Source organism: Nyctibius grandis, chromosome 8 (assembly GCF_013368605.1).
Source record: "Nyctibius grandis isolate bNycGra1 chromosome 8, bNycGra1.pri, whole genome shotgun sequence".
Taxonomy (NCBI): Eukaryota; Metazoa; Chordata; class Aves; order Nyctibiiformes; family Nyctibiidae; genus Nyctibius; species Nyctibius grandis.
Genome location: NC_090665.1, coordinates 23,516,674 through 23,625,195, shown reverse-complemented (window position 1 = coordinate 23,625,195; position 108,522 = coordinate 23,516,674). Strand labels below are relative to the sequence as shown.

The 108,522-nt window shown below is 46.4% G+C and overlaps 2 protein-coding genes and 1 long non-coding RNA gene across 4 annotated transcripts; all 3 read left to right on the top strand.

Moving 5' to 3' along the window:
* The first annotated feature begins 11,024 nt into the window (after positions 1 to 11,024).
* LOC137666110 (maltase-glucoamylase-like) lies at positions 11,025 to 73,744 on the top strand. 2 transcript variants are annotated; one of them, XM_068405749.1, is made up of 47 exons: positions 11,025 to 11,142; positions 12,124 to 12,197; positions 14,415 to 14,535; positions 15,604 to 15,713; positions 16,942 to 17,093; positions 18,107 to 18,278; positions 19,924 to 20,023; positions 21,300 to 21,412; positions 22,781 to 22,906; positions 24,251 to 24,382; positions 25,441 to 25,560; positions 26,258 to 26,371; positions 27,268 to 27,352; positions 28,495 to 28,612; positions 30,214 to 30,385; positions 31,517 to 31,633; positions 32,751 to 32,905; positions 34,050 to 34,134; positions 35,551 to 35,607; positions 36,156 to 36,280; positions 37,537 to 37,625; positions 40,277 to 40,326; positions 41,228 to 41,398; positions 42,507 to 42,656; positions 45,334 to 45,546; positions 46,831 to 46,985; positions 49,209 to 49,377; positions 51,613 to 51,709; positions 51,826 to 51,938; positions 52,086 to 52,211; positions 53,606 to 53,734; positions 53,856 to 53,963; positions 54,207 to 54,269; positions 55,033 to 55,167; positions 56,617 to 56,701; positions 58,796 to 58,934; positions 61,451 to 61,584; positions 62,498 to 62,532; positions 62,622 to 62,738; positions 64,888 to 65,036; positions 67,053 to 67,137; positions 67,288 to 67,344; positions 67,944 to 68,068; positions 69,311 to 69,399; positions 71,026 to 71,075; positions 72,296 to 72,466; positions 73,682 to 73,744. In XM_068405749.1, exons 1-47 carry the CDS (start codon positions 11,025 to 11,027, stop codon positions 73,742 to 73,744), a joined length of 5,433 nt encoding a protein of 1,810 aa, XP_068261850.1. The 2 variants fall into 2 exon arrangements, with proteins under 2 accessions (XP_068261850.1, XP_068261849.1); XM_068405748.1 differs by having other exon boundaries at positions 11,025 to 11,152; positions 12,122 to 12,197.
* A 9,773-nt stretch (positions 73,745 to 83,517) lies between these two features.
* On the top strand, positions 83,518 to 91,346 carry LOC137666646 (uncharacterized). Its single transcript, XR_011048675.1, has 3 exons — positions 83,518 to 83,593; positions 88,316 to 89,759; positions 90,767 to 91,346. It is a non-coding gene; the product is annotated as an uncharacterized lncRNA (long non-coding RNA).
* A 3,144-nt stretch (positions 91,347 to 94,490) lies between these two features.
* Positions 94,491 to 100,757, top strand: LOC137666645 (alpha-1B-glycoprotein-like). The gene is made up of 6 exons (XM_068406777.1): positions 94,491 to 94,597; positions 98,009 to 98,086; positions 98,256 to 98,552; positions 99,166 to 99,462; positions 100,104 to 100,235; positions 100,466 to 100,757. Exons 1-6 carry the CDS (start codon positions 94,567 to 94,569, stop codon positions 100,477 to 100,479), a joined length of 849 nt encoding a protein of 282 aa, XP_068262878.1. The 5' UTR covers positions 94,491 to 94,566; the 3' UTR covers positions 100,480 to 100,757.
* The last annotated feature ends 7,765 nt before the right edge of the window (positions 100,758 to 108,522 follow it).

Here is a 108,522-nt window from a genome sequence, read left to right as displayed (position 1 = left end):
TCCCCCCAGTACCCCTGTAGTGCTCCCAGTGCCCCCAGTGCTCCCACTCCCCCAGACCCCCCCAGTGCCCCCAGTGCCCCCAGAGCTCCCCTCCCCGTGCTCCCAGTGCTCCCAGTCCCCCCCAGTCCCCCCCGACCCCCCCTCCCAGTGCCCCCAGTGCTCCCAGTCCCTCCCGAGCCCCTCCCAGTGCCCCCAGTCCCCCCCGAGCCCCCCTCCCAGTGTCCCCAGTGCCCCCAGTCCCCCCTGAGCCCCCCCTCCCAGTGCCCCCAGTCCCCCCCGAGCCCCTCCCAGTGCTCCCAGTGCCCCTCCACCCCCCACCCGGGGGCGGGGCCGCCCCGGCCCATAAAGGGTCCCCGCGGGTCGCCCCTGGCCCAGACCCGCCCGCCCCGGCCCGGCCCGGCCCGGCCCCACCATGAGCAGCGCCGCCGACCCCCACAGCGACAGGAAGGTAACGGGGGGGGGGGGGGGGCCTTGGCCCGCTTCGGACCCCTTACGGCCCGGCTCAGCCCGCTCGGGGCTTGGCCCGGCTCAGCCCGGTTTGGACCAGTTCAGCCCAACTGGGCTCCTTCAGCCCAGTTTGGGTTTGGCCCGGTTCAGCCCGGTTGGGACTTTAACTGGTTTGGATCCCTTTGGCCTGGTTCAGCCTGGGTTTGGCTTGGCCCGGCTCAGCCCAATTGGGCCCAGTTTGGCCCGGTTCAGACTGCTTCAGCCCGGCTCAGCCCGGTTTGGGTTTGGACCAGTTCAGCCCAGTTGGGACTTGAACTGGTTTGGACCCATTTGGCCCGTTTCAGCCTGGTTTGGGCTTGGCCAGGCTCAGACCAATTTGGCCCAGTACAGCCCAGTATGGACTTTAACTGCTTCGGACCCATTTGGTCCGGCTCAGCCCAATTTGGCCCAGCTCAGCCCGGTTGGAATTTTAACTGTTTTGGACCCGTTTGGCCCTGCTCAGCCCAGTCTGGGCTTGGCCCGGTTCAGCCCGGTTGAGACTTTAACTGATTTGAATCCATTTGGCCTCATTCAGCCTGGTTTAGGCTTGGCCTGGCTCAGCCCAGTTTCGCCCAGTTCAGCCCAGTTTGGGCTTGGCCCTGTTCAGACCCCTTTGGCCCACTTTATCCCAGTTTGGACTTTAATTGCTTTGGACCCATTTGGCCCGGTTCAGCCCAGTTTAGGTTTGTCCTGGCTCAGCCCAATTCACTCCGGTTCAGCCCAGCAGGGGCTTGGCCCGGTTTGGACCCCTTTGTCCCCCTTCAGCCTGGTCTGGGTTTTGCCTGGTTTAGCTCTGTTTACACTTGGCCCCATTCAGTCCAGTTTAGGCTTGGCTCAATTCGGAACCCTTTCTCTCGGTTCATCCTGGTCTGGGTTTGGCCCAGTTCAGCCCAATTTGTCCCAGTTCAACCCCGTTTGGTCTTGGCCCAGTTCAGACTCCTTTGTCCCAGTTCAACCTGTGACCCATTTGGCCCAGTTCATCCTGGTTAGGGTTTGGCCCCATTCAGCCCAGTTGGGACTTTAACTGGTTTGGACCCATTTGGCCCATTTCAGCCCAGTCTGGGATTGGCCCGGCTCAGCCCAATTTGGCCCGGTTCAGCCCGGTTTGGTCTTGGCCCTGTTCAGGCCCCTTTGCCCCAGTTCAGCCCAGATTGGACTTTAACTGGTTTAAACCCATTTGGCCCGTTTCAGCTCGGTTTGGGCTTGGCCTAGTTCAGTCCAATTTGGGCTTGGGCCAGTTTGGCCACTTTTGGCCCAGTTTGGGCTTGGCCCAGTTCAGCCCAAGTAGGGTTTGTCCCAGTTCACTCCAGATTGGACTTGGTCTGATTTGGCCCAATTACGACTTTAACTGGTTTGGCCCCACTTAGCCCAGTTCAGCCCAGTTAGGGTTTAGCCTAGTTCAGCCTGGTTTGGGACTTGGTCCTGTCTGATCCCATTTGGCCCAGTTTGGCCTTGGCCCCGTTCAGCTCCGTTCGGTCCAGTTTGGGCTTTGCCTGGTTCAGCCCCGATTGATCTTGGCCTAGTTCAGCTCCATTTAGCCCAGTTCAGCCCAGTTGGGTTTAGCCCAGTTCAGCACCGTTCCAACCAGTTCGGCTTTGGCCCATTTCGGCTTTGATTGGGCTTGGCCCAGTTCAGGCCAGCTCCCAGTAAGGACTTGGCCCAGTTCAACCCAGTTCGGGCTTTGCTCGCTTCAGCCATGGATGGGCTTGACGGGGTTGAGCCTGGTTTGGTCTTGGCCCAGTTTGGCCCAGTTTGGCCCAGTTTGGCCCAGTTTGACCAAGTTTGACCTGGTTCAGCTCAGATCGGCATGTTTCGACCCAGTTTGGCCCAGTTCAACCCGGTTTGGCTCAGTTTGGCCCAGTTTGGCCCTGTTTGACCCAGTCTGACCTGGTTTGGCTCAGATTGGCCCAGTCCAACCTGGTTTGGCCCAGTTTGGCCCAGTTTGATCCAGTGCAGCTCAGATTGGCCTGGTTCAACCCAGTTTGGCCCAGTTTGGCCCAATTCAACCTGGTTTGGCCCTGATCAGCCCAGTTCACCCCAGTTTGGCCCAGTTTATCTGCACCTCGTTCTAACCTGCCTGAGTTTGATCTGGTCCTGCTGACCCAGGCCTAGACCAGTATGGCCCAGTTCAGACTGGTCCAGTTTGGTTTGGCCCAGTTCAGTTCAACCCTACCCAGCTTGGTTGGATCCAGTTGGACCTGGCCTAGTTCAGCCCCACCCTGACCTGGTTTGGCCCAGTTAAGCCCCATCCCAACCCAGTTTAGCCCCAAACCCATTTGATCCCAGCCCAGTTTGGTCCGGTTTGGCCCCAACCTGACCAGTTTGGCCTGGTTTGGCCCAGTTTGGCCCTGTACTCGCCCAGTTTGGCCCACATTTAACCACAACCTGGTTTGGTTCAGCCCTGACCCAGTTTGACCCAGTTTATTCCCAGTTCGACCCATCCCATCCCAGTTTGGCCCCATTATGACCTGGCCCAGTTTGGCCACAGCCCAGTTTGGTCCAGCCTTGGCCCGGTTTGGCCCAGTTTGGGCCCCGTTTCGGCCCTAACCCCACCCAGTTTAGTTCCAGTCCAACCTGTCCCAACCCAGTTTAGCCCCAAACCCATTTGATCCCAGCCCAGTTTGGCCTCGTTTGGCCCAGTTTGCCCCCATATTCCCCCAGTTTGGCCCCAGCCCAGTCTGATTCAACCCCAACCCAGTTTGGTTCAGCTCTGGCCCAGTTTGGCCCAGTTTAAGCCCAACTCAACCCATCTCATCCCAGTTTAGCCCCAACCCATCCTGGCCTGGCCTGGTTTGACCCCAACTCAACCCAGTTTAACCCCATTATGACCTGGCCCAGTTTGGTTCAGCCTTGGCCCAGTTTGGCCCAGTTTGAGCCTTAACCCAACCCAGTTCAGTCCCAGTCCAACCCATCCCGTCCCAGTTTGGCCCCATCCCAGCACAACCTGGTTTAGCTCCAGCCTTATGGTTTGCTCCCAGTCCCAAATCCCGGCCCAGTCTGGCCCAGTCTGGCCCAGTTTGGCCCAGTCTGGCCCAGTCTGGCCCAGTTCGGCCCGGGTGGGGCTCACTCTGCCCCTCCCCCGCCCCGGGCAGCTCCTGAAGCCGCTCCTGGAGAAGCGTCGCCGCGAGCGCCTGAACCGGAGCCTCGAGCGGCTGCGGCTGCTGCTGCTGGCGGCCACCCGCGACCAGGTGAGGCCCCGGCGCCACTATCGCGACTATGTCACGACTATTGCGACTATCGCTGCTCTATCGCGGCTCTGTCGCGGCTCTGTCACAACTATTGCGGCTCTATCACGACTCTATCATGGCTCTTGTGGCTGATCACAACTATGTCACGACTATCGCAGCTCTGTCGCGGCTCTATCACAGCTATCATGGCTCTGTCACGACTATCACGGCTCTATCATGGCTCTATCATGGCTCTATCACAGCTCTGTCACGGCTATCACGGCTCTGTCACGACTCTATCATGGCTATCGTGGCTCTATCGTGACTCTGTCGTGGCTCTGTCACGACTATCATGGCTCTGTCACAACTCTCACTGCTCTATCGCGACTCTGTCGCAGCTATCATGGCTCTATCATGGCTATCACAGCTCTATCGTGACTCTATCATGGCTATCGCGACACTATCGCTGCTCTATCATGGCTATCTTGGCTCTATCACAGCTCTGTCACGACTATCGCGGCTCTAGTGCAGCTCTGTCATGGCTATCGCGGCTCTATCACGGTTCTATCGCAGCTCTATCACAGCTCTATCATGACTATCATGACTCTATCGTGGCTCTATCACGACTACTGTGGCTCTATCACGGCTCTATTGTGGCTCTATCGCGACTATCAGCTCTGTCGTGGCTCTATCGCGATGCTATCACGACTATCACGGCTCTGTCGTGGCTCTATCATGACTATTGCAGCTCTGTCACAGCCCTACAATGACCTTCGGGCCTCTGTCAAGGCTCTCTCGTGGCGCTATCACGATTATTGCAACTATCACGACAGTTGTGGCTCTGTCGCTGCAGCTACGGTGGCTTTGTGTCGGTGCCTTCTCCCACCAGGGGGCGCTGTCGGGGCTCTGTCGGGACATTACGGGGACACTCTTGGGGCATTATCTGGATTCTGTCAGGACACTATTGGGGAGCTCTATCAGGACACTATCGCGACATTATTGGGTCACTATCGCGACATTATTGGGTCACTCGGGGTGCTATCGGGACACTATCACGACATTATTGGGTCAAAGTGGGGGGCTCTATTGGGGGATGCTATTGGGGCTCTATCGGGACACTGTTTGGGCTCTATCGCGACACTGGGCTCTATCGGGACACTGTTTGGGCTCTATCACGACACTGTTTGGGTTCTATCGCGACACTGTTTGGGCTCTATCGGGACACTCTTGGGGCTCTATCGGGACATTCTTGGGGCTCTACCGCGACACTATTTGGGCTCTATCGGGACACTCTTTGGGCTCTATTGGGACACTCTTGGGGGTCTATCGCGACACTATTTGGGCTCTATCGCGACACTATTTGGGCTCTATCGGGACACTGTCGGGGGCCTCTATTGGGCGATGCTCTTGGGGCACTATCGGGGCTCTATCATGACACTATTGTGGCACTATCGTGACTCTATCATGACACTATCGTGACTCTATCAGGTCACTATCGTGTGTCCCCCCCCGGGCCTCGCTCACAGCTCTCTGGGGGCGCTGTTGGGGCCCAACGGTGGTTTGGTCACGACACTGTGGCCACCCCCCGCCCCCCAAATCGCGGTTCGTGTGACATGTGTCCCCCCCCCTCCTCCACCCTGTCTCTCTCCCCTCCCCCCCCCCCACCCCCCAGCGCCTCCGGAACCCCAAGGTGGAGAAGGCCGAGATCCTGCAGAAGACGGTGCAGTTCCTGCGGGCCCAGCCCCGCTCAGGTCCGTGCCTCAGTTTCCCCCCACCCCTGGCACCCCCCCACCCCTCCCCCACCGCCCCCTGAGGGGTGGCCACGTGTGGGGGAGGTGAGGCGGGGGGGTGGTCACCCCGGTTCTCTCCGGCACAGAGCCCGCGGCCATGGAGGAGCTGTTCCTGCGGCGCTACCGCAGCGGCTACCGGGAGTGCCTGGCCCGTGCCGCTCGCTTCCTGCAGGCCATCCCGGCTGAACCGCCCCGGCCTGGCCCGGGCCCCGCGTCCGGCTGTCCCCCGCCGCTCACCGCCGCGCCTGACGACACTTCTGGGCCCCCCGGCCGCCACGGACTGCCCGCGCCGCGGGTGGCACCCGGTTACCATGGTTATGGGCCTGGTTACCACAACTTTAGGCCTACTCCGGGGCCTAGTCTGGGGCCTACTCAAAGGCCTCACTGCGGCCTTGGTTACCGCTCCAGTTGCCCCGGTGATGGCTCCGGTTGCCCCGGTGATGGCCCCAGTTGCCCCAGTGATGGCCCCAGTTGCCCTGGCAACAGGCCTAGGTGTCCTGGTTACCATGGTTATGGGCCTGGTCTGGGGCCTACTCACAGGCCTGACTGCGGCCTTGGTTACCGCCCTGGTGATGGCCCTGGTGGCCCTGGCGATAGCCCCAGTTGCCCTGATGATGGCCCTGGTTGCCGTGATAATGGCTCTGGTTGCCCTAGCGACAGGTCTAGGTGTCCTGGTTACCACAGTTACAGGTCTGGTCTGGGGCCTACTGACAGGCCTGACTGCGGCCTAGGTTACCACCCCAGTGAAGGCCCTGCTTGCCCTGGTGATAGCCCCAGTTGCCCCGGTGATGGCCCCAGTTGCCCTGGCGACGGCCCTGGTTGCCCTGGCGACAGGCCTAGGTGTCCTGGTTACCACGGTTACGGGCCTGGTCTGGGGCCTACTTTCGGGCCTACTTTCGGGCCTACTTTCGGGCCTAGATGGGGGCCCAGCCTGGGCCCCCAGCATGGCCCCGGTCCCAGCAGCCACGAGGACTCACGGGGGCGCTGTGCCAAGGGGGAGGCGCCGGGGCAGGGCGGGGGCCATGTCTGGAGACCTTGGCCTTGAGCCGCGGACCCTTGGCCACGGGGCACCCCGGGGCCAAGGTAGGGGGGCAGCTGCGTCCCCCACTTGCTTACTGGGAGGATAGGGAGGGACTGGGGGGGCTGGGAGGATGGGGGGGACTGGTATACTGGGAGGAAGGCCGGCTTTTTAGCTGCTATACTGGGAGGAAGGCCCTTTTAATACTGGGAGGACAGGAGTAAACTGGTGTGCTGGGAGGACGGCGGTTTTCACTGGTGTACTGGGAGCACGGTGGTTTTCACCGGTATACTGGGAGGAAGGTGGGTTTTTAACTGGTATACGGCAAGGATAGTGGTTAGTGACTTGTATACTGGGAAAATGTTATTTTTTTAAACTGGTATACTGGGAGGAAGACTGCTTTTTCACTGGTGTACTGGGAGAATGGGTTTTTTTAACTGGTGTACTGGGAGGAAGGCTCCTTTTCACTGGTATACTGGGAGAATGGTTTTTCTTAACTGGTATACTGGGAAGAGGACTGCTTTTTCACTGGTGTACTGGGAGAATAGGTTTTTTTAACTGGTGTGCTGGGACGAAGGCTCCTTTTCACTGGTGTGCTGGGAGGACTGAGCTTTATTACTGGTATACTGGGAGGATGTGAGAGTGTTAACTGGTATACTGGAAGGAAGGTATGTTTTCCCTGGTATACTGGGAGGGCAAGGCTCTTACTGGGGGACAATGCAGGGGTTTCTTTTTCACCAGTATACCAGAAATATGGGTTTTAACTGGTTTACTGGGGGGATAGGTGGTTTTAACTGGTATACTGGGAAGAAGGGGACTTTTCCTTAGTTTACTGGGAGGATGGTGGCTATTCACTGCTATACTGGGAGGATGGCAGTCTTTAACTGGTATACTGGGAGGAAGGTGAGGTTTACTGGTATACTGGGAGGATGGGGAGGTTTACTGGTATACTGGGAGGAAGGTGAGGTTTTCAGTGGTATACTGGGAGGATGGCAAGGTCTACTGATATACTGGGAGGATGGCAAGGTTTACTGATATACTGGGAGGAAGGTGAGGTTTACTGGTATACCGGGAGGAAGGTGAGGTTTTCAGTGGTATACTGGGAGGATGGGGAGGTTTACTGGTATACTGGGAGGAAGGTGAAATTTTCAGTGGTATACTGGGAGGATGGCAGTCTTTAACTGGTATGCTGGGAGGAAGGTGAGGTTTTCAGTGGTATACTGGGGGGATGGCAGTCTTTAACTGGTATACTGGGAGGAAGGTGAGGTTTTCGGTGGTATACTGGGAGGATGGGGAGGTTTACTGGTATACTGGGAGGATGGGGAGGTGTTCAGTGGTATACTGGGAGGATGGGGAGGTTTACTGGTATACTGGGAGGAAGGTGAGGTTTTCAGTGGTATACTGGGAGGATGGCAGTCTTTAACTGGTATGCTGGGAGGAAGGTGAAGTTTTCAGTGGTATACTGGGAGGATGGCAGTCTTTAACTGGTATGCTGGGAGGAAGGTGAGGTTTTCAGTGGTATACTGGGAGGATGGGGAGGTTTACTGGTATACTGGGAGGAAGGTGAGGTTTTCGGTGGTATACTGGGAGGATGGCAGTCTTTAACTGGTATGCTGGGAGGAAGGTGAGGTTTTCAGTGGTATACTGGGAGGATAGGGAGGTTTACTGGTATACTGGGAGGAAGGTGAGGTTTTCAGTGGTATACGGGGAGGTTTACTGGTATATTGGGAGGAAGGTGAGGTTCTCAGTGGTATACTGGGAGGATGGGGAGGTTTTCAGTGGTATACTGGGAGGATGGGGGGGTTTACTGGTATACTGGGAGGATGGGGAGGTTTACTGGTATACCGGGAGGAAGGTGAGGTTTTCAGTGGTATACTGGGAGGATGAGGGACTTGCCCAGTTAAATGTAATCCAGTTTTCCTCAAATTGACGGTTTCTGCCCCAAAACGCAGCCCCAGCCCCTGGAGGCTGATGATGGGGCGAGGGAGGGGGAACTCTTCCTCCATCCTTCCTGGAGGGCATCCCAGTCTTGACTGGAAACTGGGAGGACTGGGAATGGCTTTGAGTGGTGTCGTACGAGGAGCTCGAGCCTCCTGGGGCTGATTTTGGGGTGAAAGGTGGAGTTTTGGGGTCTGTTAACACTTTCTTCCCAGTCCAGGTGGAGCCATGGCTTCCCAGTCAGTCCCAGTTCCCAAACTGGGGAGGGAAAAGGGGTGGGGAGAAACGGGGTGGGGGGAAAAGACCTTTTTTTTGCCCCTTCCTGCCCTCCGTCTGTGCCCCCTCCCCCCTTTTTGTCCTGTATTTTGGGGTGAAAAAACAAAAATCCTTCAAATATTTGGGGTTTGTGGCTTCTTCTGGTGTGGGTGGGGGGACATGGGTGCAGCCCCCCACCCATGGCCCTATTGGATGGGGGGGACCCTATAGGGTGGGAGGGGTCCCTATGGGCCTGGGGGGTGTGGGACAGGTGGATGGGGGCGTCCCTAGAGGGTCTACAGGGATGGGGGTAGGTGGAGGACCCTATGGGGAGGGGTCTTGGGGGTCGCTGTGGGGTGGGTGTGTCTGGGGACCCTCTGGGGAAGGGTCTTGGGGGTCCCCATGGAGGGGTTGTTGTGGGGTGGGGGTGTCTGAGGACCCTCTGGGGAAGGGTCTTCGGGGTCGCTGTGGGGTGGGGGTGTCTGGGATCTCCCTCCCCCCTCCTCTTCCTCTCCATCGTCCTCTTCTGGGGTGTGAGGGACCCCTGTGTCTGGTTGGCTCCGTGCCCCAGGAGGTGAAGGACACTGGTGAAGGACAATGGTGAAGGACACTGGTGTCCATCTTGGGAAGGTCGTGGCAACTGGGAGAGGGTCCTGAGGACTGGGAGAGAGCGAACGTCGCTCCAGTCCTCAAACAGGGCAAGGAGGAGGAGCCAAGGAACTACAAGCTGGTCAGCCTGACCTCCACCCTGGGAAGGTGGTGGAGAAAATCCTCCTGGAGAGCATTTCCAAAGCCATGAAGGACAAGGAGGTGGTGGGGGGTGGTCAGCATGGATCGATGAGGGGCAAATCACGCTCAATCAACCCACCAGCCTTCTCCAACGAGGTGATGGGCTTGGTGGATGAGGAGAGAGCAGGTGGCCTTGTTCACCGTGACTTCACTGGTTGAATGGCCAGACCCGGAGGGATCGATGTCCAGCTGGAGACCAGTCCTTAGTGGTGTACCCCCGGAGTCAACACTGGAGTCAATCCTGTTCGACATCTTCATTAAAGGAGTTGGACTTGATGATCTTCAAAGGTCTCTTCCAACCCACAGAATCCCAGAATCACTGAGGTTTGAAGAACCCTCTGGGCTCATTGAGTCCAACCATTGCCCTGACACCACCATGGCAACTAGACCAGGGCACTAAGTGCCATGTCCAGGCTTTTCTTAAACCCCTCCAGAGATGGTGACTCCACCACCTCCCTGGGCAGCCACTTCCAATGGCTAATGACCCTTGCTGAGAAGAAATGCTTCCTAATGTCCAACCTGACCCTCCCCTGGCCAACCTTGACCCTACACCCTCCCTTCAGGTAGCTGTAGAGTGCACTAAGGTCACCTCTGAGCCTCCTCTTCTCCAGGCTAAACACCCCCAGCTCCCTCAGCCGTTCCTCGCAGCTCAGACCCTCCAGACCCTTCCCCACCTTGGTCGCCCTCCTCTGCACTCGCTCCAACACCTCAACATCTCTCTTGAAGTGCGGGGCCCAGAACTGGACACAGGGTTCGAGGTGTCCCCTCACCAGTACAGAGGGACGGTCCCTTCCCAGACCAACTGCCCACACTGTTCTCAGGACGGGGACTCTGCGCAATCAGCAAAACGAAGCTCTAAATCCTGAAATAATTAAAAACAAATCGTTAACGACGGCTGCACCCGGCTGATAACGGAGGGAATAAAACCTGGATTTACAACCGAGCGCAACTGCTGAGTAAGGAAGGCGGAAGAGCTGGGAGGTGAGTAGCTTCGTTTACCAAATCCTCGTTTTTCCGAGGAATTTTTGCTTATATAAAATAATAATAATAGTAATAATAATAATAAATAATAATAATTATTCAGTTTCATAATTTATTATTTGTTATTATTAATAATTATCATTATTATCACTATTATTTCAGTTTTATAGCTTTATTAATTATTTAACGCTATATATTATTATTTAATAATAATATATATTATATATTTAATGCTATATTATATATTTAACGCTATAGTTATTATTTGTTATTATTAATAATTATCATTATTATCACTATTATTTCACTTTTTTCCCCCCAAATCAATGTTAGTTCTTAGGGCTCTCGGCCAATACTCATTATGAAGGGGAATTACGACAAGGCAGAGCCCCTGGATTTTTTTGGGGGGTGAAAATGAACTTTTTTGTGGTGAAAATGAATTTTTTTTGTGGTGAAAATGAATTTTTTGGGGTGAAAATGAATTTTTTGGGGTGAAAATGATTTTTTTTGTGGTGAAAATGAATTTTTCGTTGTGAAAATGAACTTTTTTGGGGTGAAAATGAACTTTTTTCGATTTTTTGGGCTGCTCAGGCACAGGAGATGGAAAAGAAGAAATTCAGCAAATTGGAAATTATCTTAATTATCCTGTTCAGTGTGGTGGCGGCCGTGGGCTGCGTCCTCATCGGGGTGTTGGCGACGAGGGACCCCAAGAGCGCCCGTGAGTGCCGATCGCTGCGGAGGAATCGGGAAAAAAATAGTCCCTGGTGTGAATTTTTGGGATCTGTTTGATGAAGTGGAATTATAGATATGAAAAAGACATCATATATTAAAATATATTTATATATAGTGTATGAATGTAGAATAAATACTATAAAAATACAGATATAATATATAGTTTAGAACTTATTAGATATTAATTTATTATAAATTAATATAATAATATAGTTTATAATTTATTTATATATAAGTATATAATATAGTTCATAATTTATTTATATATAAATATATACTTTTTATATATAAAATTATATAAAAATATAGATAAAAATATAATTTTTAATATAAATATAATAGTTATAAATAAAAATTAAAGTAATTATTTTACAATAGATATAAATAAAAATTAAAGTAATTATTTTATAGATTTTATAGATATATAAAATTATATAAAAATATAGATAAAAATATAATTTTTAATATAAATGTAATAGATAAAAATAAAACCGAAAGTAATTATTTTATAAGAGATATAAATAAAAATGAATTATTTTATAGATATATAAAATTATATTAAAATATAGATAAAAAATGATTTTTAACATAAATATAATAGATATAAATAAAAATTAAAGTAATTATTTTATAATAGATATAAAGAAAAATGAAAGTAATTATTTTCTAATAGATATAAATAAAAATTAAAGTAATTGAATTCAATTAATGTATAATAGGAATGATAATTATTATTTTACTTTAAATTAATTAATTAATTTAAAATAATTAATATGAAAATAATAAAAAATAAAAATATAAAAATTAATATAAAAATAATATAAAAATTAATAATATAAAAATTAATTTAAATTAAAATAATAATTATTATTACTATTGCTGCTACTATTAATTTACTTTTAATTTTAATTTAAATTATTTTAATTCAATTAATTTCAATTAACCCCTCCGTTCTTCTGCCTCACAGAATTCTCCCCGACCTGCCCGAGTGTGGGAGCAGCCGAACGCATCGACTGCATCCCGGACCAGATCGCCACCAAGGTCTGAAAACGTGAGAAAACGAAGGGAAAAAAAAAAAGTTTTTTTTTTAAATTTAATTTTTTTTTTAATTTTAAAAATTTCAAATTAATTTTTTAGTATTTTAAATATTAACTTAGGATTTACTATTAGTATTAAAGTTATAATAATTAAATTTTAAATTTAAAATTTTGAAAATTTTAATTTTTTACATTTTAAAAATCTTAGATTAAATTTTTATTTTTTTAAATTTAAAAAATTAACAATTAAATTTTCAATATTTTAAATATTAACTTTTGATTTACTATTAGTATTAAAGTTATAATTTGAGCATTAAACATTGCTGAATTTGAGAATAAAAGCTGAGAAGCGACGCAGCCGTCGCAAGTTGCGAGAAATCTCGCTGCTGTTGCGCCGCAAATTCTATTTATTTAATTATCTCTTCATTTAAGTCCTACTTTTTACAGAATTTTCACAGAATTATTTGATTTATTTCATTAATAATAATAATAATGATAATAATAATGAGTAATAAAGGTGATTCACCACTGCCTTGTTTACCATTAAGTGGATTTCAAGCTGTGCAAATTACAATTAATTTAAATTACATGTAAGCTCGTTTAGCTGAGAGCCTTGCTGTCCTCATTCATGCAAATTTATTTAAAGAGGCAGCAAATGAGCATGTATAAGGAGAATTACCATAATTTACATATTTATTAACCATGCGTAGGATGGAGGAGGGTTGGGATTCGTTAACCAGGACACGCGCTCATGGGGATTTGCTGTTTAATTGGTTTGGTAAATTTATCAGAAATTGATAAATTTAATTGATAAATTTCTGATAAATTGATAAATTTCTGATTAATTAACAAATTCCTGGGGGTTTATATAAATTATGGGGCGGTTACGTGCGCGGCGTTGCCTTCGCCCCCGGGGCAGAGTCCAGGCGTTATCGCTCTAAACCTCCACCTTATCCCGAGATAAGCCTGGGTTTAGTCCCGGCCCGGTTTATGGCCCAGGGGGTTGGGCCAGCACTAAGGTTTGTTTACACAAGGTGATGGCAAATGATTTTCGGGTGGACTCTGCTCCTTGGTGCTGGGCATGAAAGTTACAGACTATAAAATAAATACACTATAAAAGTCTTTAAAAAAAAAAAATTATCTATATATAAAAAGTATATCTATTCATATATAAAAAATATATATATAAAAAAGTACATCTATTTATATATAAAAAAGTATATACAAATAAATATACTGTACTACATATAATAAATAAATATCAAATATATAATACAAGATAAAAATAAAATAATATATTATAATGTATTATGGTATAATATGATAAAATACAATATGATATAATATGTATTATATATGGAAGCATTTTGATATATTTTAAAAAAAATCTATAATTTTTCATGTGGACTCTGCTCCTTTCTCGGTGCTGGATATGAAAGATACAGACTATAAAATAAATATACTATAAAAAGTCTTTAAAAAAAATATATATTTATATATAAAGAAGTATATATAAATATAAAAATATATATATATAAAAAAATAGTATGTCTGTATATAAATATATGTCTATGAAAACATTATATCTATTTATATATAAAAAATATATACAAATAAATATACTATACTACATATAATAACTATAACAAATATATAATACATAATATAAGATAACATAATATAATGTATTATGGCATAATATGATAAAATACAATATGATATAATACATATTATATATAGAAACATCTTGATATATTTTAAAAAATCTATAAATAAATAATTTTTTCGGGTGGGCTCTGCTCCTTTCTCGGTGCTGGACATGAAAGATAAAGACTATAAAATAAATATACTGCAAAAGTCTTTTTTTAAAAAAAATCTATATATAAAATATATATACAAATAAACATACTATACTGCATATAATATAATAATATAACAACTATATAATACATAACATAAAATAACATAATACAATACAATATACTTTATTTTGTTTTACTTTATTTTTATTTTATTTTGCTTTATTTTATTTTATTTCCTTTAATTTTATTTTAATTTACTTTATTTCTATTTTATATTTATTTTATTTTTTCTTTCATTTTATTTATTTCATTTTATTTCATTTTATTTCTTTTACTTAATTTTATTTTAATTCACTTTAATTCTATTTTCCTTTTATCACGGGATTTCCTTTGTCCCAAACTCCCCTTTTCTGCCCCAGCGCCTCTGCGCGCTCCGCGGCTGCTGCTGGAGCCCCCAGAGCGACGCCAACGTGCCCTGGTGCTTCTTCTCGTCCAGCCACGGGTACCGGGTGACTGGGGAGCTGCAGCCCACGCGGGATGGTGAGTGGCGCCGGGGTGCCAGAGCGGGGGGCACGCGGGGCCCGTTGTGGTGGGATTTGGTTTATTATATTTTATTTTATTTTATTTTATTTTATTTTATTTTATTTTATTTTGGTTTATTTTTATTCTGTTCTACTCTATTCTATTTTACTTTCTTTTCTTTTCTTTTTATTTTTTCCTTTATTTTTATTTTATTTTGGTTTATTTTACTTTTATTTTACTTTATTTTACTTTATTATATTTCATTATTTTAATTTTATTTTAATTTACTTTATTTCTATTTTGCTTTATTTTATTTTTTATTTCATTTTGCCTTATTGTAATTTATTTTTTATTTTGTATTTTCTTTTATTTTGTATTTTACTTTATTTTATTTTTTATTTTATTTTATTATTTTATTTTATTCTATCCTAGTCTAGTCTATTCTCGTCTATTCTATTTTACTTTATTTTATTTTCATTTTGTTTTACTTTATTTTATTTTGGTTTATTTTACTTTTATTTTATTTTATTTTACTTTATTTTATTTCATTAATTTATTTTTAATTTATTTTATTTCTATTTTATTTTGTATTTTATTTTGTTTTATTTTATTTTATTTTATTTTATGTTGTATTTTATTCTATTCTATTCTATTCTATTCTACTCTATTCTATTTTACTTCATTTTATTTTTATTTTGTTTTACTTTATTTTTATTTTATTTTTTATTTCATTTTGCCTTATTTTGCTGTATTTTATTTTATTTTGTTTCACTTCTTTTAATTTCATTTCATTCCTTTTTTAAAAATTTAATTCAATTTAATTCAATTTAATTCAATTTAATTCAATTTAATTCAATTTCATTCCTTTTTTAAAAAGTTTGTTTAATTCAATTTAATTCGATTTAATTCGATTTAGTTCGATTTAGTTCGATTTAGTTCGATTTAATTCGATTTAATTCGATTTAATTCAATTTCATTCCTTTTTAAAAAAAATTGTTTAATTCGATTTAATTCGATTTAATTCGATTTAATTCAATTTAATTCAATTTAATTCCATCCCATCCCATCCCACCTCACCCCCCCCAGGGTTCCTGGCCGCGCTCACGCGCCTCCCCGCGCCCTCGCTCTTCGGGCGGGACGTGACAACCGCGCAGCTCCGCGCCCAGCACCAGACCCCGACCCGCCTCCGCCTCACGGTGAGATCCGCCCCTTGTTTGCTTTTTTTCCTTTTTTTTTTTCTTATTTTAATTTTTTCTTTTTCCTTATTTCTTTTTCCTTCCTTTTTCCTTCCTTTTTCCTTCCTTTTTCCTTCCTTTTTCCTTCCTTTTTCGTTCCTTTTGCTTCCTTTTTGCTTCCTTTTTCCTTCCTTTTACCCTTTTTTCTTTTTTATTTTTTCTCTTTTTCTTTTTTTTCTCTTTTTTTTTTTTTCTTTTTTTTTCTTTTTCCTTTTTCCTTTTTTCCCTTTTTCCCTTTTTCCCTTTTTCCTCTTCCTTTTTCCTCTTCCTTGTTTCTTTCTTTCTCTCTCTCTTTTCCCCCTTTCCCCCCCCTTTCCCCCCCTTTCCCCTCCCTTTTCCCCTCCCTTTCCCCCTCCCTTTCCCCCCCTTTCCCCCCCCCTTTCTCCCCCTTCCCCCCCTTTCCCCCCCTTTCCCCCCCCTTTCCCCCCCCTTTTCCCCCCTTTCCCCCCCTTTCCCCCCCTTTTCCCCCCCTTTCCCCCCTTTTCCCCCCTTTCCCCCCTTTCCCCCCCCTTCCCCCCCCTTCCCCCCCCTTATTCCCCCCCTTTCCCCCCTTTCCCCCCCTTTCCCCCCCCTTCCCCCCCTTCCCCCCCCTTTCCCCCTCCCTTTCCCCTCCCTTTCCCCCCCCTTCCCCCCCTTTCCCCCCCTTTCCCCCCCTTCCCCCCCCTTTCCCCCTCCCTTTCCCCTCCCTTTTCCCCTCCCTTTCCCCTCCTTTCCCTCCCTTTCCCCTCCCTTTCCCCTCCCTTTCCCCCCCTTTCCCCCCCTTTCCCCCCCTTTTCCCCCCCTTTTCCCACCCTTTTCCCCCCCTTTCCCCCCCTTTTCCCCCCTTTTCCCCCCTTCCCCCCCCTTCCCCCCCCTTCCCCCCCTTCCCCCCCTTTCCCCCCCTTTCTTCCCCCCCCTTTCCCCCCCCTTTCCCCCCCTTTCCCCCCCTTCCCCCCCTTTTCCTCCCTGTCCCCCCCCCCCCCCCCCTTTTATTTTTACCCATATAAAGGGTCTGGGTAGGTTCGTACAGTCTTAATTTTGCCACTTACTGACGTTGACCACTTCTTGCCATGACGCTGGTTGACGGTGGGCGGGTTTTTTCACCAAGCCACATCTGGGTGGTCGCGCTGGGAAGTGTTAAGACAAGGCGTGAATTTCCAAATCACTTATTTTATTCTTTAAATTTATTTTATTCTTTAAATTTATGTAGATCACCGATCCTAACACGCAACGATTTGAAGTCCCCCATGAGCACGTGGGACCTTTCAGTGGCCCGGCAGCCTCCGATTTAAAATATAAAGTCGACATCCAGCCAAATCCCTTTGGCATCAAGGTGACCAGAGCGAGCAACGGAAGAGTTTTGTGAGTAAAAAAGTTGCATTTTATATTTTTAATGAAAAAAATTACACAATTAATAAATTATTATTAAAAACACACGATGTTTTTACTGCAATACGCAACGTGACTGATTTTGGCCAAATTACGAGACGGACGTGACAAAATTACTGGCGGCACGTGATGGGAAAGCGTTCTCGAAGAACGGGTTGGGTTTTTTTGGGGGGGTTTAGCGATACTCAGGGATCCAACCGTCAGCATCAAAATTTTTAGGCAACATTGGGGCGATCCCGAGCACAAACACAGGCTGGGTGGAGAATGGATGGAGAGCAGCCCTGAGGAGAAGGGCTTGGGGGTGATGGGTGATGAGAAGCTCACCATGAGCTGGCAACGTGCGCTGGCAGCCCAAAGCCAACCGTGTCCTGGGCTGCATCCCCAGCAGCGTGGCCAGCAGGGCGAGGGAGGGGATTCTGCCCCTCTGCTCCGCTCTCGGGAGACGCCCCCTGCAGTGCTGCGTCCAGCTCTGGGCCCCCAACAGAAGAAGGACACAGAGCTGTTGGAGCGAGTCCAGAGGAGGCCACGGAGATGCTCCGAGGGCTGGAGCCCCTCTGCTCTGGAGACAGGCTGAGAGAGCTGGGGCTGTTCAGCCTGGAGAAGAGAAGGCTCCGGGGAGACCTTCTAGCACCTTCCAGTACCTGAAGGGGCTACAGGAGAGTGGGAGAGGGGCTTTTTACAAGGGCAAGTACTGACAGGACGAGGGGGAACGGTTTTAAACTGAAAGAGGGGAGATTGAGATGAGATCTGAGGAAGAAATTGTTTCCTGTGAGGGTGGTGAGAGCCTGGCCCAGGTTGCCCAGAGAAGCTGTGGCTGCCCCCTCCCTGGCAGTGTTCAAGACCAGGTTGGATGGGGCTTGGAGCAACCTGGTCTAGTGGAAGGTGTCCCTGCCCGTGGCAGGGGGGTGGGACTGGATGGGCTTTAAGGTCCCTTCCAACCCAAACCCTTCTACGATTCTGATTCTCTGGTTCCACCATGTTGCCAGGTTCGACACGACCATCGGCCCGCTGGTCTACGCAGAGCAGTTTCTACAGCTCTCCATCAAACTCCCCAGCAGCAACATCTACGGGGTGGGCGAGCACGTGCATAAGCAATACCGACATGACGTCAACTGGAAAACGTGGCCTATGTTCAGCAGGGACACGGCCCCTTCCGGAGTAAGCGCTTATTTTGTTACATTTTCTTTCTTTTCAGAATTTCACATTCATGTTTTCATTTTCAAAGACCTGGTCACAGAATCCCAGAATCAATGAGGTTGGAAGAGCCCTCTGGGCTCATCGAATCCAACCATTGCCCTGACACCACCATGGCAACAAGACCATGGCACTAAGTGCCATGTCCAGTCTTGTCTTAAACCCCTCCAGAGATGGTGACTCCACCACCTCCCTGGGCAGCCCCTTCCAATGGCTAATGACCCTTGCTGAGAAGAAATGCTTCCTAATGTCCAACCTGAACCTCCCGTGGCGAAGCTTGAGGCTGTGTCCTCTTGTGTGGAACGTCTTCCTTCAGAGGAGAGGCTGAGGGAGCTGGGTCTCTTTAGCTTGGAGAAGAGGAGACTGAGGGGTGACCTTATTAATGTTTATAAATATGTAAAGGGCAAGTGTCATGAGGATGGAGCCAGGCTCTTCTCAGTGACATCCCTTGACAGGACAAGGGGCAACGGGTGCAAGCTGGAACACAGGGGATTCCACATAAATATGAGGAGGAACTTCTTTACAGTGAGGGTGACTGAACACTGGCACAGGCTGCCCAGAGAGGTGGTGGAGTCTCCTTCTCTGGAGACATTCAAAACCCGCCTGGACGCGTTCCTGGGTGACATGATCCAGGTGATCCTGCTCCAGGGAGTTGGACTAGATGATTTTTTGAGGTCCCTTCCAATCCCTGACATGATTCTGTGAAATAGCTCAATGTTGTTGCTGTGCTTATGCATCAATTTTGGGTACGATGAGGAAAAAGGAAATATTTGGTAGAGTTTGTAAGTGCTTAACAAGGTGATGCTGAAAAAAAATAGAAAACATTAAATTTCTGGTGTATAACCAATGCCAGGGAGCAGGAAAAGTAATGTAGAGCATGAAAGAAGGATTAATTAAGAATATTTTGATTTTATTTCACTAAATAAGCAAACTAAATTTGCGCTTGATTTTATTTGTATTTATTTGTAACTACAGCGTCTCAACCTCCATTCAACATCATTTTTCGTTATTTGAGATAATAATGAGGTTAAATGAGTGTTAAACTGAGACTATTCAACGCAACGTCAACCCTTAGGCTGGATTTGAAGTCCTGAAGTCCTTTGCTGAAGCAGGAGTGATGTGAACAGGGTTTGGGGAGCAGCTTGTTTGTGGTTATTTAATGTTTTAGAAGAAAAAAGAGAAAAAAAATCAAAGTTTTGAGACACTGTGGTGGGCTGATAAATCCATTTTTGAGCTGAAAGTTGGGATTTGCCTCACTCTCAACAAAACTTCTCGTAGAAAAGGTCGTTATTTTCTTCCCATCCCCACTAGAGAAGCAATTTACAACCTTCATCTTTTAAATAATGGGTACGTGGAGGTTCTTACCCAAACGGCTCCACTGAAGGGCGGTTTCCCCAAATTTGTTCTTTCACCAGATTTTAAGCGACTTAAAGATATTCCCATAAAAGAGAGAAATAAATTAATGAGCTTCATGTCGGTGATTTTATTTTTGCTGTTTGTTTCCTTTTGACCCGTTTAACCTCACATGTATATTTTTGAGACACCACAGGGCGCGTGTTGTTACTGTTTTGTTTTTTTTTTTAAACCACCTTTTCTGTTTTTCTTCAAGAACATGGAGAACTTATACGGCGTTCAGACCTTCTTCTTGTGTTTGGAAGACACCAGCGGAGCCTCTCTTGGTGTTTTCCTGATGAATAGCAATGCCATGGGTAAGGATGTCTTCTGTAGAAGTGTCACAAAAACATTATCTACATTTATTTCACAGAATCAATGAGGTTGGAAGAGCCCTCTGGGATCACCGAGTCCAACCATTGCCCTGACACCACCATGGCAACTAGACCAGGGCACTAAGTGCCATGTCCAGTCTTGTCTTAAAGCCCTCCAGAGATGGTGACTCCACCACCTCCCTGGGCAGCCCCTTCCAATGGCTAATGACCCTTGCTGAGAAGAAATGCTCCCTGATGGCCAACCTGACCCTCCCCTGGCAAAGCTTGAGGCTGTGTCCTCTTGTCCTATCGCTGGTTGCCTGGGAGAAGAGGCCAACTCCCACCCCGCTACACCCTCCCTTCAGGTAGTTGTAGCCTGCACTAAGGTCACCTCAGAGCCTCCTCTTCTCCAGGCTAAACACCCCCAGCTCCCTCAGCCGTTCCTCGCAGCTCAGACCCTCCAGACCCTTCCCCAGCTTGGTTGCCCTCCTCTGCACTCGCTCCAACACCTCAACACCTTTCTTGAAGTGCGGGGCCCAGAACTGGACTGTATTTAAAATACAATTAAATACAATTATTAAATACAATTATTTAATCAATCTGCAACGCCGTGGGTAAGAATGCTTCCTCCGTAGCTCTAAGTATTGCAAAATATATATATATATATATTTTTAAATGATCTGCAGAGCGATCCTGCTGACTTGATGTAGATTTTTTCAAAAATATGTCAAATTTTGAAGAAAGTTGTCTTAAAATCTGTGACTGCGGCCATTTTTTTTCACGCATTTACTCATGTTTCCTATACAAGCAGCATTAAGGTTGTGTTGCAAGACCAGTGATGCATTTTTGTTCACGTTCAGGGATGTTTTAGGACAAGATATTAAAATCTGAGCCTAAATTTATCCTCAGCAGCACTTGTATTTATGCCCTTAATTTCCCGTAGATAAGTGTGTCCATGTTTGCATGCTTAACAAACATTCAAGCATCTCGAGACTGAAAATTTAAGGAAAAAAGTTGTGCTGTTGGGTTTCTCTTCTCTTTCTGGACTGTAAAAGAATGTAAATATGGACTTTTCTAGGGAAAAAAAGAGTGCTGGAAACTTTCCACCCACGTTGCAAGTTCTAGTAATGGTTTTGGGTTTCCTTGAATGTTTTTGTTTGTTATTTTCACCTAATTTTTATATCTTTCTCCTAATTTTTATATCTTTCACATCGGCATCAGAATTGTTTGAGATTTAGGTAATATTGCAAATGGATTTTTGCACATTTTTTGCTCACAGAGTTCGCCCTGCAGCCGGCGCCGGCCGTCACTTACAGAACAATCGGTGGAATCCTTGATTTTTACGTTTTCTTGGGAGACACCCCCGAAGAAGTGGTGCGGGAGTACGTGAAGGTATGTTGGTCAAACCCAACCCAAAGGTGGTGGATCTTCCATCCTTGGAGATACTCAAAGCATGATCAAGGACAGCCCTGGGCAAATGGCTCTTGCTCATTCTGCTTTGACCAAGGGTGATCTTTGAGTAGGTGAACTCCAACCTCCATCGCCCTGAGTCTTACCTTGAGAACTTCTGCATTGAACATTAAAAGTTTTCTTTTCTCCCCCTCTATTTCTGTGTCTCTTCACCATTTTATTAATCCAAAATTATAACTCAAGGTTTGCCCCTAACTTGTGATGATTTTATGTAACATGATTTTATGGTAGCGAAGTATCTACACCTCTACGTATCTATAGAGGTCTCTATTGCAACTAATTCCTGTATGTATTTTTGGGGGACAAATACATGTTTCGACGACTTCTTAAAGAAAGGAGATGTAAGTTTCTAAACAGCGTTAAATTTAGTTCTTTAGTAACTTAAATCTTTAAATTTAGACTAAAAACTTTCTCCTCTTCTCCTCTCCTCTTCTCCTCTCCTCTTCTCCTCTCCTCTTCTCCTCTCCTCTTTTCCTCCTCTTTTCCTCCTCTTTTCCTCCTCTTTTCCTCCTCTTTTCCTCCTCTTTTCCTTCTCTCCTCCTTCTCTCCTCCTTCTCTCCTCCTTCTCTCCTCCTCCCCTTCTCCTCCTCCCCTTCTCCTCCTCCCCTTCTCCTCCTCCCCTTCTCCTCCTCCCCTTCTCCTCCTCCTCTCCTCCTCCTCTCCTCCCCTCCCCTTCCCCTTATTTCTGTGCAGTTTCCCCTTACATTACCACAATTTTTTTTCCGGTTCATTCTTCACCTTTCCTTACCCTCCTTTCTCCTTGGTAACTCTGCTCCTCAGAACAAGCATGTTGATGTCGTGATATTCCCTCAAGTCATCATTCAAGTAGAACAGCTGCTGTAGAAATACACGAGTAGAAAATATTATTAAAATGAAGCGCTTACGCCTTTTTTTGGCAGCAAATAAATGGGTGTAATGCCGTAAAACAGTGAGGTGGAAATTTTATAGAATATAAATATAATATGATGTAAATATAATATAATATAATGTAAATATAATACAATGTAAATGTAATAGTAATATAATAAACATAATATAATATAATATAATATAATGTAAATATAATATAATCTGTATGGGTAGCAATGGATACATCATTCTTTGCATCATTTACATTTAGTTTTTTTGGGGAAAAAGAGCATAGAAAAATAAACCAGCTGCTGGCAATCACGTAAAACGCACTTTGTCGTCCTTGGGTTAAATCTCGGAGAGAGAATTGGGTAATTTAGGGAATTAGGCTCAAAGAGAGGAGGCTGCCGACACTCATTAGTTTTTAATTTTAATTTCCAGTTCATAGGGTTGCCGGCGTTGCCCTCCTACTGGGCACTGGGATTTCAGCTCAGCCGCTACGATTACGGGTCTCTTGACGAGGTGAAGGCTGTTGTGAAGCGGAACAGAGCGATCGGGCTCCCCTACGTGAGTCAAAATGCGATTTTATTTCCTCTTTACAGTCACTATTGGTGTTCCCCAGGGCTCAGTTCTGGGGCCGGTGCTCTTCAATATCTTTATAGATGATCTCGACGTAGGGATCGAGTGCACCCTCAGTAAATGTGCAGATGACCCCAAGCTGGGTGGGAGTGTCGACCTGCTGGAGGGTAGGAAGGCCCTACAGAGGGGTCTGGACAGGTTGGGTTGATGGGCCGAGACCAACGGCGTGAGGTTCAACAAGAACAAGGGCCGGGTCTTACGCTTGGGCCACACCAGCCCCCTGCAACGCTACAGGCTGGGGGAAGAGTGGTTAGAAAGAGCCCTGGGGGTGCTGATTGACAGCAGCTGAACATGAACCAGCAGTGTGCCCAGGTGGCCAAGAAGGCCAAGGGCATCCTGGCCTCTATTAGGAATAGTGTGGCCAGCCGGTCTAGGGAAGCGATCGTCCCTCTGTACTCGGCACTGGTGAGGCCGCACCTTGAATCCTGTGTCCAGTTCTGGGCCCCGCACTTCAAGAGAGATGTTGAGGTGTTGGAGCGAGTGCAGAGGAGGGCGACCAAGGTGGGGAAGGGTCTGGAGGGTCTGACCTATGAGGAACGGCTGAGGGAGCTGGGAGTGTTTAGCGTGGAGAAGAGGAGGCTCAGAGGTGACCTTAGTGCAGTCTACAACTACCTGAAGGGAGGGTGTAGCGGGGTGGGAGTTGGCCTCTTCTCCAAGGCAACCAGCGACAGGACAAGAGGACACAGCCTGAAGCTTTGCCAGGGGAGGGTCAGGTTGGACATTAGGAAGCATTTCTTCTCAGCAAGGGTCATTAGGCATTGGAAGGGGCTGCCCAGGGAGGTGGTGGAGTCCCCATCTCTGGAGGTGTTTAAGAAAAGCCTGAACATGGCACTTAGTGCCCTGGTCTAGTTGCCATGGTGGTGTCAGGGCAATGGTTGGACTCGATGAGCCCAGAGTGCTCTTCCAACCTCATTGATTCTGTGGTTCTGTGATTTTCATTGGCCACACTATATAAAATGAATGATTTTAAATGCAATTTGTTCCTTTTTTTGTGGAAGCAATTTTTCCATTTAAAGCTTCCAGCTCAATATATTTATCTCCACATTATGCCCATTTCTCTGCCTTAACCTGTGGACCAACGAGACCAAACCCAATAAGCAAATTCACTTTATGCTCTCAGAAGCCCTGGAAAATTAAAAAGCATCAGAAGCTGATTTTTTTTTTCCCAATTTAGGGAATTTCTGGGAATTTTTAGTTAAAATACAGCACAGTGAGAAGACGTGGTGGGTCGGGACCTTCCGGTGTTGCGTGTAACGTCCCCTTTTCTCCCAGGATGTTCAGCACACGGATATCGACTACATGGAAGGAAGGAAGGATTTTACTTATGACAAAGTGAAGTTCAAAGACCTCCCCAGTTTTCAAAATTACATGCACGACTATGGGCAAAAATACATCATCATACTGGTATTGGCTATTTATTTTCCATTTTAAATAGATAATTTTATTATCAGTATATATGTCACATATATATGTATTTTTAATATATATGTCGTTATGTGGGCCTTCTTTCTGTGTAGCTGCGGGGCTCTATATTGTTGGTGTAGAGAAGAAATAATTGGTGGAGAGAATGGTTATATAGAGAATATATTTAATATATTATATATATTTGTAGAGAAGAAATAATTGGTGGAGAGAATGGTTATATCGATAATATATTTAATATATTATATATAGTTGTAGAGAAGAAATAATTGGTGGAGAGAATGGTTGTATAGATAATATATTTAATATATTTATTATATATACTTTATATATTTTCTATATATATTATAGATTTTATTATTATTATTCTAATTATTAATTTTTATATATATGTTGTCACATGAGACAACTTTCCATGTAGTTGCTGGGCTTTACATAATTGGTGGAGAGAACAGTTCTATATAAAATATATTTAATATACATAAAATATGTAATATACATTATATATACATTTTATATTTTATTAGTATTATATATATTTTATATATGTGTGTATATATTTTTATATATGTTGTATTATATATATTTTATATATGCGTGTGTGTATATTTTTATATATGTGTGTGTATATATTTTTATATATGTTGTTACACGAGACGTCTTTCCATGTAGTTGCTGGGCTCTACATAATTGGTGGAGAGAACCAATAACTGATGGAGAGAACCATTATATATATGTATATTTTTATATATATATAATGGTTTTTTATATATATATATAAAATTTATATACATATATATGTGTATATAAAAATTTAGAAATATTATATATGTATATAAAATTTATATACATGTATATGTATATAGAAATTAAAACATATTATATATGTTTTTACATGAGACATCTTTGCGTGTAGTTGTTGGGCTCTGCATAATTGGTGGAGAAAAACAATAAAACCCAATAATTGGTGGAGAAAACCAATAAAAGCCAGTAATTGTTGGGAGAACCGGTTTCTTTTGTGTGGTTTTCCCCTTTTTTAGGATGCTGCGATCAGCACTGAGGCTCTCGCTGACGGTTCTCCCTACCAAGCCTACGAGAGGGGCCAAAGCAAGAAAATCTGGATTAACAAGTCGGACGGAGTCACACCGTTAGTTGGGAAGGTACTAAAACCCGTACGGAGTCAGAGCCCAAATCCTGTTTAGTTTGGGCCCGGGTAATCTTATATTTTTCTACTATCCTCAATATTTCATCATATTTCCTGTTTTTTTTATATTTTTTTTTATATATTTTGATTTTTCTGAAGGAAAATCGAGCGGTTTTGAAGGGTTGGGCGAAGTGGGCAGCCAACATCTCTTTATTTTCAATATTTATCAGAGAGCAATTATATTAATATTAATAAATATTAATCAGAGTATTTTCAATATTAATCAGAGAGCAATTATATTAATATTAATAAATATTAATCAGAGACCTTTACTGCTTTGAAAATTTCTTTATAATAAAAAATAACCCAAATGCGGCTGCTTATTGCAAAACTTGCATAACTTAAAAATAATTTTGACTTTAAAAGCCACTTTCGAGTCGAGAACTCAGACGTTAACGAAGTCACTGAGTGTAAATTTAATAATAATATATTAATATGAAATAATAATGATAATTCACTCGTGCAATTTACAACTCAAAACCCTTCTCCTGGTCACTGTATCAACGCTGTCTTGCAAAATAATCCCAAGGTTTTATACCCAAATGTTTCTCCGAGAGAACACTTCACATAAATCTGGAGGAAATCTGAGGATTTTAATCTTTCTGCAAAATCATCAACAGTTTAATTTAATTATTTCCCCTTTTTTAATGTAGGTGTGGCCGGGAAGCACCGTCTTCCCCGACTTCACCAACCCTGACTGCACCAGCTGGTGGGTGGAGGAATGCAAAATATTTTACGACCAAGTGCCCTACGACGGGATCTGGATTGTGAGTAAATCCTGAAATTGTCGCCTTTTGCCAAAATAGGCTAATGGCGAGTCAGGTTTTAGTCCGCGTTGAGTTTGAAGGAAGATTTTCTGAGAACAACCCAAAATCCGTGTGGGATTTGTATATTTTCCGTAGCATCCAATGTGCTTGGGTGAAATCCTTGTTTTTTTCTGGTATTGGAGGAGTTTTGTTAGAAATCACATTTATCCAACGCGTTGGACGCGGGATCCTTTCGGTAGAGGTGTAATAATCCCAAGGTTTTATCATCAATAAATTATAATTGATAATAAAAATTGTTTAGTATCAATTTTTATCATCAATAAATTATAATTGATAATAAAATTGATTATTATCAATTTTTATCAATGTAATTCGATTTATCCAAGAACTGACTGTGACCACGATCATAATTACTGGGTTAGCTTTTATTTTTAATAAATGGTACCTTTTAGGAGAAGTTCTTTTCAATCCAGAGAAAAGATGAACACCCTTTGTAGGATTTTGGGGTTTAACTCAGTAATTTTTCTCAGGACAGAAAAAAATAACCTTTTTTTTTATAACACAGGATTTGGGAAGAATTATAGCACATAATTCCTCCAGTTTGGGTGGAGTGCCACCATTGCCACTTCAAGTCAGCTTTTAGACATTCAGAAAGATATTAATATTTTTTTCCTTTGATTACTTATATTATCAATGTTTTTCTATGATTACTAATATTATCAATGTCCTGGTTGCTGGACAAAGCAGCTTATGAATATTATTCCTCATAGGCTTCTTATGCCTTCAAGTCAAGTGGGTTTGTAACGGGATATCTGACTGAAAGCCCAAGAAATATCGCTGTTATGAAAAAATGTTATAATTAAAGCCATTTAAATTTTGAATCTGTGATTTTTCAGGATATGAATGAAGTAGCCAGCTTTGTTCAAGGCTCAAGTAATGGCTGCGAGCAGAATGACTTAAACTATCCTCCTTTCACGCCCCGTAAGTCCGTCATCTTTAGGTGTGGAGCCAAAAAAAAAAAAAAAGATTGTTACGACCTGGTTGCAAGTAGTTCATAAATCCCTTGGAGTAAATTAAGGTGAAACGACACCAAAGAACTGGTATTGATACCAGACGGTTCAGTTCAGCAATGGTTTAGCAAGAGTAGGCCTCAGGTTTAGCAACAGTTTAGCAAGAGTAGGCCTCAGAGCAGGCTCTAAAAGGCCTGCTCTGTGTTACCTTTACACAGAATCAACTTTCCTGTCAATAATTTTCCTTTTAGCTAGAATAAGAGAGAATAACAACAGGTTCTGAAGTATCTACATGTTTTGTAGTTAGAGTCTGTTTATGGGACTGATAACAAGGCTCTAGTAGACAATGATTCATGCTGTTTACGCTTAGTCTTAGAAAAACAAAGGTCTCTGCTAATTATAAAAGGGCCAAAAGACAAAACAAAACTGTAAAGAACAACTTTGTGATGTCTAAATTAACTTGATTCATAAACTCTTGTGTTGGAGGAGAGATAAGTCCAAAACGATATCTTCTTCTTGAGAACACATGTACTGGTAAACAAGAAGGCCTCGACCACGCTTGCGCAGAAGCACGATTAAAGGGAACCATTGCCCTGACACCACCATGTCAACTAGACCAGGGCACTAAGTGCCATGTCCAGTCTTGTCTTAAACCCCTCCAGAGATGGTGACTCCACCACCTCCCTGGGCAGCCGCTTCCAATGTCTAATGACCTTTAAGATCATCACAGAATCAGTGAGGTTGGAAGAGCCCTCTGGGCTCATCGAGTCCAACCATTGCCCTGACACCACCATGGCAACTAGACCAGGGCACTAAGTGCCATGTCCAGTCTTTTCTTAAACCCCTCCAGAGATGGTGACTCCACCACCTCCCTGGGCAGCCCCTTCCAGTGTCTAATGACCCTTGTTGAGAAGAAATGCTCCCTAATGTCCAACCTCCAGTACTGAGGTTAATGCAAACGCCAAACTGAGCAAAGGGCCAAATTCTCATGAATGTGGATGAAGGAAAAGAATAGAAATCCTGTTTTTTCCCCTTAATTAAACGGATTAAATTTCATTTTTCAAAGAATAATTTAACTAAATTTAAATGCAGTTCTGCATGTTTTTCCTGCAGATGTTGTTGACAGACTCTTGTACTCCAAGACGGTCTGTATGGATGCGGTGCAGAAGTGGGGGCGACAATATGATGTTCACAGCCTTTATGGATACTCCATGATCCTCTCGACACAACGGTGAGGAATCCTTCTTAAAAAGGGCAGAGTAGAGCACATGGCCTCTTATTTAGAGAAACTGAGCAATTTCATTCCCCAGGGAACGTGATCTGGGGGATCAATATCAGTCTTCCCACAATGGGCTGAACCTGGGCGTTCAAAATTGCATTTTTAAAAATTCAATTGAATTCTGAATCCAAATTCGAGGTCCTAGTGTTGGATTTGAGTGCTGGTCGCACTCAAAGAGTTACGGTCAACGGCTCGATATCCCAGTGGACACCAGTGACGAGTGGCGTTCCTCAGGGGTCGGGATTGGGACTGGTGCTGTTTAACGTCTTTGTCAGCGACATGGACAGTGGGATTGAGTGTGCCCTCAGCAAGTTTGGGGACGACCCCAAGCTGTGTGGTGTGGTCGACACGCTGGAGGGAAGGGATGGCATCCAGAGGGACCTTGACAGGCTTGAGAGCTGGGCCTGTGAGAACCACAAGGAGTTCAACCAGGCCAAGTGCAAGGTCCTGCATGTGGGTTGGGGCAATCCCAAGCACAAACACAGGCTGGGTGGAGAATGGATTGAGAGCAGCCCTGAGGAGAAGGGCTTGGGGGTGATGGTTGAGAAGGACTTGGAGGTGATGGGTGACGAGAAGCTCACCATGAACTGGCAACGTGGGCTTGCAGCCCAGAAAGCCAACGGCTTCCTGGGCTGCATCCCCAGCAGCGTGGCCAGCAGGGCGAGGGAGGGGATTCTGCCCCTCTGCTCCGCTCTCCTGAGACTCCCACTGCAGTTCTGCATCCAGCTCTGGGGCCCCCAACAGAAGGAGGACACGGAGCTGTTGGAGCGAGTCCAGAGGAGGCCACGGAGATGCTCAGAGGGCTGGAGCCCCTCTGCTCTGGAGACAGGCTGAGAGAGCTGGGGCTGTTCAGCCTGGAGAAGAGAAGGCTCCGGGGAGACCTTCTAGCACCTTCCAGTGCCTGAAGGGGCTACAGGAAAGCGGGAGAGGGTCTTTTTACAAGGGCATGGAGTGACAGGACAAGGGGGAACGGTTTTAAACTGCAAGAGGGGAGATTGAGATGAGATCTGAGGAAGAAATTGTTTCCTGTGAGGGTGGTGAGAGCCTGGCCCAGGTTGCCCAGAGAAGCTGTGGCTGCCCCCTCCCTGGCAGTGTTCAAGACCAGGTTGGATGGGGCTTGGAGCAACCTGGTCTGGTGGAAGGTGTCCCTGTCTATGGCAGGGGGTTGGAACTAGATGGGCTTTGAGGTCCCTTCCAACCCAAACCCTTCTACGATCCTATTCTATTTCAGCGACGCTGCTATGAGTAGGGGAAGCTGAAAGGTGACCTGAGTTTTATTACTTGGAGTTCAAATATGGCGAAGGTTGGCAGGCAAATACTTACAGAAAGATTCGTTAAGGTGAAAATACGTGTATGTATAATTAATTTAGTTAATAGACACCTGGTTAAACTTCAGGGAGTCTGTGTCCTTAGCTAATTACTCATAGTGAATGAATAAATTAAAATTAATAGAAACTTTCCTTATTACAAATCTACTCCACAACGTGTTTAAAAATTTAAAAAATTTAAAAATTTTTTTCATCTAATTCCAACTTTTTTTTTTTTACTTTCAGAGCCATCGAAACTTTGTTTCCTGGAAAACGAAGCTTCCTCCTTTCGAGGTCGACTTTTGCGGGGTCAGGAAAGTACAGCGGGCACTGGCTAGGGGATAACACAGCGTCGTGGGACCACCTGAAATGGGCGATACCCGGAATGCTGGAGTTTGGCCTCTTTGGGATCCCTTATGTATGAAAACATTTATGGTACCATTCAAAATAAACGTGTATCCATGATACCTGATCAAGCCTGATAGGTATAAGCCCATTTGAATAATTAAAACCCAAAATATAGAAATAAATACATATATGTAAATAATTCCATATAAAACCATATGAAAATATTAATAAATAAATGTAGGAATAAATTATAAAAATTAATATAAATGAAAATATAATATAATAAATTAATCATATAATGTAATAAATTAATCATATAATATAATAAATTAATCCCCCTATAAATTAATCCGTTTAATTTAAAAAAAACCCATTTTTTTCCCCCATGAATAATTAATCTTCGCTTTAGGCCATTTCCCTCTGTTGCTTATTGAATATGTGGGTATAAACTATCAAATATTTTATATTTCCAGATATAAATCTACTATTTGTCATTCATTAGTGGTTGACGTGAAGCTCTTTAAATAGGAACACCCACTTATTAGTGAAATGCCCACTTTCCTTTTCAGGATTTGAATTTCTGTGACTTTTGGACTACTTTGCTAATGTATGCAGATTAGCACCAAACAGAAAGATAAATCTCTGGGAGAAAGAGACCAGTGAGATGTATTAAAATATTTATTAAATTATTTATTAAAATAGTTATTTATTTTTAATAAAATATTTATTAAAATATTTATTTATCTTTATTAAAATATTTTATTAAATATTTATTATTTAAACACTACAAGCAGTGCTAGCTTGTAGTCAGTTTAATTTTCTGTACTACCTATATTTAGAAAATATATAATATTTTCAATTATTCTGATTCTCTGTGTGTAGATGGTGGGCTGTAAAATTAATTGCATGCAGAAAAAAAATACAGAAAAATAGAGAAAATTCTGTATTTACCTGGTTACTTCTGCCACACACACACACAAAAAGAAACTTCAGAAATTCTGGGGTTCAACGAGCAAATTTAGGTTCAGATGAGAGATTTGGAAGACTCTGTGTAGAAATGTATTTAATGACTCTATCACCCTCGTTAGCAATTAGGGGGGAATTGAAAAAAAATCTTTGCAGCTCAGTGCTTGGAGGTGTTTTGGTGGAGATTTGGGGCTCAATGCACCGTACAAACACCACGTTCTGTTTTAATTTGTAGATCGGGGCGGATATTTGTGGTTTCTTTGAGAACGTCACGGAAGAACTTTGCAGGCGATGGATGCAAGTGGGAGCGTTTTACCCGTTCTCCAGGAATCACAACACTGAAAAATGCATAGTAAGTGGTACATCCCCCTACGGAAACTTGTGTTGCACTGCACCGTCACGTTTCTGTTCTGATAATGACATGAAATTAAATTCTGATAATTAAATTTCTGTCACTGATCATTAAATAGTTGACTGGTTCACAACTGGTGGTTAGAAAGAGTGGTTAGAGAGCGGCCCGGCGGAAAGACACCTGGGGATGCTGATGGACAGGCGGCTAAACATGAGCCAGCAGTGTGCCCAGGTGGCCAAGGTGGCCAATGGCATCCTGGCCTCTATTAGGACTAGTGTGGCCAGCCGGTCTGGGGAAGTGATCGTCCCTCTGTACTCGGCACTGGTGAGGCTGCACCTTGAATCCTGTGTCCAGTTCTGGGCCCCGCACATCAAGATGGATGTTGAGGTGTTGGAGCGAGTGCAGAGGAGGGCGACCAAGGTGGGGAAGGGTCTGGAGGGTCTGAGCTGCGAGGAACGGCTGAGGGAGCTGGGAGTGTTTAGCGTGGAGAAGAGGAGGCTCAGAGGTGACCTTATTGCAGTCTACAACTACCTGAAGGGAGGTTGTAGCAGGGTGGGAGTCGGCCTCTTCTCCCAGGCAACCAGCGATAGGACAAGAGGACACAGCCTGAAGCTTGGCCAGGGGAGGGTCAGGTTGGACATTAGGAAACATTTCTTCTCAGCAAGGGTCATTAGACACTGGAAGGGACTGCCCAGGGAGGTGGTGGAGTCCCCACCTCTGGAGGAGTTTAAGACAAGACTGGACATGGCACTTAGTGCCCTGGTCTAGTTGCCATGGTGGTGTCAGGGCAACGGCTGGACTAGATGAGCCCAGAGGTCTCTTCCAACCTGGTTGATTCTGTGATTCTGTGGTGCAACCTCACGCTTTGGGAAATCCTCGCTCTAAAAGGTTTCGCTTTGTCGGGGTTAATTGTAGGCACCGAAGAATGCGTTTGGCATAATTTCATTTTCTGAAATCATCATCCAGCATCAAATCTGGTCCCTGTCGTGGTGTCTACAATGAGGAGCAAGCGCTTGCTGCTCTCCAACCTACCTTCCTGATTTTTGGCTGCACCCCCCAGTCGTATCCTGAATGCTCTGTGCAACAAGAACAATAATAATATATGATTTATTTTCAGCCCCAGGATCCAGCCGCCTTTGGAGCTGATTCAGTTTTGGTGAATTCCTCAAAGCACTACTTGAATATCCGCTACACGTTGCTGCCGTACCTGTATACGCTCTTCTACAAAGCTCATACCCAGGGAGACACGGTGACACGGCCGGTTCTTCACGAGTAAGTTGACCTTCACAATACTTGAATGAAATAATTCGGGCAGGTTGAACTCCGTTGGGGATTTGCTATGTCCACCCATAGTTTGTGAAGGACGCTGCCCATCGTCACACGTACAGACGTCTACACGCGTGAAGCACCAGTTTGGAATAATGGGGAGAGTCGTCAAACCCCATCTGTAATTTCTGCTCACACTGGTGTTATTGTCAGTTACGAAACGTCGTGGGCAGCTGATGAAATTGTGGGAGATATATTTTAAAGTTTTTATTTGCTCAGCTTTGTCTTCTTTATTTTCTTGAAACTCTTGAATATTAAGACCAGACGCCCCCAGACACATGTGTGCTTATGCATAATTAATACATATGGGCCCCACACTTCAAGGAAGATGTTGAGGTGTTGGAGCAAGTCCAGAGGAGGGCAACCAAGCTGGTGAAGGGTCTGGAGGGTCTGACCTATGAGGAACGGCTGAGGGAGCTGGGGGTGTTTAACCTGGAGAAGAGGAGGCTCAGAGATGACCTTAGAGCAGTCTACAACTACCTGAAGGGAGGGTGTAGCGGGGTGGGAGTCGGCCTCTTCTCCCAGGCAACCAGCGATAGGACAAGAGGACACAGCCTCAAGCTTGGCCAGGGGAGGGTCAGGTTGGACATTAGGAAACATTTCTTTTCAGCAAGGGTCATTAGCCCTTGGAAGGGGCTGCCCAGGGAGGTGGTGGAGTCCCCATCTCTGGAGGGGTTTAAGACAAGACTGGACATGGCACTTAGTGCCCTGGTCTAGTTGCCATGGTGGTGTCAGGGCAATGGCTGGACTCGATGAGCCCAGAGGTCTCTTCCAACCTGGTTGATTCTGGGATTCTGTGGTTCTGTGATTCTGTGATATTAAGACCAGATGCCCCCAGACACGTGTGTGCATATGCATAATTAATACATACGAAATTAAAAAGCTGTGAATTAAATTAAATACGAAATTAAAAAAGCTGATCTTCCCCTCAGGTCGCCTCCACCAAAAGTAGTCTTTGGGTGTCACCATGGGATGCTTTTCAATAGGGATACTAGACAACCGAGACCTTGAAACACTAAGATTGCTCATGCTAATATTAATATGCTATTAATTAAGTGCAATTAATGCCGCTGCTTTCCTCTTTGTTTAGGTTTTATTCTGATGAAGCAACGTGGAATGTGGACAAGCAGTTTTTGTGGGGTCCTGGGCTCCTCATTACCCCCGTGCTTGATCCAGTAGGTCTCACCTTCTTGATGCCTTATAACGAACTAATGGGGACACCTTGAGTCACCACCTGCAGTAAAAGACCCGACAAGTTCAATTTCTTGACCCTTTATTCCCCTCATTCTTTTATTCCCTCGATTTGAAACCACCTTTGAATTTTTTATCTTATTCAGTCTTGGGAAGAGATGGTTATTCAGCTTAAAATTCAGAGTTGCCCTATGTGGGGTGTATGTCTTTCCCCTGAAATTATGCTCATTCTCCATTTTTTTAAGCTAAAAAAAATCAAACAAAAATAGGATTTTCCATTTCCCCGATGAACCTGGTAAATTTACTCTGGTCCTATTTTAGCCTGAATTGTCTTGGTGAAACTGGAAGGACTATTCCCAAAGAGGCCCCGTGTCCATCACCTTTAATATAACTCCAACGGAAACGTGTCTTAATATAAACTTTGATTATATCATTCTTTCATGCATACTAAATGCTATTTTCTCAAATTTAATTTTCTTCGTAAATTCAATTTTCTCTTTAAATTTACACTTTTAGCATATTAATTACATGCTTGTCTCCGAACTCATAAACCTTGGGGGTTTTTGTTTTGTTTTTGTTATGTACTGCTCTCAGTGAGAGCCCACAACATACTTTTATCACTGTGTAAATAGAAAGTCTTGCCCCTTTGTGCCATTTTTAAAATATTTATATTATACCTCAGTTTTCCTGCCCTTTAGGGAATCTGATTCTTCCATTGCAAAATTCTGCTCCGCCTCCTCCTTGCGTCATCTCTGCATTTCATTCAGAGTCATCTTCTTATTTGTCAACTTATTGTCACTTTTCCTGTGATTTGATGACAAAAAATACCCATCACTGCTTTTCCTGTCGCAAAATTTTGTGCATAATGCTCGTGACTTCTTGTCTTGGGTGTGATATTTGGCAGAACAAAATGTTTGTTCAATGTAGCAAATATCTGAAATGAGCCGATGTGGAAAAAGTAAAATTCAGAAGGTTTAACAGGGCTTGTGAACACCCTCCGAGTGGGTCCGTTTGCAGCGTTGTAATTTTGGGTTACAGTGAGTTTCCGTTTTATGGCTTTGATGAAATTATATCTGGGTTATTATCTTCCGTTTTGGGCGTTGTCGTAGAAAACGGTGAAGGAAAACAAAAAAACTGAGGAGAAATATTGATATATTTCTTAATATAGAAATAATTAATTTTATTTTTAAATATTTATATCTCTCCTTGTCAACTTTATTATGATTTTTGGAAATTTTGACTTATTTTTTGATGTATTCCCCACCCCCCGCTCTTGCCCAGTTGAGGAAGGGGAGTGATAGAGCAGCTGGTTGAGCACCTGGCAGCCACCCAAGGTCAACCCACCCCATCGGCTTAACGTGGGGTTGAATGTGAAAGTAATTTCTGTGTTCCCCTTCCAGGGGGTGGACGTCATCCAGGCGTATATCCCTGATGCCGTCTGGTACGATTATGATTCGGTAAGTCGGATAATTAGGTGGGGATTTATAATTGTCCAAGTGAGAAGGTCACGTAGCTGTAGGTTGAGTTCAGGATTTAGGAAGACAAAGCTAAATGAAACCTTAAGCAAAGGGCATGTGTGTGTGTGTATATATATATGTATATATGCAAAATATAATATTACTAATAATGCACAAAGGATTTTGCCATTAACTCTTGCTAATTGCGTTTCTGGAAATAAATTTCCCACTGCTATGGTGGTGGTTTTAGTTGGTGGAAAAGGGACACGGTTCGCTTCAGGCGTCCCAGCAGGACTTGGTCTTGCTGGGTTGATTATTAAATAAATAATCTGATGTAATAAGCTGAAATAATGAGCTGAAATTAAATAATGAGAGTTGCTGGTTTAATTTTTGTGACTGTTGACAGCAATATGGACATCCACAGAGCTGAAATCTTTGACTAAAAGGAAGAATTAAGGAAAAATTAAGAAGAATTAAGATAAAACTCAGGGTTTAAGGCAGTAGTGACTAATGCAGCCTCCTCTGCCTTTTTAATCCCTGTTAATTAGGGTGCCAAAATCTGGTTGAGAAAACAGTGGACGGACTTGTACCTTCCCGCGGACAAAATGGGGCTGCACCTGAGAGGAGGCTACGTGTTCCCTATCCAGCAGCCGGCCACCACAACGGTGGCGAGGTAAAGCTCCAGACTGAACATTTTCTTCACTAAATTGTTATAAAATGTGATTTCAAGAACGGACTCAAGGCCACACCAACCCCCTGCAGCGCTACAGGCTGGGGGAAGAGTGGTTAGAAAGAGCCCTGGGGGTGCTGATTAACAGCCAGCTGAACATGAACCAGCAGTGTGCCCAGGTGGCCAAGAAGGCCAATGGCATCCTGGCCTCTATTAGGACTAGTGTGGCCAGCCGGTCTAGGGAAGTGATCGTCCCTCTGTACTGGGCACTGGTGAGGCCGCACCTTGAATCCTGTGTCCAGTTCTGGGCCCCGCACTTCAAGAAAGATGTTGAGGTGTTGGAGCGAGTGCAGAGGAGGGCGATCAAGGTGGGGAAGGGTCTGGAGGGTCTGAGCTGCGAGGAACGGCTGAGGGAGCTGGGGGTGTTTAGCGTGGAGAAGAGGAGGCTCAGAGGTGACCTTAGTGCAGTCTACAACTACCTGAAGGGAGGTTGTAGTGGGGTGGGAGTCAGCCTCTTCTCCTGGGCAACCAGCGCTAGGACAAGAGGACACAGCCTGAAGCTTGGCCAGGGGAGGGTCAGGTTGGACATGAGGAAGCATTTCTTCTCAGCAAGGGTCATTAGGCATTGGAAGGGGCTGCCCAGGGAGGTGGTGGAGTCCCCATCTCTGGAGGTGTTTAAGACAAGACTGGACGTGGCACTTAGTGCCCTGGTCTAGTTGCCATGGTGGTGTCAGGGCAATGGTTGGACTCGATGAGCCCAGAGGTCTCTTCCAACCTCATTGATTCTGTGATTCTGTGACTCGAGGCCACGTGGCTGCAAGAAAAAAAGTAGAATTATTATTATTATTATTATCACCGTTATTATAATGATTAGATTTTATTAGTAGTAATATTAGTACTATTACATTATCAGATCACAATATTACATCATTAGTAGTAGTACTTGTAGTAGTATTTCTATTTAGTAATATTTAGCATTTGCACTTTGAAATTTGGGAATAACTGTCAGTCACCGCCTCAGCCAATGACAAAACATGTTTAATGATTAATAGAGGGGTTTCCTTTTTGTGGAGTATTTTAATCTCACCATGGATTTTATTCTGTTGCACGAATATCATCAAACACCAAAACCTTGGACAGGCAGGGACTAGTGCAAGACAATTCTCAAAGTTTATGAATAAAATATGAACGCTAAAGTCTGCCCAGATGTTTATTATACATCTAAAATTGTGGTTTTTTGTTTTTTTTTTTTTCCCCAGCCGTAAGAATCCCATGGGACTCATCATTGCACTGGATGACAATAACGAAGCAGCTGGGGAGTTATTCTGGGATGATGGAGAATCGACTGGTGAGCCTTTATGGATTTGAGTTGTTGAACCGATTTCATGGAAGGAGAATAAAATTTAAAAAAATCTAAAGTTAAAAATACTTTTTAAAATTTTGAATTTAAATATTTTTAATTTAAAATAAATCTTAAAAATTTAAATATGCAACAAACTATTACTCCTTTTTCACCATCAAGTGGAAAAATGCAATCTTAATTTTTTTTGGTTTTTTTTTTTTTTGCTTGTTCAGATTTCACAATAGTCTTATTTATGTGAAGATTTTTGCCAACCATTAAACCATCCTGTCACAATCGATTCATTTTCTGTTATGCACCCAAACGAGTTTCAATGGGTACAAGAACACACATAATCCGTGTTTCACAAGAAGACTCAGCTGAAGATGAAAAACTCGGACAGTTACTGCACGGTTTGAAATTAGTTATGCCCAGGTGGCCAAGAAGGCCAATGGCATCCTGGCCTCTGTTAGGACTAGTGTAGCCAGTTGGTCTAGGGAAGTGATCATCCCTCTGTACTCTGCACTGGTGAGGCCGCACCTTGAATCCTGTGTCCAGTTCTGGGCCCCGCACTTCAAGAGAGATGTTGAGGTGTTGGAGCGAGTGCAGAGGAGGGCGACCAAGGTGGGGAAGGGTCTGGAGGGTCTGAGCTGCGAGGAACGGCTGAGGGAGCTGGGAGTGTTTAGCGTGGAGAAGAGCAGGCTCAGAGGTGACCTTATTGCAGTCTACAACTACCTGAAGGAAGGTTGTAGTGGAGTGGGAGTCGGCCTCTTCTCCCAGGCAACCAGTGATAGGACAAGAGGACACAGTCTCAAGCTTTGCCAGGGGAGGGTCAGGTTGGACATTAAGAAGCATTTCTTCTCAGCAAGGGTCATTAGGCATTGGAAGGGGCTGCCCAGGGAGGTGGTGGAGTCCCCATCTCTGGAGGGGTTTAAGACAAGACTGGACATGGCACTTAGTGCCCTGGTCTAGTTGCCATGGTGGTGTCAGGGCAATGGTTGGACTCGATGATCCCAGAGGGCTCTTCCAACCTGGTTGATTGATTGATTGATAGTTAAACTCCTTGGGAAATCAGCAGGAACTTTGTTAGCTCAAAAGGTGTGCTACTGAACCCAAAATTGTTAAGGCGTTTGGTTCCCGCAGCATATCCATGAACTTGAGTAAGTGAAACAAGCTGCACGTGTGACATTTCCAACTCACTTTTTGTTAAGAGCTGCCTGAAAACTTATTTTTCAGATGTAATAATCAGGCCGCAACCTCTTGCGATGAACTGGGATAGATACTACTCAGCTCCAAGTGTTTTTCTATCAAACAATTTACATCCTTTTAAGAAAAAGCTGAGTGTAACACTAAGGTCGTAAGTTAATTCAACCCAAGTAAAAAACTTGAATTTTAAGATAAATTCGTTTTTCTTATTGTGGAAGTGAAATGCCTTCAGAATACCGGTGCGTCTAAGGAAAGCAGAGGTGATTCCAGATCCTTACCACCAAAAATACTATGATTTCTTATTTTAATCTTGAGGTGAAGGTATTTTTTGAAAATGAATAACGTTGAATTCCCTAAGGTGCTTCTCAGTCTTCAGTTAAGCACTAAGTTTTCATTAGATTAAAAGAACTTTGGATACTTGAGTCATTCAGGTGGTTTTGAAGCCTTTGTCCTTCGATAGATATTTTCCAGAAGAGACAAAAAGCAAATTTAACATTTATTCTGAAATTATTTTTGGAAGACATTTTATAAAACAGTCAAGCTTGTATTAAAGGTGGATTATTTTTTATTATTATTACTATATTATCACTACATCGTTACTATATTATTACATGATGATGATGATTATTACTTTTATTTGACAGATTTTCTTGCTTTATTTGCAACCAACTGTAATATTAAGAGCAAAGGGCTTTGTTTTGTGGCCTGTTGATGGAATTTCAGGTGGACCTGATCTTCTCCAATCCATATCCCATTATTTCCGCAGACTGGTTTGACTGGGAAACTTACTGGGGTTTTCCAAAAAATGGGAAAAATATTTTAGCTCTACTGAAATAAAATGTAGGTTAGAAACTAGAAGTTCCTTAACCTTAGAGAGCAGATCGAGTCGAATTAAAATTGACTAAAATAAATTAAAATTACTAAAATTACTAAAAATTACTAAAATACACCAAAAGTATATACTAAAAGTTGGCGTTAATATATATTGATTTAATTGGAGTTTATAGTCCGTCATTTTAGAGAAAAATAATTGGAAAAAATAGTGAATTACGACAGGCAGTGAGGAAAGGCTGTCGAAAGACACAAGAAACACTTCTCTAAGGCCAGGAATAATATAAAAAAATAAATTTACATAATGAAAGGGGCAAAAATGGGCCGGTTTGGTGGCTTTCTGGCGCTCCCGGCAGCATAGAACATCACTACTCAATAGGTAACTCCCAAACTTGAAGAAGACTATGAAAAAAATCAGGTTTTTGGGAAAATGTAGAAATATTGACACCCTGGGTCAATTTGACAAAGGATTTGAATTGGCAGAATTAAATATCAACACTCATTTTTCCCTCTTCAGAAAATAATGAGGATTTCATAAATTTTTGCAGCTTGTCCTACAGCTGCTCAGTAGCTTTTGAAGGTAACTGTAATGATAATAATAATTAGCATTTTTTTTATTTTAGGTACCATTAACAGCAAATCCTACATTTCCTACGACTTTAAAGTTTCCAATGTAAGTATATATTTTAAAGGAACGAATTTTTCATTTCCATTTTAATTTAAAAAAATTAAATTAAATTTAAAGAAATTAAATTTTAACCAACAATACTTTCTATGGATATTCCTTTTTTCCCCTCCTTATTTTCCTAAAAACATTCACTAAAAAATGAAGCATTTGACAAAGTCTAAGAGGTGCCATTGTCACTTGACCGAGATGGAAATCCGGTATTTGTCTTTTCTTCCGCTAATTATTTTTAATATCTGAAGATTTCCCATTTCCTGCTACTTTATAGACCAACAACAACAAAAATTTATGAAGTTTATAAGAGTTCATAGAGCAGAAAAACTGTAACGCATCAGTGTCAGGATGAGAAAGGAGATGAATGGATTGTTTGCAAGTCTCAAAAATTTGAAAAATTGACAAATATCCTGGTATATTGGGAAAAAAAAATAGTTGAATGTCTACAATGACTGAGAGGAAGAGTGAGGCCAGAAAATGTTGTAATCCAGAGCATCTACACCACAATTTCAATGGTAGTAAGACAGTTTTTTGTTGGTGCATGTGATAGCCATGGCGTGGTTCGAGAGGTTGGACCCATCTAATATTATTAAATCATTATTTATAATATTTATTATTTATAATTATTATGTATATTTATTATTTATATTTATTATTTATATTTATTATTTATAATTATTATTTATAATTATTATTAAACAGAGCCTGGCTTTTCGATGTCAAGAAAAGTGAGTGCATTATATGCATACATATATTATGCATATAATAGATAAACATATATAATATACATAATGTTACATATGTATAACAGAAAAAAAATTGTTGCTTGTCAATTTAGATCAGTTTTGATCAATCAGTTTTGGCGATTCAATGCAATTATTTCATTATTTCTCAGAACGTTCTACAAATGAATGTCACCACCAACAACTACGTCGATCCCAACAATCTGTTTTTTGAAGAAATCAAAATATTGGGATTGCTCCAGGAACCAGTATCGGTGACCGTGATGCAGAATGACGATGTACAAAGTTCTTCGCATAATATCACCTACAATCCTGTGGATAAGGTAAATAATAGTAGGGAAACTGGGATGAAAAATCTTTGGAGTTGTAAAGTTTGTGTTTATGTATTGAAAAGGAGAGTTTGGTACTATGGGAAATGCCGCAGTGCGTGCAGTATATTTTACTAAAAAGTGCGATTGTGTTAATTTCCGTAATAATAACATTAGTAAGTTAATAATAATGTTAATTACTAAATATTTTAACATTACAGAATCACAAAATCCCAGAATCAATCAGGTTGGAAGAGACCTCTGGGATTATCGAGTCCAACCATTGCCCTGACACCACCATGGCAACTAGACCAGGGCACTAAGTGCCATGTCCAGTCTTGTCTTAAACCCCTCCAGAGATGGGGACTCCACCACCTCCCTGGGCAGCCCCTTCCAATGGCTAACGACCCTTGCTGAGAAGAAATGCTTCCTCATGTCCAACCTGACCCTCCCCTGGCAAAGCTTGAGGCTGTGTCCTCTTGTCCTATCACTGGTTGCCTGGGAGAAGAGGCCGACTATCCACTACACCCTCCCTTCAGGTAGTTGTAGAGTGCACTAAGGTCACCTCTGAGCCTCCTCTTCTCCACGCTAAACACCCCCAGCTCCCTCAGCCGTTCCTCGCAGGTCAGACCCTCCAGACCCTTCACCACCTTGGTTGCCCTCCTCTGGACTCGCTCCAACACCTCAACATTCTTGAAGTGCGGGGCCCAGAACTGGACATCAATAATGTTAAAATGGAGCGGAACTCCGTTTGCCCTCAGACACGTGACACAAATTTTGGTTTTGAATTTATTTTTACATTGAATTTGTAAGGGGAGGAACAGCTTTAGGATTTTCATTGATGTTGTAGGAGGGTAAAGAATACTTACATTTTTTAACCTCTTAAATTTTAATTTCAAAAGGCTAAAGAGACGTGGACTTATCTTCACCCCCAGCAGGCTCCCACGGGACTTGCGGGATCAGATCTTTTTCTGATCTTCTGTGCAGGAATTTCAAATGTGTGAATTTGTAAAACTAAGTTTTGTGTGAGTTGCTGCGTGGGGCAGTTTCTTGTTTTTAAGGATCTGAAAAAACATCGACGGGAGGTAGAATTTAATAACGGTTTATTGTTTCATATTTCTAGGTTGCTCTCATACGCGGACTCCGGCTGGAACTGGGAAAATCGTACTCGTTAAGCTGGACTCTAGGAACCAGCGTCAATGAAAAATATGATTGTCATCCTGGTCCGAATGCGTCCAAGGAGAAATGTGAACAGCTCGGCTGCGTCTGGACCGTAAGCAAAATTTGTGAAAACCAAATAGTGAAAAAGCACATTAAGAACCATAACTTTATTTTTGTATTATTTTTACACCAAAAAAACCCCAGTCTTATTTGTCCTTCTGCCTGAAGACATAAAAAAATAAGTGGTTTATTGAAACTAGCATCATTTTCAACAAATTCTAGTCAAAGAATGTGAAAAACAGAGGAAAAACTTGTATTTTTTGAAAGATGGTAACAAATAGGGTTATAAAAAGTAGAATAGACTTGAGATCACCATCTTCATCTGCCACTGCAGTTGGGACCTGCAAGGCGGCTTTTTTTTTTTTGAGGGGAGTAGGGTTTGCTTTATCTTTTTTTGCTTTATCTTACACTTGTATGCATTGAAAAATAACCACGTTTATGTAAATAATGAATGAATGAATGAATGAATAAATAAAATCAATCTAATTCCTCTGGAATCAAGAATAAGACGAAATCCTTGAACCTCAGGGAAGCTTTCGTCCTTCAGTGAACTTTGGTTGTGTCCCTGTCTATCAGATAATCCCAAATCATAATTCTCGATATTGAAGATTTTTTATTTGATAGTTTTTATATTTAGATATCACATGTCTGTAAATATATGCCAGCATTTTACCCTGATGGGAACGCTCTTTTCATTCCTCCTTCAAATGACATTAATCCATCGTCCCCAAAAATCTTCATTTTAAAACTTGGACATGTCTTCTCAGGATGAAGCCCTGGTGGTCGCTCCTGAAGCAACCACAGGCTGAAACAGTGAACAAACTTCCCTGAATTTATGTGATTAGATATATTTTTATAATTTAAGATATTTGATATGAAGTGGCTCTTCATGTGGAAGCACATTGTGGTCAGGTCATGAGCTGGATGTATTTTAAAGCCTTTCTTAAGTCAAAAGAGGCTTTGAATTTGGTGACAGAAGATGAAAAAGTCTTCACTAGGAATAAAGAGGTGAGCAGGCGTAGTTTCATTTTTACTAATAGGAAAAATCATAATTATTCAGCTGTGGAAAGTTAATGCATTAGGTAACACCAGCATATCTAACTTCAGAATAATTTGGGTGTTTATATGCAATTACAGAAGAAACGGAAAGTTACCTTGACCTTGCCAGCAGGAGATATTTGGTAGATAAGACAATTCCCAATGAGTATTTTAAAGATAATTTGTATGAGTAAAGAAATGTAAAAGCTGATGGAGAGCTCTCATCTGACATCGCTAATGAATTTTTGAGCATGTCCTCTTGAAGGTATCCAGAATGGCCAGAGACCATAGAGACTTAAAGGTTTTTTGTTTTTTTTTTTTTTTTGTGGAATTGAGGTGAAGGTCACATATAGAGTATTAAATCATCATCACTTTGTAATGATACAGCCAGGACTGAACAGCCTTGAGCTAATTAATTATATGGTGGATTGTGAACTGGCTGAAGGAAAGAAGCCAGAGAGTGGTGGTCAATGGGACAGAGTCCAGTTGCAGGCCTGTGTCTAGCGGAGTCCCTCAAGGGTCGGTACTGGGACCAGTTCTATTCAATATATTCATTAATGACTTGGATGAGGGAATAGAGTGCACTGTCAGCAAGTTCGCTGATGACACCAAACTGGGAGGAGTGGCTGACACACCAGAAGGCTGCGCAGCCATTCAGAGAGACCTGGACAGGCTGGAGAGTTGGGCAGGGAGAAATTTAATGAAATATAACAAGGGCAAGTGTAGAGTCCTGCATCTGGGCAAGAACAACCCCATATATGAGTACAAGTTGGGGACAGACCTGTTGGAGAGCAGCGTAGGGGAAAGGGACCTGGGGGTCCTAGTGGACAGCAGGATGACCATGAGCCAGCAGTGTGCCCTTGTGGCCAAGAAGGCCAATGGCATCCTGGGGTGTATTAGAAGGGGTGGGGTTAGGAGGTCAAGAGAGGTTCTCCTCCCCCTCTACTCTGCCCTGGTGAGGCCGCATCTGGAATATTGTGTCCAGTTCTGGGCCCCTCAGTTCAAGAAGGACAGGGAACTGCTAGAGAGAGTCCAGCGCAGAGCCACGAAGATGATTAAGGGGGTGGAACATCTCCCTTCTGAGGAGAGGCTGAGGGAGCTGGGTCTCTTTAGCTTGGAGGAGACTGAGGGGTGACCTCATTAATGTTTATAAATATGTAAAGGGCAAGTGTCATGAGGATGGAGCCAGGCTCTTCTCAGTGACATCCATTGACAGGACAAGGGGCAACGGGTGCAAGCTGGAACACAGGAGGTTCCACTTAAATATGAGAAAAAACTTCTTTACGGTGAGGGTGACTGAACACTGGCACAGGCTGCCCAGAGAGGTTGTGGAGTCTCCTTCTCTGGAGACATTCAAAACCCGCCTGGACGCATTCCTGTGTGATATGGTCTAGGTAATCCTGTTCCAGGGGATTGGACGAGATGACCTTTCGAGGTCCCTTCCAATCCCTGACATTCTGTGATTCTGTGATTCTGTGAAAATCGTGTAGAGATCAGTGGGTTCAGCACCGCTTCTTTGTTGTTTAACAACAGCGTGAAGTTTTGGACAAAATTCTACACTAACCAGTATTTTACTATCTAGTAAATATTTTACTATCTGGTAAAAGCAAGAGTTTTGCAATTCTTGCTACTAAATAAATTAAAAAAAAGTCAGCAATCAAATAATTCCTTCATCATGTTTCCACCTGCAGGAAGATACCTCCAGTTCCAGTGTTCCCTTCTGCTATTACAGCAGCGTTGACAATGCTTATTCCGTCGCTGACATAAAATACACGTCGTCAGGCATGGTGGCCAACCTCACCTTCAACAAGAGCAACCTCAAAGCCTACGAGAAATCAACGGTGCCCATCAGCACCCTTCGCCTGGAAGTGAAATATCACACCAACCACATGCTGCAATTTAAGGTGATGGGGAATTTGTCTGAGTTTGTATTTTTCCACTGGTCAAACCAGGGTTATTTCTGGCGATAACGTTTCTAGTCGGTTTTGTGTTATATGGATGATGCTTTGTCATCCAAATAAGTTTCTCCTTTTAACCAAACAGCTCTTATTGCTCTTAGTCTTGAATGAACTACTGATGAGCAGTGTGCCCAGGTGGCCAAGAAGGCCAAGGGCATCCTGGCCTCTCTTAGGAATAGTGTAGCCAGCCGGTCTGGGGAAGTGATCGTCCCTCTGTACTGGGCACTGGTGAGGCCGCACCTTGAATCCTATGTCCAGTTCTGGACCCCGCACTTCAAGATGGATGTTGAGGTGTTGGAGTGAGTGCAGAGGAGGGCAACCAAGATGGTGAAGGGTCTGGAGGGTCTGACCTACGAGGAACGTCTGAGGGAGCTGGGGGTGTTTAGCCTGGAGAAGAGGAGGCTCAGAGGTGACCTTAGTGCAGTCTAAAACTACCTGAAGGAAGGTTGTAGCACGGTGGGAGTCGGCCTCTTCTCCCAGGCAACTAGTGATAGGACAAGAGGACACAGCCTGAAGCTTTGCCAGGGGAGGTTCAGGTTGGACATCGGGAAGCATTTCTTCTCATCAAGGGTCATTAGGCATTGGAAGGGGCTGCCCAGGAAGGTGGTGGAGTCCCCATCTCTGGAGGGGTTTAAGAAAAGACTGGACATGGCACTTAGTGCCCTGGTCTAGTTGCCATGGTGGTGTCAGGGCAATGGTTGGACTCGATGATCCCAGAGGGCTCTTCCAACCTGGTTGATTCTGGCATTCTGTGACTCTGTGACTTCTATGATACAGAAAAATCTGAAGAAAAATCTCTCAAAGCTGGTTAAAATTTCACCTAAAAAGGTGAAATTCATTTACCATACGTGAGAATACACTTAAATAAATACATTTACATAATTAAAGGAGTCATTCCTGGACCAGAATAAAACCTGAGCGTTTGTAAATTCCCAAACCAAATATTTTGAAGGGATTTGAAACAGAAAACATATTGCAAGGAAGTGCTTATGTCAGCAAATTTACTGAAGCATTTTAAGTAATTCAGATTTCTCATCGTTGCTGGTAAGAAACAACTGAGCAATTCTCTGTCCCTGACTCAGAGTCTTCCACTCTGCAGATTAATTTCTATCAGCCAATAGGAAAACAAAAAAGTGCTTTCACTATTTTTACCTGGAATTGTTGAAAATGTAACTTGCTAATTTATGCATATACCACGTACGCTGAAATGAATTAATTCTCCGTGCGTAGATTTATGATTATGCAAATGAACGATACGAGGTGCCAGTACCGCTAAATCTCCCCGAGTCCCCAGAGAGCACAGTCGAGAACCGACTTTATGATGTGACTGTTCAGAGCAAACCATTTGGCATCCAGGTTCGACGCAGAAGCACAGGGACAGTGATGTAAGCCAGGCTCGTTTAATTTCATTTTCTCATTTCATTTTCAGAATTAAATGTTCTCATTTACTATTCTCATTTACTATTCTCATTTTTTACTATTCTCATTTGCTATTTTCATTTAAAATTTTCTCCTTTAATTTTCTCCTTTAATTTTTAGATTTCATTTTGCTAAATTATTTCATTTCATTTTGTTAATTTCATTTTTTTCTATTTATAAATTTAATTTAATTTCATTATTTCTTCACCTCCCCTTCTCTTTCTTCTCTTCACCTGTTTCCTCTTCCTTTTTTTTCCTGCCAAAACATTTTATTGCCCAGCCTGTTCTAAATGCCATGAGACAAGTTTTTGTGTCCATCCCATAAAACGACCCCATCTTGTCAAATACTAAACTCTGCTCCAGTGACAGTCACTTGACCTTTGTGTAAGTGTGAAAATACAAACCCAGAGGAAAGTTGGAAAACGTGACCTGAACAAGACCATATTTTTTCCCCAAATTGGCTGAGGTGTTCCCCTGCCACCTCATACTTGATACTGTCTGAAAGTCCTCTGCATCATCTGCAGCATCCTCCTAGACAAACTGGCTGCCCAGGGCTTGGCTGGGGGGACTCTTCGATGGGTTAAAAACTGGCCCAGAGAGTGGTGGGGAACGGGTCAAAGGCCAACTGGCAGCCGGTCACTAGTGGTGTCCCCCAGGGCTCAGTTCTGGGGCTGGTGCTGTTCAATATCTTTATAGATGATCTAGACGTAGGGATTGAGTGCACCCTCAGTAAATGTGCAGATGACCCCAAGCTGGGTGGGAGTGTCGACGTGCTGGAGGGTAGGAAGGCCCTACAGAGGGATCTGGACAGGTTGGATCGATGGGCCGAGACCAACGGCGTGAGGTTCAACAAGAACAAGGGCCGGGTCTTACACTTGGGCCACACCAACCCCCTGCAGCGCTACGGGCTGGGGGAAGAGTGGTTAGAAAGAGCCCTGGGGGTGCTGATCGACAGCTGGCTGAACGTGAGCCAGCAGTGTGCCCAGGTAGCCAAGAAGGCCAAGGGCATCCTGGCCTCTATGAGGACTAGTGTAGCCAGCCGGTCTGGGGAAGTGATCGTCCCTCTGTACTGGGCACTGGTGAGGCCGCACCTTGAATCCTGTGTCCAGTTCTGGGCCCCGCACTTCAAGAAAGATGTTGAGGTGTTGGAGTGAGTGCAGAGGAGGGCGACCAAGGTGGTGAAGGGTCTGGAGGGTCTGACCTGCGAGGAACGGCTGAGGGAGCTGGGGGTGTTTAGCCTGGAGAAGAGGAGGCTCAGAGGTGACCTTATTGCTGTCTGCAACTACCTGAAGGGAGGTTATAGCGTAGTGGGAGATGGCCTCTTCTCCCGGGCAACTAGTGATAGGACAAGAGGACACAACCTCAAGCTTCGCCAGGGGAGGTTCAGGTTGGACATCAGGAAGAATTTCTTTTCAGAAAGGGTCATTAGGCATTGGAAGGGGCTGCCCAGGGAGGTGGTGGAGTCACCATGTCTGGAGGAGTTTAAGACAAGACTGGACATGGCACTTAGTGCCATGGTCTAGTTGCCATGGTGGTGTCAGGGCCATGGTTGGACTTGATGATCCCAGAGGTCTCTTCCAACCTCATTGATTCTGTGACCTTCAAGTACCAAGCTCGACATTTCCAAACACCAGCTTTTGTGCAACTCCCAAGTATCTTGGAGGCAACAACAATTTTCTACACTTTCTAATACTCCCCTTAGCATTGTTTTGTGCGGCTGTTTGTTTTTTCCCTCACTCTTTTTTGATTTAATTTTTTTTGCCATTCTTTAACCAAAATTTAATTGCAAGTTGAGTTCCTTTTTACCAATCGGAGTAAATTACTCATTCCATAATTCAGCCTCCCATGTCTCCAGCAGTCATTGCAAGAACGCTAACAGATTTCAACTCATTTTCTAACAGAAAAAAAGCTCATTTACATCTAAGGTTTCAACATAACCTGCACAAAAAAAATCCAATAAACTCTAAAAAAACCCCCACATTAAACTCTAAAAAAAAAAATACATTAAGCTCTAAAAAAAAGTCCTAATGTTGTTTAAGTTTTCTTGATAACCATAATGGCTGTATTTCTACTTTAGTGAATAATGAGATTTTTAGAGAGGAAGAGTTGGCCTTCAAAGGGTGACCACCAGCTGTGCCTGGTGCTGAAATTGTTCTATTGTCATTTTGTTCCATTTTCCTCTGTTCCAGCTGGGATTCTCAGCTACCAACTTTCACCTTCAGTGACATGTTCATTCAAATTTCTACCCGTTTGGCATCCCAATATTTGTACGGATTTGGCGAAACCGAACACACGATGTTTCGACGTGACCTGAACTGGCACACCTGGGGGATGTTCTCCAGGGACCAGCCTCCTGGAGTAAGTTGGGGGGGGGGGGGCGGGAATCCCCATTTTTGCTTTCTTTTCTGGAATTTCTGCTTTTTTGCTTTGTATCAACTGGTGTTGGAGCGAGTCCAGAGGAGGGCGACCAAGGTGGTGAAGGTCTGGAGGGTCTGACCTGCGAGGAACGGCTGAGGGAGCTGGGGGTGTTGAGCCTGGAGAAGAGGAGGCTCAGAGGTGACCTTAGTGCAGTCTACAACTACCTGAAGGGAGGTTGTAGCGGGGTGGGAGTCAGCCTCTTCTCCCAGGCAACCAGCGCTAGGACAAGAGGACACAGCCTGAAGCTTGGCCAGGGGAGGGTCAGGTTGGACATTAGGAAACATTTCTTCTCAGCAAGGGTCATTAGACACTGGAAGCGGCTGCCCAGGGAGATGGCGGAGTCACCATCTCTGGAGGTGTTTAAGAAAAGACTGGACATGGCACTTAGTGCCCTGGTCTAGTTGCCATGGTGGTGTCAGGGCAATGGTTGGACTTGAGGATCCCAGAGGGCTCTTCCAACCTGGTTGATTCTGTGATTCTGTGATCCTGTGGTGTGGATTAGTTACGCAGAGAGCCAATCCTGCACCTGGGCTGGGGCAACCCCTGGTATCAATAGAGGCTGGGGGATGACGGGATTGAGAGCAGCCCTGCGGAGAAGGACTTGAGGGTACTGGTGGATGAAAGGCTGGACGTGAGCCGGCAATGTGCGCTGGCAGCCCAGAAAGCCAACCGTGTCCTGGGCTGCATCCCCAGCAGTGTGGCCAGCAGGTCAGGGAGGGGATTCTGCCCCTCCACTCGGTGAGGACCCCACCTGGAGTAAAGCTTCCAGTTCTGGAGTACTTGGCACAGGAAAGACATGGACCTGTTGGAGCGGGTCCAGAGGAGGCCACAAAAATGCTCCAAGGGCTGGAACAGCTCTGCTGAGAGGAAAGGCTGAAAGAGTTGGGGTAGCTCAGCCTGGAGAAGGGAAGGCTCCAGGGAGACCTTCTTGGAGCCTTTCAATACTTCCAAGGGGGCTTATAAGAAAGATGGAGACAGAGTTTTAATAGGACAAGAGGTGATGGTTTTAAACTAAAAGAGGAGAGATTTAGACTAGATGTAAGGAAGAAATTTTTTGTAATGAGGGTGGAGAAACACTGGCCCAGGTTGCTCAGAGAGGCGGTAGATGCCCCATCCCTGGTAAAATCCCAGGTGAGGTTGGATGGGGCTCTGAGCAACCTGATCTAGTTGAAGATATCCTTGCTCATTGCAGGGGGTTTGGAGTAGATGGCCTTCAAAGGTCCTTTCCAAGTTCAAACCATTCTGTGAGCCTACGATTGGAAGTGTTCAAGGTCAAGTTGGGTGGAGCTTGGAGCAACCTGATCTGGTTGAAGATGTCCCTGCTGATGGCAGGGGCGTTGGACCTCTGATGGACCTTTAAAGGTCCCTTCCAACCCAAAGTAGTCTATGATTGGAAGGGGTCAAGGTCAAGTTGGGTGGGGCTTGGAGCAACCTGATCTGGTTGAAGACATCCCTGCTCATTGCAGGGGGGTTGGACTAGGTGACCTTTAAAGGTCCCTTCCAACCCAGACTCTTCTGTGATTCTTTGACCTGTCCTCCTGGGTCAGACTTTGGCAAAGTCCTACAACTTTGGGACTGAATTAGTGCCCTGGTCTAGTTGACACGGTGGTGTCAGGGCAATGGTTGGACTCGATGAGCCCAGAGGGCTCTTCCAACTTCGTTGATTCTGGGATTCTGTGATTAGGGCTTACAGGGTCAAATGAAAAAAAAATTAATGTTTAATAACAGAAAAGACTGGCAATTTGCATGGGATTAATCATGGAACAGTGGTGCCTTATAGCTGTAATTTGAAAATTCGAAACATTTTGAGTAAATGAAAAGTAAGAGAAAGTCACCAGCTTGTCTTGATGACAAAGGCCACCTGGAAAGCACAGGAAGTTTTCTCCTAGGGAAGTGATTTCCTATTAGCACTTTTAAAACTTACAAATACATTTTCTTCCCTCCCTACCTCAAATTTTGAAGCTGAAGATGGTTGCTTCTGGTCAACATCTCCTGTTGCGTGTTCAACACGCAAGAGTCTTCGCGTCGTGCTCAACCATTGAGCTTCGTGCTTAGCCAATGAACCATTGATCATTTATTAACCTTGTTATTTATAATGGATAATTTATTGGTAGATGCAATTAACTGAATGCTAACAATGTCTTTCCAATAGAAAATACTTTATTTCTTTTGCAGTACAAGTTGAACTCGTATGGTGTCCAGCCGTTCTACATGGGTCTTGAAGAAGACGGCAACGCCCATGGAGTTCTCCTGCTTAACAGCAATGCAATGGGTAAAATAAAATAAAATTAAATTAAATTTAAAAAATTACATTTTTCTCAACGTGTTTTACTTCCGTTCTTGCCTTACCCAGGCATTTGTTGCCTTCTTGCCCTGCCTGTTTTTCAGATGTGACCTTCCAGCCCACACCTGCTCTGACGTATCGCACGACTGGGGGAATTCTGGACTTTTACATGGTTTTGGGCCCAACGCCAGAACTCGTCGTGCAGGAATACACCGCGGTAGGATCCTCCTGTTGCAAATTCAAAGTGTTTTGGGGTTTTATTTTGTTTGTTTGCTTTTTTATTGTTTTTTTCTTAATTTTTTTGTTTTGTTTTGTTCTGTTTTCACCTCTTTGCAATAAGTATTCTTCTGGTTTTCATTTTTAGCTGGTGGGGCGACCAGTCATGCCACCGTACTGGGCACTGGGCTTCCAGTTATGCCGCTATGGATATGCAAATGACACCGAGATCGCCAAGCTGGTGGAAGACATGAAAGCCGCCAGGATACCCTATGTACGTCGGGTGTCGTTAAAGCTTGCGGTGGCGCTTGAACTTGTGGCTTCCAGGTGTTGTCTAATTAAAAACAGTAGAAGAAATGCTGTGATTAATGCCATAGTTCAAGTTTTCCATGCAGTTTACAGGGAAATAAAATAATGCACTTTCATTTGCATTATACGTCTCCCTGTGCTAAGAAAACTACTTACTGGCGTGCATTGTTTTCGGAACAGTTGATTTAGATTTAGATTTTTAAATTTTTAATTTAGATTTAGATTTTTTTTTAATCTAAACTTTTAAAAGTTTAGATTTAGCTTTAAATCTAACAAAATTATGCCTAAATTAAGCATGACTTTCGTTTTACAGGTAATTAACATCAAGTTATTTCAGTACGGAGCAACCGTTTCCCTTGTTTCTGGACAGTGTGTAGTAACATTTATGCAGGCAGTGTGTACGTTGACATTTATTTCACAGAATCCCAGAATCAATGAGGTTGGAAGAGCCCTCTGGGATCATCGAGTCCAGCCATCGCCCTGACACCACCATGGCAACTAGACAAGGGCACTAAGTGCCATGTCCAGTCTTGTCTTAAACCCCTCCAGAGATGGTGACTCCACCACCTCCCTGGGCAGCCCCTTCCAATGTCTAATGACCCTTGCTGAGAAGAAATGCTTGGAAAGGAGCTTTTGGTTGGAAAGGACCTTTAAGACCATCAAGTCCAACCGTTAACCCAGCACTGCCAAGGCCACCACTAACCCATGTCCCTCAGCACCACATCTACACAGCTTTTAAATCCCTCCAGAGATGGTGACTCCACCACCTCCCTGGGCAGCCCCTTCCAATGGCTAATGACCCTTGCTGAGAAGAAATGCTTCCTCATGTCCAACCTGAACCTCCCCTGGCGAAGCTTGAGGCTGTGTCCTCTTGTCCTGTGGCTGGTTGCCTGGGAGAAGAGGCCGACTCCCACTCCACTACAACCTCCCTTCAGGTAGTTGTAGAGTGCACTAAGGTCACCTCTGAGCCTCCTCTTCTCCAGGCTCAACACCCCCAGCTCCCTTAGCTGTTCCTCATAGGTCAGACCCTCCAGACCCTTCCCCACCTTGGTCGCCCTCCTCTGGACTCACTGATTTATACATACGCACAAATCCAGGGGTGTTTTTTTGCTTGCATGCATGAATCTCTAGTTTCACGATAAATACAGTGGTGAAAGCTGAATTTCAGGCTGTGGAGGTGTGTTCATCTGATAACCTGAGCTTTAAGCCGCAGTAGACTCCAATTTTACTTTAACAAAAAAGTCAGTAATTTGCCTAATTTTGCAAATGGATGATGAACTTGCTGAGGGATGATGTCATTCAGGAAATGACCCAAAAACCCCCTTTATTTTAATGTTTTTTTTTTTGTGTGGACTGCAGGATGTCCAGTACGCGGATGTTGACTATATGGAACGGCAGATGGACTTCACCCTCAGCCCACGCTTTGCTGGATTACCGGCTCTAGTTGAAAAAATAAAAGAAGAAGGAATGAGGTTTATCCTAATCCTGGTGAGTGTTGAATTCTGGGTTTAAATTACCCTGCGTTGTTGCAGAAGACAGAATGTTTTAACAGTGTTTCTGTGTTTGTCCTTCAAGCATAGAAGTAAAATTGTATTAACTTTAATTTTAGGATCCAGCCATATCTGGTAATGAAACCAATTACCTTGCCTTCACAAGAGGTTTGGAGAAGGATGTCTTCATAAAATGGCCCAATACCAATGACATCATCTATGGAAAGGTACTCCTATTAAAAAGCTGATTATTTTATTCAAATAAGCATCATTCCAGGTTAGATGTGGGGGAGAAGACTTCTAACATCACGTACATTCCCAAATTTAGTTGATGCGTGGAGTGCTAAAATGGAAATGTCTTCAGTTTGTGTCACCATTGGACTATGTAGCGGTGAAGCTTTGTTGCTCTAGGTACTAATTTTTTTATCCAGTATAATTTGGTTATTTTACCATTGCCTTCCTCCTGCTAGGTCTGGCCAGATCTTCCCAACGTAGAAGTTAACAGCAGTCTGGACTGGGAAATCCAAGTGGAGGTAAATGTTGAAAGTTTTGGCGACTGACACAAGTAGAGAGGGAGCAGCAAATTCACAGAATCCCAGAATCAACCAGGTTGGAAGAGCCCTCTGGGCTCATCGAGTCCAACCATTGCCCTGACACCACCATGGCAACTAGACCAGGGCACTAAGTGCCATGTCCAGTCTTTTCTTAAACCCCTCCAGAGATGGTGACTCCACCACCTCCCTGGGCAGCCCCTTCCAATGGCTAATGACCCTTGCTGAGAAGAAATGCTTCCTAATGTCCAACCTGACCCTCCCCTGGCCAAGCTTGAGGCTGTGTCCTCTTATCCTCTCGCTGGTTGCCTGGGAGAAGAGGCCGACTGTCCGCTACAACCTCCCTTCAGGTAGTTGTAGACTGCACTAAGGTCACCTCTGAGCCTCCTCTTCTCCAGGCTAAACACCCCCAGCTCCCTCAGCCATTCCTCGTAGGTCAGACCCTCCAGACCCTTCACCACCTTGGTCGCCCTCCTAATTCTTTACGGTTTATAGCAGTGAGCTGGGTGATAAAATTTAATCTAAGAAGTCAGATGCAGAAAGTGACCAGTTTCTTCTACCAGAACATCAAAAAACCTAAATGACATCAGAGCAAGTTGCAGAAACTGTCCAGCCTTTCTGCCAGAACATCTAAAAACTGTAGCAAAACCATGAATTTTTTAAGACCAAATTCCAACATTTTAGTAGTGGGTTGCTTCCAGTCCTGTGTCTAGGGTTTATTTTTTTATTTCTACTCCTTTTACAGCTCTACCGAGCGTACGCAGCTTTTCCAGATTTCTTTCGCAATTCCACAATCGAGTGGTGGACGAGAGAAATCTCTGAAGTCTACAACAACCCCCAGAATGCGTCGAAAAGCTTGAAGTTTGACGGCATATGGATCGTAAGTGTAAAAAATTATTCTATTCCTGAGATTTTTCTGCATCTTTTTATCCTAAGATTGGTTCTCAACACCTCAAAACCCAGCCATGTTCTGAGGCCTCCAAGGAAGGATACAGATGTTTAATGCTAAATATCATGAATGGTCGACTAAAGTTTAAAAAAATCACAGAATCCCAGAATCACCCAGGTTGGAAGAGCCCTCTGGGATCATCGAGTCCAACCATTGCCCTGAAACCACCATGTCAACTAGACCAGGGCACTAAGAGCCATGTCCAGTCTTTTCTTAAACCCCTCCGGAGATGGTGACTCCACCACCTCCCTGGGTAGCCCCTTCCAATGCCTAATGACCCTTGCTGAGAAGAAATGTTTGGAAAGGAGCTTTTGGTTGGAAAGGACCTTTAAGACCATCAAGTCCATCCATTAACCCAACACTGCCAAGGCCACCACTAACCCATGTCCCTCAACACCACATCTACATGGCTTTTAGATCACCCCAGAGATGGTGACTCCACCACCTCCCTGGGCAGCCCCTTCCAATGGCTAATGACCCTTGCTGAGAAGAAATACTTCCTAATGTCCAACCTGACCCTCCCCTGGCAAAGCTTCAGGCTGTGTCCTCTTATCCTCTCGCTGGTTGCCTGGGAGAAGAGGCCGACTGTCCGCTACAACCTCCCTTCAGGTAGCTGTAGACTGCACTAAGGTCACCTCTGAGCCTCTTCTTCTCCAGGCTAAACCCCCCAGCTCCCTCAGCCGTTCCTCGTAGGTCAGACCCTCCAGACCCTTCCCCACCTTGGTCACCCTCCTCTGCACTCGCCCCAGCACCTCAACATCTCTCTTGAAGTGCGGGGCCCAGAACTGGACACAGGATTTGAGGTGCAGCCTCACCAGTGCCGAGTACAATCCTTCTTCTTGTTAACAGCATCATTATTTGTTCTACTTTTTTTAACCTGTTGAAAAATTTTACTTTCCCAAATCTCTATTTTTTTGATGTGCCTACGGCTCTTGCAGTGTTGTTTTTCTTCTGTAAGTTCCTAAAGTCTTTTTTTTTGGCAATGGGAGATGATTATTTATTCCCATTACTACTTCTGTGAGGCAAAATAAGATAAATGGCAGGTTTAGCTCACTCCTTAACTGAAGTAGACTTGCAATACCTGTAGAATTTATTAAATCCTAACATATTCCTATAGAAAACCCCAAAAAATGTATGGAAACCTAGTAAAATATTTGGTATTTTCCCATAACCCAATGCTGCTGTACTGCTGCAACCAGAGGATCATAGGCACTGAGGACAAGAGCCATCACAAAGTTCAGAGATTTCAGTAATTTGCATATTTGTCACCCCACTGACAGAGAGAATTAATTAGGGGCACAAACTAAAATAGCTGAAAGGAACTAATTGGCCAAATTTATGAGGAATTTGTTCATCTGGCATTTTGCTTTATGTTTTCAGGACATGAATGAACCCGCGAGCTTCGTTAATGGTGCTGTTGGTGGCTGTAGGAATCAAGAGCTCAACTTCCCACCCTATGTACCCCGTAAGTCACTGCTGTAAATAATTTAAATGTTCGGGGTCACTCTGGGTTGTGTAGAATTTCTTACACAATGGATGTGGCAGAAATGCCTAAAAGTAGGTAGCCAAATCCGTAGTTGAACCCATAACAGAAAGTCAACTTTTGGGAGATGATCAATGCTCTTAACTATGGTCTTGGTTGGTGACAACAGTGACCATGTGGCACTGCTGAAAATTAAGATTTTTTTTTGCTAGATTTTGGTATCTATTTTCTGTCTTGGTAATTTGCTTTGGACATGGTCAAGGATGTGACTTTCAGAGTTTCGCGTAGTTTTCCCAGATGAAAAATTCAATTAATGACTAAAACTGTCAAAAATATCCTTGTGCCCCCTTCGATTAGTAGTTATATGTAAAATTATAAGGCCTAATTTGAAGAGTGGTCTTGAAATACTTGCTGCTCTTAGCAGGGCTTTACTTGAGTGCTGGTGTAGAGTAGTATTAATTGGCAAGAATTCACTGGTGCTGGTGTAGAGTAGTATTAATCGGCAATAATTTGCTGGTGCTGGTGTAGAGTGGTGTTAATTGGCAATAATTCACTGGTGCTGGTGTAGAGTGGTATTAATTGGCAATAATTCACTAGTGCTGGTGTAGAGTAGTATTAATTGACAATAATGCACTAGTGCTGGTGTAGAGTAGTATTAATCGGCAATAATTTGCTGGTGCTGGTGTAGAGTAGTATTAACTGGCAATAGTTCACTAGTGCTGGTGTAGAGTAGTATTAATTGGCAATAGTTCACTAGTGCTGGTGTAGAGTAGTATTAATTGGCAAGAATTCACTGGTGCTGGTGTAGAGTAGTATTAATTTGCAATAATGCACTAATGCTTGATTAGAATACGTCTGCTGCTTCCTGATGTTTTTAAATATAATTTCTCAGAGTATTCAGAAATACTTTTGCCCCCCAAGTTTTCTGTGTGTATGGCTGATACGGGGTAGGATTTACAATGATTTGCAATATTTTTTGAGTTAGGATATGTTGTGTTTACTCTTTGACCCTCTTCAGAAAAAGCATCTAGAACTGAGTCACTGTTTCTCTCGCAGAATCAGATCCAAGAGTATCAGGAATTTCAGAATTTCCTAAATTTCTGAAATCCACAGAATCCCTGAATCAATGAGGTTGGAAGAGCCCTCTGGGCTCATTGAGTCCAACCGTTGCCCTGACACCACCATGTCAACTAGACCAGGGCACTAAGTGCCATGTCCAGTCTTGTCTTAAACCCCTCCAGAGATGGTGACTCCACCACCTCCCTGAGCAGCCCCTTCCAATGCCTAATGACCCTTGATGAGAAGAAATGCTTCCTAATGTCCAACCTGAACCTCCCCTGGTGAAGCTTTAGGCTGTGTCCTCTTGTCCTAGCGCTGGTTGCCCAGGAGAAGAGGCCGACTCCCGCTTCACTACAACCTCCCTTCAGGTAGTTGTAGACTGCACTAAGATCACCTCTGAGCCTCCTCTTCTCCACGCTAAACACCCCCAGCTCCCTCAGCCGTTCCTCGCAGGTCAGACCCTCCAGACCCTTCCCCACCTTGGTCGCCCTCCTCTGCACTTGCTCCAACACCTCAACAACTCTCTTGAAGTGTGGGGCCCAGAACTGGAGACAGGATTCAAGGTGCGGCCTCACCAGTGCCAAGTACAGAGGGACGATCACTTCCCCAGACTGGCTGGCTACACTAGTCCTCATAGAGGCCAGGATGCCCTTGGCCTTCTTGGCCACCTGGGCACGCTGCTGGCTCACGTTCAGCCAGCTGTCGATCAGCACCCCCAGGGCTCTTTCTAACCACTCTCCCCCCAGCCTGTAGCACTGCGGGGGGTTGTTGTGGCCCAAGTGTAAGACCTGGCACTTGTTCTCATTGAACCTTTCAGCATTTCTGAAATTTCTGAAATCCAGTTTTGGAAAAACCTAAAATGTTGTTTTCATGAAAAGAAAATAAATGACCATGTAAATATGTGAAAGGTGGTGAACACCAATCAAGGTGATGCAAATTAATAAAAAAAAATCTCATTAAAATTCTTCCTGGATGTAAATTGTCAGAATCCAAGTGTCTTCGTTCCCTTTCCAACAGAGTTGGGATCTAGATCAGAGGGATTGATTTTCAAAACACTCTGCATGGAAGGTCAGCAGTATCTCCCCGATGGTTCCCCGGTCAGTCACTACGACGTCCACAACCTTTATGGATGGTCGCAAACAAAACCGACCCTCGAGTAAGTTGTTTTTTTAATTCTTCCCAAAACACGTTGCAAATTAATATTCAATGTCTGTGTTCTCACGAAAAATATTTCACCGTTTATTTACCAGAAATCATTTTTTCCTCATAACTTTTCTTTTCATTTCAATAACTTCAGTTCTTCAACTCAAAGTTGACAATTTCACCCCCAAAAAACCCACACCCAACGCACTTTTCTGTCCCTTGCAAGACTGAGAGCAGTTCTGAACACATTAATTAATCAATCAAGAGCAATTAGCCAATTACAGTCTCAAGTGCGTAGAGTAATTCAAGTACACCAAAATTTTGGTTTCCACCTATATGATAATATGGTTTATTTATAGCGTAGATCTTCTTTTGGCCTTACATCAAGGGAGGGAAATGAATACAGATTTTAAAATATAGGCTACAATACAGCCAGTCTTAATGAATGTCATTAAAATAAATTAAATAGTCCTGAAAAGGGAAAAATTACTTCTGACATGTAAATCCTGTGCCCAGGTTTTCCTTCTAAGAAATGTTTTTCTCAGTTTCAAGATAAATTTTATGATATATTTCACCCTGAGTTGTGTTGTAGCCTATTTTGGATAAATTCTGATGTAAAGATGATAAATAAATGTTTCATTTCCAGTTTAACAAGCAACAAGGAATAGTTTTTTATAGATCTCTATAATCTTAATCCTTCTGGGAACATTTATATTAGCATAAATAAATAAAAAATCAAGTCTACTTGAATTTTTGACTGAGGGGATGTTACATTTAGCCATGTTGCATCGCTTGGAGTTGAGGCATTCACAATAATTGCTGACAAGACAGGACATAATAATACTACTTTTATTATCAGCCATAGCTAAAGGAATTTTTTATTTTATTTTTATTTAATTATATATATATTTAATTAATAATAAGTATTTTAAGTAGCAATTGAACACAAAGGGGAATATTTTCATTGGTTCTGAATCTTGTCTGTTAAGAAATACTTCTGGTTTAAGAGGCGCTATAATATATTACATTGTATATAATAACATTATCATGGTAATATTCTTTATTATGATTTATTATTATAATATACAGTATCATATAGAATATTGTCATATTGTAGAATATTCTTTATATTATATTGTGTTATATTATTGCATTATATTATATTATATTTATTATTATATTATATTATATTATATTATATTATATTATTGTATTATATTGTATTATAATATATGATAATATATTGCAAAGAAATAAAAGAGACCAGAAGACTGTGTAACTTAGAAGAAATAATTACACCATGTTAGTCTAGTTTCATTACTGAGGGTATTTAAGTGAATAATGTGTTTTTGCAGGAATTCCAGCATCCCAAAAGCTGCAAATTTTGTAGAAAAATCGATAGGACCTTATTTGAAGCAGCTTTTTATGGTGGGGGAACCAAAAGAACCAAGAGATTTCACCAGTGAAGGGCTTTAACTAGTATTTTTTTATGAATCTTTACAGAATGCAGAGGAATTCTCCTAAGAAAATTCTCCCAACTGTTATTTTATTTTTTTTTTTACTTCGTTTTTTGTCTTTTCTTGCCTTTTCTTTTTGAATTTGACTTTAAACTTTTGGTTTTGACTTGATCACCTCTACAGGTATCTTGCCATGGTGGCCCAAGTCTTCTTTAAGGAAATGAAATATGTTATTTATTATTTGAGGGATGAAAAGAAAAGAAAAGAAAGAAAATTAAATTCCCTTCAACACCATCCTTGAATAGTTGTTGACCCCTGTCCTAAACCACGCAACACTTTTCCTCATGGAAAAAATCAAATAAAATCAGAACAAATGATTCGCTCATGCCAAGACGTGTCCCATCAACTGGTGGTCCTTCGCTGTGAAGCCCATTCCCAGTCCAAGATGAAAATATCAACTTTAATATGACCATTTGTAGACAAATCTGTGCTGGTTATTTCAAATAATCTTATTTCCTTCGCAATGATTACAGATTACAGGTTTATTTTTCCATTCCAGTACTCTTTTTGGCAACTAATGCTTTGCTCACAGGTCTTCCCAGTGCTTCCATTTTCTCCCTTATTATTGCCTTGGTGTGAATTTTATTAGGATAATTTTTAAACATTGCCGCAAAATTTCTGGTATTGCGATAATGGATGAACATGCTCCGCATCAGATCGTGTAACCCTTAAAAACAATGTGTAAGTTGGGCTGCACTTCTGTTTTCCCATCAAGTCATTAGCCTGAAATGGAAATCCTTAATTTAGCTCCTTCTTGCTTTGCTGATTCATTTTCTAATGATGGTTGGTTGACACTTAATTCTTAGTTTCTACAGATGTGTGGATCATAGTGAATTCCAATAAAAAACCATCTTGACTGGGGTTGTGGCTGCTCCTGCTCACAAGAAGAGCGTAGCAGAACTTTCCTGCAGAAATATAAACCACCACTTTTTTTTTCGGAGTCGTGCACAAGACCTTTTACGATTATCTTCCTTCTCACCCCTTTGGTTTATTCTCCCCCGTGCAACCCCAGTGCCTTGCGGAGTGTCACGAAGGAGAGAGGAATTGTCGTCACCCGTTCAAACTATCCCAGCAGTGGGAAGTGGTCGGGACATTGGCTGGGGGACAACACTGCAGCCTGGGATCAGCTCGATAAATCCATCATCGGTACGTCGACGCAACCCATAACCAATTTATTCCGTGCTGCTTCTTGGTTTCCTTCCTAATAATTACATTTTTTCAGCCAAAATGGGCTACTCAGTTGAGCCATCAGAATTTGCGGCCAATTTCTTATTGACCTTTTTTCTTCTTATCGCCTGTTAAGAAAGTCTTCATGGTTTCTATAGAAGTTACAGAATCACAGAATCAATGAGGTTGGAAGAGCCCTCTGGGCTCATCGAGTCCAACCATGGCCCTGACACCACCATGGCAACTAGACCAGGGCACTAAGTGCCATGTCCAGTCTTGTCTTAAACCCCTCCAGAGATGGTGACTCCCCCACCTCCCTGGGCAGCCCCTTCCAATGCCTAATGACCCTTTCTGTAAAGAAATTCTTCCTAATGTCCAACCTGACCCTCCCCTGGCAAAGCTTGAGGCTGTGTCCTCTTGTCCTGTAGCTGGTTGCCTGGGAGAAGAGGCCGACTCCCACCCCGCTACACCCTCCCTTCAGGTAGTTGTAGACTGCACTAAGGTCACCTCTGAGCCTCCTCTTCTCCAGGCTAAACACCCCCAGCTCCCTCAGCTGTTCCTCGGAGGTCAGACCCTCCAGACCCTTCCCCAGCTTGGTCGCCCTCCTCTGGACTCGCTCCAACACCTCAACATCTTTCTTGAAGTGTGGGGACCAGATTGGGTTTGATTGCATGAGTTTGAGCTCCACATTGTCCTCAAATTCATATCCTGTCACCTTCCCATCATCCTGTTGCCTGAAATCTGCTGCTTTGCTGCTTAAGAAACCACCTTTTATGGGGGAACTCTGAGAATTCTTTTCTTTTTCTCATTCTGAGTTATATGACCTACACAACCCTCACCACACTGAATAAAAAAGTGAAGTTGTTAATATTGAATTTTTTTTTCCTTGCAGGTATGATGGATTTTAGTCTCTTCGGAATATCTTATGTGAGCTCTTGATTTATTGCCTTATATTTATCTTCATTAACAAAAATGTATAGTATTGCCATTGGATTTATTTTTTTTTAAATTTTCAGACAGGAGCAGATATCTGTGGCTTCTTCAAAGACTCGGAGTACGAGCTGTGTGCTCGATGGATGGAGCTGGGGGCTTTTTACCCGTATTCAAGGAATCACAATGGGAATGGAGTCAGGGTGGGTGCCTTCCACATTTCTTTCAACCAAGTTTTTTTATTTCCCATATTTTCCCCATTTTCTACATTTTTTTATTCCCCACATATGCCTTTTTTGGGTAAACACACTACATCTACAAGAAGAAAGTGGTTATTTTATGTGTGTTCCAGTTCTACTTAAACCGCCTCTACGAGACTAAAATAGTTATTTTTTTTCATGTAGGCCATTTTTTTTTTAAACATACCACACTCACGAGACTACAGGAGTTACTTTTATGGCTACACACATTTAAAGGGGAAAAACTGACCTTAGTGTTGTCATCCCTAATTATTCATCATTTTCCAGCAAATTAGAAAAGGGAACAGTGGAATGAGATTCCTGAGTATCCAAAATCCCTTTTTTTCCTCACTTCCTGCCATAAAATATCATATTTTTTTAAGAATAAGTGAAAATAACTGTCGAAATGCAGGACTGTGCTAAGGACTATATTATAGACAGCTGTTGTCACGGTTTAAATCTGGGCCAGCCATTAAACCGGTGACAGATGCTCTGTATTAACCCTCCCCCCGCAAGAAGGGAAAGGGAAAAGGGAAAAGGTAGGAGACTTACGGGCTGGAAAGTTAAAACAGGTTTAACAAACTATAATAATGAAAGAAAATATAATAAGAACAATGAAAATGATTAAATCTATACAAATATATACACAACCAAGATCAAGCTCCCCCAATGTCGGTCATGTCACCACCGGCACTGCAGGGCAGGCTCTGGGAGGGCCCAGGCTGGGCCCAGTGACGGACGGGAACTGGATTCAGGGATGCTCGGATCGGGATCGCGGGCAGCAGGAAAACAGACAGAGTCCTCTCTGGACGCCAGCCATAGCAGAAGGGGCGAGAAGGAGCAGGGGCGAGACCCTCGTGATCCCCCCGCTCTATACTGAGAATGACGCGTATGGGATGGAATACCTGCGTTGGTTCATTTTGGGTCACCTGTCCTGTCCGCTCCTCCCTGCAGGGGTGACCCTCCTGTGGCTCTTCACTTGGAAGCAGGGAGGAATTTGGCAGTGACCTTGATTTCTCTAAGAATAAGGACAGCAAGAGCCTTTCTGCACAACATCCCTACTGGTGCCTCAGTGATAACTATAAACATCGAGTGTTATCAGTCCTGCAATGAGACACTGTCTGCAAAACATGCAGTTATTTTCAGAAAATGCAGTTACTTAGCAGGAACTTAGCTGAAAGTAAAAATCACTGCAAGGAAAATTGGTCTGTTTTAGGCCAAACCAGGACAGCTGTAAAATACGATAACTGGAAAAATGGCAATAAGGGAAAGAGCATTTTTATCCTCTTCAGAGCTTTGGGTGTAGTAGAGCAGAGCTGTTTGTCCTTCATTAAAGAACAGAGAAATAAGTCAAGGTGCTCGAAATTAGGGGAGAACAAGGAATTCGCAAGGCTCCACCTAAATCTCCTCGGGTACGCTTTGTTCTGTCGATTTTGAGGCATGTTTGAAGGCCAATGGCATCCTGGCCTCTATCAGGACTAGTGTAGCCAGCCGGTCTAGGGAAGTGATCGTCCCTCTGTACTTGGCACTGGTGAGGCCGCACCTCGAATCCTGTGTCCAGTTCTGGGCCCCGCACTTCAAGAAAAGTAGTTGAGGTGTTGGAGTGAGTCCAGAGGAGGGCGACCAAGTGGTGAAGCGTCTGGAGGGTCTGACCTACGAGGAACGGCTGAGGGAGCTGGGGGTGTTTAGCGTGGAGAAGAGGAGGCTCAGAGGTGACCTTAGTGCAGTCTACAACTACCTGAAGGGAGGTTGTAGTGAAGTGGGAGTCGGCCTCTTCTCCCAGGCAACTAGTGATAGGACAAGAGGACACAGCCTCAAGCTTGGCCAGGGGAGGTTCAGGTTGGACATGAGGAAGCATTTCTTCTCAGCAAGGGTCATTAGGCATTGGAAGGGGCTGCCCAGGGAGGTGGTGGGGTCACCATCTCTGGGGGTGTTTAAGAAAAGACTGGACGTGGCACTTAGTGCCCTGGTCTAGTTGCCATGGTGGTGTCAGGGCAATGGTTGGACTCGATGAGCCCAGAGGGCTCTTCCAACCTGGTTGATTCTGGGATTCTGTGATCTCTTCCAAACAAAATAACCCTTTTTGAATAACAAGAGACTCTTTTCTTTTTAGAGGCAAGATCCTGTTGCCTGGAATTCAACATTTGAAGACATTTCCAGGAAAGTGCTAAATACAAGATACACCCTCTTGCCCTATTTGTACATGTTAATGTACGAAGCCAACGCTCACGGCAGCACTGTCGTCCGCCCTCTGCTCCACGAGTAAGTGTGGTCCTTCCTTCTCTGGTTTTCACTCATTCCCGCTGAAGTCCAGAGGATTTCTGTGATCCTCATAAAAAGATTTTCACTTGTTTACAGTGAGTTTTCTTTTAAAACTGGCGAGGGATTGAGAATACATGTGTTCAGCTCGCTGTGACGGCTCAACATCTCCATTTCTCACAATGCCAAGATTTTTTTCTTTATATCTATAAATATAATTAATATATAAATTTTAAAGCTCATTCTCATTACCCCTAGTGGCATTCAGCAAATGCATTCTTCCTGCTGCTGGAGATCACAGAATCCCAGAATCAATGAGGTTGGAAGAGCCCTCTGGGCTCATCGAGTCCAACCATTGCCCTGACACCACCATGGCAACTAGACCAGGGCACTAAGTGCCATGTCCAGTCTTGTCTTAAACCCCTCCAGAGATGGTGACTCCACCACCTCCCTGGGCAGCCCCTTCCAGTGTCTAATGACCCTTGCTGAGAAGAAATGCTTCCTGATGTCCAACCTGACCCTCCCCTGGCGAAGCTTGAGGCTGTGTCCTCTTGTCCTAGCTCTGGTTGCCTGGGAGAAGAGGCCGACTCCCACTGCGCTACAACCTCCCTTCAGGTAGTTGTAGACTGCACTAAGGTCACCTCTGAGCCTCCTCTTCTCCACGCTAAACACCCCCAGCTCCCTCAGCCGTTCCTCGCAGCTCAGACCCTCCAGACCCTTCACCACCTTGGTCGCCCTCCTCTGCACTCGCTCCAACACCTCAACACCTTTCTTGAAGTGCGGGGCCCAGAACTGGACACAGGATTCAAGGTGCGGCCTCACCAGTGCCGAGTACAGAGGGACGATCACTTCCCTAGACCGGCTGGCTACACTAGTCCTGATAGAGGCCAGGATGCCCTTGGCCTTCTTGGCCACCTGGGCACACTGCTGGCTCACGTTCAGCCGACTGGCGATCAGCACCCCCAGGGCTCTTTCTAACCACTCTTCCCCCAGCCTGTAGCACTGCAGGGGGTTGGTGTGACCCAAGTGTCAGACCCGGCCCTTGTTCTTGTTGAACTTCACGCCGTTGGTCTCGGCCCATCTACCCAACCTGTCCAGACCCCTCTGTAAGGGCCTTCCTACCCTCCAGCAGATCGACACGCCCACATGTACGTGGAATCAGAGAGCACGTGTTGCAAAAACTACTAGGCCAAAATTTGAGGCAGAGAAACAGAAATAGAGGGAGAAAATACTTTTTTGACACAGGTCTTGATATGTTTGCGGGGCAACGTAACTTATTTTGGCTAAACTGATATATCAGGTTTTTTAAAAAAGGTTTTTCTAGCAGTTTTTTTTTAAAAGGCATGTTTTTAGAGATATAAGACTTTATTTGTACCTGGTCAGAAGGGACAATATGTGTCAAAGACTGGTTGATGCCCTACCCTTAAAGCTGAACTCTAATATTCAATAATATTTGTCTTCCGCTAAAAAATACTGAATTATCAGTGTGTAACCCTGGCCTAATTTTGCCTAATCTAAGACTTGATTCTGACAAAGTACCTGTCAAAAAAACTAAATGGCACAAATCAGGAAGTAATTGGACCACTACTTAATTTTGCTGACTTAAAAGACTTATTTTTTTAAGTTTTATGCTCTAAATATACTGAACAAAAATTTTGGTGGGTGTGTAGAGAAAGGCCGGCAAAGCTGAAAAAACAGAAATAAAAATTAAGTAACATGTTTTACTTCCCTAAAAAATTTCACATTAGGGTCTTAATTCATTCTTGACGAGCGTTAAGTGATATATTTGTAAATAAAATGGGATTCCCTTTTAATAATTATTATTTCTTATTAATAAATAGGTAATAAACGTTACCTACTAGTACTTGTAGCGTGCTTATGGTTGAGGAAATGGTAGTTTTATTGAGGAAAAAATACTTCAAAAAGGAAAGATTTGGGGAGAGGTTGACACTGAGGCTTTGACCACTCGTTTGTTAATTTGTTAATTTCTTAATAATTTGTTAATTTGTTAATTTGCAGGTTTGTGGAAGACAAAACGACGTGGGAAATATATAAACAATTTCTGTGGGGCCCAGCACTGCTCATCAGCCCTGTACTGGAACAGGTGAAATATCAGAACTAGAAATAGCAGAAAAGCGGGGAAAAAATTATAAAATATTAGAAATTGATAAAAATATTAGAAATTGATGAAAATATTAGAAGTGACTTTATTTTTTGGCTTTAATAGGCTTAAATCAAAAATGTTTAATTCCAGGGTGCTGTAACAGTGAGTGCTTACCTACCGAATGCCCGCTGGTATGATTACCACACAGTAAGTAATTTATTATATTTATTTTATATTATAAATATTATAAATATTATAAATTATAAATATATTATATTTATTTTTCCTAATACATTTAAGCAAGGGCAGTGTGCTGGGCTGAAGTGTGAACCCACCACATGTCCTGTAGGAGTTTTTAGCAATGTGAAAAATCTTGGCTTATTTTTTTTTGTTAAATTAATCAGTTTTATTCTAATTTTGTTCAACATGAGCTGTGAAAAGGTGGAATAACCTCCGTAATCTGAATAATATCTGTAATCTGAAGCGCTTCCATGTTTGCTTTATTTTGTAACCCTTCAGTGATACATATAATGTCTTTTAAGAATGATGGAGTGAAGACAAAAATTTAAACAGTTTTTACAGCCTCAGGCTTAAAACATTTATAAAGTGTGTAATTTATATATGCAGAAATTCAGATTTTTATCTTGAAAATACGTAGTTCTACATTAAAAACAGATTTGCAGTGACAAATTTCTTCGTATTTATCTATGTATTTATAAACTTGCATTCTAAAGAGAAGTTTAAAATGGGTAATTCCAAAAGGAGACTCTTTCATGTAGTTTTTTAAAATTTTTAATCATAAATAGGATGAGTATATCGGCTTTAGGGGACAATTCAGAAATTTACCATCTCCTTTGGATCATATCAGCCTCCATATCCGAGGCGGTTATATCCTGGCTCAGCAAAGCCCTGCTAATACTACGTTTTACAGGTATGATAAGAACGGAATAATTCAAATTTAATTTGATTTTATATTTTTTGCTTTTTAGGGGAGTTATTCAATTAGTGGCCTGGCAAATAAATGGTGTATTAATTACATAGTGAGGGTGTTTTTCTGGACTCCTTATTTTTGAGCTAGGAAAAGCAAAATTTTCTGGTTTAATGTGCACCATCACCCCAGAATCAATGAGGTTGGAAGAGCCCTCTGGGCTCATCGAGTCCAACCATTGCCCTGACACCACCATGGCAACTAGACCAGGGCACTAAGTGCCATGTCCAGTCTTGTCTTAAACCCCTCCAGAGATGGGGACTCCACCACCTCCCTGGGCAGCCCCTTCCAATGTCTAATGACCCTTGCTGAGAAGAAATGCTTCCTCATGTCCAACCTGAACCTCCCCTGGCCAAGCTTGAGGCTGTGTCCTCTTGTCCTATCACTAGTTGCCTGGGAGAAGAGGCCGACTCCCACTTCACTACAACCTCCCTTCAGGTAGTTGTAGACTGCACTAAGGTCACCTCTGAGCCTCCTCTTCTCCACGCTAAACACCCCCAGCTCCCTCAGCCGTTCCTCGCAGCTCAGACCCTCCAGACCCTTCACCACTTGGTCACCCTCCTCTGCACTCGCTCCAACACCTCAACATCTTTCTTGAAGTGTGGGGCCCAGAACTGGACACAGGATTCAAGGTGTGGCCTCACCAGTGCCGAGTACAGAGGGATGATCACTTCCCTAGACCGGCTGGCTACACTAGTCCTGATAGAGGCCAGGATGCCCTTGGCCTTCTTGGCCACCTGGGCACACTGCTGGCTCACATTCAGCCGACTGGCGATCAGCACCCCCAGGGCTCTTTCTAACCATCCTTCCCCCAGCCTGTAGCACTGCAGGGGGTTGGTGTGGCCCAAGTGTAAGACCCGGCCCTTGTTCTTGTTGAACCTCACGCCGTTGGTCTCGGCCATTGGTCTCATGCCGTTGGTCTTGACCATGCTTGGAAGTATCTCCCATTATGTATAACCACTAGCAGTCCTGAGAAAATCCATATGTACGGTAGCACCTTAACTTTAAGGCAGTTTTTTCTTTTTTTTTAATTTTCTCCTCATGGCCTCCTTTAAATGTGATGCTACAGACTGGGGACGACTTAACAGCGATAATTTGAGTCGTGTACAATGTCTATAATATAAATTATAGCACTTGAGAAACACGAAATGTGATTAATCAAGAAAAATACTCTTTTTTTCACAGCCGAAAAAACCCGTTGGCACTTACCGTTGCTTTGAATGACGGTCAGTTTGCAGAAGGTCAGCTTTATTGGGACGACGGGGTGCGCATTGGTGAGTACGAAGTTTCTCGTCTCCTTCTGTCACCAAGTGACCTGCTTAGTAGATGAGGGCAGGCCTTTGGATGGATCTATCTAGACTTCAGTAAGGCATTCGACACTGTCTCCCACAGCATCCTCCCAGACAAACTGGCTGCCCGGGGCTTGGCTGGGGGGACTCTTCGATGGGTTAAAAACTGGCCCAGAGAGTGGTGGGGAATGGGGGAAAGTCCAACTCGCGGCCGGTCGCTAGTGGTGTTCCCCAGGGCTCAGTTCTGGGGCCAGTGCTCTTCAATATCTTTATAGATGATCTAGACGTAGGGATCGAGTGCACCCTCAGTAAATTTGCAGATGACACCAAGCTGGGTGGGAGTGTCGACCTGCTGGAGGGTAGGAAGGGCCTACAGAGGGGTCTGGACAGGTTGAATCGATGGACTGAGACCAACGGCGTGAGGTTCAACAAGAACAAGGGCCGGGTCTTACACTTGGGCCACAATAACCCCCTGCAGCGCTACAGGCTGGGGGAAGGGTGGTTAGAAAGAGCCCTGGGGGTGCTGATCGCCAGCCGGCTGAATGTGAGCCAGCAGCGTGCCCAGGTGGCCAAGAAGGCCAATGGCATCCTGGCCTCTATCAGGACTAGTGTAGCCAGCCGGTCTAGGGAAGTGATCGTCCCTCTGTACTGGGCACTGGTGAGGCCGCACCTTGAATCCTGTGTCCAGTTCTGGGCCCCGCACTTCAAGAAAGATGTTGAGGTGTTGGAGCGAGTGCAGAGGAGGGTGACCAAGTGGTGAAGGGTCTGGAGGGTCTGAGCTGCGAGGAACGGCTGAGGGAGCTGGGGAGTGTTTAGCCTGGAGAAGAGGAGGCTCAGAGGTGACCTTAGTGCAGTCTACAACTACAACTACCTGAAGGGAGGTTGTAGTGGAGTGGGAGTCGGCCTCTTCTCCCAGGCAACCAGCGATAGGACAAGAGGACACAGCCTCAAGCTTTGCCAGGGGAGGGTCAGGTTGGACATGAGGAAGCATTTCTTCTCAGCAAGGGTCATTAGACACTGGAAGGGGCTGCCCAGGGAGGTGGTGGAGTCCCCATCTCTGGAGGGGTTTAAGAAAAGACTGGACATGGCACTTAGTGCCCTGGTCTAGTTGCCATGGTGGTGTCAGGGCAATGGTTGGACTCAATGAGCCCAGAGGGCTCTTCCAACCTCATTGATTCTGTGATTCTGTGATTCTGTTCCTCGTAGGTCAGACCCTCCAGACCCTTCCCCAGTCATTATTCCCTCATCCAAGTCATTAATGAATATATTGAATAGAACTGGTCCCAGTACCGACCCTTGAGGTACTCCACTAGACACAGGCCTCCAACTGGACTCTGTCCCATTGACCATCACTCTCTGGCTTCTTTCCTTCAGCCAGTTCCCAACCCACCTCACCACCCCATCATCCTGACCACACTTGCCCAGTTTAGCTGCGAGCATGCTGGGGGAGACCATGTCAAAGGTTTCATTGACATCGAGACAGACCACGTCCATCGAGACAGACCACGTCCATCGAGACAGACCACGTCCATCGAGACAGACCATGTCCATTGAGACAGACCACGTCCATCGAGATAGACCACATTGTAATTAATTCTTTTTTTTTAACAGATGCATATGAAGATGGTGTGTATCTGCTGACCTCATTTACTGCTGATCAGGTACGTCATGTCAACTTTTTTTTATTGGGTTTTGAGCATTCAGGGTGATTATTGTTCGATGTTTAATGAAGGTATTTTAATTTGCATTTTAAAAAAATGTTTCTATTACCCAACATACCACTAATCCCATTAGCAAATCCTAGACGAATAAGCTAATTTAGCAATAAATTGTAGAATCGTTGAATGGTTTGGGTTGGAAGGGACGAATTGGGGCAACTTAGGAGGGTTATTCCAAATATGTAGATTTATATTAAGTAGCTGGCGCAGTCTGAGACCTCCAGGACAACCTGAACCTCCTCTGGTGAAGCTTGAGGCTGTGTCCTCTTGTCCTATCGCCAGTTGCCTGGGAGAAGAGGCCGACTCCCACTGCGCTACAACCTCCCTTCAGGTAGTTGTAGACTGCACTAAGGTCACCTCTGAGTCTCCTCTTCTCCAGGCTAAACACCCCCAGCTTCCTCAGCCGTTCCTTGTAGATCAGACTCTCCAGACCCTTCACCATCCTGGTTGCCCTCCTCTGCACTCGCTCCAACACTTCAACATCTTTCTTGAAGAGCGTGGAAGGGGAGCTGGGCTCTGACCCACTAAGTGTCATCTCCGGGCAACTCAAACAATATCCTCTTCCTGGAGACCTGGTAGAATTGGGTACAAACTAAAGCAATCGTGAACCCATTATCTACCTAAAATCAAGCCAGTTTGTCCAAGAAATGCTCCCCCTTCCACCATTCACACTCCTATTTTGTTAGGTCTGGAAAGAAGAGTTTCACAATCCATCCTGAGTATTTTTGCCATCGTAAAAGGCAATTTAAAAAAAAAATTAGCAAAATTAGCAAAATTACTTGAGCAATAACCAGAAATCTTTCCACTGAATTCAGTAGTTTGGGAAACTTCTGAGAATTAAAGGAAAATGAGGAGGAAAAAAGGTCTGAATTATGAAAACACGTTGTTTTAACCTTTTCTTATTCTGTAAAATTCACATCAGGATAAATTTGTTTCATATTCAACACCTCATTGGTGGCGGAGAAGATCTGCGAAGGTGGAGGAACTGGAAGAAATCAAAGCCTCCAACATTTGGAAAATAAATAACACCATAGATTTTTTTTTTCTTTGAAAATTGAAGAAGAGGAAAAAATTGTGAGCCTCAAGTAGGCTGAAAAAAGGATTTGCTGACAAGGGAACGCCGAAGGACAAATCCCTGATTTCCTTTTTTCCTCTTCCTTCAGAATGTTTTGGAGATAAAGGTTTTGCACCACGGTTACACGGATCCAAATAGTTTGAAGTTTACTCAAATTAAGATTTTGGGGGTGACCTCAGTTGTGCGGGAGGTGACGGTGTGGCAGAACGGGGAAGCGATCCCATCTCGTCACGTCGTGTCCTACAACAGCTCAAAACAGGTAAATCAATGATTGATGGGAAATCCTCTTTGCAATTACTTACATGCGCTTGGACACTTGGGGATTCACCTCGTGGCTGTGATACAATTCCTAAAATTTATTTCTTTGCTGCAGTAAAATCTAAGAAGAACTCAGGGTCCTTCTGCAACGACTTTTTTTTCCCTACAGAATTAATGAAGTCACAAGTCGTGGTTGCACCGTTCAGTGAGACCCACAAGCTAAAATCAGTCAATGCTTTAATTTCCCACCCTTTGTAAACAGCTCAGGCTTCTGCTGAGTCTCTTCTTCTGCCTCTCAGTGGAAGACGAAAGATGATGTATTAATTTATTGAAATATATAATTATTTTATAAAAAGAATATATATAATAGAAATATAGTGTGCAAAATCTATAGTAGCGTAACGTAACAGAATCAATGAGGTTGGAAGAGCCCTCTGGGATCATCGAGTCCTGGGATCATTGCCCTGACACCACCATGGCAACTAGATCAGGGCACTAAGTGCCATGTCCAGTCTTGTCTTAAACCCCTCCAGAGATGGTGACTCCACCACCTCCCTGGCAGCCCCTTCCAATGTCTAATGACCCTTGCTGAGAAGAAATGCTTTCTAATGTCCAACCTGACCCTCCCCTGGCAAAGCTTGAGGCTGTGTCCTCTTGTCCTATCGCTGGTTGCCTGGGAGAAGAGGCCGACTATCCACTACAACCTCCCTTCAGGTAGTTGTAGAGAGCGAGAAGGTCTCCCCTCAGCCTCCTTTTCTCCAGACCAACCCACCCCAGTTCCCTCAGCCGCTCTTCACAAGCTCTCCAGACTCTTCTCCTTGTGCTCCAGACCCTTCACCACCTTTGTTGCCCTTCTCTGGACTCGCTCCAGCACAGAATCCCAGAATCAATGAGGTTGGAAGAGCCCTCTGGGCTCATCGAGTCCAACCATTGCCCTGACACCACCATGGCAACTAGACCAGGGCACTAAGTGCCATGTCCAGTCTTGTCTTAAACCCCTCCAGAGGTGGTGACTCCACCACCTCCCTGGGCAGCCCCTTCCAACGTAACGTAATATAATATAATAAATATAATATAAATAACCAATAAGATCAATTACAAAGGTAATGAGAAGCAATCTGAAATAAGAACCTGCTGTCTTCTATGAGCTGCAGAAAACCAAGGCGCCTTCAGAGCAGAGTTACTCATTGTTTTTTTGTTTGTTTGTTTTTCCAAGGTCCTGGAGATCACCCGGCTTGCACTTGAACTAGGCCAAGACTACACCTTACAATGGAGCTAAAATGCCACCGCAGAGCTGAACTTTCACATTGTCACAAATTCTTTTTCCCTTCTCCTGCCTCTTTGATGTCTTAAAATACTTTGCACTATCACAGAATCACAGAATGTTGGGGATTGGAAGGGACCTCTGGAGATCATCTAGTCCAACCCCGCCAGAGCAGGATCACCTGGATCATGTCACCCAGGAACGCGTCCAGGCGGGTTTTGAATGTCTCCAGAGAAGGAGACTCCACAACCTCTCTGGGCAGCCTGTGCCAGTGTTCAGTCACCCTCACCGTAAAGAAGTTTCTCCTCATATTTATGTGGAACCTCCTGTGCTCCAGCTTGCACCCGTTTTCCCTTGTCCTGTCACTGGGTGTCACTGAGAAGAGCCTGGCTCCATCCTCATGACACTTGCCCTTTACATATTTATAAACATTAGTGAGGTCACCCCTCAGTCTCCTCTTCTCCAAGCTAAAGAGACCCAGCTCCCTCAGCCTCTCCTCATAAGGGAGATGTTCCACCCCCTTCATCATCGTGTACAGTCAGTTTGTATTAAGTTACTACATGCAGAAAGGACTTGTGGTTTGATGTTGATCCCGGCTAACTACACGCTGTCCTCGTGAAGTGGAATTTGATGGTGTTTTTAAATGCTGTGGCACTTCAATATGCCCTGAACTTCAAGAAGGATGTTGAGGTGTTGGAGCGAGTGCAGAGGAGGGCGACCAAGGTGGGGAAGGGTCTGGAGGGTCTGAGCTGCGAGGAACGGCTGAGGGAGCTGGGGGTGTTTAGCGTGGAGAAGAGGAGGCTCAGAGGTGACCTTAGTGCAGTCTACAACTACCTGAAGGGAGGGTGTAGCGGGGTGGGAGTCGGCCTGTTCTCCCAGGCAACCAGCGCTAGGACAAGAGGACACAGCCTGAAGCTTTGCCAGGGGAGGTTCAGGTTGGACGTTAGGAAGCATTTCTTCTCAGCAAGGGTCATTAGCCATTGGAAGGGGCTGCCCAGGGAGGTGGTGGAGTCACCATGTCTGGAGGGGTTTAAGACAAGACTGGACATGGCACTTAGTGCCCTGGTCTAGTTGCCATGGTGGTGTCAGGGCAATGGTTGGACTGGATGATCCCAGAGGGCTCTTCCAATCTCAGTGATTCTGGGATTCTGTGACCAGCTCTTTCAAAATGACAATATGAATATGAAATGAGGTGATTTCCCCAAGTGGAAGCTCTGGCTCATGTCCCGCTCGCCACGTTCTACAAAAATATTGTCATGGGCTGCAGGTATGTGGGGGTATAAATCTGCCACACTTTGCTTCCAACTTCATTTATGAATCACTATTACGGATTTAATTTAATTTAATACGGATAAAGTATTTAAGGGTAATCACGTGGATTGATTTCAAATGAAAAGATGCTTCAGTGGTTGTTGATCTCTCAAATACTAAAGCACAAATCCTTGGGAGTTTTTTGTATGACCTTAACCAGGCTCTTGAGTCCTCCAACGTTTTGATCTGAAGTTGTGTAAAATTAAATTTGACGTTTCAATGCTGACTCAAATAAAAATGGTCTTGAGTTTTTATTGAGTTTTTATTGAGTTTTTATTGAGTTTTTATTTCCTGGAAGGAAACGGTGTCAGCTTACTGGGGTAGTGGGTCATGTTAAAGACTTCTTGTATCTCAGAAGTGCAGCATCCTACCTAAACAAATTAATAAAGAATCCAATTAAATAAAGTTTCCAATTAAACTTCTTGGGAAGTTCAAGTGCTGTCAGAGGCAGCAGTGATCTCTAAAGACCGGTGCTTCAAATCGACTTCAACGGTTCCTCTGCACATTAAAATGTTGTAATTAGCCAAAATGAGGGTGTGTGTGGGTGTGAGTGTGTGTGTTGGGGTGTGAGTGTGTGTGAGTGTGTGTGTGTGTGAGTGTCTCGGGGGGTGTGTGAGTGTGTGTTGGGGTGTGAGTGTGTTGGGGGGGTGTGAGTGTGTGTGGGCATGAGTGTGGGTGTGAGTGTGTGTGTGTGGGGGTGTGAGTGTGTGTTGGGGTGTGAGTGTGTGTGTGTGTGGGGGTGTGACTGGGTGTGAGTTTGGTGTGAGTGTGTGTGGGGGTGTGAGTGTGTGTGGGTATGTGTGTGTGGGGGTGTGAGTGTGTTGGGGGGTGTGAGTGTGTGTGTGTGAGTGTGTGTGTGGGTGTGAGTGTGTGTGTTGGGGGGTATGTGAGTGTGAGTTTGGTGTGAGTGTGTGTGGGGATGTGGGTGTGTTGGGGGTGTGTGAAGGTGTGTGTTGTGGGATGTGAGTGTGTGTGTTGGGGTGTGAGTGTGGGTGTGGGTGTGTTGGGGGTGTGAGTGTGTGTATGTGTGTGAGGGTGTGTGGGGGTGTGAGTGTGTGTGTTGGGGGGTGTGTGAGTGTGAGTGGGTGTGAGTTCGGTGTGAGTGTGTGGGGGTGTGAGTGTGTGTGTGTGGGGGGGTGTGACTGGGTGTGAGTTTGATGTGAGTGTGTGTGGGGGTGTGGGTGTGTTGGGGGGTGTGTGTGGGTGTGAGTGTGCGTGGGTGTGAGTGTGTGGGTGGGAGAGTCTCGGGGGGTGTGTGAGTGTGTGTTGGGGTGTGAGTGTGTTGGGGGGTGTGTGTCAGGGTGTGTGTGGAGGTGTTGTGTGTGTCGGGGGTGTCTGTGTTGTGTTGGGTGAGAGTGTGGGTGGTGTCGGGGGGGTGTGAGTGTTTTTGGGGGGTGTTGTGCGTGTGTGTGTTGGGGGGTGTGTGTGTGTCGGGTGGGGGGGTCTGTGTGACACATTACTCCATGTGTGTGTGTGTACATGTGATGCCATGTGTGTGTGACATGGCGTGTGTGGATGTGACACCGTGTGTGTGGGTGTGACACCGTGTGGGTGTGACACCGTGTGTGTGACGCCGTGTGTGGCTGTGACACCCTGTGTGTGTGCATGTGACACGTTGAGTGTGCGTGTGACACCGTGTGTGGGTGTGTGACACCGTGTGGGGGTGTAACACCGTGTGTGGGTGTGTGACACCGTGTGGGGGTGTGACACCGTGTGTGGGGGTGTGACACTGTGTGGGGGTGTGACACCGTGTGTGGGGGTGTGACACCGTGTGGGTGTGTGACACCGTGTGTGAGGGTGTGACGCTGTTCCTGGGGGTGGGTGACACAGTCGGAGTGACACCGTGGGGAGATGGGGGGGGGGTGACACAGGGACGGCTGTAGGGACACGGTGACACAACGGCCCGTCGGGCACCCCCAGACCCCCCTTCTGTTGTGGGGGGAGGGATGGGCAGCAGCTCCCTGTTGCCATGGCAACGCTGGCGCTGCCACCTCCCCTCCCCCCACCCCAGACCCTGGGTCCCGCCGGGGGGGGGGTTTGTCTGCAGGGGGGATCCAGGCATCTGGGCACCCCTCACCCCCCCCAAAAATGGGACCCAGGTGATGTCATCGGAAGGGGGTGGTGACGTCATGGGGGAGGGGAGTGATGTCATCAGGGTGACGTCATGGGGAGGGGGAAAGGGCGGTACCTTTGGGGTGGGGAGGGGCAAGGGGGGGTCAGGCTCTCCCGGGACTTCCGGCTGCGGCGGGTGATGGGGAGGCGGGACTTCCTGTCGGGGCCAGAAGAGGCGGGACTTCCTGTTTGTTTGGCACCTTCAGAGGCGGGACTTCCTGCTTGGGCCCAAAGCTGCCAGCCGGGACTTCCTGTGTGACGTCGCTGGGCGCGGGACTTCCAGTCCGGGGAGGGGGCGGGGCTTGGCCGCACTTCCTGTCCCACCCACGGTGATTAGAGCGAGTTCATGTGCAGTTGGCTCCGCCCACTTCGACATCAATCAACGGGGGGCGGGGCTTGTGGTGGGCGTGGCCTGCATGGGCGGGGCTGAGGACGCCCCCTAGTGGCTGGGAGGCAGCCTCCTCTGGGCAAACATGGAAGGTGCTGGGCCCGGGTTGGCATCGCCATGGCAACGGGGGTCGCAGGGGGGCGTTACCATGGCAACTGCCGTGGCGGGGGAGGGGAGGGCGACACCTGGCGGTTGCTGTGGCCACCGGGACTCCCCGGGCGCCTGGGAACCGGGGTGGGGGGGGGGGGGGGTGGGGGAGGTGCGACCCGGGGTCACGCGTGACACAGCGTCACGTGTGTCACATGTGTCACACCCGTCACGTGTCACCCCAGCACGTGTCACACCCGTCACGTGTCACCCCATCATGTGTCACACCTGTCACGTGTCAGCCCATCACGTGTCACACCCCATCATGTGTCACACCTGTCACGTGTCAGCCCATCACGTGTCACACCCCATCATGTGTCACACCTGTCACATGTCACCCCATCACGTGTCACACCCCATCACGTGTCACACCCATCATGTGTCACCGCATCATGTCACAGTCACACGTCACACCCCATCACGTGCCACATTGTCACAGCCATCATTTGTGTCACCCCATCACGTGTCACGCCCTGTCACGTCACACTCATCACGTGTCACACCACATCATACGTGTCACACCCATCACGTCACACATGACATACCTGTCACACATCACGCCCACCACATCACACCATGTCAGACATGCCACACCCATCATGTCACATGTTACATAGCTGTCACACCCCACTCCATCACACGTCACGCGTGTCACACGCAGTTTGGGGGCCCAAACCCTTCTTTTAAGCTCTGAACCCTCATTTTTGGGGCCAAAAGCCTCATTTTTGGGGCCCAGCCCCCATTTTAGGGCCCAAATCCTCCAGTTTAGGCCCCAAAGCCTCAGAGTTCGAGTTGAAAGTTGCGATTTTTGAAAAAGCAGCTTTTTTTTGGCCAAAACCTGTCAGTTTTAGGCCCTGGCCCCTCAGTTTTAGGGTCTCAGGCCCCATTTTGAGGGGCCAAAGGCCCATTTTCAACGTCCAAACTTTGGTTTAATTCTTAAACCAACATTTTTAGGGCCCAAAACCCTCTTTTGCCCCTATTTTAGGGTCAAAAACTTCATTTTTAGGTCAAAAGTCTCATTTTTTGCGTCCAAAGCCCCATTTTAGGGCCCAAAGCCCCAGTTACAGGAGCTGAAGACTCATTTTAATGCCCTAAACCTTCATCTTTAGGGTCAAAACCTGCATTTTTAGGGTCAAAACCTGCATTTTCAAGGGCCAAAGCCCCATTTCCAGGTCCAAACCCTCGTTTTTAGGGCTCAAACCCCTCCATTTTGGGTCGAAAACCTGCATTTTTAGTGTTTGAAGCCTCATTTTAGGGTCCAAACTCTCTTTTTTTGAAGGTCAAAATCCACTTTTTTAGGGCCCAAACCCCCCTTTTAGGGCTAAAATCCACATCTTTAGGGTCTGAACCTCCCTTTTAGGGTAGAAAGCTTCATTTTTAGGGTCTAAACCCTCATTTTTAGGGCCCAAACCCTCTTTTTAGGGCCCAAAGCCTCTTTTTAGGGTCCAAAGCTCCATTTATTGGATTCAAACTTCATTTTTGGTTCCAAACTCTCAGTTTTAGGGCCCAAACCTTCATTTTTTTAGGGCTGAAACCTTGGTTTTTAGGGTCTGAAGACTCTGTGGAGGGTCCAACCCCCCTTTTTATGGTAGAAACCCTCATTTTTAAGGCCCAAAGCCACATTTTAAGGGTTGAAATCATCATTTTTAAGGTTTAAATTCTATTAGGATGGAAAAATCTAATTTTTAGGGTCTCAACCCTAATTTTTAGGGCCAAATGCCTTTTTTTAGGGTCCAAAACTCCATTTATAGGGTCTAAAGCCTTATTTTTGGGTCCAAACCGTCAGTTTTAGGCCCCAAACCCTCATTTAGGGTTTCCAAACCCCAATTTTGAGGGCCCAAACAATAGTTTTGGGGGTCCAAAACCTCCTTTTCAGGCTCCAATCCCCCTTTTCAGGGTAGAAAGCCGTACTTTTAGGACCCAAACCTTGATTTTTAGGGCCAAACCCTCATTTTTAGAGTCCAAACCCCTAATTTTTAGGACAAAACCTCTAATTTTTAGGGTCAAACCCTCATTTTTAGGGCCCAAAGTCTCATTTTTAGGGCCAAACCCCTCATTTTTGTGTCCAAAAGCCACATTTTGAGAGTCAACCCCCTTTTCTTCGAGTCAACCCCCTAATTTTTAGGGCCAAGATCCTTATTTTTAGGACAAACCCCTTAGTTTTAGAGCCAAAAGCCTCATTTTTGGGTCTAAACCCCTCATTTTCAGAAAAAAACCTCTCATTTTTAAGGCCAAACCTTCATTTTTAGGGCCAAAAGCCTCATTTTTAGGGTCAAAACCTCCCACTTTCAGGACCAAACTCCTAATTTTTGGGTCCAAACTCTATTTTTTATGACAAAACCCCTTGTTTTTAGGGCCAAATCCCTCATTTTTAGGGCTAAAGCCCTCATTTTTAGAGCCAAAACGCCTCATTTTTGGGTCCAAACCCTCATTTTTAGGACAAACCACCTGATTTTTAAGGCCAAACCCTTCATTTTTAGGATAAAACCCCTAATTTTTGGGCCCAAATCCTTCTTTTTCAGGCCCCAACCTCTGCCCCCCCCGTTGCCATGGGAATGGGTGGGCCCGCCCTGCTGTGATGTCACGGTGGCAGTAGCCAATCAGGGCTCAGTGCGGTGGCTGTTGCTAGGGGGATGGGAGGGGCGGGGGGGTCACGTGGGGGCTCGTGGGTCAGGCCACGCCCCCTGGGGAGCGGGGCGGTTCTGGTGGGCGCACGTGCAGCCCTGCACGCGGGCTCGGGGGCGGGGCTTGGTGAAGCCACGCCCCCCACCCTCACAGCTGGTGTGTTCTCATCGGCTGGCACCGGGCTGGGGCTTCTGCTATTGGCTGGTGCTGGATGTCCCCCAGGGGGCACCGCCCCTCCCAGTCCCATCCCAGTCCTTCCCAGTACATCCCAGTCAAACCCCAGTCCCTCCCAGTCCCTCCCAGTACATCCCAGTCCCTCTCAGTCCCATCCCAGTTCCCTCCCAGTCCACCCCAGTCCCAACCCAGTACCTCCCAGTCCATCCCAGTCCCTCCCACTTCTATCCCAGTCCCATCCCAGTCCATCCCAGTCCCTCCCAGTCCCATCTCAGTCCATCCCAGTCCCTCCCAGTTCTATCCCAGTCCCATCCCAGTCCTATCCCAGTCCCATCCCAGTCCCTCCCAGTCAGTCCATCCCAGTCCACCGCAGTCAAACCCCAGTCCCTCCCAGTTCCCTCCCAGTCCCATCCCAGTCCTATCCCAGTCCCATCCCAGTCCCTCCCAGTCAGTCCATCCCAGTCCACCGCAGTCAAACCCCAGTCCCTCCCAGTCCCTCCCAGTCCCATCCCAGTTCCCTCCCAGTCCCTCCCAGTCCCTCCCAGTCCACCCCAGTTCCCTCCCAGTCCCTCCCAGTCCCTCCCAGTCCCATCCCAGTCCTATCCCAGTCCCATCCCAGTCCATCCCAGTCAGTCCATCCCAGTTCCCTCCCAGTCCCTCCCAGTCCCATTCCAGTCCTATCCCAGTCCCATCCCAGTCAGTCCATCCCAGTCCACCCCAGTCAAACCCCAGTCCATCCCAGTCCATCCCAGTCCCATCCCAGTCCCATCCCAGTCCATCCCAGTCCTTCCCAGTCCCATCCCAGTCCCTCCCAGTCCCTCCCAGTCCATCCCAGTCCCATCCCAGTCCCATCCCAGTCCCTCCCAGTCAGTCCATCCCAGTCCCTCCCAGTCCCATCCCAGTCCATCCTAGTCCATCCCAGTCCCATCCCAGTCCCTCCCAGTCCATCCCAATCCATTCCCAGTCCATCCCAGTCCATCCCAGTCCACCCCAGTCCCTCCCAGTCCATCCCAGTCCCACCCCAGTCCTCTCCCAGTTCCCTCCCAGGCCATCCCAGTCCCTCCCAGTTCTATCCCAGTCCCATCCCAGTCCCATCCCAGTCCCTCCCAGTCAGTCCATCCCAGTCCCTCCCAGTCCCATCCCAGTCCATCCCAGTTCCCTCCCAGTCCCATCCCAGTCCCTCCCAGTCCATCCCAATCCATTCCCAGTCCATCCCAGTCCATCCCAGTCCCTCCCAGTCCCTCCCAGTCCATCCCAGTCCCACCCCAGTCCTCTCCCAGTTCCCTCCCAGGCCATCCCAGTCCCTCCCAGTTCTATCCCAGCCCTATCCCAGTCCCATCCCAGTCCCTCCCAGTCTGTCCATCCCAGTCCACCCCAGTCAAACCCCAGTCCATCCCAGTCCATCCCAGTCCCATCCCAGTCCCTCCCAGTCCCTCCCAGTCCCATCCCAGTCCTATCCCAGTCCCTCCCAGTCCACCCAAGTCCATCCCAGTACCTCCCAGTCCCTCCCAGTTCTATCCCAGCCCTATCCCAGTCCCATCCCAGTCCCTCCCAGTCTGTCCATCCCAGTCCACCCCAGTCAAACCCCAGTCCATCCCAGTCCATCCCAGTCCCATCCCAGTCCCTCCCAGTCCCTCCCAGTCCCATCCCAGTCCTATCCCAGTCCCTCCCAGTCCATCCCAGTCCCATCCCAGTCCCTCCCAGTTCCCTTCCAGTCCTATCCCAGTCCCATCCCAGTCCACCCCAGTCTATCCCAGTCCCTCCCAGTCCACCCAAGTCCATCCCAGTACCTCCCAGTCCCTTCCAGTCCCATCCCAGTCCTATCCCAATCCCATCCCAGTCCCTCCCAGTCAGTCCATCCCAGTCCACCCCAGTCAAACCCCAGTCCATCCCAGTCAAACCCCAGTCCCTCCCAGTCAGTCCATCCCAATCCATTCCCAGTCCATCCCAGTCCCTCCCAGTCCCTCCCAGTCCATCCCAGTCCTCTCCCAGTTCCCTCCCAGTCCATCGCAGTCCCTCCCAGTCCCATCCCAGTCCTATCCCAGTCCCATCCCAGTCCCTCCCAGTCAGTCCATCCCAGTCCACCCCAGTCAAACCCCACTCCATCCCAGTCCCTCGCAGTCCCATCCCAGTCCCTCCCAGTCCATCCCAGTCCCATCCCAGTCCCTCCCAGTCCATCCCAATCCATTCCCAGTCCCTCCCAGTCAGTCCATCCCAGTCCACCCCAGTCAAACCCCACTCCATCCCAGTCCCTCGCAGTCCCATCCCAGTCCCTCCCAGTCCATCCCAGTCCCATCCCAGTCCCTCCCAGTCCATCCCAATCCATTCCCAGTCCCTCCCAGTCCCATCCAAGTCCCATCCCAGTCCCTCCCAGTCCCTCCCAGTCCATCCCAGTCCCATTCCAGTCCTTCCCAGTCCATCCCAGTCCCAACCCACTACCTCCCAGTCCCTCCCAGTCCCTCCCACTTCTATCCCAGTCCTATCCCAATCCATCCCAGTCCCTCCCATTCCCCCCCAGTCCCTCCCTCACAGTCCCTCCCACTCCCATCCCAGTTCCCTCCCAGTCCACCCCAGTCAAACCCCAGTCCCATCCCAGTCCATCCCAGTCCCATCCTAGTCCCTCCCAGTCCCATCCCAGTCCTTCCCAGTCCCATCCCAGTCCCAACCCAGTACCTCCCAGTCCCTCCCAGTCCCATCCGAGTCCCTCCCACTTCTATCCCAGTCCCATCCCAGTCCATCCCAGCCCATCCAACTCCCATCCCAGTTCCCTCCCAGTCCCTCCCAGTCCCACCCCTCTCCCCCCACCCCCGCTGTGGGCGGTGCCCTCCGGGGAAGAGGGGGCGGAGCCTCTCCCTTACCGAGGGGGCGTGTCTTACCCCATCAGGGGCGTGGCCTACCCACCCAGGGGGCGAGGCGGCAGGGGCGTGTCCGGGGGCGTGGCCATGGGTGGGCAGGCGTGGCCATTGGCTGGTGGGCGTGTCCGGGGGCGTGGCCCGGGGCGGGCGGGGCGCGCGGCTCTGGGTCCTTTGAGCCGAGGCCGGAGGCAGCGCACGGAGCCGCCGGGGCCGGGGCCCCCCCGGCACCCACCGGTCCCCCCGGACCCGCAGGTACCGGTACAGGGGGGGAAGGGGGAGCCGGGGGGGGGGGGGGCGAGGCCTGGACGACGGCGGCGGGGGGAGAAGGGGGGGAAATGGGGGGGCGAATGGGGGGGGGTCGAGGCCTTTTGGGGTGATTTGGGGGGGGACAAAGGTGAGGTAAGTGGGGGGGGGTCCCGGTGAGGTGATTTGGGGGGGCTCAGGGCTGAGGTAAGTGGGGGGGGGTCTGGCCTTGTTGGGGTGATTTGAGGGGGGCAAAGGTGAGGCAAAGGGGGGGGTACTGGGCTGAGGTGATTGGGGGGCAGGTGGGGTAATTGGGGGGGGGTCCCGGTGAGGGAAAGGGGTGATTTGGGGGGGTTAAGGCTGAGGTAAATGGGGGGGGGGGATCCTAGTTAGGTGATTGGGGGGAGGCAAAGGTGGGGTAAATGGGGGGGGATCCTGGTGAGGTAAATTTGGGGGGGAGGGGACACAAAGCTGAGGTGATTTTGTGGGGGGGCTGAAGGAAAGGGGTGATTTGGGGGGAGGTCTTCAGGTTGTTGGGGTGATTTTGGGGGGGCAAAGGTGAGGTAAAGGGGGGGGGAGTTAAGGTAAAGAGGGGGGGTCCTGGGGTAATTGGGGGGTGTCCCGTTGAGGTGATTTGGGGGGGGTTCAAGGCTGAGGGGACTGGGGGGGGGTCGGGGGTGAGGTAAATGGGGGGGTCTGAGCCCCCCCCTCCACGGTGGGAATTAGGGGGGGAGTGACCCCCCCCCCGTGCCTCAGTTTCCCCTTGTGGGGAAGGGGGGAACCCCCCATTTTGGGGGGGGGAAGTGACAACCTCCCCCCCCCAATTCCAGGGTGGTGCAGGGAGCAACCAATCAGGTTCCTCTGTAGAAACCCCGCCCCCATTGCCTCCCCCTTTTCTATGGGGGGGCACAGAGGGGGGTGGGGGGGTTTGGAGGGGTGTTGCCCCCCCCCCCCCACATGTCCCATTCCCCCCCCCCTCCCCGGGCTGACATGGTGCCCAGGGCTGGGCTGGGTGCAGTGCCCTGATAAGGCACTGGGAGCACTGGGGGGGCAGGGACTGGGAGCACTGGGAGCACAGGGGGGGCAGGGACTGGGAGCACTGGGAGCACAGGGGGGGCAGGGACTGGGAGCACTGGGCGCACTGGGGGGGCAGGGACTGGGAGCACTGGAGGGACAGGGACTGGGAGCACTGGGAGCACAGGGGATGCAGGGACTGGGAGCACGGGCGGCAGGGACTGGGAGCACTGGGAGTACTAGGAGCTGGGGGTGTCCTGTTAGGGCTATAGTGGAAGAACTGGGAGTACTGGGAACCCAGAGGGTCCTGTAAGGGTTATACTGGGAGCACTGGGGGGGCAGGGACTGGGAGTACTGGGAGCACTGGGGGGGCAGGGACTGGGAGCAGTGGGAGCACTGGGGGGGCAGGGACTGGGAGCAGTGGGAGCACTGGGGGGGCGGGGACTGGGAGCAGTGGGAGCACTGGGGGGGCGGGGACTGGGAGCAGTGGGAGCACTGGGGGGGCGGGGACTGGGAGCACTGGGGGGACAGGGACTGAGAGCACTGGGAGCACTGCGGGGGCAGGGACTGGGAGTACTGGGAGCTCTGGGGGGGCAGGGACTGGGAGCTCTGGGGGGGCAGGGACTGGGAGCTCTGGGAGCACGGGGGGGGGGCAGGGACTGGGAGCACTGGGGGGCAGGGAATGTTCCTTTGTGGCCACAGCTGTGTCCCACCTCTTCCCTCGTGCTCCAGCCCCGCCCCATGCCCTGGGTCTCTCCCAGGAGCACCCCGAGGAGCTCGGCTCGGTGCTGCCCAGAGCATCAAGACTTTTCACAGAATCCCAGAATCAACCAGGTTGGAAGAGCCCTTTGGGATCATCGAGTCCAACCGTTGCCCTGACACCACCATGGCAACTAGACCAGGGCACTAAGTGCCATGTCCAGGCTTTTCTTAAACCCCTCCAGAGATGGTGACTCCACCACCTCCCTGGGGAGCCCCTTCCAATGGCTAATGACCCTTGCTGAGAAGAAATGCTTCCTAATGTCCAACCTGACCCTCCCCTGGCCAAGCTTGAGGCTGTGTCCTCTTGTCCTATCGCTGGCTGCCTGGGAGAAGAGGCCGACTCCCACCATGCTACAACCTCCCTTCAGGTAGTTGTAGACTGCATGGGCAGAACTGCTGGGAACGATGGAAGAGTGGATGTTCTCAGGGGGTTTTTAGGTTGATCTTTACTTTCATGAGCTCCTGGGCAATGCTGTTAAAATGAGAAGGAGCTCCTAGGACAAGATCCCTGATGGATACCTACCTGCTGTTTCTGCTGGCCAACGCCATCACTGCCTCTCCGTTTCCAACTCCTGTCAGTCCAACGTCACATGAAATGATGAAAGTCCTGGAGCCGTGGATACACTTTGTTAAAATCACTGATTCCTCGTCTCAGTTTTCTATTTTCACCTTTCCAGACCCATGGAACAATCAAGCCGCTCTTGTGCCAACCCATAACATCTTCCCAAAGAATAAAATATGCAACTGACCTGCTCGTTTAGGGAGGAAGGGCGGGTAACACAGAGTCATAGAGTAGTTGAGGTTGGCAGGAACATCTGGAGGTCATCTAGTCCAGCCTCCTCTGCTCAAGCAGGGACAGCTGGCCCAGGTTGCCCAGAGAAGCTGTGGCTGCCCCCTCCCTAGCAGTGTTCAAGGCCAGGTTGGATGGGGCTTGGAGCAACCTGGTCTGGTGGAAGGTGTCCCTGCCCATGGCAGGGGGTTGGAACTAGATGGTCTTTAAGGTCCCTTCCAACCCAAACCAGTCTATGATTCTATGACCACATCCAGTTGGATTTTGAATATCTCCAAGGATAGAGATGCCACAACCTCTCTGGGCAACTTATTCCTGTGTCTGATCACCCTGACACTAAAAAAGGTGTTTTCTTGCACACAGATGGGATTTCACGTGTTCCAGTTCATGCCTCCTGTCCTGTCACTGGGCACCGCTGCGTATAAATGTTCACCAGATACTTACACATAGTGGTAAGATCCCTCCTGAGCCTTCTGTTCTCCAGGCTGAAGAATCCTGGCACTCTCAGCCTTTCCTTGGATGAAAGATGCTCCAGTCCCTCAGTCATCTTCACAGCCCTTTGCTGGACTCCAGTAAACCCCTACCTTTCTTGTACTGGGGAGCCCAGAGTTGGACTCAGCACTCCAGTGTGACCTCACCAGGTACTGAGTAGAGGAGAAGGATCACCTCCCTCGGCCTGCTGGCAATGCCCCTCCTAATGCAGCCCAGGACACCGTCGGTTTGCTTTGCCACAAGAGGGCACGGTCAGCTTGTTCAGACAGAAAATGTTGCCCAGTCACCAGCTGGTGGGAGAAGATCAAGGAAAGAAACAGGAAGGACATCACCTCCCAGCTTAAGATGGGATTAATTTGCTTAAGGGTGGGCAGCTGGTATGAGTTTAAATGCATTAAGGCATTTGAGACATGCACCTGGGACTAGTAGATAAGCACAGGACCTCCAGAGCATCCACAAACTCATAAAAGCTGAAGATCATCTATAACGATACCAGACACTTCGAATAACTGAACCAAACCTTTTCTTTCCCACCCCCCTCCGCAGCCTTTTCCGACCTTCATCTGTGTTAATATTGTTTTTTCATCATCCAAACCCCACTCTTGGTTAGCTGTATGGTCAAGTATGTGGTGGTGGGATGGTAGGACAAGGACATTTGCCCAGGGAGGTGTGCTCTAAGGTCATTTTCTCCAGCAGCAACCCAGTGCTGATCTGTTCCAGGGCCAGATCGACGTTAATCTTTAAATCTAGGGGTGGGATTTAATTCTCCTCATAGCAGATGTCTGCAGCTGAACAAGGCGTCCAGACTCCTATATCTAACCTAATAGCAGAGTTTTATTGACCTGATGCATTCATTCCATGTCCATCTTGGGATGAGATGAGGTGTTGGAGCGAGTCCAGAGGAGGGTGACCAAGCTGGTGAAGGGTCTGGAAGGTCTGACCTATGAGGAATGGCTGAGGGAGCTGGGGGTGTTTAGCCTGGAGAAGAGGAGGCTCAGAGGTGACCTTATGGCAGTCTACAACTACCTGAAGGGAGGTTGTAGCGGAGTGGGAATCGACCTCTTCTCCCAGGCAGCCAGCGATAGGACAAGAGGACACAGCCTCAAGCTTTGCCAGGGGAGGGTCAGGTTGGACATTAGGAAGCATTTCTTCTCAGCAAGGGTCATTAGGCATTGGAAGGGGCTGCCCAGGGAGGTGGTGGAGTCACCATCTCTGGAGGTGTTTAAGAAAAGCCTGGACATGGCACTTAGTGCCCTGGTCTCGTTGCCATGGTGGTGTCAGGGCAATGGTTGGACTCGATGATCCCAGAGGGCTCTTCCAACCTGGTTGATTCTGTGATTCAATAACTTTCCTTTGCAAGAAACTTACGTTTCAATCTAAAAACTTCATGTGCAGCCAGGTGTAATTGGGGGCAACAAACCTCTGGGCTCGTCTTAAAAGATTTTCTTCAGTGAAAACCAAGAGCTAATGACAAATGAGTTTCTCTTGTATCCAAAATCACTCCAATGAGTGTGGACATGATTAAAAGGACACTGATTTTGGTGATGTTCTTGACCTTTTTAACCATGAAATGATGTTTTTAAACAAAAATTAACATAAAGGGCAATTTTTTATGGGGTTAGCGAACTGTTCTGTTTGTCTGCAGATGTTTCTATGCATTTAACTCTTTCTAGGGAGCTGTTTCTTATGCTGGGAGAAGTCCTACATGTAATGGTTCAAGACCTGATTTGTATTACGTGACGTGAGTGGTCTGAATTGGAAGGAGCACCCTGAGACTAACTGATCATGCAAGAAGCAACAGGAATTGCAGTCCCAAAGGCTGAGAATCTTCTCACCGAGCAGATCAATGAGGATGCGGCTGCCCTGCCTGGTAGAAATGGTCTTCCCTTTCAGCTTGCATTGTCAGAGATACATCTGCAACGTGATTCCTCTGGTCACAAGTCTTCAGATGAGATGAGCAAAGTCCCAGGAGCAATTCAGGCACATAAATACGGGCTTCTAGTAATATCCAAGGAGGGTGGGGTAGCAGAGACCTTTTCAGCAAGCGAGCAGATAGGATGCATGAACTTTGAAGACTCTCAACCTTGTAGTACGGTGGCTGGAGACTAGATAGGCAAAAGCCCAAACATCAGAAAGGTCATCAAATACCGGTGTTTAGGCAGCAAATTCACAGAATTTCTAGAGGGTCAGATGAATTGTGCCCTGAAGCCCACAGATGAGGTTCCTACTGAGTTAACCGAGACACACAGATGAAACAACCTTTATTTCCAAAGGAAAACTAAAGGCAGCCATGATCTCCCACCTGTATTTACAGCCAATTCAGAGATACTGAGCACTCTGGGTGCAGGTTCTTCTTCTTGAATGTAGAGAGAAATCAACAATTCCTGAAGGTGATTCATCACGTCTGTCTCAGCCCCTGATTTGAGACATGGATCATAGTCCTCCACATGATAGTCTGATTTCTGTCCACAGAGTAGATTTAGATGATTACCTAAAAAGCAGAAAACTGATTTCTAGAAGCACAGCATCAGAAAAGATGAATCACTACCAAACAGAGAACAATAAAACCAGGGAAGCACTGTGTGAAGCCTTGACTGCAAAGGGGAAGCTTCAGTGAATTAATGAAGTTCCTCAGGTTTAGAATTTGGGAAATAAAACTCAATATATTTCTTCCAGCTGTGCCAGCAAACCCCATTAGTCAGCAGATGACACCAAGGGCAAGGGGTTACTCTTAGTTCCCACTGACGCGCTGAATTCACTTGCACGTTTTTGACGTGTAAACACTCACAGAACCTTTGAGAGCACAGAGATGGACCAAGCTGAACAAAATGGGAAGGTTTTGTTCACCCGAGGTGGGACCGTCACCAGATTAGTGCAAGTTGCAAAGACAGGGAGGACAAGTTGCAAAGGTATTTCTTTTACTTCATTGACTGCAAAGGGGCTCACGGGGAATTTAGTGATGTTAGCCCGCCTTTGGGAGGAAGATGGATTTCCCATGGTCTTTGCTGTGGATAGCAGAGATGGATAAACATGGCGGGTATGAGAAGGGCTCGTGTCTCTCTCCCCATGGATCAGAGAGGCTATCCAATAGATCCAGCTGGGAACGGGGCAAGCAAGGTAAGTTCAGTGCACCCTCTTCTCCCCAGAAGGACCAAGGCAGTGGCCGTGGTTTTCTTCCCATGAATCACTTCCCATGGCCCTGCACCCAATTTAAGAGCTAAAGCAAAACATTCCCTTGTTGTGACTGGCATAGGAAGATGAAAGTGGTCAAGTGTGCCAGCTCAGCGGCCAAAGGGGACATCAGTGGAGTTGCCGGAATGGTGCAGTTGACCATGAGTGTCAGGACAATAGCACAATTATGTTTCCTTCCTTTTTTTCTTTTGCTGTTTCTGAGCAGCAAGGTGGACGGATGAAATTTCTTTGCTTATGCAATGGTGGGAAGGGCTCTTCTCTCTTCTCTCTTCTCTCTTCTCTCTTCTCTCTTCTCTCTTCTCTCTTCTCTCTTCTCTCTTCTCTCTTCTCTCTTCTCTCTTCTCTCTTCTCTCTTCTCTCTTCTCTCTTCTCTCTTCTCTCTTCTCTCTTCTCTCTTCTCTCTCTCTCTCTCTCTCCTCTCTCTCTCTCTCTCTCCTCTCCTCTCCTCTCTCCTCTCCTCTCCTCTCCTCTCCTCTCCTCTCCTCTCCTCTCCTCTCCTCTCCTCTCCTCTCCTCTCCTCTCCTTCCCTTCCCTTCCCTTCCCTTCCCTTCCCTTCCCTTCCCTTCCCTTCCCTTCCCTTCCCTTCCCTTCCCTTCCCTTCCCTTCCCTTCCCTTCCCTTCCCTTCCCTCCTCTTCCCTCCTCTTCCCTCCTCTTCCCTCCTCTTCCCTCCTCTTCCCTCCTCTTCCCATCCCTTCCCTGTTTTCCTCTCTCTTTTTTGATTTGTAAGTAAATTAGTTTTCATATTCTCCTACACTTTCACTTTCTTTTGGATCCCTACAGATACGTAATTGTTTTGCTCTATCCCTTGCCTAAACTCCATCACCCCATGACAGCCCCCTCCACTGGCCTCCATTTCCAAGGATACACCAGTTTCTGCACCACCACCCATAGCCACCACAGATCTCTCACTCCTCTCTTCTCTGTCTTTCAGCCTCTCTACAGGTATTTTTCACATGTGGGTCATCTGCAGGTAACACTCCTGGGTGTGCGGAGAGTGTGCGAGGTGGTTCATTTCCTTCTCCTCTTGCAACATGTGAACATCTGGGCCCTTGAGAACCCATCTTGCATCTCTTGCCCCAAGGACTCAAGCATCTCAGGTGCTCCACCTGGGGACATACCACCCTGACTCACCTAACAATCATTGCAGGTAGATAGCATGAGTCAACGCAATGGTGGGGAAGGTCCCTGATGCTGAACAAACCATGGACAAAAGGAATTGCCTGAACTTCAGCAAGAATCTGAGCTATCTGCAAATGCTTTCCATGCACCAGAAGAGGGTGTGTAGATACAAACCTTTGGGAGAACTCGTTGGTATCTTCTCAGTACAAGTGTTGCCTTGGTGAGCATGTTTGCTCTGATCCATAGGCAATGGGTTTGTCTTTCTATAAATCGAAGATCCATCTTCATTGGGATTCCTGTTGAGATTCAACGAGAAATAAACTCTGGGTTTGAGGAGGAAGTGGGTGGGTGCTGTTTATGCAGAGCAAAGTTCTGGATGTTACTGTAAAGAGGAAGTTTTTCTCAGGGTTTACGTCAAGGTCTGGGAGTATATGTGGACATAGTTACAGGCTCATTAAATTCAGCTCTGGTTTTGTAAGTAGATTCCCATAATGTTCTTCCCATCGTCCCTCCAGGGCAAAACTCAAGTGAATTTTCTTTGCTCACGGTGGATGGAAGCTTCACCTCTGTAAAGATGGTGCAGAGCAATTCTCAGAGACTTGCACAAAGAACTGCTCTCTCTTTGGTATCCTGGCAGCCAAACCCACCACAATGGGACAACTCACCTGCAGGTACAAGGAGAGTTTCAGTGGCAAGTGGGTCCTGTCACCCCTGAGCCAGGCTGTGATGGTCACCATGCAAATGAGTCCCTGCAGCCACCCTAAGCCTCTCCCAGGCAAGACCATTCCCCAGGAAGACTATAGGGACCTTCATGTTGCATTTGAGACAGATCCACATCCTCACATGTCTACACATACGTGCTCTGTTTCACCTCTAGACCCCCATAGTCCCGAAACATAAAGACTAGAGCAACAGGTCGAGTAGGCCAGGGAATGGCTTCTGCTCATATGGCCAGGGTGGTCATATCTGATACCACTGCAGAATGATCCCTGGCTTATTTGAGCCACTGGTGAAGACCCCCAAAGCACCTGGGAGCGTGTTACTTGCCCCATGGCAGGGATAGCAAGAGCAATTGAACAACTAAACCCACCTGGGCTCTACGTCTGGGACTGCAGCATGGTTATAAGAGAGGATGTTAGCTGGGGAATCCTTCTGATGGCATGGGTGGGTTCCAAGACTTCAGGAGTAATGGACTTTTCAGGATGGGACAGGATGGGGTAGGAGAGGGGCTTGTGGAGGAGGGCAGGGGCAAAGAAACAAAGCCAAATTTGCTTTATCACAGAATCACCAAATCAATCAGGTTGGAAGAGCCCTCTGGGATCATCGAGTCCAACCGTTGCCCTTACACCACCATGGCAACTAGACCAGGGCACTAAGTGCCATGTCCAGTCTTTTCTTAAACCCCTCCAGAGATGGTGACTCCACCACCTCCCTGGGCAGCCCCTTCCAATGGCTAATGACCCTTGCTGAGAAGAAATGCTTCCTAATGTCCAACCTGACCCTCCCCTGGCCAAGCTTGAGGATGTGTCCTCTTGTCCTATCGCTAGTTGCCTGGGAGAAGAGGCCGACTCCCACCTTGCCACAACCTCCCTTCAGGTAGTTGTAGACTGCACTAAGGTCACCTCTGAGCCTCCTCTTCTCCAGCCTAAACACCCCCAGCTCCCTCAGCCGTTCCTCGTAGGTCAGACCCTCCAGACCCTTCACCAGCTCCTCTGGACTCGCTCCAACACCTCAACATCTTTCTTGAAGTGCGGGGCCCAGAACTGGACGCAGGATTCAAGGTGCGGCCTCACTGTCTACAGGGAGCAAAGGCAGAGGAAGATACCTCATACACCAACCCTGTGTTTCCTCTCACAGGAACCAGGACAGAAAGAGGAAATACGCACAGCCCGAGGCTTTCTTGCTGACAGTTTGCAGCTGTGAATCTTCCCTCGCGTGTCTAACAGCCCTCATCTTCCTCCATCCTACTGGTGCCCACATGTGCAGCAGCTGCTGCTGTACCCGTCCTGCTGTTGGCAGGCTGTATCTGTCAGAGGAGGAGAGGTGAGCCCTGAGGGCAAAGGAGGATCGGATCAGAGGATACAAAGTGAGAGAGGAAAGGCAATGTGACCCCAGTGAGCAGAACATGTCCAGTTCAGGGACAATCATAGAATCGTTTTGGTTGGAAAGGACCTTTAAGATCATCGAGTCCAACTGTTAACCTCAAACTACCAAGTCCACCACTCACCCATGTCCCTCAGCACCACATCAACTTGTCTTTTAAATACCTCCAGGAATGGTGACTCCATCACCTCCCTGGGCAGCCTGTTCCAATGCTTGATAACATTTTTGGTGAAGAAATTTTGGAGGAGGGGTTCTGCTCCTAGGATGCCTTTGCATTGGGGATTCCTTCAATGCCCGGACTACATCTGAGTCCCCAAAATACTGAGCAATGCAGAGCATCCCGCCCACCCCGCAATACTGCTTACCAATGGTATCCTGGGCTGCATCACCACCAACGTGGCCAGCAGGTCGAGGGAGGTGATTCTCCCTCTGTACTCTGTTCTCATGAGACCCCCCTGCAGTGCCACGTCCAGCTCTGGGGCCCCCAACAGAAGGAGGACATGGAGCTGTTGGAGCGAGTCCAGAGGAGGCCGCGAAGATGCTCAGAGGGCTGGAGCCCCTCTGCTATGGAGACAGGCTGGGAGAGTTGGGGCTGTTCAGCCTGGAGAAGAGAAGGCTCCAGGGAGACCTTCTAGCACCTTCCAGTACCTGAAGGGGCTACAGGAAAGCAGGAGAGGGGCTTTTGACAAGGGCAGGGAGTGATAGGACGAGGGGGAATGGTTTTAAACTGAAAGAGGGGAGATTTAGATTAGATATTAGGAAGAAATTCTTTCCTGTGAGGGTGGTGAGACACTGCCCAGGTTGCCCAGAGCATCTGTGGCTGCCCCCTCCCTGGCAGTGTTCAAAGCCAGGTTGGATGGGGCTTGGAGCAACCTGGTCTGGTGGAAGGTGTCCCTGCCCATGGCAGGGTGTGGGGGGGGGTTGGAACGAGATGGTCTTTAAGGTCCCTTCCAACCCAAACCAGTCTGTGATTCTATGAATACCATGCCATGCACATGGGATGGTGACAGTTCAGATCAGCGATACCTGCTCATCCCTACCCCTGATCCTCTGAATGCAAGATGGGAACTAACACCACATTGACTGCCAAGGTCTGGGCATCTGGAGGGCCTCCTGTGAGCCTTCTGAGCTAGCTACAGCATGCTTGTTGGAAGCCAGGTGGTTTACCAAGAAATGCTTTCACTCTGCTCTTTGTCAGGCCACATTCACTAGAAGGGACTCATGGTTCGTGGAGCAAAGAGACAGCCCAGAGATGATCTACAGCATATAAGGAAGAAAAGATCTCTGAAAACGTGATGACATCCCCGAGTCACGCAACATCCAGAGCGTACTGTCCCTCTGTGGGGTTAGTGGCTTCTGTTTCATTATGCAGCACTTCCTTTCCCTGCCCCTCTGACCACCCAGCTTGAGTCAGACAGATGAAGAAGGCAGGACAGTGGCACCAGGCAGCACGCTCCTCTCCTGGACAGGCCGGCACGGAACCCTGAGGAGCCCCTGGATCGTGGTGCCATGATCATCTACTGCCTCGTGACACTCCTCAGTGAGTCATCTGCCACTTTGCCTTCTCTTTCTTCTCCTTGCCCCCATGCATATGTTTCTCTCTCCTTTTTCCTCTTCACTCTTTTCTTCCTCTCTCCCTTTTCCCTTCCTTTCCTTTCTTTCATCTCCAGCCCTTCTTCTGCCTTAAGTCCCTATTGTGTTCTCTCTTTTGCTGCCGTTATCTCTTTTTCCTCCCTCTCTCCTTTCTGGCTTTCAGACCAATCTTCCCTCCTTCCCTCTTCTTCTTCTCCTCCTCTCCTCTCCTCTCCTCTCCTCTCCTCTCCTCTCCTCTCCTCTCCTCTCCTCTCCTCTCCTCTCCTCTCCTCTCCTCTCCTCTCCTCTCCTCTCCTCTCCTCTCCTCTCCTCTCCTCTCCTCTCCTCTCCTTTTCCCCTTCCCTTCCCTTCTGTTAGATCCTCAACAATATATTTCTCCGGTGGGTTGATGCAGTTAGTTCTGTCCTGTCAGCTAGATATCAATATTCTCAGGAGATGAACAACATTTGGCTGAAAACACATTGCTGTGGTGCTGCTGGACAGGTTCCTAACACGTGATCTTCTCTGTGGCAAACGGGTCTGGCTGATGAATATCAGTTCCGTCATTTGCTTTCATTTTCTCTGGTGTAGATGCTTATGAAATCAGATCCGATCAGTTGTTCTGCTTCCTTTTCCGATCTGATTTCTGGCTTGAGAATCAGCCTAGGGACTGGTTCATACCAGTCTGGAGGTGAAACAAAGTCGTGATCTGTCTAAGAAAGATCTATCTCAGGTCAAAACTGTGCTCCAGGACTTTAAATGCTCAGGCCTGCCTCCATCCTGCCTCTGTTCAGCACTAAACAGATGATTATATCTGCTGCCTCACACTTGCAATGGCCAAACCCACATCACCCAACCACATCCTTCATCTCGCTGGTCCAGCCCCGTGCTCACATTGCTGGGCCCAGGGCCCTACTCCCTGCTGCTCTTCGTTCCCAGCCTCACCATCCCTGGACTCCCAAGGTTATTTCCAGACAGTCCTAAGGGACTGTGAGAACTTGGTGTTAGCTGACCTTATCCTGGATTTCCACATTGGCAACACTTGCATGGCACTTCACTTCTCTACTGAAACACCCTGACGTAGGCCAGGTGAATCTCTAGGGCATCACCAACAGAAGTCGAGACCAAAACTGAAGCACTTGGATTACTCTCAGGTTGTCCTAATCTAAGCTGTTTTTCCAGGAGGTAGAAAGGAAGAGGCCAAGGGGTTTGGGACATGCTGCCCTCTCTCCACAGAGAGGCAGAAAAGTGCTTGAAAACAAGAATTTGCATTGGGATGACTTGGGACACTCCTACACGGGTGTTCTGTGCAGGGTTGATGCAATGTTTACTGCTCCTGGGTCAGGGTGCGAACCCCAGATCCTGGCTCTTGTCCTGCGTCTGGCTGGGATGGAGTTCGAGTTCTTCATAGCAGCTCGTACGGTGCCGTTCTGGATTTGTGACTAAAAGAGTGTTGATAACACAGCAGATCTTTGGCTGCCGCTGACAGCGTTTGCACGGTGTCAAGGCTGTCTCTGTTTCCCACTCTGCTCTGCAAGGAGAAGGTTGGGGGTGTGCGAGGAGCTGGGAGGGGACACAACCAGGACAGCTGAGCCCAACTGTCCCAAGAGATATTTCATACCCTATAACATCATGCTCATCAATAATAACAGAGGGGTTTGGGGCAGGCAGCCATGGCTCGGGGTCTGGCTGGGTGTCCCTGTACTTGTGGGAGGTGGTGAGTGATGGTCTTTGCTTCACTTCTTCAAGATTTTTCTCTCTTCCTCTTTCCTTCGCTTCTTTATTTTTATCTTAACTCACGAGTTTTCTTGCTTTTACTTTTCCTATTCTCTTCTCCCATCCTGCTGGAGGGCAGGGGGGGTGCGCGTTGTTGTGTGGGGCTGGTCCACAGCTCCCCAGGCCCTCCTCACCTCTAATCCAAGCAGCACCCCCCACCTTGTAGCTGGCCACAACCCCAAAGATTCCTTTCTGCAGCCTGGTATTTGATGCAAGTAGACCTTGAGCTCATCCTGTCCTGCACCCCAGCTCAATGCCTCTTTCTCCCCTGCTCTAGGACCCATGCGATCTTCCATCCTTCCTAACCCCATAAGTACTCCAGCAGCCCCAGTTCTTTACATTTCAAGATATCATTTCCCAGTGCCGATGTCAATCAATCGCTTAGCAATCACCAAATCGCTTCTAACAGGAGAAATAATCTCACCCAACACACGTTGCATGTAGCTAAAACATAAGTTCAGAGGCACGCTGAGTTTTGTAGATTTTTTTCCCAAGGGCGGCCTCATTGGCTTGTGAAATTGTTTTCACAGGTTTTCTCCATGATTGATCTAGGCGTTCCATGCCACAGTGGCACAAAAAGGAAGCGTGACCTGTGTGAATCCATGGTGTTGTGGAGGGGCTGCCCCGGTGCTGTTCAGTATCTTTATAGATGATCTAGACGTAGGGATTGAGTGCATCCTCAATAAATTTGCAGATGACACCAAGCTGGGTGGGAGTGTCGATCTGCTGGAGGGTAGGAAGGTCCTACAGAGGGATCTAGACAGGTTGGATAGATGGGCCGAGACCAACAGCGTGAGGTTCAACAAGAACAAGTGCTGGGTCTTACACTTTGGCCACAACAGCCCCATGCAGCGCTACAGGCTGGGGGAAAAGTGGTTAGAGAGCGGCCCGGCGGAAAGAGACCTGGGGGTGCTGATCGACAGCCGGCTAAACATGAGCCAGCAGTGTGCCCAGGTGGCCAAGAAGGCCAAGGGCATCCTGGCCTCTATTAGGAATAGTGTAACCAGCCGGTCTAGGGAAGTGCTCACCCCTCTGTACTGGGCACTGGAGAGGCCGCACCTTGAATCCTGTGTCCAGTTCTGGGCCCCACACTACAAGAAAGATGTTGAGGTGTTGGAGCGAGTGCAGAGGAGGGCGACCAAGGTGGGGAAGGGTCTGACCTATGAGGAACGGCTGAGGGAGCTGGGGGGGTTTAGCCTGGAGAAGAGGAGGCTGTAGTGAAGTGGGAGTCGGCCTCTTCTCCCAGGCAACTAGTGACAGGACAAGAGGACACAGCCTCAAGCTTCGCCAGGGGAGGGTCAGGTTGGACATTAGGAAGAATTTCTTCTCAGCAAGGGTCATTAGCCATTGGAAGGGGCTGCCCAGGGAGGTGGTGGAGTCCCCATCTCTGGAGGTGTTTAAGAAAAGCCTGGACATGGCACTTAGTGCCCTGGTCTAGTTGCCATGGTGGTGTCAGGGCAATGGTTGAACTCGATGATCCCAGAGGTCTTTTCCAACCTGAATGATTCTGTGATTCTGTGATTCTCTTCACTGGTGGCCAAAAGGGGCAGGAATCCCAAGGGCAGTGGCTGCCTAACTGACTCCTTTGCTCTCCTTTTTGCAGCCTCCTCTCTCTCGTCGGCTCAATGTCACGCTCTCACAGCTTTCCTCCAGCTGCTGCTGTTGGCTGTGTCCTCTGCGGGTAAGTGCAGCTTCACCCCTCAGAAGATGCTCTCCAGCTGAACTGAGGCTTTGCCAACGAAGCAAGGTTGAGTTGTGTTTTGAAAAATGGGGGGAAAAGGGATGTCTCACTTTCCTTTTCCTCTCGGAAAGTTCCCTCCCATCCTCCAAATCCTTTCTTTCTTCACCAGACCCTCTGCCAGTCCCTACGCTCTCCACAGACCCCAGTTATAATTTCTATTATGAAGGAGAACATGTCGCTATCAAGTGCTCGGCTCTGACAAAGAGGAAAATAGGTGGATTTCGATTCTTCAATCAAATTGGGGAGCAAGTTGGCCTGCAAGCACCTTACTCCCTCCCGACTGCTCGGCTCCAGCTCACAGCTACACAAGCATCTGCTGGGAAGTACACGTGCATGTACTTTGTGGAGGACTCTGGACAAGAAGTGCCTTCCAACAGGAGCCTTCCTCTTTCACTTAAGGTTCAGGGTAGGTTGGTCTTATCTTGGCTTGGGTACCATCAGCCCAGACACTGCATGCCTCCATTTAGAGCATCATCTTGTTCCATGGCCCTATCGTTTGATTGCCAATGGGCAGATGAAGTTGCTCTGGCTTCTCCCAAGCTCCTTCTGTGCTCCTGCATTTCTCTGAGAAAGCAAGAGTACGTTGGCCTAACAGCTGTGTCACCTCCAAGAGGTCTTACTGCAGTGAGCCTCCCCAAGCCTTTCCTTGGATTTTGGGGTGTATGACATGCCTTCCTACTTTGGGCGTGTAAAAATACTTATTTTCTGCACTTCAGTGAATAGAAAGAAACTGTTTAAGCTGCTTGGAGTTCTTATCCCTGAGAATCATGGGTCTTTTTTCTTCTGCCCATGGTTCAGGAAGGGCATAGAAAAGAGAGGCACAAGTGAGCCCCACAAGTTGTTCTGTAGTTCAGGGCTCTGTATTTGCCCCAATAATAGTCAGAAGAATAATTAACTTCTTTTCTAGTCCCTTTGTCAAGGCTGAGTCATGACATTGGCAAAAATTGTGGGGTTTGTGCACAGGCCCTGATGTCGAAAGATAGCCAATTGCTTGGGTTTTTTGTTTGTTTTTTCCCCAGCTGCTCCCATGGCCCCAACTTTATCCCTGGATCCTCAACAGCAGGTCTATAGACCTGGGAACTACGTCAATCTAATCTGCTCCGTCCCCTCATCAGCCAGTGTTAGAGAAATCCAGTACTATGCGGACTTTGGACTAGAGATCTCTGTCCCAGTATCAAACGTGAGAAACTACAGCTACAACCTCAGCATCACAGGAGAGGAGGACTCTGGGTCTTACAGTTGTGCCTATTTTGTAATTAAGTCTGAACGTCCTGTTCTCTCAGAAAGGAGCCGTGGTGTCAATGTCGATGTGAAAAGTGAGTGTTCAAACCCTTCCTCACTAGAGCATAAGTAACTACTGACCCATCATTAGTTAATTAATTCCCTGTGTGCTTGTCTGTGAACACATCCATGCTCATCTCCATCCCTTCCTGTCCTACGACCATCCATCTCTCTGCCTCTGTCTCTCTCTCTCTCTGTCACTAAATGAGCTCATTGCCATACCTGCCCATCATTTTTATGAACAAAAATAAGGAGAGATACTGGAGAAAAAGATTTCAATGAAAAGATGGTTTTATCATCTTATGTGGCTTTTCTGATGAGACCACAACTTTCCACAACAATCTGTCATTCTCCTGGGGGCATATGCACCATAGCTTCCCAAGAGCTAACCAGCTAACCATCTCCCAGAGACCACTGCAGCTGATTCTGTGTATGTGGTAGGGTGGCCAACACAGCTTTTGTAGGCCCTTCCATCTGCTAGCCAAGATTTTGTCGCAATCTGGACATCCGTTGTCTCCCATGCCCATTCCCAAGGTTACCATAGAGGGGATTTGCAGAGCTACTTCCCTCTAAGATGTGGTTAGCTGTTGGTGGACTTGCTCATGGTAGGAATCACCATCTCTGTTGGGGGGGGCAAGGTTGTGTCATGGTAAAATCACTGTTGATTCCTTCCCAGGTCATAAAATCACCATTGATTCCTTCCCAGGCCATAAAATCAGCTGGACTCGAGAGATCGTTGTCGGGGGTTCGTTCTTTACCATCAATGGCCTCATCTTTTTCTTCTCCCACCGCCTGATGAAGAGAAGAGGTAAATATTTTACTTTCATTGATTCTTAGACTCCAGGGACTTCATTTTCTTTGCCAGAAAATGACCCAGTTTGACTGTTATTCGACCTTCCCTTCCAAAAAAAAAAAAAAAAGGAAACAAACAAACATTTTGTTCAAAGCTGTTTTGGGAGGTTTTTCTGAACAGAGAATTTGAAAAGGATTGCTCCTCACCCTTCTCCCTCCTTTGATCCCCAAATTTATCTCCTTTAGAGGGCCGAGACTGAAGAGAAGCCATTTCCGATGCTGCTGCTTCCCTCATTTGCCGATCTGGAAGAGGGATTCTGGATGCACTAAGAAGAGAAATTTGAAGAAGAATCCCCTAAAGGGATTAGCCTTTAGCTAAGGCAATCCATTCCCTCGGGCCCTGCCTGCTTCCTCGTTGTCTGCCTCAGAGTCCCCAAGAGGCAGAAGTGGTGCATGTCCAACCGGCGTCACTTTGGCTGCTGGTTTCCTCTGTGCAGACCCCCGTGTCTTCCAACCTGCCTCAGGTTCATCTGAATAATGCTGGATGTTGTGTTTTGGTCTTGTGGGTTTCATGAAAAGATGCACATTTCCACACTCCTTCCCAAAGTGTGTGCTTGTGTTTGTGTGTGTGCGCCGCTGCTCCATCTCACCTGTGATCCCACCATCTTCCCATCACACCTGGTTCTTATCTACATCTGGAAGAGGTTGAAGAAGCAATGGATGAAGACAGAGGAAGGATGAGAAGAAAGAAGGTGGAAAGAGAGTGCCCAAAGCCTAACAGGTCCTTTGGTGAGTCATCAACACAAGAGCCACTGTTGTCACTGTTTCCTTGCCTGAGGTTGTCCCCGTCCTTGGTGTTAGGGCAGTAACATCCAGTGGGTGCGGTGGGTGCTGGGAGAGTCACCACAGAGGGGGCGGGTGATTGTGGGGGGAAGCTCGGATGTCCGGGATCTCTGGGACTGCAGTGAAGGGGCATGAGATGGGGGCTCTGAGAAAATGGGGCAATTCGGGGGAAAGTGAGAATTTGCTGGGCACTGCAGGAGTGTGGAGGACAGTGCGGGTATATCAAGGACTGTGGTAGGAGCATGTGCAGCTTTAGAGGGATAAGGGGTTGGTGGAGATGGCTGATGAGGGCATTGTGGGGTTAAGGGATATGTGAAGAAGGGATATTGCATTTTTGAGAGCTGTATGTATGATATATAGGAGCTGTGAGGCTCGAATATGAGGAGAGATTTAGGTTGGACATTAGGAAGACATTTTTTTATGATGAGGGTGGTAAGACACTGGAACAGGTTGCCCAGAGAAGTTGTGGATGACCCATCACTGGAAATGTTGAAGGTCAGGGTTGCATGGGGCTTTGAGCAAACTGATCTAGTGAAAGATGTCCTTGCCCATGGCAGGGGGGTGCGACTAGATGATCTTTAAATGTCCCTTCCAACCCAAACCATTCTGTGATACTATGTTTCTACAATTCTATGACCTTGGAAAAATGAGGGGCTGTGGGGGTGCTGGAGTTGCAGGGATGAAATATTGAGGCAGTAGAAGTATATGGGGTGCTGTGGGCATATGGCGTGTGTTGGGGTGAGACCAGGGGAGGCTTTGGGGTTACTGGAGGCTGTAGAGATGGGCTGTAGGGACTATGAGGATGGGATATGGTGTTTGTAGGGGTAGACGGATGGACAAATGGATGTTTGCAGTTTGTGTTGCTCTATGGGATTGTCCTTGACCTGTGGGATGGGAGAACGTAAATGGGGTGTGAGAAAGGAAACAGGCTTCAGGTTGGATTATCAGGTTGGTGTGGGATATGGGATGTGGGGTCTAGGGTGGCTGTCAGGCTATAGTGTGGGAGCAGGGATGGAGTGGATGATGGATTATAGGATAGGAGTGGAGTAACACAGTGAGTCTTCTGTGGGGTATTCTCTGGGCTGTGAGGTGAGAAAGGGGCTTTGAGGCAGGTGTTGGGAGGGAGGCTATAGGGTGGTTACTTGCTTATGGTGTAGAATTGGGCTATGTGGTGTGAGTGGGTCTATGGGTAAGAATCGTGTTATGGAGTGGGCATTATGCTCTGGGGTAGAAGTGAGGTTATAGGGCTGAAGTGACAGTATAGGTAAGGTTTTACACAGTGGAGAAAGAGTGGGCCAAAAAATGGGAAGCTAGGTGGTGGAAACAGCAGTTGGACATAGGGTTTTGTTCATGAGGAGGCAGTGCAGATATGGGGTGAGAGGGGGCTACGGGGTGGGAGGGGGCTGTGGTTTACTAGGGAGTGGGTTGGTAGCATTGTGGCAGTTGCAGTGGGCCCGTGTGGTCAGTATTGGATGTTGGGGTGGGTTTGGGGTATGGAGTGTGAGTGGCATGATGGTATGGCATGATGGGGTGGGTGTTTGGCCAGGAGGTGGGAGTGGGGTTATGGGACTGAGGTGGCACAGGCATGGGAGCACAGGATGGAGTAGGAGTGGAGCTATGGCTTAGGCACTGGGCTATGGGGTTGCAGTGCATATCACGCCGCATAATGGGACGCCATATGTATTGGTGCCGGGAATTAGTCCACATCCTGCCACAGGAGCTTCTGGTAGCAGGTCTCTGGGCTGCCCATGGGGCAGGAGCAGGATTGCGATCAACCACTGAAACCTCACGGCCATGGTGACCTGGGAAGGGAATTGTAAGGGCAACTCCATTGTATGGGCAACCACAGCTCCCCGCAGGACTGTGGTATCTGGGTGCTCCTGCTGCACCCAACACACCCAAGTACCCCCAGATCCCTCTTGGCGCCCAGCCAGCAGCTCTCCCTTAACTACCCAGTGCTATCTACAATTAATCAGGAGGGAGCAGCCTTCCCCTTAACCCCATGGCATGTCAGGGCACTGTTAGGGGGTTGCTCAATGAATGCGGACCCTTCCCACATCCCCTGCTTTCTTCCACCCCTTCCCAGTGCCCTCCAAAGTCTCCCAGTTGCCCCTCACACCCTTCCATTGCACCCCAGCTCATCTTCCCGCCTCACAAGGACCCTACTTTCCCCAGGTCCCACGTCCCCTGTGTTCCCAGAACTCGTGTCTTCTTTCCTGGGGTCTTTGCAAGGACCCGTGCCCGTCTCCTCCGTAGGTTGTCCCCCGCAGTCCCTCTCCCTCTGGCAATTGCTCAAACCACAGGGCGTGACTTCCCTTCAGCACAACTCAACAGGAAACCCTCAACGGAGAAGGAGTCAGAAAAACCGCAGCACAGAGAGGAACCAGGCAAGAGTTGAAGGAGCTGAGGCAGCACTTGGAGGTTTAAGGAGGGGTAGACCGGGGCAACTTGGGCCCTGCTACTCTTGAATGAACCATTAGACCCTTGCAGGTGTCCCCACCCCTATCTGTGCAGTTATCCCTGGAGAAACCAGTCTCTTCCCTGTGTTGGTAGCTTGGAAACATGCCCAACACCTTCCAGCCATCCTGGGGTTCCAGGTGCTCTTGACCTATGCCTCGGGCTGACCAATCTTCCATCTACCTCCTTGTTTGCTCCACCACTGTCAAGGTGCCACTGCAACCTGCCATGTCCGTGCAAAAAACATATTTTTTTCCTTTCCCTGCTATAGAAAGGTGATGAGATTTCTTCTGGTTTTGTTTTTTTTTTTGTGTGTTTTTTTTTTTTTTCAGAATTTTCTGGTTATTTGTGCATCGGACTTTGAGAATTTCCCCACTTACTCAAGGCTGCAAATGTGCAAGCCCTTCCTGTATGAAAACTAGCAGGCAACTCTGTGGTCTGAAATAGAAACACAAACTTATGAGCTCATCACCGTACCTCAGAGTAGACAAAAAAGAGCTGCAAGAAGAAGGAAATACGGTTTTGGGGGGGGATGTGGGTTTTCACGCTGCATGTGCCCAAGAGCTGGCAGAAGAAGTGCACGGGCCTGGGACCCCTGTGGCACGCTAGAAAATGTAGTCCCTTGTCATGGCAGCCACGCTGGAGCCCACATGGGCTGGGAGATGTTGTCCGAGGGGTGACGGAAGGCAATGCCTCCGTGCTGGCTTCGTCTCTCCTCTCTGTCAGGCACCGATGGGACCGTCCCCTCTGCTGTGCCCAAATGGCCTCCGAGGCCTGGAAAGGCCTGAGGGAAGGGCTGGATGTGGCTTAGTTTAGTAAAACTAAACTAATAAACTAAAACTGAGGCTTTGGTCCCTAAAAAATGAGGCTTGGTACGCTAAAATGAGGGTTAAGACCTTACAAATGAAGATTTGAACCCTGCAAATGAGAGTTAAAACACTACAAATTAGGCTTTGGATTCTAAAAAATGAAGATTTGGATCTGAAACTGAATCTCTGAGCCTTAAAAATTAGGCTTTTAGCTCTGAAAAGAATGTTTGGACCCTAAAAATGAGGCTTTGAACAATCAAAAGGAGGCTTTGAGACCCAAAACGAGGTTTTGTTCCCTAAAGTGAGGGTTTGGACTGTAAAAATGAGGCTTTGTACCCTAGAATTGATGTTTTGGACTCTAAAAATAAGACTTCAGAAACTAAAAATGATGCTTTGGGCCTGAAAATGGGACTTCAGACTCTATAAATGTAGATTTGGCCCATAAAAAAAGTGGCTTTCGGCCCTAAAAATGAGGGAATGCAGTAGGGGGAATCCTGCCAAAGGGCCCGGGGAAGCCACCCCTCTGTCGTCCATCTGGTTTGAGCCCACTCTTGGTGCCTGGGCAGCCTTTGTGTGCTCCCGAGCATAAGGAGACAGGAGGAAAAGGCAGAGGCGTGGTGGGGAAGAGAAACATCCGTCCTGAGAGAAGGAAGTCTGCAGGACAGGGACAGTGTTATAGAAATTTTCACATAATTAACGTAAAAGTTCTTATGAGTTAGGGAGACAAGGATCAATAGGGGTGAAATAGAATGAAGAATAGAACAATTAATATAAGTCTATCTGAATAAACACAGGTGGGCTTTCACAATCCATGAATATTGTTCTCAAAGCTCCTTGTGTAATCCTGACCTATGACTGAACAAATCATCAATCAAAGCTTAATGAGTAGCTAAACAGGAGTAGGCCTAGAAGTATTACCTTCTGATGGTTTTAGTAAAGGGGATGTATGGTTAACCTTTTCTTTACCTTAAAAGAAATATAGGATACTTAGAAATAAACATTAATGGAAATAAAGTTCTAAATAGACTTTAGCTATTTTAGGTTAATACTTAGGAGACGCTGGCAGTGGAAACCAGACTCTGGTCAACCCGAATCAAGATGGGATGGTGATCACAGCAAGAACATTAAGGACGGGGTGTCGACTGGAGTTTGAGCGGAACCAGAACATAAAGATCAGCGTACCAATGAAAAAGAATGGACTTTTGTGGACTCCTGATAATGGACTTTTGTGGACTCTTGACGGAGGAAGAAAGAGGAATTGAAATAGTGGATTATTAACAGAAGCTCGTGAGAAGTTTATGATGGAATTGATTATTAGTTTCTATATAAACCGATAGTGAATTTGAGTCAGGTACCATTCACTGCGGTGGTGGTCCAACTCTGAGTTGTTTAATAAAACCAGCAAACCTAGAGACCCAGATTCTACCCATTTTCTTTAACGGAATTTGGCACCCCAGATGGGACTCTAGGACACTGCTCCGATTCTCTGAGCATTCCTGTCTCCAACGCCTAATTGCCGGCAACAAGGGTGAGTTCACCTGGTAGTCTTGGGAGCGGGTATACTCAGACATTAGGAGCCTGTGTGTTTAAAATTGCTGAGGAATTTTTGAAACAAAGGTAACCTGGGAAATTAAGGAAAAGATAAAATGGGAATTGGACCCAGCATTGAAAGGGGGATGCCCCTTGCTGAGGTTTTGGAGAATTGGAATAGAATCCCTTTGACCGGGACATGTGGGAAAAAGAGATTTATTTTGCTGTGTCAAAAAGAATGGCCATTTTTAACTAGGGTCCAAGGTGGAGGACCTAGAGGCATCTGGCCCTCTAAAGGGACCTTAGATGCACAAAGTTGAAATTTTTAAGGATAATCCTCGAGGATGAAGGGAGTCAAGATATTGATTTTTGGTATATTTGGTATCATTGGGTAAATACAAAGAAGGGCAAAAGAGAGCCTAAACAAGTGAAACCTTCCATTCCTTCAGCGCCCGTGCTGGAGGAATCGAATTCTTTCACTGACAGGGGATTTGGCATGTATCCCATGAGGTTGGAGTGCATCCCAAACCCTAGAGCTGGACCTGGAGCTTCGCCAGAAGTTCCACCAGTCCAAGCTGTTGTGAGACATGAACCTTGGAAACAAGGAAATTTAGTAAACTGGCAATCAAAATGCCACACATCAGAGAGGATGCTGAAAAATGTGCTCAGATGCTATCTGGCATTTTTACTGATTATTCTGCAAATTGGAATGATGTAAAGACCCTCATGAGAGAGCTCTTTACAGCAGAAGAGAGGTAAAAAGGCTTACAAAAGGATCAGGAAATTACACAAAGAGGTCAAACTCAAGGGCTACAGCCCTGGCCCGATCAAAACCCAAATTGGAATTTGGCCACTGAGGATGGCGCCAGACTCCAACGAGATGCCTTACAGCAACTGGTGGAGGCTGTTCGGCAAGCTGGCGAAAAAATTACTAATTGGACAAAGGTAATGGAATGTAGGCAAGAATCTGATGAACATCCCAGTGATTACTGGACTCGGTTAAAAGCTACCCTCCTGAAATATGGAGGAATGACAAGGGACAATTTTCAGGAACCCCTTGCAATCAGTGTATTTGTGGATCAATCTGCACCTGATATTAATAAATATTTCAAGAAACATATGCCAGGGTGGCAAGGCGAAAGCCTCACAAAGATTCTTGGTATTGCAACCTTTGTATATGATGGGAGAAGTGAAGAGCAAAAGAAACAAGATCAAAGAAAAGAGAGAAAGGAGCGAGAGAGAGAGAGATCAACCTTTCAGCACCGCAACTACTCAGAATTACCAGCGCGGCAGAAGAGGTTTTCCACAAGGCTGTGGAAGGGGAGACCAAGGAAGACAAAGATTCATTCCCTCTCGAACTGATACTCTGGAATGTTTTTTTTACTGTGGTAATTTAGAGCACATCGTCTGGTATTGTCCTCTGAGACCACCTTCCAACAACGGTGGGAGAGACGGAGCGGAAAGACCAGGGCATCCACATTCTCGCTGAGAAATTTATGGATCGGGACTCTGGGATTAAGGTAGATAACGAGGGACTTATCACAGCTAAGGTAAATGGCATTCCTGTTAAATTCTTAATAGATACTGGTGCAACTTTATCATTGTTAAATTTTCATGTGTCACAGCTATCTGATGAATTTGTAAAGGTTACTGGGGTTTTGGGTGAAGAGAAGTTATTGCTTTCTCTTCCCCTTCCTATTGTTTTTGATGATCATTTGATATGAGGTTGATTTGTTATTTCACCAGCTTCTCCTATTTCACTATTTGGGAGAGATTTATTGCAGGAATTGGAAACATGCATAGATTTAACTCCCAAAGGAATTTGATTGATCATAATGGGAATGCAAACTATAGAAATTCAAGAAGGTGAGCTTAAAATCCCAAAAGAGTTAATGAATGTACCTTAAAAATTATGGAGTCTCTCCGGAGGTGATATTGGACTGTTAAAATCTGCAGAACCTGTAGTGATTAAAACAAAAGGAGGGACTCCCCCGTCTATTAGACAATACCCAATTGTGGCAGAAGCTATCCCAAGCATTGGAAAACAAATAAAATCATTTTTGGAAAAGGGGATTTTAAAAGAATGTCAAAGTTACAAAGATGGGGATCCAGAATATAGATTTGTATTTGTAATTGTTCCCCATCCAGTAGTACCTGATCCAAATTTGATTGTTACTCAAATACCTATTTGGGGAAATTTTTACACTGTATTGGATTTGACTGGAGCTTTCTTTAGCATACTTGTGGCTGAGGAAAGCCAGCACATATTTGCCTTCACTTGGCAAGGGAAACAATTAACCTGGACTCGGTTACCCCAGGGATTTACAAACTCACCAACTAAATCCTCCCAAATTTTGAAAGGGGATTTGGCTGATCTGTTTTTTCCGTGTAAGTCTGAATTGATACAATATCTAGATGAGTTATTATTAGTATATCGTTCAAGGAAGGATTGTGTTACAGACACTCGGTATTTGTGTAATAAATTGGTTGTAAAAGGTCACCGAGCATCTCCATCAAAATTGCAGTCCATCAAATGGGGTCCGGAGAGACAAAAAGCTTTTACAACTCTGAAAGCCTGAAGCTGGCTTCAGGTTTACCAGATTATAGTAAACCTTTCAAATTATATTGTGATGAGCGCAAGGAAAATACTAGAGGAGTTTTAGT

Coding starts and splice junctions, on each gene's coding strand:
- LOC137666110 (XM_068405748.1), top strand. CDS start 11,025: ATGGAAAAGAAGAAATTCAGCAAATTGGAAATTATCTTAATTATCCTG. Junction 22,907..24,250: donor GAGCGATCGGGCTCCCCTAC/GTGAGTCAAAAT, acceptor CTTTTCTCCCAG/GATGTTCAGCACACGGATAT. Junction 45,547..46,830: donor ACCACATGCTGCAATTTAAG/GTGATGGGGAAT, acceptor CTCCGTGCGTAG/ATTTATGATTATGCAAATGA.
- LOC137666645 (XM_068406777.1), top strand. CDS start 94,567: ATGATCATCTACTGCCTCGTGACACTCCTCA. Junction 94,598..98,008: donor CTGCCTCGTGACACTCCTCA/GTGAGTCATCTG, acceptor TCCTTTTTGCAG/CCTCCTCTCTCTCGTCGGCT. Junction 99,463..100,103: donor TGTCAATGTCGATGTGAAAA/GTGAGTGTTCAA, acceptor ATTCCTTCCCAG/GTCATAAAATCACCATTGAT.